The sequence below is a fragment of the Anthonomus grandis genome, chromosome 11, assembly GCF_022605725.1.
Source record: "Anthonomus grandis grandis chromosome 11, icAntGran1.3, whole genome shotgun sequence".
Lineage (NCBI taxonomy): Eukaryota > Metazoa > Arthropoda > Insecta > Coleoptera > Curculionidae > Anthonomus > Anthonomus grandis.
Genome location: NC_065556.1, coordinates 19288278 through 19389577, shown reverse-complemented (window position 1 = coordinate 19389577; position 101300 = coordinate 19288278). Strand labels below are relative to the sequence as shown.

The 101300-nt window shown below is 33.6% G+C and overlaps 4 protein-coding genes across 9 annotated transcripts; 1 reads left to right on the top strand and 3 right to left on the bottom strand.

Annotated features, from left to right (window-relative positions):
• Positions 1-3063: 3063 nt before the first annotated feature.
• LOC126741963 (uncharacterized) lies at positions 3064-4061 on the bottom strand. Of its 2 annotated transcripts, none has more exons than XM_050448446.1 (3): positions 3878-4061; positions 3566-3792; positions 3064-3510 (listed from the first exon to the last, which is right to left on the bottom strand). In XM_050448446.1, exons 1-3 carry the CDS (start codon positions 3933-3935, stop codon positions 3226-3228), a joined length of 570 nt encoding a protein of 189 aa, XP_050304403.1. In that variant the 5' UTR covers positions 3936-4061; the 3' UTR covers positions 3064-3225. The 2 variants fall into 2 exon arrangements, with proteins under 2 accessions (XP_050304403.1, XP_050304404.1); XM_050448447.1 differs by having other exon boundaries at positions 3890-4058.
• Positions 4062-24962: 20901 nt separating this feature from the next.
• On the top strand, positions 24963-36734 carry LOC126742085 (calreticulin). The gene is made up of 8 exons (XM_050448621.1): positions 24963-25131; positions 25490-25594; positions 29520-29818; positions 29887-30021; positions 34629-34818; positions 35817-35959; positions 36099-36320; positions 36380-36734. Exons 1-8 carry the CDS (start codon positions 25044-25046, stop codon positions 36398-36400), a joined length of 1203 nt encoding a protein of 400 aa, XP_050304578.1. The 5' UTR covers positions 24963-25043; the 3' UTR covers positions 36401-36734.
• Positions 36735-44530: 7796 nt separating this feature from the next.
• LOC126742249 (endoplasmin) lies at positions 44531-50606 on the bottom strand. Its single transcript, XM_050448876.1, has 3 exons — positions 50428-50606; positions 50268-50351; positions 44531-46833 (listed from the first exon to the last, which is right to left on the bottom strand). Exons 1-3 carry the CDS (start codon positions 50471-50473, stop codon positions 44627-44629), a joined length of 2337 nt encoding a protein of 778 aa, XP_050304833.1. The 5' UTR covers positions 50474-50606; the 3' UTR covers positions 44531-44626.
• Positions 50607-55230: 4624 nt separating this feature from the next.
• Positions 55231-100072, bottom strand: LOC126742108 (girdin-like). 5 transcript variants are annotated; one of them, XM_050448656.1, is made up of 18 exons: positions 99837-100072; positions 99656-99776; positions 99450-99599; positions 99246-99394; positions 99016-99193; positions 98796-98964; positions 98539-98745; positions 88299-88563; positions 88009-88115; positions 87658-87960; positions 87242-87589; positions 70354-73133; positions 66049-66184; positions 65905-65987; positions 63201-63362; positions 56874-57083; positions 55526-55639; positions 55231-55444 (listed from the first exon to the last, which is right to left on the bottom strand). In XM_050448656.1, the coding sequence occupies exons 1-17, from the start codon at positions 99865-99867 to the stop codon at positions 55540-55542; spliced, it is 5499 nt and encodes a 1832-aa protein (XP_050304613.1). In that variant the 5' UTR covers positions 99868-100072; the 3' UTR covers positions 55231-55444; positions 55526-55539. The 5 variants fall into 5 exon arrangements, with proteins under 5 accessions (XP_050304613.1, XP_050304614.1, XP_050304610.1 ...); XM_050448657.1 differs by having other exon boundaries at positions 55530-55639; XM_050448653.1 differs by having other exon boundaries at positions 55544-55639; positions 99837-100070.
• Between the last annotated feature and the right edge of the window lie 1228 nt (positions 100073-101300).

The following is a 101300-nucleotide window of genomic DNA, read 5'->3' as shown; positions in this document are numbered from 1 at the left end:
CAGGATTACAGGACTAAACAACTTATGTAGAATATATTATACAGTGTGTCCAAGATAAGGATGTCTATCATGGAGATCTCGGCAGCTATAGGAGATACGAGGTTGCCGTTTACAAAGTTTTAAAATTTTGAGTAGATCCGGAGACATTCGAGAAAAACCGAAATTTGCCGATTTCGTTTTTATTTTTTTCTGGGGTTATTTAAAGAGATATGGAAAAACAAAAGACACTTTCTCATGACCACTTTTTAAGCTCTAAAAAAAAACATTGCGAGATTTTTCGTACGACGTTTCGTTTCGAAGAAACCATCATCAACTTTATTTTTTTACGATTACAGCGATGTATGACACAATATGTTTTTACAATATTTAAATCGTAAAAAATGATTTTTTATTAAATTCCAATAGTTTTGAATTAGTAGGCTGTGAAATAATGACGTTGAGAAAATATCAAAATTAAATGTCAAAGTAGTTTTTATTATAACCATTATTTTTTATTCTTTTTATCTTAAGTGAAGTAAATAGTTTTAATTATTTGATAAATTTAGTTGACATTGTGTTTTTGAACTCTGTTTTTGCGTCTTCTTGCTAGTTTTTTACCTGAGGAAAAGTTTGATATGTTGAAATGTTATTTCCTATGCTACAGCAACGCCGTTGAAACTGGTCGTACGTATTTAAATAACTATTCAGACAGGAAACAACCCACTACAAAAATTTTCGGACGATTGGTTTTCAATCTTAAGCAGTATGGTGCGTTTAAGAAGCCTGTATTGTCAAGAAATAAGCCCTGCAGTGAAGAAAAAAAAAAAAGTGGTATTAGCTGTAACTGAAAATCCGGAAATATCTGTTAGAAAAATTGATAATACCACTGGAATACCAAAATCTACTGCCTATTTTATTTTGATAAAACATAAATACCACCCGTTTAAATTCAGAATCTGTCAAAGCCTCAGACCTGGTGACGAAGAAAGGCGCAGAACATTTTGTGAATGGTACACCAGGAAGTGTCAGGAGGATGAAACATTTAACCATAGGATTATCTGGTCCGACGAGAGCATGGTTACAAATAATGGAATTTTTAACCGGAAGAACACCCATTATTGGTCAATCCCCGAGTACACCGAATGGCTAGACATCAGCACCGTTTCGGTTTTAATATATGGGTTGGCATTTTTGGAACAGATTTAATAGGCCCCTTTTTTTTACAACAATTCACTTACCTCGGAGCGGTAGGTATCACAACTTATTGGAACGCGATTTGGAAGAATACTTGGACAACTTACCGCTTGCCAAGGTTAGAAACTGTTGGTTTCAGCAGGATGGTGCGCCCGCACACAATGCTCTAATCGTGCGAGGGTATCTATCGAACAGATTTCCGGAAAAATTGATAGGAACACATTCAACAATTCCGTCGCCTCCTTGTTCCCCAGCCATAACTCCGCTCGACTTTTTTCTCTGGGGCTATTGCAAAAATTATGTTTACAGTCGTGTTTTTGAATCTGAGGATCAGCTGAGGAGAATAGTTCTTGAAGCATTTGAGAGCATTACACCTGATATGTTAAGAAGTGTTTTAAACTCGACTGTTAAAAGATGTTATCTGTGTTTAGAGAATCATGGTAATTAATGATTTAAATTAGTATTTTTGGGTTTCTAGTAGGTAGTTTTTTAATTTAATGTGTTTAATTCTTTAAAATAATCACGTGACCTAGCTATGTGACGGTATATGAATAAAGTTTTTAAGTTGTCAATAACGCTATTTTATACAGGGTGTACTTTTTTTACGCGCAATATAAAAAAATTAAGTTGATGATGGTTTCTTCGAAACGAAAAATCTCACAATGTTATTTTTTTAGAGCTTAAAAAGTGGCCATAAGAAAGTGTCTTTTGTTTTTCCATATATCTTTAAATAACACCAGAAAAAAATAAAAGGAAATCAACAAATTTCGGTTTTTCTCGAATATCTCCGGAACTACTCAAAATTTTAAAACTTTCTAAACGGCGTATTGTTAGGCTCTAAAATGCGCAACTTTTCTCTAATTTAATCAACCTCGTATCTCCTATAGCTGCCGAGATCCCCGTGATAGACATCCTTATCTTGGACACACTGTATATTGTAACAAGCAAGAAACAACATATCTGTTTTTACCTGTCAAATATCCTAAGTAAGTTGAAACTTATAATATGTTAGAATCGCCAAAAAACCCTAAAAACCACTGATATTTATTCCATAACTTTCAAAAAAAGTTTTTTTTTATTAGATTCACCGTTTTTGAGATATCTTGGGGTAATTGATATTTCAATCTTTCAGTACACTTAGTTCTGTATTAAAGATTTGCATATAAGAGCGTGTTGCACAGATATTAAGTTAAAATAAAAAGTAAAATACTTCCTTTGGGAGCTTTTGAAACTTGTACAGATTATTAAACATGTTGTGTAGATGTCAATTCGTCATTTTTTGGAAAACTACCCTCCGCACACCACGATTTTTTGGCGACCAAGCAATTTTGCCGTCTTATGGTATAAGGAATGATGGAAGATTTTAATGATTTTGCAATAAAATGCAAACGAAAATCTTTTCTACAAGGAATATCTTGACGTTTAAACTCTACTATTGGTAGTAAGTATTATTTTGGTTCATTTTACAGAATTACATTATTGCAAACTATACTGTGAACAGTATATACTTATTTGTTTGTACAGGGTTGTTTTTATTTTTAAGCCTTATTGGTCTCGATTTTTGTTATTATTTATTACACATTTTAACTAGTCATTTTTTAAGCATTCTTTCTAGGGTATTTTATGTAGAGTTAACGCACAATTGACAAAAAAATCATGTAGTTGACAGGCAATTAATTAGTTTAATTACTTATGGGTGAATTGAATTTAAAAATGTATGTTTGCATGAGCTTATTTATTTGTTTTCAATACCTAATAAAAGCCTAATTTACATTATGTACTCAATATTTAGATGCCACACCTCATAAATGACAATTTATACCATATTTTTGTATTCATAGGCTGTCATTTGTGTGCTTGATTTTTATTGTCAGAAATAAAAGTTATAAATAGATTTTTATTGATTTATTTATAAAAAAAATAAGAAAATACGTTTTAAAGAGAGAAGGCACCCTACATGTGCTAAAATATTTATTTAATATTTATCCCAAAAAATGGAAATTTGTCAATAAATAAACAAAACTTATAATACTGAAATGAACTCAGCATAAATTACATACAAAAGTCCTCAAAATCAATGGGCGGGGGCAACTCAATATTGTTATATTCAGGGAGTTCCCTAGCATATGATATGTCATCACTATCAAAAGAACTAGTAGATTTAAATGAATCATCACAGATTGAATTATTAATTTCTAAAGGCTCCCACTGAAAATCAAATTTAGTCGGTGATGGTGGAGGAGTGGAGTCTTTGCCCAAGTAATTTTTCATAATGTGGTAGACATCATTTATTTCAATTCTCTTGGTGAAGGGCATGAAATCTTCGACTTGTTGGATCTGTAAGTTATGTAATATAAAATATTGATTTTAGTTCATTATACCAGTCAAATACCTCTTTGTAAGAGAATTTTAAGTCATAATCGATCTCCAAGTCAGAGCCTAAGGTACTGACACAAGAATCTACACATTTCTTCTGGAGTACTTGAGGTTGTTTTCCAGAGGCAGCAACTTTTCCTGATATTTTAGCATCGGGTGTGTTGCAGTTAACCGAGCGGTCCACAAGGGGCTTCCTGATTTGAAGTTTGTTGCCTCCAGGTTTAACAGCGGTTCGGTCGGCATCTAGTATTGATAAGGATATTATATAGAGAGCCAGAATATAATATAAAGTAATAAAGGTTGTTAATAAATGCTATTTAAAAAATACCTCTCCACTTACTCTCTGCATTGAAAATCCTAAATGCAGGCGAAGAAAATAGGCTCATTTTGCTTCGATTGGTCCCAAATGCCTTTTAAAAGTGTAATAAGCTACTTTTAACTTTAAGAATGAATCGGTTTCTTTGGTAGAAATATGCGACATATAATGCTAACGATCAATGTTTCTTTTTGTTAAATTTAAAATTGACAACTTTGACATTATGGCATTGCTGACCGTAAGTGCACATGTCAGCAATTTAATTTTTACAGTTTTCTCCAGTAGAACGTACGGTGGCCAATAGATGTCAATGCTAGTTAGTAACAGACTTATAGGCATTCAACTATACACTACACAGGGCTGTATTAAGTGCAATTAATTAATAAAAAACTCAAAAATGCTTTATTGTCAATATAAACATAGAAGTTGTAGACAAAGCCAATCGACTATACATTAAAGGAATAAAAACGAGAAACTAATTTAAAATAAAATAAAATTATATAAAACTTTGAAAAATACTTAAATGCTAATCATTAAAAAATTCACTTAAACTATAGTACGCTTTACTAGCAAGAAATATTTTCGTCCTTGTACCTAGGATTTTTTCAGTCTTAAGTTGTCTTATTTAGTGGAAGTTTATTAAACAGCTTTCTACCTCCATATATGATAGAGCTACGGACAAGTTCAAAATGAGGAATGGGTAGCCTCAACAAATAATTTTGTCGCGTATTATAGTGGCTTCATAAGTGGAGTTCCTGTTTATATTTTCTAAAAACTAAGCAAACTGTTTCCAAAATAAAGATACAACACAGGGTTAAAATATTATGACTTACAAAAAGCGGGCGACATGAGTCACGAGGCTTGGCCCCACATAGATATCTAATGGCCCTTTTCTGGAGTACAAACACTGAACTAAAAAGTGAATTTGAACATGAACCCCAAAAGCAAATTCCATATCGAAGGTGCGACTCGATAATCGTGAAGTATGCAGATCTGGCGATGGAGAAATTAAGACTGGTGGCAATAACCCTTAGGGCGTAGCAGCCTGATGAGACTTTTCTACATACATTCACAATATGGTCTTCAAATTTAAGGAAATTGTCTATGGAAAGACCCAAAAACTTACTGAACGGTGGCATGGTGATGGCTTCATTATTTACACATATATCATTTGTATTACATTTAAAATTAAGGATATTTGTTTAAACATTAAATGTCAAGAAATTTGCATCACACCAGTCTTTTATTTTTAACAAATCTGCACGTATATTGGCCTCCATTTGAGAAACATCAGAGTCGTGCCAGAGGATGGTGGTATCATCGGCAAACAATGTAAATTTGCCAGTTACCTGCAGTTGTGGCAGATCGTTGACATAAATGAGAAAAAGTAAAGGACCAAGTACTGATCCTTGCGGAACACCCACATTTATATTAAGTTCCTTAGAGATACCACCATTAAATTTGACAGCCTGGACACGATTTGATAAGTAGGAATGAAACCACTCAAGGGCAGTTTCTCTGAAACCATAGAGCTTCAGTTTCATCAGCAGCACTCTGTGACTCACGCAGTCAAATGCCTTGGAGAAGTTACAGAATACCGCTGCTGCAACTTCACCAACATTCAGTCGGTTGTACAGGTGCTCTAGAAAGCTAAAGATAGCATCATTTGTGCTCACAGACTCACGAAAGCCAAACTGCTGAAGACTCAATAGGCCAAACCTGTTTAAAAATGAAACCATCCTCACCTTAACGAGCCGTTCAACTATCTTGGCTAAAAAAGGCAATAACGCTATAGGTCTAAAGTTAGAAGGACAGTCGGGATCGCCATCCTTGTAAAGAGGAACAATCATTGCTCTTTTTAAGCACTCTGGGAAAACTCCAGACATAAATGAAAAGTTAATAGACTCGGCCAAGACTTGCAAAGCAACAAGAGGTATAGCAGAAAATATTTTAAGAGAAAGCCCATCCCAACCTGATCTCTTATCCTACTACTTCTAGCGAACTCTTATTCTTAATATTAACCATTAACTGTTTAAGCTCTTCTACACTTGTGGGGGCAAAAAAGAAAGATTCGGCTACTACCACATTGCTGAGATAGCTCCTGGGATCTATTTTTTGTGAGAGATTGGCTGCAAGGTTACTAGCAATATCACAGTAGAAGGAATTGAGGACATTGGAATCTAAGGTACTTGGAATAACCAAGACATTATTTTTGCCCCTTAGCTCATTTAAAATCTTCCAAGACTCTTTTGCTCTGTTGGAGGAATTATTTATCCTCCTTTGAAAGTAGGTCCACTTAGCCATTTTCATTGAGTTTCTGTAAATCTTGCGGTATCTGTTATAATTATTATCAGGGTGTTGCCAATGCATTTGCCGATTACTTCCAGAGTTCTTACACTACTGGTGAATCGCCGCAAAATAATGTTGATATAACTCAAAAGCCTTATGTACAGTCCATAATTTTGTCTGATTTCACTGAAAATGATGTTTTACTGGCCTTAAAGACTATCAAGCCAAAATCAATAGTTGGCCCTGATAAAATACCAGCTTTTCTCTTATATGATTGTGCTTGTATTTTTGCTAAACCGTTAACAGTTCTCTTTAATCTGGCTCTAAAACAAGAATGTTTTCCGAACCTCTGGAAGTCATCAAAGATAATTCCAGTACACAAAAAAAATGATAAAAATCTCATCGAGAACTATCGGCCAATTACAATAATCAACAACTTTTCTAAATGTTTTGGACGTGTTCTTCATTCGGCCTTATTTCCTTCAATGAGGGGTCTTATAGATCATCGTCAACATGGATTTATGAAAGGTAGATCTACCACCGCAAACTTAGTTTGTCTTACAGAACATATATCTGAGTCAATAAATGCCAGGTCACAGGTTGACGTTATTTATACAGACTTTTCGAAGGCTTTTGACCGTCTGGATCATGGTATTCTTCTAAATAATCTTGACCAAAACTACGGTTTTTCTTCTCACCAAAAAAACACTTTTTTAGCTCTTATCTTACGGGTCGTCTTCAGCACGTGGAATGTTATGGCCGTAGTTCGGCTCAGATAGTTGCAACGTCTGGAGTTTCACAGGGCTCCATATTGGGGCCGCTCTTCTTCAACACATTTATTAATAGTATATCGGAATAGCTCACTGTAAATAGTTTGTTATATGCGGATGATACAAAATTGTATTATGGCATCAATAGTATCTTAGATTGTATGGAATTGCAAAATAATATTAATCTCCTCAATGCATGGTGCAAAAATAACAATCTTCCTCTTAATGCTGCCAAGTGTAAAGTTGTTTCTTACTCTTTGAAGAAAAACCTGATTATGTGTGACTATACTATGGACAGTGAGACTGTCCCGAGATCAACGGAGTTCAAGGATTTGGGGGTGACATTCGACAGCACTCTTTCCTTTCAGCCACACATTCAGGACATTGTTAATCGGAGGTACAGAATGCTGGGTTTTGTCATTAGGAACGCACATAGCTTTAATAATATCTTTAGTCTTAAAATTTTGTATTTTTCTTATGTGAGATCAATACTGGAATATGCTTCTTCTGTGTGGTCACCATTTTATATGAATCATATACATGAACTAGAAAATGTTCAGCGTAAATTCTCAAAGTTCCTTTCATATAAATGTGACGGAGTGTACCCAGAAATTGGTTTTTCACATCAACGCCTACTAGAAAGGTACTCCTTTAGTAGTCTTGAGGAGAGGCGAAAATCTGTTGATCTGAATTTTTATTTAAACTTCTTAATAATAAAATTGATTCGCCAGACTTATTACGACATGTAAATCTTCATGTGCCCCGCATATCATCTAGAAATTCTGACACATTATACCTATCTAGACCTAGAACGAATATTTATAAATATTCTCCAATGCGTAGAGCATGTGGCACTTTTAATTCTGTTCAGGATCAGTGTGACATATTCAACTGCAGTTTGTCCGAAATTAAAAGAGTGCGCTTTTCCTAGATAGTAGACATAAACAAAATTATTTTTTATTCAAGTATTGTATAATATTGTAGGAAACTATTGCTATTAATAATGTATTCTTTTTTTTTTCTCTAGTTTTGGATTGTAATTTGTATAATATTGTATTTTTTCCCCCACTCAATAATTGGAATTTTTTCTGTGGAGTGGTGTAATTAAAATAAAATAAAATAGTAATTTAAAAATGTTGCATTGTTCATACCGTATTTCCTAATGTAAAAAAGAGAGCGCATATTTTTGCCAGATACTCGTAAACCCTTAGTATACCAAGGTTTTCTATTTCGTGTCTTAATATTGACAACAGGAAAAGCAGTGTTAAAATTGTTTAATACTATTTGATGAAAGCTATGCAGTGGGTTAACAGTAGTCAATACATTATTCCATCTTGACATATTGCAAAGCAAGGAGAATTTGCGGAAATTAGCTCTAGTATAAAGTCTATCGCGTGCAAACTTATTCTCATTAGCTGCACTATTAAGCTTTACTAATCCCACTATTGCCTCATGGTCAGACAAACCGGCATTGACTGTTGTACACTGATTTTCGTGTGGGTTAAAATTCGTACAGAAGTATTCGTACTGAAAACCAGGTTGGCTGATCCACGTGCATCTTAAAATTAAATGAGTTTAACGGATTAAAAAGCATTCGATTTGATCCATTAGATTTGTCTGAAAAATTTACATTAAGATCGCCAGTCAGAATCAACATCGCATTAACCGAAATTTCACTTAAGAGGATCTCCAACTTTTCTAAAAACAGATCTAAATTACCAGATGGAGATCGATACAATCCTAAAATATACAAATTTCACTTACTGCTAAATACAATAGAAAACTCGCACACCTTTTCAATCAATAGATGATCAAATCTGTCAATAGTAATAAACACAAATTTAGTTAAAAAAGATTTCTCTAACATAATAAGAGTATCACCATGTGTATATTGCTTGCGTGAAAATTTGGAAATTAGTACATAACCAGGGATATCAATAGGCTCGTCAGACCTCAATCAGTGTTCAACAAGAATTAACACACTAGGAAAGTTAACCGATTCTAAAAATAGTTTCAATTCGCTAACTTTTGAATGCACAGATTGAACATTAAGAAATGCTAGGGAAGAAAAATTGGACCTTTTTTTAAATCATTTGTGAATATGAACAATTAGACAATCACATATGAAATTTGATTATATTATTAAAAAGCCTTTTGGTTATATAAATAAAATAAAGATTCTTTTCGTTATATGAATAAAATAAGAATTATTGATAAAGCCAAATGCAGGTTTCAATAGATTTTTAAATGCCATAATATTTGTGTCGCCGCCTGATCTAGGTGTATCTATAAGCAACCAACTAGGCATTACTCAGGGTCGTACTAAATTATTATGATTATATATAAAAGTTTTAAAAGTGAACTAAGAAATGTTTAGTATATACACTACATCCCTTTATGTATATCAACTAAATTTTATATATTTCTTGTTTAGTTTTGTTTGTACTCTAGAATTCAAACAAAATCTGTGGTGAATATATAAGTATAAAGATTCAACATGTCAAAAGGGTACATCTGTGGAAATAAAAGAAACAGTTTTGGAGAATATAAAAATGGTATGGTTAAAAGCCTAAATTTAAATAAATCAGTAGTATCCAGAACCATTTCTATGTTAAGAAGTGGTTTAAAAAAAAGAAAAACTGATAGTGTAGTGGATACAAATATCAAGAGATTGGTTGTAAAAGATCCACTCATTGTGTGATGAAAATAAGTCCTATTTTTCAAAGAGCGGTTGAACTAATCAATTAGTCAGTGCACACTACTTTGTGTAATATTTGCTTAACCAATCCTCATTTTATACGTAAAAGAAATATCGTGTTTAATAATTAAAAACAATAGTTGGAACATGTTTTAATATCGGTAAGCAGAATAAAGTATTAAACGAGTTAAGTAAGCTGGTATATACGGTAGAAAGTCAGCAAAGAAACCCTTCATGTCAAAGAAAAGAGAGACCCGATTATATATGTATAGTAATAAAAATAGGTCCTATTTGTCAATCAACAGTTGAACTAAATAATTAATCAGTACAGTACATATATTATTTGGCCATCCAATCTAGGTATAAATAAAACAAATATTGTGTCCAATAATAGAAGCGTTGACTGTTGAATTATTTGAGAATATTCAATCAATGATAGGAGTATCAAAATATTAAAAATAATAATAAAAATAATAATAATAATAATTTCTTTATTGCTTTCAAGATCTAATTAAAATAGACAATAGCAACGTCACAAAACAAACAAAATTAGAATTTAATAACATCTACACAGTACATACTGCTAATAAAAATAGTAAGAACAAAAAGAACAAAAAGATAATGTTAGACATAATAATGGGTGCATTACCTTACCACTTGTATCTCAAGTATGATACATAATGAAGATAAATAAATTAGTAAACAAACCCTTAATATTAATCATAATACACATTTATAATTCTAAATCGAAACTATAGATACACTTGCCCAACAGATACCTTGCAGTGTCTTTCCTAAACTTCATGATATTTTTCTCTTGCCTTAGGGCGAGAGGTAATCTATTATATATTTTAATAGCAGCAGAGGCAGGAGATCTTTGAAAAAATGCAGAGTGATGAGTTGGGACACTCAGTTTAGCTCTCCCCCTTGTCACAATAGACATACCCTCAGCATAATGATCTTCCTTATTTTGAAAAAGATGCAGGTGTTTCTTTGCAAAAATAGCTAACATAAGAATGTACAGAGCTGGAACAGTGAGTAGACCAAGCTTAGTAAAATAAGTCCTACAAGACGTTTATGGTGTGAGTCTGAGCATGCATCTTATGATGCGTTTTTGTGCTATAAAGACTGACACGGCGTCAGTTGAAGATCCCCAAAACATTACACTATAAGTGATTAGAGATTGGACCGATGCATAGTAAAGTTGCTTCAGACAATTTAGGGAAAGCTCTTCTCGTAGACGCCTTATTAACGCGCAGACACTATTTAGTTTTTTGCCAAGAGTGTCTATGTGTGGGACCCATGTGAGACAGGAGTCAATTTGTATACCAAGGAATTTTAAGGAAGCTACCTCTCGAAGAGACTTTTTTTCAAACTTTACTAGTAGGGAATTTTGAGGTAAAGTTTTGGAGAATGTCAGTAGCCCGATTTTATCAGCATTTAGCTTCAGAGCATAATTGTCACACCACTCCTGCATCCTCTCTACCACCTGAGAAGTTCTGACAGATAGTTCTTCAATCAGATGTTCTGACAAGATTATGGAAGTGTCATCAGCATATTGGTTGATAAAACACCCTGGAAAACACTCACTGAGACCATTTACATATAATATGAATAGTACTGGGCCTAGAATTGAACCCTGAGGCACTCCCTGTATCACCAAGGATGACGCTGAGTAAACATATGTACCATTACCAGAGCCAAGGCAAACTGTTTGTTTCCTCTGATCTAAATAAGAGGCTATAAGTCTGGCACAGTTTCCCCTCAGTCCATAATTTTCAAGGATTCACAGCAGTAGACCATGGTTGATTGTGTCGAATGCTTTCGATAAATCGAAAAAGAGTCCGGCAACTTTTTCTTTTTTGTCAACATTTTCAATCACAAAGGATATAAGCTTGAAAACTGCCAACTGGGTTGAATGATTGGGCCTAAAACCAGACTGGCTATCTGAAAGAATAGTTTGCCTTTTTTAAAAAGTTCATAATATGGATATAAATGACTCGCTCAAAGATTTTTGATATTGAAGAAAGGAGAGATATTGGTCGATAGTTTTCTACATCCTGCTCATCACCCTTATTTTTAAAAATTGGAAGAACTTTCGCCTTTTTTAGTTTAGATGGAAAGATTCCCATGTGCAGACAGGCATTTATTATGTGAGCTAGAGGCACATCTATATGGTGACTAGCTTTTTGAGTATGTTTATTGGTATTTCATCAAGACCAGCAGAGTATTTATTTGGAAAGGCCGATAGAATATGCTGAACTTTCTTTGAATCTGTGGGAAAGAGGAAAATAGTGGGGATGTGACTTCCTTTAGGCAATTGACCAGAAAATGAAGGCGTAAGAGATGAAGCATTAAATTTCTTCAAAAATATGTTGGCTATCTCATCCAAATTTTCAATGATTTCATTATTGCTAGAATTTAGGGTGACAGGTTTAGATTACTTTGACTTATTTGAGCATTGATTGAAAATAGTCCAAGCAGTTATAGTTTTATTATTTGAACAGATAATCTTGTTTTCATTTAAAGAAGTTTTATAGTTAGAAATAAATTTTTTATATTCTTTTTTTTCTTTTTTTATATTGATTATAAGCTGCCTCACTATTTGTTTCCTTGTACCATACATACAGATCTTTAATATGACTAGAATAATTTTTAATTTCAGAGTTTACCCATTTTTTATCAGGATCCTTTATTCTGTGGCTACTTAGAGGAAATGTTACATTAAAATAGTAATAGAAAATATTATAAAAGCAATCATATTTTAGATCGACTTCAGTGTAGTTATATACATCTTCCCAGGATTCATGTGTAAAAAGATCATTAAACTTCTTAATGTTGTTTTCTGTGTATGTAAAACTGCTCGAGTGCAAGCTGTACCCAAAAAGGGTAAGAAGACGATGCCCTCCATTTACCGCCCGATTGCACTAGTTCCAGTAATATCGAAGATTATGGTGAAAGCAGTCAACCAATAACTGTTAAGATATCTGGAATCATCTGGACTAATCAGCGATCATCAATACGGCTTCCGAAAGCTTAGATCCACCGGCGATCTTCTGGCCTACGTCACACACTTGTGAACGGAGACCATGGAGAAGCACGGCGAGTCCCGCTCAGTCGCTCTTGACATTTCCAAGGCATTTGACAGAGTGTGGCATAAGGGACTACTAACCAAGCTCTCCTCAATCGGCATACAAAACTCACTATTGAATTGGATCAAAAGTTTTCTTGAACAACGAACAATCCAAGTAGCCGTCGATGGATACCTCTCCGACAAATTTAACATTAACGCTGGAGTCCCTCAAGGATGCATTCTATCCCCCACCCTTTTCTTGGTATCTATCAACGATTTGCTAGGAACCACTGTCAATCCAATCTACATCAGCTTTGCGGACAATAGCACACTTATTTCCACATTTAAGTCCGCCAAACCAACGACAGCCGCAAGTTCTCAGAATCTTAGGCAGCAACAAGTAGCTTCAACCAAAAACGATATTAGAGCAATCTTGGAGTGGGGCGATAACAATTTGGTCAATTTTAACGCTAAAAAAACAAAGGCTGCAGTATTTACGATGAAGACTAACCTTGGTGGCCCGGAGCTGGTTATGACAGGGAAAACATTGCCAATGAAATCATCTTTACATCTTCTAGGAGTCGAGGTCACCAACAGTGTGTTGATACCTGGCATGACCACGTTGCCGAGGTCGCCAGGGCGGCTTCCAAAAAACTCGGAGTGCTTTTCAAAACGAAAAAACTGTATACACCAGAACAGCTGGTGACTCTTTATAAGGCTCAAATACGCTCTTCCCTCGAGTATTGCTCGCATGTCTGGAGCTCTGCACCCAAGCATAGTTTAAACCTGCTGGATTCTATACAGAAGAGAGCTATTCGTCTTATCGACAAACCAGAACTGACAAAGAGTCTGGATAGTCTGGAGCACAGGAGAAAGGTGGCTGATCTCTGTTTATTCTACCGTTATTATCACGGTAAGTGCTCCTCTGAGCTGGCAGGCCTGATTCCACCCAGGGCTGTTCCGGCAAGAAGAACGCGTCTAGCAGTTGCGGCTCATCAACATCGAGTCCACCTGCCTACCCCAAGGACGTCGCTGTATCGGGACTCATTCATCTGGAGAACATCTTCTTTGTGGAACGGGCTTCCACCTCACATATTTCCCGACGTATACAACCTACAGCGATTCAAGATAAATGCCCACAAATATCTTCGCGCAAGCACCACTCCAAGAGTGACATAGGACTTTCCTCTTGTGCTTGTGTTTACCATAAAAAAAAATTAAAAAAAAATGAACGTTTCTTTATAAATACTGGCTTTTTACTGTCTTTAGGTATTTCTATATGGAGTTTCTGACCATAATGATCTGATATATCTGAGAATAATGTATTACTTGTTAGCTGACATTTAGCCAAATTGCTGAAAATATTATCAATTTGAGAGCCAAATTGTCCTACCACCCTAGTTTTACCCTTTATATGTGGTGCTAAACCATAGCTAGCTAATAATTGTTTGGTAAGAGAGGAGTTCTGATCGTTTACTAAAAAGTTAATGTTAAAATCTCCACAGACTACCTGTTGGCCATGTATATAGTGTGTAGCAACTCACCTAAAATGGACAAGAAAGTATTAACATTACGCGAGGGTGATCTGTACAGACAAATAAAATAATAAGACCTATTTAAAATAAGACACTGACAAACGCAAAATTCACACTGTCTTTCAACACAAGCTGTTTTAACAATTAAAGGATGGAAAACTGTATTTGTTTTTGCAAGGATGGCAGATCCTCCTCCTCTAAACTCAGTTCGAGATGAATAACAAATAGGTCGACAAATTAGGGCCAAAAACTGTATATCATTGCCCTGTAGCCAATGCTCAGAGATCCAAAAAATATCAGGCTCTTCTTTGGCCAAAAGCACTTCTAATTGAAGTGATTTATTATTAATGCTCCGAACATTCAAGTTCAATAAGTATATACTGTCCCCGTTTGGACCATCTGGCAATTTCTTGCTATCCTTTGAGTTTTCTAAGTTTATGGTGATTTGTTTACTTTTTGGTTTGGTTTGATACTGTAGCCAATTTCCGTAGAAACACTAAATTAATCAATAGCATGAAAAAAATTAATGAAATTAAAAGAATCTGTGTTTTGGATGCTAGCGCCATTTTTTGTTTGGTTTGGTTTGTGGTTTTAATGGCTTCTGCTACGAGGCAATCTGCCAGCACGATTTGGAGATTCGGGAAAACTGTCGGGTATGTACCCTGTTCCCCGAATCGATATTTTCACAATTTTTAATAGTGAAATGCACGGTGACGCCTCCCCTACGATGCATCCGGAATCATCCGGCCTGGCTACCGGCGTGAATAGGTTCAGCTACCACTGGCAAAGGACAAGGGCAGGAAAGGGTTCCAAAGGATCGGAAAGGAAATAACGACTGGGTGCAGGATGACGCGGAAGTGGGCTTGATACTTTCACTAAATTTACTTCTTAAAGGCTTGTTATATCCAACGGCAAGGGGTAGGAAAGGAATCCGAAGGATAGGATAGGAATAAAACAACCTCGTGTTGACTGGGTGAAGGATGACGCGGAAAGCCATTTTTTGTTGTTTAAATATACTTGTCCGGGCAAACAATATGTCAACCGACTACGCATTACACAGGGTCGTACTTATACACATAAATATAATTAACTTAAAAACTGAACTAAGTAACGTTTAGTATATATTATGTAATAGTTTTTTTAATAAATAAATATTTTATATAACATAGTCCTTTTGGTTATATAAATGAAATAGCCATATTATTGTATCATTATCTTGATAAAGCCACAGACTTATAATAGATTTTTTGATTGCCTTAATATTTAACGGATTTTAACATTTTTGTTCTGATGCAACTTAAATTAAGTCAAGCTTTAATGTAATCTAGGAAAAAATCAATTATTAGATAAAATATCTAAAAAACCGCAAAGACAAGTGATATCATTTAAAATTAAAAAAGGCTCATATAAGATATTAAATTTGAATTTATAAAGCAACCCTCTCCCTCGCCCTTCACCTTTCACGGTTTTGGCATATTTTTAAATATTACATGACAGTTAAAAGAGCATTCGAAATGACAGAATGTATTTCTATCCGCCATTTTGAATTACATAGCTATGACGGTATGATAGGAAGAGAGGAAACAGTTTATTAATTCCTGTTTCAAGTTGGCGTCCACTCAGCTGTAGTAACACCCTTAAATTGGCATATATTTTAGCGCCCCCACAACGGCTACAAATAGCCTCATATACATTCGCAACACTGATCAATATTTACGCAATTTTTCAGAATAAATGAGATTTAACGATTTCTGGTCGAGTTGGTGTTGTCTATATGACCGAAGAGTCCCAAAGAGCCCGCGAGGAAAGTAAAAAAGGCGCACTTTGAATACAAAGAAACAAACTTGACCAACCCACCGGTTAATAAAAGTAAAAGTCCTCAGGCGGGAGTCCGCGAAGAACAAATTTGAATTAGGTGCATTTGTTAGTAAAAGATCGCCTCGCTCGCTTGCTCAGCAAGGGTGGTAAGTGGCTTTTACTCATTATTTACCGTATATAAATTATTTATTAAATTTAAGTTATATATATATATATATACATATAGACGCGGATATCAAGAGCGTTTGAAATGGTTCGAAGGCAAGAAGTGGTTCACCTTGACTCCTGTGAAGCAGCTCTCTGACTTCATATAGTTGTTATACTGTTACGTCTTTGTGGTGCAGTTAAACGTTCTGATCGTTTAGTGTTAAAGTTCAAAATTATAACATAACCGTGAATGACAGCAGACGTGCTCGTTATAATATAAGTGTTTTAATTTAAATGTAACAACGTAAGTAGATAATGATTGAATTTGAATTAAAGCAGGAGAGTTCCGTTGGAAGTCGGTCTTCTTCGCTTCAGGCGGTAGTATAACTGTTAAAGTCTAATAATAAACAAAAGACACCGAGTGCCGCTCAGCCTCCTCGCGCGGTGGTCTGTCCCTCTTATTATTATAACATGACTTAAATCGTTTCTTTGTTTTTTTTTGATCATTTAAGTGCAAAAAGTGTCCTTTTGTGCGTTAAAAATAACGAAGGTAAGACGCGTCTGATGTTGTATTGTACTTTCTACAAAATTAGTAATCGCAACGGATATCTTTGCCTAATTTAAGTTCCTCTCAGGTTCTAACAAAAGAACAGAACGGCGGAATCGCGAACCGAGAAACAATATATTTTCTGTTTTTGTTCTTTTCTTTTTTGTTATCGAGATTTGACCCGAAGGACTTTCACAATCTGTGTAGACCTTTTACAATCAAAACGTGTATGGATAGCTCTACCTACATTTTAGATAACTGGTACAATAAGTGGTCTCTTGCCCTGATCTAGTTTTCTATATAGACTTTTAATATAAATAAAAGTATATGTAGATGTAAGGATATAATTTTTATATACCCTTATATAGACATTTTTCACTGCAAAACACGTCAGTATTATTTTATCAGTTTTTACTAATTTTTATAGGATAATGTGGCGACTATTGTTAACAATAATATGTAAGACAAAGAGGAGCCACACTAACTTTTCAGAAAAATTTTTATACGTAATTGATTGTGTGATGGATCCTAATGTCCCACAAAAATGTACAGAGCAGTATTTGGAAAATATTTTTGATGATGGTCTTACAGCCGAAATGTTTGTTTTTGATTTGAAAAAAATGGAAAATGATATATATCATAAAAGGAATAATTCCTGTCTCTGTAAGAATAATATCAATTTTGATATTTATCTTACAGATTATCATTGCTTTACGCGTTATCGCATCAAAGAAACTAAGAATTATTAAAATATAAACTTAACTTTAAGATTTTTGAACATAATCTTTTTTATCCTAAACATTGTTTGACATAAGCAAGCCCACCGAGAGGGAAGGGGGAATTCTCCCGGGCTCAAAGTTTTTAGAGAGGCCCGGAATTCTGAGGTGATGATTTCTTCTTTTTTTCAAATGACATGCCCAAGCAACACACGATGCTTAAATAGACGTTTATTTTTAGTTAATTTCAACTACAACTTCAACTATAAATATCGGATAAAATGTCCGCGTGATATACGTTGAGGAATTTAATATTATGTTTATGTTTTATTTACGTTTAACATAAGAAGGTTTATTACATATTAATTATAAAATTATTATTTCATAATAGTTAAACTTTTAAGTATGATATATTGTATGCTAAAGATGTTTATAAAATGCGTTTAATGAAATGAGATTTTCTTTTTAAATAACTTTTTTTATTTGTATATCTTACTTGATATAATTATTGTTTCATACACGTTAATGCATTCCATATTTTTCATTTCTTTGTGTATAATATTCCATTACTAGATATGTAAATCTCTTGTCAGTTGTTTTAAATGCCGAAATTTTATCTTTTGTGTAAACAGAATCGTATATGATATACGTATATTGTACAGTTTAATAAATATACCTTGACCATATGCGGTTGAATAGTTTTAATTTAAAAACCAAAAAAGACCTGTGATGATTTATGCTAAAAAAACTAAATTTTCACGTATTTGCGACAAAAAATGGCATAACTACTTCAATTTTCATAATGATATACCTTGCTATAGAGAAATAAAATGCAGTTTTTCACAGTTTCACGTTTTACTCGAAAACCTTAAGGTAATGTGAGAAAAGTATATATACACACTATAAATATAATTATACTATAACATAATATATAATTAAATTTATACATACTATAAATATAATTATATATTATATATATTATATATATATATTTGGGTTGGGTGGGGGGGTTAGGGTTGTGTTGATGAAAAACAATGTTTTTGTAGAAAATATATATTCAATATTTAGTTTATTAAATTTGATATAATTTATAGATAAATATTTAGTAAAAAAGCAGAGTTATGACATTGGATAATATGGACGAAAAACAGTGATTTTTCAAAAGAGTTTAATCAAATATTTCAGGTGTAACAATGGAGTTTAAAAATTAGATATGTAAACCCCGTGTTAAAATTTTTTTAAATGCCGAAATTTTCTTTCTTTGTAAACATAATAGTATATAATATACGTATATTCTAAGGTTTAATAAACATATTTAATGATAATAATATATGATGTTGTATATAATATAATAATATATGTTGCTTGAGATGTAAAGAGACATAAGGGCCCATAAATTTTTAGACTCATGCCCGGTTTTTCTCCCTGCGGCCCTGGACATAAGTCAATTTATTATTTACCACATTGTTACAAATGATAACTTTTTTATTTTTTCCATTCTTGATTCTGTCGAAATGCACAAAAAACGAAATAAAATCCTGCCTTTAATTCCTTAATGCAATGTCACTGTATAAAATTTTAAGTAGATCTAGACATTCTATTTTAACATTAACTAAGTTACACAAAAATTTTAATCCGGCACAAACTCTGCGATCTTCCAAAGGTGGCTAAATAAGTTAACCCAATCTATTCCTGTATATTTGTGATCCACTTTGATCAGAGTTTATATAAACAAACTCGCAAGAATCTATGCTGAATGCTTTCTATACAATACGAAGACCAAATCACTGACGCATATTCTAACCTAGACCTAACTAAGGACTAACAATAAATATTTTTCATTGTATACACAGAAAAATTCTTGCAGCTCCTAATTATCAGGCCTAGCATCTTTGATGACTTTACTGTAACTATATTAATATGTTCAATAATAAAATATAAGTTTTCAACGAAAAAGACCTCTAGATCTTGATCCTGGAGACGTATTTAGGAGATACCCCTTGCAATGAGTAAGAACTTTTTATTTCCCCTGGAAAAACTAATTTGACAAAATTTAGATATATTTAATTTGATTTTGTTTGTCTGACACCACTTATTTAATCTATTTTTTATTATATTAATAAAATTATAATTGTACTAATTTTAGATCATCTGCACAATCCAAAGCTTCACTATTTTTAAAACAATCACAAATATTATTCATAAATCAAATGAACAAAACAGGTGAGCAATGCCCCCCTTGAGGAACACCAGAGGTAACTTTTATGCAATCTGATTGACAAGAACAAATTTTTACTCTCTATTGATCAAACAAAATAGGTCTGAATCCATTTTAAAGTATCAGCGCCGTAACCCATACGAAGAAGCCTATTGAGAAAAGTATGGTGATTTACCTGGTCAAAAGCAGAATTTCGTTTATTATTAATAATACTCCACATGGATTTTTTGATGTACTAATTGCCCTATTATTCGAGATACTCTTTGCATCGATTGTAACCAGTTTATATTATATACATCATTCGCCCTAGCACACTTCTTGCAAACGTCTCTCACAAAAGATAATTGACAAGACTCTCTCATCATTGCCTTCAGATCATTAGAAAACCAGCTTACCTTGTCTGGATTGTTTGACCTCTGCATGAAGGTTTTTTTCTGGGAAGCTCCTACGAAAGGCATCAGCCAAAATGGACACAATTTATCCTCAGAACTATGCTCCCTTACTTGGATAATACCCATGACAAGTTTCCCACTATATTGAAAAATTCATTCAAACCTCTCTGTTTTATGGGTCTGTGCATAACCTTATGGATTTCTACGTTAGGTTTTATGGCAATTTAGCTATTTATCAATTCTTCTTTCTCTTCTAATATTTTGTTAGCCAGTGCTCTGACAGACAAAACACATCAATATTTTTGTCGACTATAGATGTCTCAGCTGATGCACTTTGTTCCTCAGCGACTGGAGATTATAATTCAATTCAAATTCAAAATATTTTATTTATTTATATAAAAAATTCTTATTACGTTGTACTTTGAGGATTTGAGACAAAAAGGATCGAATCACGATTATTAAAACCGATGCTTACTCAAAGAGATAGGCGGTGATACTACCCTATATATCGTATAAACTATGGTAAGCTTAATATTAACAAAACAAAAAAAAATATATAATAAAAAAACAGAACTAAGAAAATATAAAAATAAAATAAATAATTGATAACACAAACATTGCTTAAAGTAAAAGCGGGAACAACGCAGCGCAGAAGCAAGCAGTCTTTGGCTCAGAGGAAACCCACGAAGCAATACAACACATATAGAAACTTCGATGTTTAAGTACAATACATTTTATTGTGACTCTAACAAATAGGTTTTTATGAAATTTCCAAAGTGATATTTTGACATTGTAGCTCTTGTATTTACAATAACCTCTAGAAATAGACTTGGAGTACACGACCTCTGCAAAGTCAAAATGGAAATAATAAGAGATTCACAGATGAACACAATGAAGAACTACAATGTTGGTTTGTCTCCAGACACTATCCTCTTCAAGTTTAAAAAATTATTGATGAGGACTCCTTCGGGCCAAAAGCTTGTGTCCAAAACTACAGACACAGAACAGGACTACTTTGCTGCATATTGTCCACCAATATCTGAACCTTTTCGTCCTCTTTTGTAATATTTATATGATCTTAATTTTCTTCTTTTTTATCGCATCACCACCTTTTAGGACTTTTATTTGAGCGTCGTTCTTTGGTCTCTTTTGGTCTAACTTGATGCTCTACTTCGGAAAGAGTTACACTACTAGAGAAGGTACATACCTACTTTCTCAGTCTCATTTTCTGGATTGGTTGCTAACTTACATAACCTGTAAGGAGACTGATCCATCCCGGAACTACCGCGCAAAGCAGCATTATTCGACATAATTATATGTATATTTTAGCAGAAGTAACCTAACCAAACTTTTCTTTTTTTTCCAGCAAAACAAGTAACAAATAATGAAAAATGGCTTCGATGAGCGAAAGACGTATCCGCGACGTCCGTGACCTCTGGACCGTGAGCCCCAGTAGAGACCGTGAGGCAGACAAGGAAAACCCCAGGATGGTTCTGGAAACCCACCACCAGGTGGACAACCGGACGAAACACAAGTACAAAACCCTCGAGCGTCACTTAAGTATGAAGAAAACGATCAGGAAGAAAATGATGCGTGACTTAAGGGAAATCGGAGACGCGGGCTCGCAGGAAAATCAGCATCAACACGCGGCTTTTCTGGAACAGATTAAGAACGACCAACCGCCCCCCGAGAGTATAGAGAAGCCCAGTTTGTGGAAGAGATTAACTAAAGGGTGGGGACATTGAGGTTAGGAGGGAAAGGCTGCTATGTAGACTGTAGAGTGCTTTACAAGGGGGAATTTTCGTCTAAAAGTCCGGCAAAAATTTGTTCTATTTAAGTCACTTATATACCCGCGGTGATGTTTTATATTAAGTTTATATATAATATAATCGAATATTTTTTATTTTATGTAATATACATTATATGGTTTTGTATGTGATATATTATAATAGCTTTTCGTAGTGTGTATAGTTTTTAGTGCACTGCATTGGGGTGTTGCAGTTCCTATTTTGGACACGTTCTTATTAACATTATTGTGTCTTTAATGATTTATAATTAATATTTTACATTATTAATATATTATATAATATTTCATCTTTACATTTAAAATCTCGTTTTCTTTTAATAATCGATTCGATTCAGTAAAATAAATCATTTACATATAAAATATTTATGTAAAAAAATCAATTATGTACTTCGCTGCCTTATATACTCCCTCACGAAACGGGTTTTCATGGTTCAGTAGGTGGATTAAAATGATTCTGACCTCTATATAAAGTTGATACAAAATAAAAAATTATGTTGATTTCATTGTGTCTAGTAAAATATGGTTATATTTGGTAACATTATATGACTCCATTTTTTTGTATTTTTTATACTAAAGGCCAACGCAATTTTATTAAGTATAATCATTGATATTAGTAAGTACGGACCTGAATTTTTTAAATTTCAAAAGCCTTTGATAAAACTCACGTTAAAATTGGATTAATTTATCCATCTCGTTCTTATGCTTTATTTTACGCATAAGTCTATTTTTGTCCGACACATTGCCTCATGAAAACCTCTTCTTAGATAGCACAGAAATAATTAATTACCAAATTAAAATTTATAAAACAAAAATTAATAAATCCAATTTATTTTATTTTTTGATTTGACATGGTTTTTGTTTGACAAAATTTACCATACTCTCTTTACTCTAACATATTCTTTTGAGCATAATAGCCCCTCTTTGTTTGACACATTAGTACTATAATATAGTTACTACTATCGTCTTAAGGGTACTCAATTGAGGATTTAAAAAATTTAGAAGGTAAAGTTAAGGACTTTTTTAGTGTTGGTTGAGACATTTATTCTCTCTAATTTTCTTAGAAAATTTTCACTTTTCTCGAGTATATTATCACGAATAATTAAAATATTTTTGAGAGGCGTGTGACCAACGAAGACGAATTTATTTCCCAATAATTTCATACCAAAACGATTTTTGTACCTCAAAAACTCTTTATGTTAGAGGTTATTTTGTCCACCAAAGTCCAAGACCCACCAAACATGAAGTTTTTAAATGCAAGTTGTCACCTAAAGATTTTTATGAATTACTGGACCTTTTTGGGCATAACTTTGGAATAACTTAAGATATTTTTCACAAATTTTGTACACCAATATAACGGGATTCCTGAGGATGGATTTAAGGGTAAAAACGTCATTTTGGGTTGAGAATTTCGGTAGTTATGACAGTTTAGGTTGAGGCATTTTTTTCTCTAATTTTCTTGGAAAATTTTCACAAATAGATTAACACAAATAATACGGATCTAAATTGATTAAAATTCGAAAGCTCAAAAGACAAAATTCACTTAAAAAATAGGTTAACGTGAATTTTGTTCTTTTTCATGCGTTTATTTCGCATAACTCTGTCTTTGTCCGACACATTGCCTCAAAAAAACTTTTTTTTTTAATTTATAAAAAAACATTAATTAATCAAGTAATTAACTACAGCTCTTGGAATGCCGCTCGTAGACATCATAATTAAATAATACGGACCTGAATTTTTTTTAAATTTCAAACCCCTTTGACGTCGATTTTGTTTGACAAAATTCACGTAATTCACCCTACTCTCTATACCCATCCGATTCTAATACATTGTGTTGAGCATAAGCCTTTCTTTGTCTCATACATTACCATTACTATAGTTACTTATATAATCTTTAGGATACCCTATATTTTGTTTTAGGCTAAAATAGGATTTAATCCAGCCATTACTTTCTCGTGTATCAATTAACGTATAAGTGTGTCTTTGTCCGGCACGATCCTTCATGAAATTTCTTTCTTCGATAACCCGAAAATCATCAAATTAATAAATTAACATTTATAAAACAAAAATTAATTAAAAAATTATAATTAAATAATGCGGAGCTGAGTTTTTTATTTTCTTATTTCAAAACCCTTTGACGATGTTTTTATTTCACGAAATTCGTTTAAATTCCCTTTAATCTACGCATCTCATTCTAATACATGATCTTGAGCATAAGGCCTCTTTACCTGACACATTGCTATTAACTTATATCATTATAATTAAAAATTTTAAAATAATTAAATAGATTAACAAATTAACTGTTTTAACACAAACAAAAATCCGCTGTAGAGGTAAATTCTCTTTGTGTATAATTCATCATGAAATACCCTATAATGACTTTTACGACCCTGTTAATGACCAAAACCTCAAATAATGGACGAAAAAAACACCCTCTCTGCAGTGGAGTTTAAGACAAAGGACCATTTAAAATGTTCCCGTTTTCAATTATTTTTTTATTCATTAATTCTATTTAAATGAAAAACATTAAATGTCATTAAAACTGGTGTAAATTTAGACGCCCTTTTGAGCATTAAAAAACAACTCAAATATACATTTTACATAAGAGGCATTATTTAACGTATGGAAACCACACGTTTTGCTCATAAACACATCAATTGATTAAGGTTATCTACCATAATATTTAAAAAAAAAACTTGAAATTAAAAACAATGTCAAGTAGCCCCAAATCTTATCGTCAAATTGAAATTGCCGCCACGAAAACGGGTTCTTGAACGACCGACCAATCATGGTGTACCAGCTGGAAAAGTGCTTGAGAATCGATGGGCTTCACGTCATCGCTGGGACGTCTCCTTTCAGATAACGCGAAACCAGTGGTGACTCGACACGCCACGTATGACAGCTCCGAAACGGAATTGATAATTCGACCAATCGCGTTGCTCCAACTGGCCGGCCGTGTAATAAGAAACGACGCACGTCACATCATTACGGTTCCGCCGAATATATAAGTTAGAAAGAGACCATCCGCTGGCACGTCCGTCGTTGCTATCATCGTATTTTAGTTTTAGTATTGGTTGACGCGAAGTGTTTTTCGGCACTTTAATTGTGGTTGTCCGCCTGATAGTTTGACGTAAATCGGAGTACATTTTTAGAATTTTTTACCTTAGAAAAATGAAGTTTTTTTCGTTACTTGCGGTGATTTCGTTATGTGCTTATGCGGCCCTAGCCGACGTTTACCTGGAGGAAAAATTCGACGATGGTAAGTGCCCGAAAACCCGTAAATTTCGAATGTAAAATGCCGGCACCTCGTTGTGTTCTAGAACTTCCATGTCATTACTTTACGGTCTCCATATTTCTTTTTTCACACTCGTTTACCTGTAAACTATCATGATTTACTTTAAACTTGTGTAAAATTATAACAGTCGTACCGAAAAACTGCTCCTTTTAGTTTAGAAATAAGGGCTACCACTCCCCTCCCAAATTTGAATCCTCTTAGGGCAATGCACCCACCACTCCATCAGTTATTCAAATCAATTTTTCTCTTAAGATGAATTTTTTTCGAAAGCTGCCACTTTTAATTGAACATACAATTAAATCGGTGTTTTTTTCCCCATTAGACTCCTGGGAAAAGAACTGGGTGTACAGTAAACACCCTGGAAAAGAGTTTGGAAAGTTCGTGAGGACTGCTGGCAAGTTCTTCAACGATGAAGAGGAGGACAAAGGTAAGAATTGATAATGTGAGATACTCTAATTAACATGCAAGTGTATTAAATTGATTCAAATGGCTGATTTTCCTTGGGTGTATAGCACTCGAAGTATTCAATATGTACAACTTTATATTATTTAAATCTTATAAAAAAAAATTTGTTTCATATTAATGGGATCGTGCAAAACCTAGAAATGCAGAATTGTCTTTCTTAAAGGATTAATTATTTATGAACATACAACTTTAAACAGTCAGCTAATTCATGTTTTTACATTATTTTTCCTAGCTAAGTCAATAATTTATTTTGGCTTAAATATTTTCATTTATAGTGGATTACATTGAAAACCACAAGTAAATTTATAATAATATGCGATAACCATGAAACAATAATGAATAAATACTGTGTCAACATGCAATAAATAATTCCTTGTTTCCAGTTTGTGCTTGTAAATCTGTTGGTCATTTAACCCAATTATGGTATAATTACAATATTGTGAATCATGGTTAACCCATAATTTATGGTAGGTAGCTAATTTTTTTTATTACTTTTATAGGTTTATTTTCAAATTATCCTTTTTTCTTAAAATTTAATACTCTTAAGTGGCTCCTTATCGAAGCTTTAAAAATAATCTTTTATTTGCCCAATCTAAAGTACTTTAAAAATAAATATATAATCTAAGTATTATCTAACTTATCAGCAAATATTTTATAGTCAGTCAAGTATGCCTTAGACATGATGAAAAAGGAAAGCAGTGATTAATTATCCCATTTACAACTAATTAAAGGTACTGCATCTGAAATCATATTAATTATTATTCCATGGAAAGTAATTAAATAGTTATTAAACCTAGACATAGGCAATTATAATCTAATTATAATCCAATATTAAATGGCAGATCTGCTTATGTCAATTTGGTTTTGTATGTTAATTGTGTATACAATAGTTTGGAGGGAGTATCCTAGATTGACTCAATCTATACAGATTCCTCTAAAGCTTTTGGTTGGGTCAATCACGGGGTCCTCTTAAAGAAACTGAAAGATTTAGGTATTGCAGGTATTCTTCACGGGATATCTGAGTTTGTGTGCCATCACATATTTTATCAGATAATTGATTAAAATTTTTTAAAATTCCAGTGTTCCAATGTTTGCAGATGGTCAGGTCAAACTTTTTAGAAATATTGAAGATCTTTGAGGCTTATTCCAGGCATTAGTTATTATAATATTATTTTTCCATTTAAAAGAGGTCCTACTTACTTTTAACTGCATAGAATAAACCATAGATATTCTTCAATTGGAATTTTTTTTTTACAAGCAAATAACTGTGATTCCTAGTTTCTTCCAGGTAGTAATTTTAATTTTTTTATATTAAGAAGATATCTAATTGCTAAGTAGTAAAATCCCCTTAAACTGCCTGGAATAAAAGAAAGCCTGAAACAAAAAACAATTTAAACTTCCTTGTAGATCCATATATTAATCTACTTGGAAGATTATCTTTGACTGGTTGGAATAAACCAAAAATGACCTTCAAATGCCTGGAAGATCTTGAAAGTACCACTTTTATCCTATAAATGATTGAAGATCTTCTACAAGAGGATCTTCAGTCATTTTTTAATTGGTGTGATTTAAACAGGATGTCACTTAAAGTCCAGATTAAATTTTTTTATGATTTTGCTGTATTTAGAACTGGGTATCAAAGGAACAAATATAGCTATCAGAATAGTCTAAATTTGCCTACACTATATTCAAGAAGAATTCTACCAGATTTATGTTGTCTACATAAAGTAATAATATACACTGTCCTCATTTTTTCAATTCTTTTCTAAATTTAAAAAAAATTTCAAAATATCAGTCTGAAACTTTAGTAATACTTTATAATCCACACATTATTAATCCTGCCATACAATAAGATATTAGGTTATTGGCATTTAATCTATAAATCTGTAATATAACTTTAGATAAGATTAAAAAAACCCAATAATTCAATCCTAGATTGTAAAAAAAAAATGGCTATAAGGAAGTTCACTCTACTCCTCAATGGAAAGGTTTATTCCTCTAAAGAGGTACAAAAGTTCTTCTTTTCCATGTTGGTTTTCTTCAGAGCTTTGCAGTTTGATCATAAGAAAGAAACAAATTCACAAGAAGTTTTAAATTAGTGGTCAACAGCAGGAATATGATGAATTTGTATTTTTGAGACATCAATGTGAGTACTTAAGAGAGTTGTGCTATCAACAATATATTAATAAGGTGTAAATGAATCTCGCTAGCAATCCGAGGTACTTCTGGTCATATATTCGAAATAAAAGAACTGGTTTTAGCCTTCCCTCCAGAATGACATACAATAACAGGATTAGTATGAATATCTCGGATACTGCAGATATGTTTGCAGAATACTTTTCATCCCTCTATTCGGATGAGCAAGTCAATGACATACCATCTTTTGATTTTGATAAATCAATTTGTCTGAGCAATTTAACTCTGTCAATGCAGGATGTTTATGAGATTATTACTTCCTCTAAGAATAAGCTCTGCCCTGGACCAGATGGAATTCCGGGATTCTTCTAAAGAAATGTGTTTGTGTTCTTACGAAACCAATACTGTTCATTTTTAACAAATCTCTAGGTACTGGTTCTTATCCCACTCTCTGGAAGAGAAGTTTTCTAAAACCCATTTTTAAATCTGGTAGTAGAAATGAAATTTCCAATTATCGGGCTGTGTGTAACCAATCTGAGTTGCCAAAGCTGCTTGACTGCCTGGTCAGTCATAGGATTGCCTGGAGTTTTAAATCTTTATTTAATCCTGAGCAATTTTGATTTATAAAAGGCAGATCTACTGATGCTAATTGGGTGTTGTATGTCAACTACCTCTACCGCAGCTTGGAGAAGGGACTTCAGGTTGACTTAATATATACAGATTTTTCAAGCCTTTTGATAGGGTTAACCATGGGGTACTCTTGCAGAAGCTTAGGGCTTTAGGTATTGTGGGGCCTCTTCTTCAGTGGATCTCGGGATTCATCAGAGGTAGAACCCAGATTGTTAATCTTGGAGGTACATGTTCCTCTGAAATTTTGGTGCCATCTGGGGTGCCACAGGGCTCTCACTCAGGCCCTGTTTTGTTTTGCCTCTTTTTGATTGAAGGAAAGAAACCCTATTGCTTTTCTTTATAAAATAGGTAAATAATGTAGCAATTGGTGTCAAAACAGATATATTTATTGACTCCAGGTTGTCTTTTAAAAGTCACATCAATCAGGTGACTGGTAGGGCAATGAAAATGCTGGGTTTTATCCAATGGTCTACGACTGATTTGTCTTTGTTTACTTTTAGATTACTTTATTGCTCTCTTGTTAGGCCCATCTTGGAGTATGGCTCAATTGTGTGGTCCCCATCATATAACTGCTACATTGAGCAGATTGAAAAAACTCAAAATAAATTTTTAAGGGTGGCTGCTTTTAGATGTGGTTACAGGAGATAGGAGTATTACTAACAGTGGGTCAGGGATAACCTGAACTTACCCACATTAGAGTCACAAAGAACATTACTCGACTTATGTTTTATGCATAAGGTTTTAAATGCTACTATAGATTGTCCCGAGGTATTGTCTGTTTTTAAACTTAGGGTGCCTTCCAGATTGAATAGACAATCAGAAATATTTTCAGTCCCATTCCACCATACTAATTATGGTATTAATGAGCCAATTACATGAATGGCTAGAAGTGCTAATGGTCTATCAGGACAGATAAGCTTTTTTGACTCTAGGATTACATCTTTTAAGGGGCAGTTAAAGAATATTATTTCATAGGGGCTTTAATTAATTAACTCATCTACACCTTTTATTGATGTATAGATAGTTTTGTATCTGAATATATATGTTTGTATGGGTATGCTATGTAACACTTTTGTAAATGGATTCTGTAAATAAATAAACAATCCACAAATATTTTCCAGGTATTCAAACTTCCCAGGACGCCCGTTTCTATGCTTTAAGTAGAAAATTCAAGCCCTTCAGCACCGAGGGTAAAGATTTAGTAATCCAATTTACTGTCAAACATGAACAGAACATTGACTGCGGTGGTGGATACGTCAAAGTTTTTGACTGTTCCCTTAACGGTGAAGATATGCATGGAGAGAGCCCTTACAGGCTCATGTTTGGCCCGGACATTTGCGGTCCTGGGACCAAAAAAGTCCACGTCATCCTCAACCATAACGACAAGAACCATCTGATCAACAAGGACATCAGATGCAAGGTAAATAGAAGAGAGAGGAAGTTTGGTTTGTTTTTCCAGTTTGTGTATAATTTTTTTTTTGTTTTCAGGATGATGAATATACCCATGCCTACACCTTAATCATTCATCCAGATAACACTTATCAAGTGTTGATTGATAATGAAGAAGTTGAAAAAGGTGACTTGGAGTCTGATTGGGACATCTTGCCACCCAAGAAAATCAAGGTGAGGCTTTGTTTCTAAGTATAAATTGACTTTGAAATTTCTCTTGTGTGTGTTTACAGAAGGTTTTCTTTATTTGAATGTATGCCAAGTTTGTTATATTTAACTGTAACGCATCATTCGTGACGCGTTCATAATATTTCAAGATTTTAATTGATTTGGTTCATAAATTGCCTGTTTTACAAGTGACTTAAAAACGATGTGTTCAAAAAACTAATGTAATAATTGAGGTATTATCATGATAACCCTCAGGTCATGGGTTTTTAAGGTTTTTTTTTTTTTTAAATTATATTTGCTAGTAAAATGTGTAATTAATTTTCATGGCATAATTAATTCTACTGTCATAGCAAAAGTTTAACTGTTATCAGTAGGTCAGTGAACTTTGCATTTTTTGTTTGTTTAATTATTTTTAATTACTAGACAGTTAACTTACAGGCAGTAGATGCAATTTTATGTTTAAAACATTTTATATCACATTTTAAATGCCTGAAAGAATTTTTTTTCATATTTTTACTTGTACAGTATACACTATCGGACAAAAGTAGAGCAACAAAGTTCAATTTTATTCATGTTTGAATAAAAAAAATTATTGGGTTGTGATTTTTCGCTAAGCTTAATGTCACACTATCCTTACACTGAAAGTAATATTTCAGTACCTTTTGGTGTACTTTTAATCATTTTAATAACGGTAAATATTAATGATTATAAAAATTGATAAGAATGGAGGGCGACAAAAGTAGAGCAACAAATTGTATTTAACAGTATTTTATTTTAATTTAGTTCAGCAAAAAATATTTAACACATTTAACAACAAAAATAATTTATAGAATATCCATTATTATTAATTACTTGCTGACAACGGCGCGGCATTGAAGCATTCAACTTCTGAATGACATTTTCGGGAAGACTTGTCAGAACTTCACTAATTTAATTTATTAAGGATTGTTTATTTAGAAACATTTGGGTACGAATACGACGTTTTACTTCTTCCCAGAGATTCTCAATGGGGTTAAGATCTAGGGATTGTGCTGGCCACTGTAAAATATGAACAACCACTGTTGAACAACTTGTGAAGAATGTTTTAGATCATTGTCCTGTTGGAAAATAAAACGCAATGGCATTTCCCATTCTGCATAAGGAAGCATAACATTCTGCATGATATCCCTATAAACAAATCGGTCCATCGTATCATTAATAAAGTGCATAGGGCCTGCCCCATTCCATGAAAAACAACCCCATAAAAATACACTACCTTTACCATGCTTAATTGTATAGGTGTTACATATTTAGGATTAAACCTTGTATTGATTGGTCGCCTCACACGCCTCATTCCATCAGAATTGAATATTTTGTAGCGCGTTTCATCTCTGAATAGAACTTTTTTCCAGGCATTGACGGTCCAGTTTAAATGCCGGCGCGCAAATGCCAACCTTGCTGCTCTATTTCTTATTGAAACTAACGGCTTTTTAGCTGGACGTCTACTAAATAACTTTGCGTCTACTAACCTTCTTTGTACTGTTCGTATACCAACCGTAATTTCTGGAATTTCGGCAATAATGTTGAAGTGTTGCTCTACGTTTGTCCGATAGTGTATATATCACTATTTCTCCAAATCATTTCCCTTGATTTCTGAATGATTCCAATTTTTAGAAAGTAACAGGGTTTACCTGAACCATGCTTTTAGTAACTACAATATGGAACTCTTCAAAAAAGCATGATTGTTTAAAAAGGACCACAGTTATAAATCTCTGGATTAACAAGGGTACAGTTGTACTGCTTAAGAGGATGATTTTAAAAAAATGTAACAGAAACCTTTATTAACATAGCATATATAAATATGCAGCTTTAAGCTAGAGAACTTTTTCTTTAGGAAGTTTTACACTGTGAACAAATTGTGGAATGCATTGAAAATCTATTATAGTAAGTGATTCAAGTGTGGACCTTTCGGCAAATAATACTACAGTTGCAAGTATAAAAACTTTGAATCTCACTTTTATATCAGTAATACTATTAATGCTTAACATATTACACAAGTAACTAGTACATCTACTTCTATAATAGATCATGTCATAGCTTATCAAATTTTCTGTCTGACCATCAAAAACTTTACTTAGGATTAGGGAATATAAATTGAAAAGTCTAGGATGCCTTTCAACAGCTTATTAATTTAATATCTGTGTGTAAGAAAGAAAGCCAACAAAACCATTAAATATTTTAAAGGTAATAAATACCTGGTTTACTGTTGTCAATTAATAAAACACTATATACAAAAAATTAAGTTGCAATAAAGATACAATAATTTATTAAAATTAGTTTTCCTAAATATTGAATAATAAAGTACATTTTATTAAACAGAGGAATGAGGCTGGTAATGATTCGAAGGAACAATGGAAAATCATAAATAATTTAGATATATTTAATAGTTTAAATAAACATTTTTGTAGTATAGGTAAAAATATTATTAATGAAATAGATACAGCAAGTCAAGAGCGTAATATTGGAAATGAGCTTAAATTTGAAGATGTTCATTATCAAGAGTATTGCTACTCCAATGAAATAAGATGGGCATAATTAATGAATTAAAAGCTTCTAGATATTTTAACACATATGGTCAATTAAATTGGTTTTTTAGATGAACCGAAAATTGGCATTATATAAATCAGATTCTAAAAATTCAATTCAAAATTATGGACCAATCACAGTTATAAGCTTTTTTCCAAGATAGTTGAAAAGGTAATAAAAAAGAGAATGTTAATGTGCATTTATATACAAATATATAAAAATGGATTAATATCAATATGGATTTTGTTAAACTAGTAATACCTTAAGAAAGAAAGAAAATGTGCTATATTATGTAAGACAAAACAAAATCTTGTGTACAAGCATCCTAAAAACTAAAAAATTCCAAATTCACTTTAAATTTTAAATTTCAAACAAACATAACATCTAAAACATTTTACCATAAAATTTACACACATTACCAAAATTAATTATAACAAAACAGATTGAAAAAATTTAAAAAAAGCATCTTTTTGATAAATTTGATTAAAAAATAAGTAAAGCTGTCAATAAAACAGAATTTAGAGGAAGTAAATTAAAATATTTAATAGGAAACAAAACTAAAACACTAATATGATGTCAGAGCACAGGTCAAAAGGTATTATTAAAAAAATCGTCAAGGCTATAATATGCCCTGGATAATAAAAGTGATTTTAATTTCTTTTTGAATTTCTTAAGTACTACTACCTTGTAAACAAAATATCTAATGATCTTCATAATAAGAAAATTGTAGTTGCAGTATTTATCAATTTACAAAAGGCCTTTTACATGGTCACTTTTGATGTTACAATCAGAAAGTTAAAAAAAAATGTATTTTAGCCTTTACTTAAAATATTACCATATTTATCTAAAAGAAAACAATATGTTAAATTAAATGAATATTCCAGGTTTACAGAAAATACTCAAATTTTTAAACCAAGAAATAAAGTAATTAAATTATATAATGTACAGCTAGAAACAGGTCAATCCATTAAATAAATATGTAGGGCTAATTATAGACGAGAACTTAAATTGGAAGGAACATATTACACATATTTGTAATAAGATCATACCAATGGTATCAGCAACAAAAATCTTTTTTGGTAGTTATTTATTATTATGTAAATACAATGTAATACATAACAACCAAAAATCTAACTATCTAGTTCAATATACAGAAAATATTGGCATCATATGGAGTCGTTTTACTGCCTTAACAGTATTTATAGGGAATTTAGTGGAATTGACAAAAGACATTATAATCCCATGTATATTTTAAAAGCATATATATGTAACAAATTGCCTAAAAAATTAAATTAACAATGTGAATTTCCAAAATTTAAAAAAGTGTTACTTAGTTCGTTGGCTGGAAATAAATAAATGGAGAATATTAAAATGTTGTGTTTTTATTGGGGATATGATGTGTTATATAGATTTATAGATTTTAAGTTTGTGATATGTTAGGATTTACAGAGTATTACTGTTTAACTTTAGCCTATTCCCTTGTTACCAATGACTATCCCTGATGAACGGAATATTATTATGAAAGAAAGAAAATCTGCTGCATTACTTAAGAAATCTTGTGTGCAAGCCTCCTAAAAACTAAAAAAATTACAAATTCTTAGAAGAACCAATTTTTTACTAACATGTTATCATAAAAATAATAAAACAGCCTTAAAAATAAGTAAAATTGCTGCCAAAAATAGAAATTAAAGGAAGTAAATTAAACAATAATAGAACAAAACGTTATTATAAAATTTAAAAATTATGTTGGAGCATAGGTCAAAAAAGTATCAGTAAAAAATTCATCAAGGCTGTAATATGCCTTAGTTAACATGCTTTTGAACTTTTTAATATCAAATTTTTTTCTAAGGTATATGATCAATTCTGGTAATGTAGGGATTGATAGGAGATTGTAATATTAGAATGTCGACTTTTCAATATTACAACTCCTTAGTAGCTTGCCAAAGATAAATGATATCTAAACTATCATCTCTATTCCCCTCTACATCGAAAAAAAATATTCCCTATAGGATCGCAACTTGTTTTTCTAACAAAACTAATCTTTATAGGACCCAGAAGCTAAAAAACCAGAAGACTGGGACGACAGGGCCACCATTCCAGACCCAGATGACACCAAACCGGAAGATTGGGACAAGCCAGAGCACATCCCTGACCCAGCGGCCACCAAACCCGATGATTGGGACGACGAGATGGACGGCGAATGGGAAGCACCCATGATCGATAATCCCGAATACAAAGGTGGGTAAAATATTGCCCCAAAAGGTGTATAGATCAATTCAAAATATGCTTTATTGTTCTAAACATTTGTAGTTGTGAACAAAGCTGTATAAAAGAAAAAAATAAAAGTAGGTGACAACAAAAAATATATGAAATATACTCCAAAATAAAAAAGAGACTTACATGAATCTGTAATTTTGGCTTTATTCATGTACCTTTTTTGCACAAACAAGTACCTTTTCAACACAAATCAGAGTAAGAAGCCCAAATACATGTGCCTTACCGTAAATGGGATTCAATTAATGCGAAATATGCCTGTTTAGTTGTACTTTTATCTAACTCGTTGGAGATGTATCCTAATTGCAAAGCAGTTTGATGCAAGTTTTCTACCCAGTTGTTCAATATGTTGTTAAAATTTTAGTTTATTATCTATTTGAATGCATAAGAATTTAATATCTGATGTAGTGCTTAACATTTGGTTTTCTAAGTAAACAGGTCCCAAGTCACATTTAAATGAGATAATGTTGGTTTCTGAGACATTAAAACAAAGTTTATTTGAGTCGCGCCAATTTTTAACTAGAGGCAGGTCATTATTTACGATTTCTGCCAGGACATGCTCATCCATATCACTCCATCTGTGAACAAAGTAAATATCCTCGAAATCTTCAGGTTCATAAAATCGTTAACATAAAGCAAAAATAAACTTGGGCCAAGAACTGAACCACCATCATTCAAGGTTTGCTGGGTAGAGGAAGCACCATCAAATCACGCAGACTGAGTTCTATCACTCAAATATGAACGGAACCATTCCACTGCCTTACCCCTGAAACCATAGATATCCAACTTACGCATAAATATTCTGTGACTAACACAATCGAAAGCTTTCGTTAAGTCACAGATAAGTGCTGCTGCAACCTGTCGGTCATTTAATTTCAGATAAAGCAAATTTCTTTTCTGATCTTGTCGATGATGATAAGTTATAGTTGTTTTAAGCGAAACAATAAAATAAATGTTTTCAGGCGAATGGAAACCAAAACAAATCGATAATCCAGCGTACAAAGGTACCTGGGTCCATCCAGAGATCGACAATCCGGAATACAAACCAGAACCTGAACTGTACAAACAAGATGAAATTTGTGGCATCGGTTTCGATTTATGGCAGGTAAGATCCATTATATGATCCAACACCTTAAGTTTTATTTAAATCAAAGAGTTTCCAAAAAATGTACTAATGAATGCGGTAGCATTCAAGGCCCGAGTTTGTCAGGCGTGTATGTTATCTTAAGGATGTCTATGTTTAGGTTAAATCTGGCACCATTTTCGACAACGTTCTGATTACCGACGATGTCGAGTACGCCAAGAAGGCTTTGAGCAATCTCAAGGAGAAACAAGAGGGAGAGAAAAAATCAAAAGAAGCGAAAGACAAAGAGGAAGCCGCCGCCAAGGCCGAGGAAAGCAATAACGAGGAGGAAGACGATGAGGAGGATAATGAGGACAAAGAAGACCTTGTGCCTCAGGTAGAAGTAAGTGCTCATAGTTAACCCTAATTTTATTTATATTAACGTGTTCGTTATTATTTCAGGAAACCCACGATGAACTGTAGGTTGTGTAGTGCATAAATAAGGAAAAAAAAAGACTTTTTTATATTGTTGCGGTGTGCAGTGTTTCTTTAAGGTGTGTAAATGTTTTTTGACTGATTTTTTGTTAGTACCTTTCATTTCTTTTTTTTCTTTTGATCGTAGCCGATTTTTGCGCCAATATAAATTATATAGAAAAGTGCTCTGAAGTTAATATAAATTTTTATTTGTTAAGCCCTTCGTTGTACAAACTTTTGCAATACGCGCGTGTCCGCGTAAGGGTAATAATAAATTGTATTATAATTTTTTTTTAAATATATAGTTTTATTTATAATTAAATAAAAGTTTATATTAAACTTATTATTAGTTCTTTTTTTTCTACCTGACCTCCTAATTTTACGTGGGTTGCTATATATTAATTATTTTAATATATCTTTTTATTACTGACCACATCATTCGTGTTGCAACGGCTTAGGTTTTTTTAAAAGCAGAAAACAAGAAGACTGGATTTGATTCCTATTGAATAAACGTAAGACTTTACGTGTAGGCATAATTCTTGATAATAAGTTATTAAAAGGCAAATATTTTTTATTCAATACAATACTGACCTAATCATCTTCATTTGTTTTTAAGATAACCTGAAAAATTAAGGTGTGACTTATGATATGTTAAAACCGGCAATAAGGTTAAAGATAGAATAAATCGTGAAACAGTTTGAGATAGTTCTATACTACGCATATCTAAACTAATATTAGGAATTTCGCACAAACCGGCGAAATGCAAGTTATTTACGGCGCTGGCAATAAAGCGGACCCTTGTAGGAACCCAAATAAATAAACCGAAGTAAGTGAAATTCTAAATGTGCTCGAATAAAGAAGCGAGCGTTCGTGTTGTGTCGCAGACTATTTCTATACGTTTTGTAATTTATATCTTATTTTTGAATACAGTTTAATATTGATAAAAGTAGTTTTAATATATCAGAAGTGAGATTCTTACCAAAAAGAAAAACACTGTGTGCGTGTAATTACTAGTTGAGTGCCCTTGTATAAAATACTTGTTTGTGATTTGTGCTGTGCTTGTGATGTCCGGCCATCACAACACCACCTTGATTTTCACCATCTTCACGCATATTGCCGACTAAAAAAAGAGTTAAGTCAGAATCCCGTTTTGGCGCTTTATAATCCAGACTTGGAGACACAGATGCTAGTGAAAATGGTTTGGGAGCTATTTTGCTACAAAAACAAAAGGATGGAAATATGAAACCAGTATATGAGCCAGCAGACATCTAAAACTGAAATGTCATATCACAGTTATAAGCTGGAAACTATGACTGTTGTGGTCGCAGTTAGAAAATTTCGAAACTTCCTATACGGGCGCAAGTTTACCGTTATAACTGACTGCAATGGGTTAAGGTTGACTTGGTTAAAGAAAGATTTGACACCAAGGATTGGAAGATGGTGGCTGGAATTGCAGGAGTATGACTTTGAAGTAGTTTATAGACCTAGAACTCAGATGCGTCATGTGGATGCTTTGAGTAGGAAGCCAGTGGTAGTCAACTTAGTACAAGATGCAGACTGGAGATATATTGTGCTCAACTTGAAGATGAACAGTGTGATTTATTGAGGCGGCAAATTGCTGAAGGCACGGCCGACAATTCCTATAAACTAATTGACAACAAAGTTTGCAAAGAGGTCAATAAAGTTCTTCAGATTGTTGTTCCAAAGGATGCTCGTTGGAGGTTAATAAAGCAATATCACGATGAATATGGACATCCTGGTCTTCCTCGAACCACCGATGCCATTACCCAAAAATATTGGTTTTTACATTTAAAGCAGTTCGTGACCAAATATGTTAACTCATGTATAATAGAGTGTCAACACGTGAAGACTCCGAAAGGAAAACGAAGAGGTTATTTATATCCGATAACGAAAATTGATAAACCTTTCCATACCTTAGATACATCTGGACCACTTAGGGCCATTTTGTAAAAGTCCAAATAATAACAACTATATATTAGTTGTGGTTGACGCATTTACCAAATTTACTTGGTTGGAAGCCGTGAGGGATACCAGCACAAGACCTGCCATCGACTGTTTAAAGCTTCTAATCAAATTTTGTGGACACCCCACGCGCATAATTACAGATCGAGGCAGAGGCTTCACAAGTAAGGAAATAAACGAGTTCTGCAAACTTGAAAATATTAAGCATGTGCTCAACGCTATCGCAAGTCCCAGAAGCAATGGTCAAGTGGAAAGATTTTACCAAACAATTCTAAATGCCCTTATGACAATGGTCGGTGATAATCACAGTTCTTGGAAAACAAAAATTGTCGAGGTACAGCGAGGCATTAATATGTGTTTGAATTCAAGTACCGGAAAATCTCAAGCCGAACTTTTGTACGGGTTTCGACCGCGGCTCAAATACGACATTGAATTAACAGATATCACAGTAAGCACGAATAGACTAGAAACTTTCCATAATAATCGGGTTAAGGCTTTGGGTAATATCGTTAAAACCGCGAATGCTATGAAGAGACGCTATGACAAGAATCGATTGGGTGCACGCAGGTTTAAAGAGGGCGACATGGTTGTAATGAGAAGAACACCGATAATCAAGGGACTGAGTAGAGGCAAATTGGTTCAACGATACATTGGTCCTGTACAAGTGACAGCAGTTCTGCCCAATGATCGCTGTTAAAAGTTAATTTTAACAATTTATTTTATTTTATGATTTTATGGAATCGAAGTTTATGGTTGTCAAACGAATAATACCTTTTTTCTCAAGTAAATAATTTTTGCCTGAACTTTCTCCCAAATCCCAACATGTGTTTTTACCTACTTTTTAAGAAATGCCTTTGTTACCAGTTTAGCTTAAGTGCACTTAAAAATCCATTTTTCTCCTCAAGTTCACTTAAGTGTTGGCCCCATGACACACGTGCATCCCACATTTTTACCCAACATTTCACCCCGAGTCCCACGAGAAAAAATCAGTATTCACTCCGTCGCCGCAAAAAGAAGTACCTACTCTCGCGCCCCCGAAACACAAGGTTTCTTTCACCAGTGAAGGAATTCACAAAGCTTAAAGTACCGAGAAAATAAGGTAGTCAAGAGCAAGTTGGCGCAAGCAATTCCTCTCTCTCTCACTCTCTTCCGTTTAAGTATTTGTCTAAAGTTCATATATGTATACCTAATTGTTACGATAAAGTAGTTTAAGTTATGTAAAAAGGTCTATAGTGAATAAGTGTGCGTAAAGGTGGAAAACTGAACTGAAAGTGAGTGCAACGTTGTGAGTGCAACAGTGGTTGTCAATAGCTGCACAAACCAAGGTGACGTTAGTGCTAATGCCGTTCCTGGTTCCTGCTAAGTTCCTGCTATTGGTCTTGTGATTCTGGAAGGCTGGTAACGTCAACCAATATTGTAAACCCTGGTAAATAACTTCAACATTGTAAATCGTTCATTAGTCTATACCTGTTAATTATTACTAACCAAAAGGTACAATAAACCTTTATGTAATCGTAAATCACAACTGTGTAATTTATTGAACTGGACCTATGTCATCGAAGGGCTCGTCAATGCAGTAGCCGTTGCTCGAGCAGGTATAGGTAGGTTTTTAAGAAACCCTAATCTATATTCAATCGCTATCACGTGCAATCAACGTCCAAGGATCGTAGGCGATTCCGAGGTGTGGTAGCGAGCGACAGAATGAAACTTTACAAAGTCTGAAGATGATAAATCGTGAGTTAAACAATTTGACTTCTTATTAATGTTTAATGGAGGAATTATATTAATCTGTTATTGAAATATTTTCTCAATTTTATTGAGCTAATGCTTTTTGTTGTCCTTTGGGTTATTTCCGGGACTATTGCAAATCTCCCATGTTTCTGAATAGCTTAGTATAACAGTATGGCATTAAGGGGGTGAGAATTAAGACTGAGTTTCACCACTCCTGGCTGGCACCTGTCGAGCCCGAGACACTGATATTGATTTAGATATCAGGACTTGTGACTCCTGGTTGACCGCAGTAGAGTGTGAGACCTGTTTTCATATGTGACGTACATCAAATAAAATTAAATGATATTAAAATTTCTGGTGTACTGTTTCTGTATTAATAGGTGTCTCTGCAAGCGGTCCTGAGGCAGGCCCGTGTCAGGATGGCCGAATTATTAGGAATTTCGCACAAACCGGCGAAATCCAAGTTATTTACGGCGCTGGCAAAAAAGCGTAAAAAAGCGTACCCTTGTAGGAACCCAAATAAATAAACCGAAGTCAGTAAAATTCTAGATGTGCTCGAATAAAGAAGCGAGGGTTCGTGTTGTGTCGCAGACTATTTCTATACGTTTTGTAATTTATATCTTATTTTTGAATACAGTTTAATATTGATAAAAGTAGTTTTAATAGTAAATATAAATAAAAGTTGTGGTCAAAATTATTTTTAAAAAATAGTGTATTATGATTAATTTTTCTTTTTTAGATAATAGGCTGATAGGAGCCTTTATATTTCGATTTACTGATGAGGGAGATACCCTATTTATATAATATAATTTATTATATTTGACTTCCAATCAAAAAATCTATACTAATAATATGAATAATAAAATTTATTTTTTTCAAAGAAATATAATCTTAATCCTAATTTTTGCATTAATAATTATCCTTAATTTAATCTCAAAGAAAACTTTTAATGATCGAGAAAAAATAGACCATTTCAATGTGGATTTGACCCCAAAAATCTAGCACGCTTATTTTTGACGTAGAATTGACTCTTCTCCTTTCTATAATTTTAGCAATAAAAATCTCTAATTGAGTCAGATTCTCTCTAACCTTAAACCTATTTATTATTATTCTATTACTCGGATTATTCCATGAACAAAACCAAGGATCTCTAAATTGAGTAAAATAGGATAATAGTTAAAATTATAACGTTTATATTTAATTTCTAGAAACTTCTATTTTTTCTAAGTATTTTTTATTTTATTCCAGGCTTTTGGTTTAATTTTTTCAGCTCTTCCATGAATTTGAAATAATCCTTCCTGTTATCCAGGATTTTAGCGTAATTTTTTGTATTTCATTAATTAGAGACATTATCATTAATTAGCATTTGTCTAGAAACAAATGCTAAAGTTCTGGTTGAAATAAAAAAATGGGTATCGGGTGTATTTTAAGATTATGCATACATTTCTTAGCTTTTTTTCTGCTTCTAGTTACTTTAATGTCTTCCAAGTATTTTTTTAAATTTGTTGTTTTATTCTAGACATTTGGTCTCATTTTTGCAGCTCTTTCAGGAATTTAAAATAATTTTCTTTTGTTGTCCAGTGTTTTTGAGTGATTTTTTACAGTGGCGAAGCGTGAACTTTTTTTTCGGGTAGACAAACAATAAAAATCGTAATGAAATAGAGAATGAAAGCGCATGAAATATTAACTCAAAGAGAAAAATTATGTAGTGATATAAAAAATAAAAAAATAATTACTACTAGCAAAAAAAGATAGATAAAAAAACACAACATAGGTATAACCATAACTTATAAATCCATAATTTTAAAATTAATTAAAGACAAATAAAAACACAACTAAAATACAATTGCCAATATCGAACAGTCGTTCGTAAACAACCACTAAAATATCCACTAAAAAAACCTTTTCTATACACCCAAAAATAAAAGTACTTATTATTAAATTACTATAGCACGCGTCCGCATCAAATGCCAAATGCAGATTGATCAAAAAACAAAACTGAAGATATTGCGGCCCACCAGATCAAGCGCGTCCATAAGCAATAACCCTCAACCGCATAATAAAATAGCTGGTCGACTTCGATAGACAAAAGCTCAAATGTCTTTCCCGCGAGTAAATTTTGCATACGTAATAGGCTGAATACTGATACGGCCGGACCTCTGTCACCTGCTTGATGCATATGGTTCGATTAGATGCTCCAAATTTCGGAAGACAAATATCAATGTGTCTTCCCGGGGCTCGTATACATTAATTGGGTGTCAGCCCTGCATTTTTATTTTAATTGGTGCGTCAGGCGGGGCGCGCCTTAGATATTATAGATAGATAGATAATATAGCCGTTTAGATACTATATAATAATAGTAAGGACTTAAGGAGAGCTACTACGTTCTGTGTTAATTTTTTTTTAATTTTAATTCAACAATTACATGAAATAATTACGTAATAAATTAATGACAAATAACTGGATAGTTTTGGGTAGACAGTGTCTACCTTGTCTACTCGTACGCTTCGCCACTGATTTTTGTAGATTCCACGAGTTTCATTCCGGAGAAAAATAGTAAAAGTTCTGGTCAAAATTAAAAATTATTTAAAAAAATGGGGATCATGTACATAAAGATTAGACATAAAATTACTGTTTTTTTTTAATTTCCAGTTACTTTTTGTTTTTTTTTTATATTTTTTAGTTTTTAATTTGTTTCAAGCATTAGAACCAATTTTTTTGGCTCTTCCGGAAATTTAAAATCGTTTTTGCTGTTGTCCAGACTTTAAAATAATGACAAACATAAATTTAATTCTTGAGCAAAATAGTGAAAATCCATTTGAAATTAAAAATTATTTAAAAAATGGGGATCCTGTGCTTTAAGGTTCTGGGTGAATTTCTTGTTATTTTTTTTATTTCCACCTATTTTTTATTTTGTTCCAAACATTTAGTCTAATTGTTCCAGCTCTTCCAGAAATGTAATAGTTTTTACCTGTTGTCCAGAATTCATGAGTATTTATTTCATGTGTAGTATGAATTTCACTGGAGGAAAATAGTGAAAATTCCGGTAGAAAATTATTAAAAAAATAGGTATCGTGTACACTATTTTTTTTTTTAAGTTTATTTGCATTTTCTGGCTCTTCTAAGAATTTGAAATATTTCTTCGTGTTATGGCTATTATTATTAGGCTCCAGATTTTTGGAAGGAGAGCTTTATGATAGAGCCTTTGCTTACTCAAGGCGTTTGCAATTCCCAAGATTTTTGCAACAATTTATATCGAGACTTTGTAGATCTACAGGGTTAAACCTCCTTGGAGAAGGGTTTTCAGGTGGCTACAATATACGACTTGCCCAAGGTATTTGATAGTGTCATATATTGCTTCATAAGCTTAAGCTGTTTGGGATTGATGGAACTTTATTGTCTTAGTTCAGGTGCCACTTATCCAATAGAATTGGCGGTTTTTTGTCTAGGATAATTTGAGTCCCATCTGGTGTTCCTAAAGCACCTTGGACCATTCCTTTTCAATATCTTCATAAATTATATTTTAATGAATATTTTACTTGCTGCAACTACCTGCTTTTATCAGATGATCTTAAAGCTGTGATCCAATCATTCTAGGATTGTGAAAAATTACAATATTTTCTGGATAAGCAATTTGATTGGAATTGTAGAGATGGTACGTCGCCACTGAATCCCTCTAAATGTAGATCTGTGAACTTTTTTCCCGACTAGACCTTATGTAGAATTCAATTACAAGATATTAATCAATACAGTCTGAAAGAATCTCTGATATTAAAGACCATCCAGTTTAATGATCATTTGGATAATACTATTGCTAGGATTTTTGCCTTTTAGATGCTTGGATTTTTAAGAAGCATCTTCATTTAGTAGAGTACCGATCTTGAATCTGTATCTATGCCATAAAATTCATATTAACATACTCAAATTGGTTGATCACAGCTTGTTAAAAATTTGTTGCATTAAAGATATATATTTTAGATGATTATGAAGATTCCCAAATGCTTGAATTGCTGAATACATGAACCCTATTTATATAGCACGTCATCAAAGAAAAGATCTATTTTTTTATAAATTTGATTATGGAACAGAAAGAATGATTGAAGAAGATTCTGGAAAAGAGCATGTTTCGTGATGACCTACAAGTACAAGCGACAATTTTCACTATCCCATTCACCGTTCTAATTATGGCTTGAATAAATTCAGCTCTAGAACTGCCAGATTGGGTAACCAACATTCTGAAATTGACTTCTTTGGTTCGTTATATACTTTCCTAATCTAGGTACAAGACAGCACTGTTATTGTCATTGCGTTGTTAAGATGTATTCTTCATTGTCAACTTGATGTATTAAAACAAATTTCATGGGGAAATTTGGATGCCATGCCATTTTACCCATAAAGAACTTCCACTCCATCAATAAAACCACATTTTACCCACTATTCTTTATTACAAAAAAAAATAATAATAACAGTCTTTAGAGTTGTTCCAGACAACAGAATAAATTACACTCACACTTGACTATCCTATAGCTCATCATGCTCTTCATCTTTATCAGTTGATTCCTCTGGAATATTATCTTCTGGGACGTCCACGTCATCTTCTTCCTCGACCTGTTCGTCCAGAGGGACCCCCAAAGTCTTCCGCATCATCACTTCTATCGATTTTGCGAAATCTGCCGTTTCCCTAAGCATATAACCCGATCGTAACGTGGCGGTTCTGAACAACATCAGAGCCATATCTTTGGCGTTAGGGTCTGAAGGGTCGTCGCTGACTCGTTTTAATAATTCCTTGATGAGCGGGTGTCTGGGGTTAATTTCCAAAGTTTTCTTTTGGCTTAGATAGTAGGAACGTTGCGGGTCGTCCGCTTTTTGATGCGCGTTAGATACCGCTAGTCTTTCCATATTTCCGGTCCAGCCGAACATGCTGGCGACCAAAGCGCATGGGGAGTCGCTCAGTCTTTCGGAAACGGTGGCTTTGGCAATATGCTCTTTTAAACCTTCTTCCGCGAGCCATTTGGTTAAAGGTTCGTAAGATTTTTGTAGTTGTTCCAATCGTTCCTTTCCACCCTCAGCTTCTGTGAGGCTAAAACCTTCTTTGGCAACGTTTTGGAACTTTTTGCCTTCGAATTCCGGAATGGCTGAGATGGCGTATTCGTCCACGGCTTCGGTGAGGTATAATACTTCATAACCTTTGCGCAAGAGTCGCTCAACAAATGGAGACTTTTGAACTTCTTCCTTCGAAGATCCGGCAATATAAAAGATTTTGTCTTGTTTTGGCTTCATGCGACTAACGTAGTCCGCTAGGCTGGTTTGTTTGTCACTGTTGGAAGACAAGAACATGAGCAGTTTGGCCAATCTGGTCCTGTTGGCGGGGTCTTCGATGATTCCCAGCTTAATGTTGGTGGAGAACTCTTTCCAGAATTGCTCGTATTCTTCAGCAGGGAGTTTCTTGAGCATGTCCAAGACTTTTCTGACCAACTTCTTTTTGATGACCTTAATCAGTTTGTGCTGCTGTAGAGTTTCCCGAGAAACGTTCAGCGGTAGATCATCGGAGTCTACGACACCCCTGATGAAGCTTAAAAATGACGGCATCATATCGTTAAATTCGTCTGTAATGAAAACTCTTCTCACGTAAAGTTTGATGTTATCGGTCTTGGTGCCGTATCTGTTGAAACTTTCGGAAGGTTGTACTTTTGGTACAAACAATAAGGCTTTAAAGGTCACTTCTCCTTCGGCAACAAAGTGAATTTTGGTCAATGGATCTTTGTCGTCTTTCGTAAGTGCTTTATAGAATTCCGTGTACTCTTTGTCTTCAACTTCTGAAGGTTTCCTGGTCCAGATTGGTTTGCTGTCATTCAAAAGTTCCCAGTCCCAAACAGTTTTGGTTACTTTCTTAGTTTTTGGTTTCTCCTCTTTTTCTTCTTCAATCGCGGCATCTTCCTCGTCTTCTACTGGGGCCGGAGTGGATTCTTCAGCAGGTTCCTCCTCTACTGGCTCCTCAACAGTTTCAGTATGGCTGGTCCATAAGTGAATAGGGAAGTTGATGAACTGAGAGTATTTCCTCACTAAGTTCTTAATGGTTTCATGTTCCAAGAAGTCTTTGGCTTCAGGTTTTAGCAATAGACTGACGGTGGTTCCTCTCTTCAGGTTGTCTCCTCTAGGGTCTTCAACAATGCTGTAGCTGCCAGAATCGGACTCCCAAATGTACTGTTTATCGTCATTATGCTTTGTTGTTACAACAACTTTATCGGCAACCAAGAAAGCTGAATAGAAACCGACACCAAACTGTCCGATCATGTCGTTCAGCTCCTGAGTGGATTCTGCACTTTGCATTTTACCCAAAAATTCGGCTGTACCGGACTTTGCTATGGTTCCCAAATTGTTCATCAGATCCTGTTTAGTCATGCCAATGCCGGTATCGGTTATGTGAAGCATTCCAGTGTCTTTATCTGCTTTTATCTTGATATTTAGCTCAGATGTTGAATCTAATACTGATTTATCTGTTAGAGAGAGCAAGCGAATTTTGTCAAGGGCATCAGAGGCGTTTGATATTAATTCCCTTAAGAAAATCTCTTTGTTTCTGTACAAGGAGTTGATGATGAGTTTCATCATACGGTTGACTTCCGTTTGGAAGGCGAATTTTTCCGCTTTGTCTCGCAGCTCTTTTAGTTGGGCCACATTTAAACCGTCTAGTTTGATCGCTTCCTCTTCACGTTGGACAACTTCATCGTCTGAAAAAGAAATAATTTATTTTTGGCATTGCTATTTTATAATAACTAGACCAATTATGGGATAGATATACAGTGGTGGACAAAAAAGTACGAGTATTAGAATAATTGCTAAAATATAGTTCCATTTTTTGAACAATATATATATAATGGTATTAACACTATTTTCTATTATGATATTCTTGTTATCAGTTGTCTTTAAATCTAGTAAACAGTATACAATTTCAATAATGAGTCGCGCAAAACATTGTACTCCCGAAGAAAGGCGCTTAATAATTCAGTTACGAAGTGAAAATAAAAGTTACGCATTTATTTGCAATGCTTTTAAAAGGTCACCTTGTTTAATTTCGAAAGTTTTAAAAATGTAATATGTAATAAATAAACCGCCAGAAACTCCAGGCCGTCCAAGGAAAACAACGGAATATCTTGATAAAATCATGGCACATGAAGTACACAAAGAGCCATTTTTGACATGAAATTTAAAATTAGGCAATGAATCTTCATAGGAGAGTTGCACAAAAAGTACCCTTTCTCATTAAAAAGATGTTCAACAATTGCGAATTGCATTTGCTGGACTGCATGGCTACCTGGAAAAACATTTTTTTTTCAGATAGAAGACTATTTGTAAGACAATAAAAATCAAGAATGTGATCCTAGACATACCATAGGCACTGTGAAGCATGGTGGGGAAAATTTCAAACTTTGGAGCTGTTTTTCTTAATATTGGTGTGGGTCCAATTTTTCATGTGAAGGAAACTATGACCAAAGAAATCTACTTAAACATTTTAGAGACAGTCATGCTACCTTATGCAGAAGATGGGTTTACCAGTAAGACAATGATCCAAAACACACTGTAAAAATTGTAAACAAGTGGTTTAGCAGTAAAAATGTTAAACTTTTAAATTGACCATCTCAATAGCCTGATTTAGGCCCAATTGAGAACCTTTGGAGAGAGCTAAAAAATAGAGTTGCGGACAAGAAAACTTCAAACATAAAGGTTGTTTGGGAAGAAATTAAGAAGCTTGGTATTCTATCACCATAGAAGAATGTCGAAAGTTAATTGCTTCTATGCCTAGAAGATCTGCTGCCGTTTTGAGAACAAAGGTTATGCTACTAAAATACTAAGGATTATCTATATATAAAATGTTTAGTTGTTTTTTGTAGAAAAAATATTTTAATTTTGTTACACTAATAAAAATATTCTAAAGTTTATTGTTTTATTTTTGTTTAATGACCTTCGCGCCTTAAAACAAAATAACTGTTATTTAAATAAAATACAAAAATAATGAGTTTTTTTTAAAGTATGCACAAACAACTATTTTACTCTTATTTTTTCTCACCATAACTGTATGTAAAAACTACCCTCTTTACTGACCTCTTAAAACTAGCCTCTAGTCTATTGAAAAAACCTATGGTATGTTGCATTTTTTAACTTTCTTGAAATAGGATTAATTTTACCATAGTTTGTGCAATGAGAAGAAATATGAAAAACATTTGTATGTCAGCTTCTTCTATCAGGAAAGTTTAAATACACATAATTTAAAAGATAAGGGCAGTCAATTATTCAATTTGTTATTTTATGTAAAACAGTCATTTTAAGGTTTACTTTCCTTATTTCCAAATTGTAGACATTAAGTGATGATGTTAATTCACCATAACAATATGCATATATATTATAACCAACAAATCTTGAAACTTCTTTTGGACATATTCTATTGTACGACTCAACAATATGAGTATTATAACTGAGGCTCCAGACATTGGAACAGTACTCAAGAATACTCAGAACAAGTGCAGAATAGAGTTTTTTTATTAAAGTCTTTTGCAGACCTATTATGAAATCGGGCATCCTAAGACAGTGAAAAATAATATATATATATATATATATATATATATATATACATCTATAGATTACGTTATAATCTATAGACGGTGGTAAAACCAATGTCTGTAATTTCACAAATAATTTTCAAATCAATTTAAGCAATGGAATAATGGAGAAAACTTTGATCTTTGCATTTGGGAAAGGGAAATTACACAAATAGTGTATTTCCCTATGGTAACAGCTGAAAAATATTGATCAAGCAATTCCAGTTGCTAAATAATGGAGCATTACAAACTATTAAAAAATGAAGAAGAAACTGAGAAAATTGAAAAACCTAAGCCATTTAAATTGTGTTTTTTGAGCAAGAATGTTTTGGGGCAGTCCAATATTAAAATTGGGAAATCTTTAACATTGGGTAACATTTAACACTCTTGTTTATTATACATGATAATATTTTAAATTCTAGCCCAGCCAGTGTCATTGAAATTCTATGACAAGGAAAATGAGAAAATCACACAAGAAACTATTGAAAAATATGTAGATTTACTGAAGAAAGAGCAGACTTTAGATAAAAGCTCTTTACCAAAAACTGAAAACCAGAGGCAAGTGTAAGAAAACTGGTTTTTGTGTCAAATAATTATAGATCAATTAAAAATATCTAAAACCATATAATCCTCTTACATAACACTGACAGCACAATTAGATTGAGGGTTATAAATAACAATTATATCTCTCAAACTTTCAATTAATTTAATACTAAAAGTATTTTTTACTAGATATGGCTGGTATCAAGTAAGATTAACTGACGCAGATCCAAATGATAGAAGATTATATGCACATAAAAGGACCAATATTATTGTTAAGGAACATCTAATGAATTATGCTAAAATAAGGCAATAAGTAATGTAAGTTCAGTCGTAAATTTAAAGAAATGCTCATCTTTTACATTCATTCAGGTTCTTTTAATTTTAGCCACCCTGTAAGTTTGATTGAAACCATCTGAACATCATTATGGAGGTGCCGCTGCTAGCCAGACAAGTATTAGTTAAAAGAAGTTTCCCACAAACAGTTCTGAGTAGAAAATGTAGAGTTTGGGACTTAAATATAGCTAAAATTGAAAAATATACTCACAATAGAATAACGAGAAAGAATGTAAACTATTTTTTCCAGGAATGTATGACTATATATACATTTCATCTAAGAGAGCATAACCAAAGTTTACAGAATAAACAATAATAATAGTATTTTCTATAAACTTTGGCATAAGGATGAAAAATGGGTGTATGCATATTGTACATTTTTAAAGACTGAGAAATCAGTTAAGGGAGATTTCCACAAATAGTTCCAAGCAGAAAATGTTTATTTTAACAGAGTTTGGAACTTGAACATACTAAAAATTGAAAACTGTACTCACAACATTAGAATAGTGGAAAATATTGTAAAATATTCTTCGAGGAATATATGACTGAGTATAGATTTAATCTAAGAGAGCATAATCCTCAAAAGTAGGTGTAAGCATATTGTTAATTCTTAAAGACTTTGAGGTATAACTGAAACGTATATAATTATACCAGATAAAGAATTATACCTACAACAAAGCAAGAGTACATACCTGTCCTAGAAGCCTCTCGGCTTGCTCCCAAATCAATTTCTACTGCAGGTGTGTCTTCAGCATCCAAATCTGCTTTGGCTGCACCTAAAAACCCCAAATTATTAATTAAAATTAAGCCTCAACTGGGACACACAATTGTTTAATTAAAACTGTGACTTACCAATGAGAGCAAACGCCAATACAAAAACGAACAATAACTGCTTCATTTTGGCAGCTTTTAAATTAACTTTTAAAACATACAAATACCGATTTTTTCTGTAATAGCTTTCCGGGAGATTCTTGGGAGGTAAATGCCGACGTCGTCGTGGTTGAATCGCTTTTTTTTTTAACTAATAAAAAGTAAACGTCACATTTGACAGTACGTAAACTTCAACTTGACCAATCGGGGAACACCACGCGAACCGACGTGATGAAAAATTATGGGCTATGTGTAGAGAGAGATTGACCAAATGGTCGATTCTCATTGGTCGTTTAAGATTTGGCGGTCATTTTTAAATCGTGACATATTAAAAAAGTGAGACAATGGTAATGATCGAAATAAAATTAGGTAATAAGGTCGTTAAAAGTTTGTGATAATTATTTGTTTTAAATGGCGAGTATTGATGTTTGCCATTAAATGAATATTTATTACAGTTTACGACGCAAATATAAATAATAATTTTATTAAGTTTATTTAATCGTATCCAAAGAAAAACGATGGAAAAGTTGCGGAGTAAAAGCCAAATTTATGCAGATTCCTAGTTTATATTCATTCATAAGAATTGGCAACGTTACATATGTTGTTTGAAAGTTAATTTTATCATGACATTAACTATCTGTCAAAGTTTGATAGTTGTTAATGGCGGCGTTTCGACAAGTTGCAACAAGAAATCCGCGTTTTTGAGTTTTGAGGCTATGGCCAAACCTGCGACTTGGTCGCTGCGACAGAAACGTTGCGATCGAGACGCTGTATTGAAAAATCTTTGTATCTGGCCGCGCTTATAAACCCGCGACAGCATTTTTTTACCTTATTTCGAGTTCAAAGATGGAAGATGATTTACTGTTAGCAAATATTGTGTCGAGGTATTTGAAGAAAAAGCGAAGGAAAAGAAAATACAGTATTCATCTATCTAACACACAGAGGTGTGAATTTGTAACACACGTTCTTTGGTTTTCTCAGCATTATTGAGTTCATCCCAGTTTTGTACTACCGTACTACTTATTTCGATCCACAATTTTCCCCTGATGTCCCTATTAGACTAATCATTTAACTTTGTATTCTCAAGGGTGTCTGTGTTTAAATTTCATTTAAAAATAATTCAGTATCAAAAATTTTTTTATTTCACCTTCCACACGCATTCTCGCAAATTCCACATCTATCAACAGGAGAACAACAACACATTGACATGGACATTAACGTATCCTGTTCTTTCATAGCGTGCTCTATTTACAAAAAAAGGGCAGGCTATGGTTCTTCTAATATTGAATGTCGCTTTCGGAATGCTAATATGACCATCTATATTGAAAAAAAGGAAAGCGTTTTTGTCGCGGCGTCTCAAAAACGCTCATAAAAGCGTTTTCAACATCAGTCGTTGTCCCTGGTCGCAAGCCTGGCCACTACATTACTCATAGTAATGTTGCGGCAGCCAGTGTTGCAAAGTACTACCTTAAATAAGTATTTTTATTGTAATACGTCTTTTTCTATTATATGGAAACCCGTATTTTTTTTTAAACCTACCGGATTTAAAGAGTATATCCCAAGGTTATACATGAAGATAATATTCAAAGATACATAAATCATAAATATGGTTGAAACAGTAATTAAATCTGGTTTATTTCAATATGAAGCCCATAAGAAAAAAAAATGATATGGTCGCAAAGAAAAAAGGAAAGTCATTTTAAATTATCATTATTCTTGGAGTTTACTTGTTCCAACATACCGCAGCGCTTTACTACCTACTCTGAGTAAAGACCCTCTTGATTTTTATGAGAGATTTGACTGCGGGGATTCACCACTTATATGTCACTAATTGTCCTAAGTAGTAACACGTTTTAAGGTATATATTTACTAGTTGTGCGGAGTCGCAACAATTATCATGATAATTTTAAATGAACATGAACAAAAACCAATTACTCCAAATTCAGGAAAGGATCAGAGGTTTTATACCTAGAACAAGCACTGGACTATTACAACCCATATCACCACAAGATGAAAATGAAAGACACTTAATACGAAATGTTCCAATAGTCAACCTGAACCTCGTAAGCTTCGAAGCATGAAACAAGCTCTACCATACGATTTAAATATAACATAAATCATTTAAATCTAGATAGACATATCCAACTAAAATATAATATAATGTACAGATGAATAATTAAGAGAAGGGCAGAGAACAGGTTATGGTCTGCATGGCTCTGAAATAAAACACAATTATGCCTAAAAGCTACCTAATAAAGTGGATATCTGCCCTGCAGAAGTAATAGCAATCACAGAACCCTGGGGAATTCCATAATCTATAGGAGGGCTTACAGCACATAAGTTATCCATTGATTTCTTCACTTCTACCAGATAAGAATGAATCGAACTATTACAGAGCAACACCTTTTTAGGGATAGCCAAAAAGCTTCCCGAGTAATACTCTCTTATTCACGCAATCAAATGCTTTGGAGAAATCACCGGAGACCGATTCGACTGCGTCGCCAATATTCAAGCTTAAATAAAGGTCTTCCATAAAGACGAACGTCTGCATCATACGTGTTCGATATTTTTTAGTTTTCATTGAATTCATTAATAATACTTTTTCCTTGGGTTTATTGTGTGGCATCTCCTATTTAAGCCTGTAGTAACATTTCTTGGGCACACGTTATAATAATGGTGAAAACATTGGTTAATTGTAAATTTTCTCAAAGTATATACAGGGTGTTTCAGGACTATGGGATCAAACTTCTAGGGGTTGTTCAGTGCAACAGTAGAATCCATTTGAGTATAGGAACCCATGTCCGGAAATGTGTCACTACGCCACTACGGCCCTAAGACGCGTTTAAATTTAGAAAAATTATTAAATACCTAAATAGGATCTGATGCATTTACTTTTACCTTTTGTATATGATACCATCACAACAATTGTTCAAAATGTCTTCCTCCAACTTCAATACACCGATTTAAACGCCGCACATGATTTCGGCGGACTACACTAAAAATTTGATCCTCGTTTTAAATGATTTCAAATGCTGCTGTTATTCGTCCAATTAAGTCTAGCTCTGATTCTACTGGAGTTTCGTGAACTAAAGACTTTACATGTCCCCACAAGAAAAAATCGAGCGACGTTAAATCGGGTGACCTAGGAGGCCAAGAAAGTGCTCCACCTCTGGCAATCCAACAGTGCCCAAACCGCTGAGCCAAATACTCGTGTACAGCAAAGTGAGCGGGCGCTCCATCATGCTGAAACCACATTTGCTGTCTAACGTTTAGTGGAAAATTTCCAAGGAGCTCTGGGAGAACTTCCTCCAAGAAACGCAGATAAATAGGTCGTGTTAACCGTTCCGATAGAAGGTAGGGCCCAATTAAATAATCATCAACAATGCCTGCCCATACGTTGACAGACCAACGATTCTGATGTTTTCTTGGAAAAATTGCATAAGGATTTTCTTCGTCTCAAACATGGCTATTCCTACTATTAAAAATACCGTCTCTTATGAAAGAGGCTTCATCGGTCCACAAAACATATCGTAAAAAATTTGGTTGTGCAATGATGTGATCCAGAAGCCATCGACAAAATTGAACTCTAGGATGATAATCGGCTGCAGTCATTCCTTGAACTTTCTGGAAGTGGTTAAGGATGGAGTTGTTGCTCGTGTAGTACTCGCCAGACAGAAGCTTTACTCGTATTCATATTCTTAGCGACACGTGTGCTATTTGATGGTTCATCGCAACTCGCTGAAGCACCTCTTCTTCAAATTCGACCGTTCTTACGGTTCGAGCAACACCAGTATCATGCATCTTGGTCTTAAACATGCCTGTCTCAGCGAGCCGCCGATGAACCGCAATAAACTTTTTGTATCCAGGATGCTGTCGTTCGTGATAACGTTCATGATACAACCGCGATGCTGCTCGTGCATTGCAGCTTGTTGCTCCGTATACCAAATGCATATCCGCCAATTCTTTATTGGTAAAGTTTTCCATTAGCAATAAATGTTTAAAAATTGTAAGCTATAACATTTTTAAACATGACATTGAGAATTGACATTGATAAGCGTTGATTTTAAACAATTGTTGTTATTGTATCATGTACAAAAGGAAAAAATAAATGCAGCAGATCCTATTTAGGTAATTAATGTTTTTTATAAATTTTAACGCCTCTTAGGGCCGTAGTGACGCATTTCCGGACATGGGTTCCTATACTCAAATGGATTCTTCTGTTGCACTGAACAACCCCCAGAAGTTTGATCCCATAGTTCTGGAACACCCTGTATAGACATCTTAGATTTATTGACAATGTTTTTTGAACGAGAATTCTGAAGTCGGAAACTATTATTAAAAATGTTTAATAAAAGATCGAGAGGAACAAGTGAACTGTATATAATTATTCAGTTTTTATTATTGGCCAAACAAAAAATATGTTTTCATAAGTAAACATTTATTTTCTTTAAACTTATACTAATTTATATAAACACACAGAGTAACTTTAACTGGCATCTTTTTAATACAAAATATTTTTCAAGATATTTTTGAACTTCATATGTAAGAAACAAATAAAAAAATAAAGGCACGTATCAGTAGAAGCTAAACAAATCTGGAACTCTTAACCTAACTTAAACACTCCTTTTAAACATACATAATTATTAAACGTAAACGTATTTACAGAAATCACAATATTTCACAGCACATTATTAATTAATATTTCGAGGCATCCAGCTGATAACATCCATAAACAAACCGTTCAATATTTCAGTCTCTCATGGTGATAAATAAATTTAAACAAAACATAATAAAACGTTTAATATTCAAAAACTACTTAAATCGCTACATCGGCGGAAATCCGTTACTTATTCTTTGCGCCAGACTGTCCAAGGGACAATGTTGATGTGGCGATGCGGACAGTCTGCAGTTCAAGTTTAACAGTAGACCCGCCGCTACGGCCACAAACCCCACCAAAAGCGCCATAATACAGAATTTCGAGCAACGACCCAATCGACTCCTGAAATGCAACAGTTGTTAGAGAAACGGCTGTTTAATAAGCGATTAATGTAAAGTTAAATAATAGGAACCCAAACCGTACCAACATTATTAGTTTTACCTTCTTTGTACCAACTTCTCTTCTGTATCATGGTTCTGGTCTTGGGTAAATTTGCTTCTTTTTCGGACTTTACCAGTTTGCGTTGTCGTGGTTTCCCTAAAAAATGGACCATATCCATACATGATTTCTTATTACTTGATTACATTTTGTCAATTTGTTCACAACGCTTTGAATAATAAAAAACAGGTTGATGTCATATATACCGACATGGAGAAAGCATTTAATAACTCTTTATGAAAATAATGTAACTACAGATTTAATTCAGTTAATTTCTTCCTATTTAGAAAATAGACAACAGTATGTAGAGGTTAAGGGCGCCAGGTCTGATGTTTACACTAGTACCTCAGGAGTTCCCCAAGGTTCCAATTTGGGACCTCTGTTATTTTTGGTTGCCATAAATAAGATTACTTCTGTTTCTAATAATTCACAAAAACTAGTTTTTGCAAATGATTTTAAGATTTACATGGAAATTACCCCTCTAGGTGATTGCATCTCTCTGCAGAATGATTTAGATAGGGTTGTTAATTTTTGTAATGCAAACTCATTTCATTTCAATAATAAAAAATGTTCAGCAATGACATTTAACAAAAATATAATTTGACAGCTTGAACATTTCAGCAATGAAAATGATTTAGGTGTAATTGTTGATTGTAATTTAGGTTTTACCGATCACATTATTAACACAGTTATTGAGGCACCCAAAATAATGGGTTTCGTTATTAGAACTACCAAAAACTTTAATGTTGAGCGTTGTTTAAAACTGTTTGATAGTCTGGTTTTACCGAAGTTAGAATATGGAAGCATAATTTGGTCTCCACAATATGACTATGTCCGGATTAAAACTATATAAGCGTGTAGACCGCAACTTTTTAAAATATTTGTTTTTTAAGAGATTTGGATATTATCCCTAGAAAATCCGCGCATTAAAACATCCCTAGTGTACATTTATAAAATTTTAACAAATAAGATTGATGCTCCTCAAATTATGGCAATGCTGCCGTTCTTCATTAATGTTGGTAATACCAGACAAAGAAAAATTTTTCATCTTGATTGTCCTTGAACAAATATATACAACAACTCACCAATATATAGAATGTGTGATTATTTTAATATTTAAGCCTCTGACCTTAGTATTGCTATTACAGATTTAAGACATTTTACAGAAATTATTGACATCAGACTTTTTGCTTCTTAGTCTCTTTGTAATCTAATAATAAGAGATTGACATGTTTCATTTATTTCTGCCCACTAATACTTCTTTTTTTCAATTGCCGTAGTGCGGATAATAAAGAAAAATTTTAGGCGATACTAAACACCCCTTTGAACAAACCTGGAAATGTTCGCCAAAGCCTCACTTTCCTGCCTCAGTAAAGCCGAATAATTAATGAACAAATTCCAGCAGGGTCGCATTCTGTTTTCGCATATCAACGCGCCAACTTGTCCCGCGTCCTGGATCATGTTGCTCATGCTCTGTTTCACTTCCTCCAATAGTACGAACACTGGGGCGATCGGTTCAGCTGTACCAATACACACGTGGTCCCTAAACGAGTAAATTATCTTAATTGGGAAAATGAAACTCTAATCAAGCACCTTAAAATTGGAAAAACCAGTTAGATTAAGGAGCTTAAACTTTTTTTATAAGTGGCGTACTCAGTTAATCAGTTAGAGAGTGAAGAATGATCTGGAAAAGAAACTCAAAAGAAACAGAACAAACATTTCCGGCACCAGACTAAGACCGAACTACAGAAGCGACAGAAAATACCATTTGGTAAGCTGATAACTGATCTTTATAACGGAGTTTCAGACGAACAGTTCAGGTCTTATACAGGGTGGTCCAGTTTAAATGTCATTCATTTTAATACGTGTTAGAGTATTTAAAAAGAAATAGACTTTCATTATAACATTTTTCTCACAAATGTTTAATAACAAAGATACAGGGTGTTAAAGTTAAGAATAATTATTTGTTTATATATATTTATCATAACATTTAAACTACCAGCTCAATTTTAATGAAATTTCACATGCAGGTTATTGTAGTGAATTGAACTGATGAAGCCAATTTTTACAAAAATTGCCAGTGGCGTAACATACGGAGGGACTTAATGCTTTTTTTCCTCAAATCCGCGAGGTGATAAAATATTTTTTTATAAGAAGTCAACTGTTAGATTCTCCATTTAATTTGGAAAAAAGTTACTCTTGCAAAATTATGATTTAAGGTACTGTTTTTAAAATATCTTAATCTAATTGTACAGAAACGCCAGTTAAAATGCTGCATGAAAGTCTATTTCTTTGATCAATTCTCTATCACGTATTAAAATTAATGACGTTTAAACCACCCTGTATAATAGTGAATAGTCTTATAAATTTAAAAAAAAATCAAACTTAATCTGTATTCGACTACTAAGTCTCAAATTAATAATAACTAACTAAGCAATGTTGGAATAAACTTTCGGCTAAATTGGTGTATTACTGCATTATAGATTAGTATGCTAATCATTCATACATTTTACTCTTTTTATACAAAACTATTTTTTCCACGAATTATACTAGTCATATTATTTAAATTCGGTTACCCAGTAGCACATTTATCGCAATTTTAAATTGTAAATCTAATGTATGCATGATAAGCTTTTATTTTCTTACTGTTTATTTCATAAATTAATTTTATAAAAAAATCTACTGTAGGTATTTTAATAATATTTTAAATACTTCATTTTACCTTTTTACTAATTTGTAAGTTTTAATTTTAGCATGTATTTATTTTTGGAACAATATATTCGTGATCATCAAAATAACCCCATTAGAACAAAAGGATTAATGCTCATATATTTTTCAACAAGATGTAAGTAAATAAAATTTTAAAATAATCCATCCAAACATCCACAGTTTTGCACCAACGCTTCGATAAGTTAGTATTGGTTGTAAATGTACTATATACAAAATGTTGATTTTGTTTTGAATTGATGGATATAAGGCCATCTATAATAAAGAGCAAATCAATAAGTGCTATGGATGAGTATTAAAAGGTTACTTTTAATAAATACTATACATTGTTGGTTATAACAACAATATTTCTCTCCATGACCATCAAAAGCGTCGCTTTACGAGGATTATTTCCAGATTTATTAACGGCCTTCCTAAAAATTGTGAGGTTTCTTCATGCGTTTCTTTAATTTCTTTATTGTTTCTGTACTTTATTTAGTTTCTTTTCCTTTACGTTTGTTGTTTTTATCCATGATATTCATTAAATAGCAAACAAATAGTTACGAGACTGGAACAAATTTCTTTTACAGTGAAATAGCATACTATCTCTATATAAGCTTTTAGGCAAGTAAGGATTTAATTAGGGTGAAGTGGGGTAAATGTAATCATGGGGCAAATGTAATCAAGCCCTATGATTTTTTGTTTATAACGTTTTGGAACATATTTTCTTCGAAATTCGAAAATATGACCCTTTTTATACCCATATTACTTTTTATTAACCTCTTAGTTCCAGTTTCAAAGATTTCCCTTTTTCTTTTTTGTACTTTGACATTTATAATAATTTTGTGAGTGCCTTTTAGGAATTTTAATTCCCTATTACTACTGCTAATATTAGTATTTAGTTGTAATATTTTGCTCCCTTAGGTAATTTTCGACAAGGATGTTGATTCTGCTATCAGATTTGATTTTCGATACTTAACAAATATGTATGCCAGCGATTACATTTACCCCACCGAAATACGCATATGGGGTAAGTGTAATCACTGAGACTGGGGTAAATGTAATCACTGACTGAGAAAAATTAGTGAATGCCATAAAAATCATGGAGAAGTGGGGTTGGGGGCTCAGCAGAAAGGAAATCTTAGAATTGGTGGGAAAGTATGTCACGAAAAATAATATAAAAACGCCATTTAAAGATGAAATACCTAGCGAGGATTGGTTCTTATCCTTTAAAAAAAGGCACAGGCTATCTTTAAAAAAACCACAAGGACTGGAGTATGCCAGAAAAAAAGCCAATGATCCATTTGTGATTGAACAATATTTTGGCATGTTAAAAGCAACCTTAGAAAATAACAACCTGCAAAATAAGCCTACTCAGATTTATAACATCGACGAAACTAGTAATTTTACGCTCGATCCAAGTAAAACTAAAATTGTGGGTCAGAAAAATGCCCCTGCTTCAAGAATAGCCACCGGGCCTGGAAGAGAGAGTACGACAGTTCTCATGGGTGGCAACGCCAATGGGGATAAACTGCCTCCATTAATTGTTTTTAAGGGAAACAATCTATGGAGTACTTGGCTGGCTCCCAAAGAATCTACCTTTCCAGGTACTTTTTATGCTGCGTCACCAAGTGGTTGGATGGAAACCGAAATCTTTGTAAACTATTTTACAAAAACTTTTATTCGCTACGTTGTACCTGAAAGACCAATCCTGCTTTTGTATAATGGGCATTCAACGCACTTAAACCCAAAACTTATCGAGGCGGCTGTCGAAAATGATATAATTGTACTTAAATTACCTCCACACTCCAGCCACCTATTGCAACCCATGGACCTAGCGGTCTTCAAGAGCCTTAAGTCACGGTGGGATTCCAAATTAGCGGAGTACCAAAGAAAACATGTGGGTGTTTAAATACCAAAGAAAGATTTTTCGGTACTTGTGAGCACAATTTGGAAAGAGACAGATCCAGCTTTACTGACATCGGGCTTTCGTAGAGGAGGAATATGCCCATTTAATAGATCTGTCATCGACCGCTCTAAATATGATCCAGAAGCTCTACGAAGATATGAAGAACGTTTGAGAAATCCCCAACCTGCCACAGAACAACCTCTTAATGAACCCAGCACAAGCAGCCATGAAGAGGCATCGAGAGAGAAACCAACCACGCAGCAGCTAGCATCAGAACCGCGACCAGAATCAATAGCAGGGCCAAGTAGACCAATACCAATAGCAGCACCAAGTAGCGGTTCTGTATCATTTGAAGAATTGTTGCTGGAAACAGTGAGGCAATCGCCCCACCCTAACGAAAAAGAAAGAAGAAAAAGTAGCCTCCGGGAGCTGAAATTATAACAGCAAAAGAAAACATAGAAAAAAAGAAAAAGGCTGAGCAAGAAAAAGAAGATGAAAGAATAGCGAAAGATAAAGCAAAGAAAGCGAAAGAATTAGCAAAGAAAACAAAGAAGGAATCAAAAAAAAATAACAGCAAAACATATTAATGAGAGCTCTTCAGATGAAGACGAACCGCAAATTTTAAGTGACAGTGAATCCGACGACGTCACCTTTGAGACTTATGCAAAAAGAATAGAGGAAGATGAAGAAGCATTAAAACAAGACGAATTGTTTCTCAAAGGGGTAGAAAACCTTAACATTGGAAACTGGGTTTTGGTCTCATTTAAAGGAAAGAAAAGTATACTTTTCTATGCTCTTCAAATAACAACGCTTGATGAAGAATCGCAACCTACCATTAAGTTTTTAAAAAAATCAAACCGAAACGCGCATAGTTCAGTGTTTCACTGGCCTGAATAAGAGGACCATCACTTAGTGGCTGTATCAGAATATAGAGCGAGTTTTACCAGAACCCACTTTAGGGCGAAGAGGAGAACTAACTTTTCCAGTATCCTTTACCTCATATAACGTTAAATAAATAAAAAAAACATGTCACAGCCTGTTTTGCTTAACTTACCTACGTAATATACTTTTCAGAAAATCTTTGAGTTTTATTTCCTATCATTGCTCCACGAAAAAAGTTCATAACTTCCTTATAAATTAAGATAGGTATCAAGCTATTTTTTTAACCCAGAATTTTTCATACTATAGTACACTTGCCCCAGATCCATCGGCAGAGTAAGCATATGGCAGTTAGGACCCGTGAGTACACTTGCCCCATTCTCTGGGGCAAGTGTAATCAGCCGACATGTTTTTTTTTTATTTTGGTTTATAAAAAAAACAAAAGCAGACAAAAAATAAATAAATATGACATTGATTTAACAAAGAAATAAGCTCTGTGCCTACTAAAAATGAACCCGCTTTCTCTTTCGGTTTTTTGTTATGAAATTTTAAAGTGCCACTATCATTTTTTTGAGTACCCCACTTCATCCTATAAGAATCTATATTCCAATTGTTTTGATGGTTATGTAGAGTTGATGACCAAAGTTCCTTTCTAGCGAGTTATTTATAGGGTTTTCAATAGTAACACACATCTTAACCCAGTGGGTTGGATTCAAAATGTAAATGTAGAAGGAAAAACTAAACGAAGCTAAGAAACATTAAAAAATTTAAAAATATCTCGTAAACATTTTACGTTCAAAACTAGTATCTCCATTTTCGTAGTCACCTTGACAAGGTCAAATAGCAAAATATTCTAATGAGTTGTCTGCATCGACCACCAAGTACTGACATTAACATAAGCTTTCTTTCCAACATATATAAAAACAAAGAATATCATAACGGTTTGTCATTTTTTGAATTTACATCTTACATTAATGAAATTACGAGATCATTATCAAAAACTTGTATTGATCATTTTTCGTCATTAAACAACGTAAAAATCTTACATACGACATTAGAGACCACTTTCTCATCGCAATTTCGAATATAAAAATTAATCAGTTGTAAATACAGAAAAGACAGCTAACACATACCCATAGATCTTGAATAGGAAAATTGGTACTTAGCGAATACTTATAACAACGTAAACGTCGTCGCAACTGCATTTATGGATAACCTTGAATTTGATATAGACAGAAATACACATACTCGTATATTAAAACAGACAAGGAAAATTGGATAGATGGAAAATTATTGAGGACTATAAATCGTAAAAACTACTTATTTTTTTGAAAAATTTAAACTTTATGTTTATTATGGAACCAAATAATGAGCAGTTAAAAGCGGGTACAAGAGAAGTAACGTGGTAAAACGTCAAACCAAAACAAGCCACAAGCAAAAGCGGACACTATGGGCATCGTGTCATAAAACTGATGAGATTTTTATAATTAACCAACTAACCAATGTTTTTTTGTAAAATTAGTTCACACCTTGCATCAATATTTAATCTGAATGATAGTCCCGAAGAACAATTTTTCCTTTTAACTACTCCCGAAGAAGTTAAAGAAGCCATAAAAAACTTAAAAAGGAACAAAGCGCCAGGTCAAAATAACTTTTACCCTGAGATACTCAACTGTATCTATAATGTCGTTAAAATGGGTACTATTATATCGACCCATAAGTCGGCATCTTTGGAGGATTTTAACAATTTTAGACCAGTATATGTCATTTCCAGTAGATCAAAAAATTATTGGAAAAATAATTTAAAACAACGTATTATCAAATTTTTTAATAAAGGCAAACTCTTGTCCTCGAACCAGTTTAGGTTTCAAGGACAAAAATCAACCGAAGATGCAATTAATATCCTATTTGTATGAGTCCCTAGACCAAGATCAGCGTGGACTTAACAAAAGCCTTTGACACGACAAATCACAAAATTCATTTAAAAAATATAAAATTCGTAGTGTGGAAAACATCTTATCAAATATCATATCAACCTAAAATAGACTTTTCTAAATAGCGCTACTAGTAGCTAAATAGAGCAACTTCTGTGTAAATGTAGAAAGTGTTTGTTTTAAATTCAATTTTGTTAATTTGGAAAATAAAGTTATAATTATTTTTCGTTACCTTAATCGATATGAAATGTCCGAAATGAGCAATACCGCCTTTTCGAATTGACTTCTGTACTTTTCGGTGTGGCTCTCTATCCTTTTGCTTAAAGTATCTGAATTTGTTACGAGTCTTAGGGTTAATGCTGTCACTTTTTCTTCGAGGTCCTTTAAGGATTGACTGAAATTAAAGAATATTATTATTATATAAGACTTTAAGGGTAAAACGTGATGTCGGGTCTACAGTAACATCTGCACTACTGAAAATGGGTATGATTTAGTAGCATTAACTAAAAAATTATTATCAACTAGTGTAATAAATGATAATAAATTGTTCCCTTATAATTCTCTTCCAACTTATTTTTAAAGTAGAAATAGGGATAAAGATGTTGTAAATTGATTGATTTTTTAGCATTAAAAGTGTGGTGCGATAAAATTCATTATATTATCTATATTGCGCCTACTTGTACAGTCTTGAAGAGGGAATACAGTATTTGTATTTATTGAATCATTAGATTACTTATTTTGTAGATAATTTTAATATAAGTCAATTAAGTAACTATAATAGCAACCATCAACGAAATGCTGATTAATTTCTTGAGTTTTTCTAATTTTAGTCAGCAAAATCATATTTTGAAACATCACATTTTGGATCTGGTGATTACTGGACTAAACTTCAGAATAATTATGGCTTTGTCTCTATTGACGCTTTTCGTCCACCAGTGAAAATAGATATTTTGTTAAAACGCAAAAATATTAAGCCAATATCCATAAAGCAAATATAATTTTAGAACAGCCAATTTTCAAAACACAGCAGGGGATGATTTGGGATTATGTAGGGATCACAATTTGGCAGTTAATCCTTTTTATAATAAGTTAAATACTATTTTTGACATATGTGTTCCAAAAGTAACTATGCATAAAGCTTATCCTGTATGGTTCAATAAAACTATAATTAACGATATTAAAAAGAAAAATAAGTCGAGGCATAAGATTAGAATATCTAGTGGTCCTAATATATGTATATTACAACTACCGAATAGATTCTACCTACACCAGGGATCTAATCTTGGTCCTGTGCTGTTTTTTTTCGTTAATGAATGATTTAGTTAGTGTGAGTTAGTCGATATGAAGATTTATGCCAAAAATCAATACTTTTGAACATGAATAAGTGCTATGTGGATTCAAAATTGAATTTTACATCTTAGATGTGTCATAATAGTGCATCTAAAATTTATGGTTTTGTTGTAAGGACCTTGGATTTTCAGGATCCAAACTGTATTAGAATACTTTATGAGCCTTACATTAGAACTGTTTTAGAGTATTCTTCAGTCATTTAATAACAAGTTTAGTTAAATGCCTGGAAGTAATTTATAAAGCTCAATTGCCTTCTTCTAGGCAATTGAGTTGTGGATTTTTACTCTCTGTTATCTTTGTCGGATGGTTAAATGCACCCAGCTGTCTAGAAATTTACTTACAGATTCTTATTGTCTCTTGGTGGTATGGTTAATTGCACTTAATTGCCTGAATAAAAATTAAAACTTTCTTCCAGGCAGTTGAGTTGAAGGCTTTTACTCTTTTCTCCTTCTGTAAAATGGTTAAATGCACTCAACTACCTGAAAAAAATAATAATATTCTTCTAGGCAGTTTAGTAAGAGATTCTTACTCTCTTTTCCCTCTGTGACATGGTCAATTGCACTCAACTGCTTGGATACAAATTAAAATATTCTTCCAGGCAGTTAAGTTGAAGACTTTTACTCTCTTTTCCTTCTGTCAGATGGTTAAATCCACCCAACTGCCTGTAAGTAATTTATAAGATTTTCTAGGCAATGGAGTTGTGGATTTTATTCCCTTTTATCTTTTTCAGATCGTTAAATGAACTCATTAAATTATGACTCACATAAAAAGAGTATTTAAAGCGTGTAAAACAAGATTTTGCGATACATACGCTACAAGAAACCGGTATACATACAATGCATTATCCGAAAATGGCTTAGTATAATTGAAGAACACTGGAAAACAGAAGGCAATTTTAACTTTTTTACGTAAATTAGTAAATTAATTAACAATAGGATTGATGATTCCAATCTACTGGCTAGGTTAAGTTTTAATGTACCAGCCTATCGGAAAAGAAAGCCTTACCTATTTATATGGATTATTTTGGAATGGAATATGGAACCAATTTTATTATCTAAACTCTCCAATTATCTCTATGTGTAAAATATAAAATCACTTAAGAAACCACTGTGATATTTTTAGTATGTGTTTTAATAGTTTAAGAAATCTACGCTAAAATAGAAATGGTACGCATATGTGTTATTAGAATTAATCTTTCCTCCACTGTAATTGGATGTTTCTGTAGAGTTTGTATCAATTAAATAAATTATTTAATATTAGGACAGCTAAGGTGGTTTTTGGTTGGGGTGCTGAGTTTTTGAGCAAACTTTCACTATTCTTGAGAATATTTTTACAAAATAATGAGAATATTCTTAAAAGGGTGTAAGACCATTTTTCACCCAGTAATTTCATATATGAACGTTTTTTGAAGTTCAAAAACTTTGTGAGTTAGGTGCATCTTTGTCAAAGTTTGCATTTTGAGCATATCTTCAGACCCACTTAAAAATGTTTCATATTACTTTAGGGGGATTCCTGAGTATGTTTTAAAGGATAAAAACATAATAATCATTGAAAAAAAAACATCTCTTGTGCCAAATTAATCTTACCTGGAAGAAAGCTCCGCCAAATCCAACTCTTCAATAATATCAGCAAACCCTTTTACGTCTATCGAAGGCACTTCCACGCAAGACTAAAAGCATTAAAAGGATTGTAATTACATAAGACACTTAATTAATTGCAAGTAGATTTACCTCAGTATGGGTACTATGGGCTGAAATTGGAGCGCATGGGAACCTTAGGTGTGCCAGTGAGTCTGCACCGAAACACGGCAGGTCCAAATCTTCCGACTGATTTGATAGTGTGAATTTATTGATTGGCTTCGATTCACTGTAATTCATTTAGATTATATTTAATATATTCATGTTGAGAGCAAAAACAATCTTTGTTACTAAACCAGAGCAAAGGATTAAATACGGTGCTTACAAAAGAGTGTGCAATCTCTCGCCACTACAATCCATCTTTCTTATCCAAAAATTTGAGAGCAATGACAAAAGTCACAGTAAAAACAGAGTAAGATATCCTAAGATTATACAATAAATCAACAGTTTCATTTTGGTAGAGGTGACATCACTGATAAAAAATGTAAAATTAAAAAATATTGACGTACAATTGACAAGTTTAGCTTGAACAGGTAGTGTAGGGCTGGTGGAAGACCATGGTCACCATTAAGAAATGTAGTATTCACCTTATACAAGGTTTTCCCTAAACACTTAATAATATTAATAATAAATGGGCTTTATTTATAAACTGAAAATTAACATACAAACAAGAGGATCGAAGTTTAGTCTTACACTTAACTCATTAAACACTGCTAAATTTACAAACGTAAATTACCTGGTCGAAAAACGCTCGGACACGTCAATTGTCTTTTAATTTTTTCCATGTTTTCAGATTTTTGAAAAATATACAAGGTGCGTCAAGAAGACTGCATAGCTGCCAACTTTATTATTTTAAATAGAACATGCCATTTGTTCAAGTATTTTTGGACTCTATGATAAATTGAAAACACATTTCATGTATATCAAATGAAATATTGCTTTACTGTTTTAACATTAATTTATTAAACAGCTAATTTACTAATTAAAATAAGCCTAAAACACGAAAACGTAAACTACGTAAATAGATTAAAATATGTTAAAATTAGACATATCGCAATAAAGTTCTAAAAGATGAATAGTTACAAACCACAAATTTAAAAAGTTGCACAATCCCAAATCACAGGGAATCCCCAAAAAAATTGTCCGAGAAAATAGTAGGCCTTTGCAATCAACAACCTTCTCAACTGACTTTTGAACATTATTAGGGATAGAGAGTATAATTATATTAATACTATCATAAAATCTCGATGTTTTGAGATTTTATGAAGGTTGAGGTACGCTGGGGAAGGCGGAGAAATTGTTTCCTGCTTGGATACTGGGGATTGTGAATAATTGTAAACTTTGATTGGTACTTACCGATCAAGCAAGCAGTCTCAAGAATGAATAGGCATGGAAGAGTTAATATTTCTTCTTAGACGAAAAGCAGACGACAGGAAACCCTGGAATTTACCCCACAAATGTACTGAATGGCCCTGTTTTGGGTAATAAACAACGTTTGAAGAACCTAACTGCTATCCCCAGAAGGCAATACCGTACCGGAGATGCGATTCAAATAATGAATAATAAACTATCTTGCCAAATTCATAACACTGATCCTGACAACAAAGCACCCCGATGTTAATTTTTTGGCAAGCATATTCATGTGTGTGTAAAATTTAAGTTCCTTATCGATAAAAATTCCAAGAAATTTACTGTCCGGCTTAATCTCAATTGAATTGTTATCTAGAATAACAATTGAAAGACTACACTTTGAAAAGTACCAATTTTGTCTTTGTTAGATTTAGAGATAGCAGATTAGAATTGCACCAAGATTTCACTAACTGGAGATCCTCCGAAATGATCGCATGGAGGTAAACTGGCTCCAAAGCCTGTCACAGTATTGTGGTGTCATCTGCGAATATCGTGATAACTTGTCACGGATCGAAAGTTTAGCAATATCATTAATGTACAGCAAGAAAAAGACTGGACCCAGAACCGAGCCCTGTGGAACGCCCCGTTTGATGGATTCATACTTTGAACAATTTGAGCCCATAAATACACGTTGACGTCGCCCAAGCAGGACAGATTCAAACCACGATAGAGCATTTCCCCTAAATCCGTAGTGGTTTAGCTTCCGCAGCAGAATGTCATGACCAACACAATTAAATGCCTTAGCGAAATCACAAAAAACTGCTGCAGAAACTTCACCACCATTAATAAACGTGTACAAGTCCTGTAATAGATGATACAAGTCCTGTAATAGATGATATACAGCATCATTTGTACCAGTGCCTTCCCGAAAGCCAAACTGACACTTGCTGAGGATGCAATTTTTCTCGATAAATGAAAGCATACGCTTCTTGACAAGTTTTTCTATGATTTTAGACATTGTGGATAAAAGGGAAATAGGCCGAAAGTTGGAAAGATCGTCTAGTAAACCATCCTTGTAAATAGAAATAATTTTAGCTTTTTTAAGTTCAGAGGAAAATATCAAAACTGTTTTCGAAATATCCACAAAAACTTTACCAGGCTTTAAAACCTAATTTATTCAAGTCCCTGTAATTTTTTGTGCCACAGGTGGCAGGTGGCTTTGACTTTGATTAATAGATTTGACGTCTTCCCTAAGTTCAATATTGTCGTAAATGGCTCAATTAAATGAAAGAAACAATAATTAGGTTAAGGGGTTATGGAGATCGTATTAGACCATATTATTTATATTTAAATTTATGATATACTATACTTGAAATATATTTATTTCCAAATCGAAATCCGATTTCTTTCTCAACTGCTCAGAAAATAGTAAAGCGGTTCAACGAAACTGGCAGCATTAATGAAAGGACTAGATCTGATCGGCCAAAATCCTCAACAAATGATGAAAGAAGTTTTGAAATTTTACAATGTTTCGTTGTAAATCCCCACAGTTCGTTGCGAAAAACCGCTCAATAAATTGGCATGTGTAACCATCGGTTGAAGTAATTTTAAAACAAAATAAATTCGGTCCTCATAAAATTCACTTGAAAATTCAGATGATTTTGACAAGAGGGTCGAATTTTGTGAAACAATCATGGCAAAACTAGACCAAGATCAGAACTTATTAAAGTACATTGTGTTTTCTAGCTACGTTTAAGCCTTATGGCATTTTAAACCGCCAAAATTGCCGGTACTGAACCGATGAAAATCCACATTGGATGCAGGAAGTACGTTTCCAGTATCCCCAAAAAGTTAACGTGGGGGCTGCGATATTTGGAATCCACATAATTGGCCCGTACTTTATTGAGGAAAACCTGACTTCCGTAAAGTATTTAAAAATGCTTTAAAGCCACATTGTTCCTGACAAGTATGGTTTCAATAAGATGGAGCTACTCCGCACTACAGTCTAGAGGTGCTTGATTATTTAAATTTTACTTTTCCAAATAGATAGGATAGATGGCCAGCTAGGTCCCTAGACCTCTCCCCTTTAGTTTGAAAAAAAGAGTATTTATCACCAAACCTGGAAATATAGAGGACGTAAAACAATCCATAACAAAAAAGGTGGCCAAATTACATAAGAAATTATTCGAAACGTTATTGACAAATTTTATTTCAACCTTGCGTATTGAAGTGCAAGGAAAGCATTTTGAACATTTAATTAAATAGTTTTGCTTTGTACCAAAGTTTCTATTACAATACCTTTATTTAAAAAACGGAGTTATTTGCGTGACATTTTGAAATTTGTTTGTTTCCTAAATTTAAGCTCAGCCTGGTAAACTTTTTAAAAATTTTGATTTTCAATTGTTGCTAATTTGAAAACAGTTCATACATGAAATGCATTAATAAATCGGGTGTCCTATTTAAAATAATAAAGTTGACAGCTGTCCAGTGTTCTTGACGCACCCTATATATTTGTCAGAAATCTGAAAACATAAAAAACAGAGAATTAACTTTAACAGAGTGTTTTTCAACCAAGTAATTCGTTTACCTGTAGAAGGTATTTTTCCAAACTTTTTGGACACACTGCGTATATATATTAAGACAGAAAATGCGTATGATACATAAGAAAGAGAAAGAGAGACGAAATCAACGATTGGGCAAAAATAAGGCAAGAAAAGAAAGAAAGAGCAGCAGAGATCTCATTAAATGGGCTAAAACTGCAGGCTGTTGACTCGAGGCAACAATTATTGCGATTATATTCACAATAATTACTGTGAATCTATTTGACAGGCTAAAATAAGAAATTGGATCTTTCAGTCATATTCCTTTGTTTAGTAAAAGTGATACACTACAGAATCATTTTAGAACTTTTCAATAAAACCCACAAATTATTAAAATTTATCAAAAATTGACTCAAAACCATGACACTGTTGGTTTTGAGCTTTAGAATCTTATAGTCAGTTTCTTTGAAATTTAATTTAATTTTAATAAAAATAAAGATATTCTTACCGCGTTTGCTTCATAGTCTGAGTACCAACTTCCACACAACTCCCTCTCTTCTCTTGTAACCTCCTATTAGCATTTTGCACTTCAGCTTCCAAAATACTGAGTCGATCCTCGAGGGCCTCCACGTGACTTTTAGAACTTGTCACTTGTAACTCCAACATTTCGCATTCCATCCGTTTTTCCAAAATGTGCTCGTTCAAAGTGGACAATTCCTCATGGGCTGTCAGTTTGGCCGTTAACTCTTCACTCGAGAGGGTTTTCTGCCGCAACTTTAGCTCCAGCTCTTCGATTTGCACTTTTAGTCTTTCGATCATGACTTGCTGCTTGGAGTAAGTCTTCGTTTTCCCAGTAACTTTTTCTAAATCGTTTGATAACTTATTGCGTTCCGCTGTAACGGTTTTGACTTGCTTAACACACAGATCGTAATTCGCTTCTAAATCGTCGAGTTTTTCTTTTTGGCAGTTTAGTTTCGCCTCCATTTCCACACATTTCACTTTATATTCGGCGAGCTCTTGTTGCTTTTTGTGCGATATTATTTGGCTGTTTTGCAAGAGGGCCTCGCACTCTTTCAGTTCGAAACGTAAATTATCATTTTCACGTTTTAACGTTAAATATTGTTCGAACTGGTGTTTGGTTTTTGTTTCTTCTTCTTGCAGGCGCACTATTATAGATGAATTAGTTTCCCTTAAAGTGATCAACTCTTGGTTCACGTCCTCTTTGGCTTGCTTTACAGTTGACAGTTCCCTCAATAAGTTTTCTTTGTCTTCTTGAAGCTCCTTGGTGAGTTCTTTTTGGTTGGTCAATTCATGAGATGATAAAGAGACTTGTTCAATGAGATCGTTATTTTCTACTTGCATTTTTACTAGTTGTTGGCCCACAGACAAGTTTTTGCTTTGAAGGTCCTCTATTTCCACCTTTTTGTCGTTTAATTCCACTGTCAGATTTACGATAACTGCGTTTAAGTCATCTTTAGATTCTTTTGTAGCCAAAAGTTCTTTTTGAAGGTTTTTATGGGCATAAGCTGATAAGGAAGCTTGGGCAACAAGATTCCTATTTTCTTCCTGGACTTTTTCTAGTTCTTCTCTAACAGTTGAGTTTCTGGTTTGAACCTCTTCTATTTCCTTCTTTTTGCCGTTTAATTCTTCAATAAGATTTGCCATAACTTGATCCAAGTCATCTTTTATAGCCAGCAATTCTTTTTTATCCTTTTGAAGCTGTTTAACTGCTTCTGCTTGAACTCGAAGATTCTGATTATCTTCCTGTATTTTTAGCAGTTCTTCTCTGACAGTTGTATTTTCGCTTTGAAGTTCTTCCACTTCCGTTTTTTTCTTATTCAATTCCGACGTAAGATCTTTAAGACGTTTGTTAAATTCATCAGTCAAAGTAGTCTCGATATTTTGCAGGTTTTGGCTTAGCCGAACATTTTCAGCGGTTAGCTTCTTATTGCTCCCTTCTAAGTCCAAAATCTCTGAATGCAGTCGTCCCAATTCTTTTTCAATTTTGGCCATTTCCTCATCTTTCCTTCTCAATTTATTTTGCTGATTCTGTATCAAAAGGTCTTGTTTAGCCAACATTTCCTTAGTCTCAAGTAACTCGATATTTACTAAATTTAGCTCTTTATTCTTATTTTTAGCATACTCTTTCGTTTCACGTAGTTGGTGATTAAGCAAATTATGGTTTTCCTGAAGCCTCTGAGACATGTCCAGTTCATTATCTTCAAGTTTTTGACGCATTCTCTCAAGTTCCTGAACGTTTTCTGAATAGTTACTTTGCAACTGTAGTAAATCTTCGGTTAACTGTTTGTTTTTATCCATTTCGTTATTGAGTTTCGCTTTCAATTCGTTTAGTAACTGGTCCAAGTCCGGGATATCATCGAGGATCGTTTGTGCATCCACATCAGCTCTTTCTGCGTCGGTATATTCCTTAAGACGGGCCTGTAGTGCTTGAATTTCTTCGCATTTTTCCTCAAGCTTCTTTTGCTGAGACTCTTTGTAGTCTGAATAAGTTTTCTTGATTTGGCTTACGGCCGTTTCATACTCGATCACGAGGGTCTGTAAAGCTGCCGATTGTTCACTTAAACGTTGTGCTTTCGCCTCAGATTCGCTTAAAATCTCGTTTACTTGTAACAATTCGTTCTGGCACTTTTTCAAATTATTCTCAAGTGACGCGTTTTTGTTCAGTTCCAGGTCGTGGATAATAAGTAAGTTACTGTATTCGACCTTTTGGAATTCACTGTTTATTTCTAGCCGGTTTATTTCGCTTATTTTAACGTTTATGACATTTTCCAACGATTTCATTTTGGTCCAAAGTTCGTTTTTCACCTCATCCCCTTTGGCCAGATCGCGTTGCATTTCCCATAGAGTTTCGATTTTCCGTTTTAAGTCCGCGTGGGCCTCGTTTAATTTACGTTCCAAAGTCGTATTGAGGTTTTTTAACTCCTCAATCACGCGGTTTTTGTCTTTTACGAAACTGGTTATGTCCGTACATAAGCCGCCCATGTTACTTATCTTGATTCGTTCCTCTTGGTTTTGGGTTTGTAGTTCGATTAGTTTTATTTCTAAAATGTCCTTTAGCTCGCGACACTCGTCGATTTCCTGCTGGATCAGTTTGTTCTGGTTCGATAAGTCTTCAATGCGGGTTTCGGCGTCTTTTAGTTTCAAGGTTTTTTCGTGTAGACTTTGCGTAAGCTTGTGAATTTTCTTTTCGGAATCCAGAGAGTGTTTTGTTCTGTTTTCGAAGTCGGCCACCATTTTTTTTTCTATGGTTTCTTTATATTCTATCAGCTGAAAACAAAAAACAGAATTAATCCCTGTAGATTAAAAAACGGGAAAATTTGGGAACAGTTATTACTGTTCGTGGGGTTAGAAACGAAACAAGGTTATTGGGGGACACGTTGTATTACTATTTGTAAAATATTACTAAAACCCGTCCCCTTTTATAGAAAAACAAAACGAAAATTGATTACCTAAACCTCCTATTTGTCGAGATGCCGGCGACTGCTCATTGCTTCAATAATTTTATAATTCAAAGTCAGTTACGTGCCAATTCTATGAATCTTTGTTGAATTCTTTGTTGCTTAAAACGATCTCCGATTGTCAAAATATACTTTTGTACTGTGATAACTTTGTAAATAAGTTCAGGAAAAGTTGGATTGAGTGAAACGTATTCATGTTTTAAAATGGCAAATTGCCGAAAACAATATTCCTTCGTCTGAAATTTTAAGAAAACTGGATAATGAAGAAAGGTATAGGTAATAAAAACGATGAGAAGCATGGACTAAGTGGTTAAAAGCCACTAAGAACGCCGTTTGTCAGAAAATGAAACCATCGGATTTAGCTGTTGAAATTAGAAGAGTAAAGCCTGTTGGCCTTAAAAAAAGGTACAAATAGAAACGGTAACAAATTATTAAAAACAATTTTTATAAAATTATAATGACCTTAAAATCGTGATTTAAAGAGTTGCAACAAATTAAATACAATATACCGGTTGTCCGAAAATGCTTTTAACAGCATAGAACTTTGCCACGAAACCATCCTTAACTTTTTTTTTCAAATGGCACCTTCATTTTTTTTAATAGCATTTTTAATTCTGTTTTAAAAAGTTTTCTTTATTTATTAAAAAAGAAAACTATTATTTATTGATTTATAAATAAATATCACAAAAATATGCTGGGTTTTCAAATTTAAGACGAAAACAATATTGGTGTGAGAAATGATATTAATAATTGAATCGTATTCAATGTATTCGTTCAATCGTATTAACTAAAAAAAAAAAAAATTTCCATTGTATTAAGAATTAAAAATGCTATTAAAAAAATTTGAAAAAAAGAGTTAGGGGTGGTTTCTCGGGGATGAATTAGTTAGGGGTACTTTTGAAAAGAGCATTGTCTCGAGCATATCGAAAAATCTGATATATTAAAAGCAGGAGATGTTACAAAATGGTGTTACAGTGCTACAAAATTGAATAATAATAAATGACATGAAAACTAGACAAATTTCCAGTAACATTTTAGAGTTTGATTATACATCTTACTAGAAGAAAGTTTACTATTTGTAAGATATTATAAAAGGAAAATATAATAAATTTCCATCAATTCTATGTTCATTTACCACAAAAAATTTAACGTACTTGCACAAGTTTATAAACTAGGATTATTAGGAAAATTTGTATTAACTTTGTAATCATTTTTGCTACATTTTACATATAAAAAGCTTACTGAGGAACTGATAGCCGCGAATTGAATTTAAATCTCGACAAATGTAAATATTATAAATAATGATTTTACATGCAAACAACTTTAAATAAGTGTCTGAAAATATATTTTGTAAAAAAATATGAATGGATTAATGCAGCAGTTCAAGAGGTTCACGACAAATGAACCGATTCTTACTGGAAAAGCTATCAAAAACTCAAGAAACAAACTAACTTCCGTAATGCGTACCGCAAAGACTAAATATTACGTTAATAAAAATTAATCAACGTAAGGGTTTACTGGGGAATAACAATCTACTTATTACACGGATGTTGTTTTTGGTACATATACAGCCCGTATAGAGAAAAACTAAAGTCAATCTTATTCAGATACGTTATCAGGTATTTCTGCATTCAAACAATAGAATGGACTTCTAATATAACTAATTCTCCGAATATACAAATTTTAGACATATCACTCTGTCACAAGTAAACAAGACGGTTTTTGGATTAAAATATAAAGAAACTAGTGATAGTGTCCTTAGTGCGAAATTAATAAAAGATTTATTTCGTGTTATTGGATACCCTTTATTACATTAAATTAATTCGTGATTATCAACTGATTCCAATACCAAAGTTAAGCAGTCCAAAGATTCCTGCCAATTGTCGACCAATAAATTTATTGCCTGTCATTCATAGACTTTGTCTAGCTAAGGAAAAGTACAGCACGTGTTTTTCGGCTCGGTTGCGCAGTAAATTTGTTTACGCCGCTGCCAAAGCAACGGTATCGATCGCCCCGACTTGCATATAAACAGTGCCGTTGCGTTAATTCTTATATTTGTGTTCTGTGCCTTTTAGTGTTTATGTCTTTTTAGAGTGAATAATTTTTATATTATTTTTTTCAGTTATTTTTGTTTGTGATTATGACTCCAAAAAGGATTGGTGTGAAAGGAAAGGTTTTACATAGCCAAGCAAGAGAAATTATTTATAATATTTCCAAATTTATGGAAAGAGAAGCAATGGAGGGCATTCAGATCCCATTAAAAAATTACCGGTATGTATTAATTTATCTAATATTTTTGCAGGCTTAATGTATTAAATACATTAATAATTAAAATTAGTGTTTTGTTTAATTACGTAATAATATCACTTTGAGTTACCTGGAAGGCGATATGTTAGATAAAAGAGTATTATGGTTCAAATAATATTCAATTAAAAAAATAGCTACCTATATCCTTCAGTCAGGTCATTTTTTGAAAACAGGTAGACGAATTATCTTTTATAACTTTTAAGAATTATTTATAATATTTTTTTCACAGGTGCTCTGGCCGACTCAATTTATTATTATTTACCATCATGTGCGATGCATAATTTAGGACTTATCCGAATTATGTAGTTATGTGTATTTAAATAATAATATCGTATAAAATTATATTTTTGAGAAGTCTTTTCTTATGGTCTTATTTTCGAAGTCTATTTTTGGGTTTCTATATCCTAATCTTGATAATAAGGTAATAAGATTCCAGACTAAGCAGCGCACCTAACGAATGTAAACAAAACACAATACACTATTATTTAAAATAATATAAATTAACTCTTCTAAAATTAAAATTAAAAAAAAAAAAACGCGCTACTGTCGCTAATCGCGCGTTATTAGGGGACAAAACTTGGCGCAGCTTTGAAACAGATGGTGTACCTTTCCTTAGCTAGACAAACTCTAAAATTTATGCCAATTTATGAAAGATAATCGAATGTCAACAGTTGTGAAAATTGAACAAAACAAACTTATATATATTGGATAACCAGGCTTTAGGACTAATCACTCTTGTGAATCTGTTCTTCAGCAAATACTTGAAGAACTTGACGAAAATACATGAACGCAGATAAATTAGTTGGGGATCTTCAACGTGGTTTTGAGACTGTAATATTGTTACATATTAAAAAACTGTTATGTTATGATTTACGTAATATAGCCTTGAACTGGATTAAAAATGTCCTAAATAGGAGATATAATAGAGCATATAGTGTTAAAAGTTAATTTTAACAATTTATTTTATTTTATGATTTTATGGAATCGAAGTTTATGGTTGTCAAACGAATAATACCTTTTTTCTCAAGTAAATAATTTTTGCCTGAACTTTCTCCCAAATCCCAACATGTGTTTTTACCTACTTTTTAAGAAATGCCTTTGTTACCAGTTTAGCTTAAGTGCACTTAAAAATCCATTTTTCTCCTCAAGTTCACTTAAGTGTTGGCCCCATGACACACGTGCATCCCACATTTTTACCCAACATTTCACCCCGAGTCCCACGAGAAAAAATCAGTATTCACTCCGTCGCCGCAAAAAGAAGTACCTACTCTCGCGCCCCCGAAACACAAGGTTTCTTTCACCAGTGAAGGAATTCACAAAGCTTAAAGTACCGAGAAAATAAGGTAGTCAAGAGCAAGTTGGCGCAAGCAATTCCTCTCTCTCTCACTCTCTTCCGTTTAAGTATTTGTCTAAAGTTCATATATGTATACCTAATTGTTACGATAAAGTAGTTTAAGTTATGTAAAAAGGTCTATAGTGAATAAGTGTGCGTAAAGGTGGAAAACTGAACTGAAAGTGAGTGCAACGTTGTGAGTGCAACAGTGGTTGTCAATAGCTGCACAAACCAAGGTGACGTTAGTGCTAATGCCGTTCCTGGTTCCTGCTAAGTTCCTGCTATTGGTCTTGTGATTCTGGAAGGCTGGTAACGTCAACCAATATTGTAAACCCTGGTAAATAACTTCAACATTGTAAATCGTTCATTAGTCTATACCTGTTAATTATTACTAACCAAAAGGTACAATAAACCTTTATGTAATCGTAAATCACAACTGTGTAATTTATTGAACTGGACCTATGTCATCGAAGGGCTCGTCAATGCAGTAGCCGTTGCTCGAGCAGGTATAGGTAGGTTTTTAAGAAACCCTAATCTATATTCATGGTCCTTCGAGCCGGATTTTCCCAAGTTGTGATTTTACGATTCATCTAAGCAAAAACAAAACATACTTCTTGTGTAAAAAGTATATAATTGGTTCCGACATATGTGTCGGTGGTCCTTCGAGTAAACAGTATTTTAGTTAATTACTTACTAACAAACCTTTTAGTTATTTGTCCCTTGTTATTTTGTTATTTTTACTTGTTATAATTGTTATTTGGAAATAAGTAGCAACTCACTTTTTACTTTTTCTTTTAAATTGTTTCTTGGTAATTAGTTTATTTTCTCTTAACAATTATTGTTTAAATTTAAAGAAAATCTATTCCCAAAAAATAAGCATCTGGTTGTCTCGTCATTTTTTGTGTTTATTCTGTAAGCCTAAAACAAAAAAATTAAATGGCTGAAGGAATAGAAATATCAGTAGAAGCGTTGGTTAAAAATCGCGGATATTTAAAGGCTAAAGTAACACGAATTGTTAATTGGTTTTTAGAAAATAATGATAGTATACATGACTTTTTAGAAATTCAGGTACGTGAAAGTATGTTAACCCACGCTTTTAAAGATTTTGAAGAGGTAGAAAAACAAATTGTAGTTTAGATATAAGTAAAGTAGACAAGGATGATGTAGAAGACAAATACTTAACGTGTGTTGCTAAAATGCAACGTAAAATTTTAGAACTTTCCCCGCAAGCGCCAATTCAAGTAAGACATATAGTTCCCCAACACTCTCATTCCCCAAATGTTAGTTTGCCCCAAATTAGCATACCTCCATTTAACGGAGACATCACTAAATGGAATGCCTTTTTTCAACTTTTCTCTACCCTTATTCTAGATAATCAATCTCTCTCTGATATTCAAAGATTAATTTATTTAAAATCTTATTTAAGAGATGAACCCCTAAATTTGGTCGATAATTTACAATTGACCACTGACAACCTCCAAATTGCCCTAAATACCCTTAGACAAAGATATGATAATCAATTATCAATTATTTTTGCCCATATTAAAAATTTAGTTGACATTCCTATCCTAAATAAGGTATCCTCACACACACTTAGGGAATTTATAGTTTGCATAAAACAGAACTTTGATTCACTGAAAAATCAAAACATTCCAGTAGACCACTGGGATTTAATTTTAATTTATATTTTTTCTCAAAAATTAGACTTTGGCACAAGAAAGGCATATATATCCGAGAGAGGTTCTCAAATGCGCTCTTCCTCACATGTGGTCCCTAAGCTTGAAGAATTTCTAAGCTTTTTAGAAAAGCGTTGTTCGGTGTTAGAAGATCTCTCTGAAAGCCCTTCAACTAGAAATTATTCCCATGGACGTTCTTCTCAACACAACACTCCCTTTGTTAAAAAAATTTCACACTATGCTCATGGTGGGCAACGCCAAGGCAACCAAGTCATACCTCAAAAGTCTCCTCAAAACTCTCGCTCACATTTTGTTGCAGGACAAAAGTGTCCCTTTTGTGAGCACCCTGATCACAAAATTTATACTTGTTTTAAATTTAAAGATCTTAGTTTAAAACAGAAACAGGATTTTGTTAATCATAAGAATCTATGTTTTAATTGTCTCGGTTCAAGGCATCAAGTAAAAAACTGTACATCTCAGAGGTGCCAGATTTGTCATATGAAACACCATTCTCTTTTGCATCCAATGGATGATGCAGCACAGCCCTTGCAAAGCAGAAATTCACATTGGAGGCCAAATCCTCAAACCCAAAATGAACGATCTCAAAATTTTAACAGAAATTCGCTTCTCATAAATAGCTCCCATTCTCGGAATCAAGGTTCAAGCCAAAGCTCCTCTCAGACTCAAGAACCACAAATCCCAAGCACAAGCAATGAAATGAACTCGAATCGCCCTCACGCTAATAAACCTGTGACTTTGTCAGTTTTCGCCACTGAAGATAATGAAGTTTTATTAGGTACTTCATTGATTCAAATACCCGACAAGAATGGTCATTTTATTATTGCAAAGGCAATATTAGATCCCGGGAGTACTATATCAATAGTAACCCAATCGCTGGTTCAAAGACTTGATCTCTCTCCTAAGACGCAGCCAATACAAATCTCTGGTATTGGCGGCAAAATTAAGCACTCTAATCACGCAATTTCCCTGAGAATTCATTCCTGTCACAATCACGATTACTTCCTGAATGTTAACTGCTGTGTATTAGACAAAATCACAGAAAAATCCCCTCACTTTAAAGTCAACAAATTTATGTTGAACCTTCCCAATAATACACCGCTTGCAGACCCCTACTTTGATACGCCTTCTACAATAGATTTATTGTTGGGAGCAGATGTATACTACCACATTCTTTCAGGCGAATACACCAAGGTTAACAACGACTCCTTAACGTTGGTAGGTACCTACTTTGGCCACATTCTTTCAGGATTAATCCCCTCCCAAGCTCTCGTTCACAAAACCCCTTTGGCAAATTCTAAGAATTGCTTTTTAGTGCAATCATTAAATTCAGATTGCTCACTGGACTCATTAATTGAGAAATTTTGGTTACTAGAAGATGTCTCGCCCACTCACGAAAAACCCCTATCCCCTGAAGATTCTATGGTTGAACAGAATTTTCAAAATACCACGGTATTTAAAGATGGTCATTTTCAAGTCGACTTACCCCTTAAAAGGCCCCAAGAGTCACATCCGCTAGGAGAGTCATATTCATTAGCCAAGAAAAGGTTTCACCACTTAGAAAAGCGTTTTCAAAAATCTCCTGACCTTTTTCTTGAATACAAAAAATTTATCGGTGAATATATCTCACTCAATCATGCACGAATTATTCCCCTTTCCCTTAAAACTGAAAATCACAACAATCGATACTTTCTGCCTCACCACTGTGTAATTCGTGAGGACAGTACAAGCACTAAACTTCGTGTAGTGTTTGACGGATCTATGAAAACGTCTTCTGGGCTATCACTCAATGACGTAATGCATAAAGGATATACAGTTCAACCTGAACTGTTTGATATTTTACTTAGGTTTCGAAGTTTTAAATTCGCTCTCACTTCTGATATCGAAAAAATGTATAGACAGGTGCGCGTTAACCCAAATCAAACTTACCTGCAAAATATTTTATGGCGCGACCATCCCTCTCAGCCAATGCAATGCATTGAATTACTCACCGTCACTTATGGCACGAACTGTGCCCCCTATCTGGCTACACGCACCCTGAATGAACTTGCCATTATTCATAAAGACGATTATCCTCTTGCGTCTCAAGCTATTTTATCTCAATGTTACGTGGACGATGTTCTCTGTGGGCAAGATACCTATGAAAATTTGGTAGAATTACATAGGCAGCTGTTGGAACTTTGCAATATTGGAAATTTTCACTTACATAAATGGTGTTCAAATAGCAATTTATTTTTGTCCAAAACTTGTGATAATGGGTCCCAAGAAAGTTTCACCATAGAAACCGAGGGAATTTCAAATAAAGTCCTTGGTGTAGGCTGGAATCCCGACTCAGATGAGTTTTTTATCTCTTTACCTGATACTAGGTCCGAAAGCATAATTACTAAACGTATAGTTTTATCTAAAATTGCGCAAATGTACGACCCCTTAGGATTCATAGCTCCCATTGTTGTAAATGCTAAATTAATTATGCAAAACATTTGGAAAGAAAAAATTAATTGGGATGAACCCCTGAAAGAACCCATTTTAACCCAATGGACCACCTTTATTAAAGAGCTTCCCCAACTAATGTGTTTAAAAATTCCACGTTTTTTCCTAGCTAATAATAATCCCAGTTCACTTCAAATCCATGGATTTTCAGATGCCAGCAGGAAGGCATATGGTGCGTGTGTGTATATAAGAGCCCTTTATCCTAACAAAAATGTCTCTTGTCAACTTATTACTGCCAAAAGTAGAGTAGCCCCGATAAGAGAAATTACAATTCCCCGCATGGAACTCTGTGGAGCACTTTTACTTTCCAATTTAGTCACTCGTGTGTGTTCCATATTAAAAGAAAGATTTTCAGTTGACAACATTAATCTTTGGACTGACTCTGAGATTGTACTTGCTTGATTAAATGCCCACCCTTCTCGTTTCAATGTGTTTGTAGCAAACCGCATTTCTCAAATTCAGGTTTTATCTCAAGACTGCAAATGGCGTCATATTCCAACTGCGGATAATCCAGCTGATCATCTTTCTCGCGGATTTACCGCAGACCAGATTCTCACCTCTACGCTTTGGTGGAACGGCCCAAAGTTCTTACTGGACCCGAATTTAAATTTAAAAATGTATGAAAAGGGACCTTGCTCCACTGAAGAAGAAGCAAGAAAAGCAAAAACGGTCTTGCTTGTTAACTCCGAAGATTTCTGGATAACACTTTTTAATCGGTTTTCTAACTTCTCGCGATTGCAACGAACTATTGCATTTATACATAGATTTGTAAATAATTGTAAAGGTAATGGTAAAAAATTTTATGGTGCTTTAGCTGTAACTGAATTAAAGGCTGCAGAAATTTTTATAGTAAAGCAAGTTCAACACCAAACGTTTTCAAAGGAAATCAGTGAACTAAAGTCAGAAGAAAGAAAAATTTCAAATAAGCAAGTCCTTAGGTTAAACCCCTTTATCGATACCTCCAATCTCATAAGGGTTGGAGGCAGATTATCCCAAGCACCCATATCATTTGATCAAAAATTTCCAATTTTATTGCCCTCAAAAAACCATGTTGTTGGACTCTTGCTAAAAAAAAGAACACATTAGGTTAGGACATGCTGGTCCTCAAACGATATTGTCAAATATTCGTCTTAAATACTGGCCGCTAAATGGATTAAGAGAAATAAAAAAGATCTCTATAAACTGTTTACAATGCTATAAATTTAAGCTTAAAACAGGAGAACAAATTATGGCAGATCTCCCTAAATCCAGAGTTGTCCCTTCTAGACCGTTTTTAACAACAGGTGTCGATTTTGGAGGACCATTTATTATTAAATCGTCATCTCTTCGACGCGCCAAAATTGAAAAGGCGTATATCGCTTTATTTGTATGCATGGTCACTAAAGCTGTTCATTTGGAGCTAGTATCAAGTCTCTCTTCACAAGCATTTTTAGCATGCTTTAAACGTTTTATTTCAAGACGTGGATGCCCGGCAACAATTTTTAGTGACAATGGTACAAATTTCTCTGGTGCCAGCAATCAAATTAAAGAAGTTTATGACACGCTTAAGTCACAACAGACACAAGAGCAATTGACTGCATTTTTCTCATGCCATGAAATACAGTGGCAATTTATACCTCCTTTCTCTCCTCACTGGGGTGGTCTTTGGGAGGCAGCTATAAAAAGTACTAAACATCACTTACGAAGATTAATTGGAAACCAGAATTTAACCTTTGAAGATTTTTCCACTATTTTAGCACAAATTGAGGCTATTTTAAACTCCAGGCCACTTCTTCCCCTATCAGCTGATCCACTGGACTTAACTTGTCTTACCCCTGGACATTTTTTAGTTGGAAGTCCTCTCGTTTCGTACCCTGAGCCCAATGTCTCGTCAATTCCTGAAAACCGCTTAGATCGTTGGCAAAGGTTAAGTCAGATTCAACAATTCTTTTGGACTAGATGGACCAAAGAGTATCTCAACAATCTTCAGAATAGGCCTAAATGGATGTCCCCAGTCCCCAATATTGAAACAAATGACCTTGTTCTTCTTAAAGATGAGAACACCAAACCTCTTGATTGGCCGTTGGCCAGAGTAGTAGACACTTTACCTAATAAAGATGGTAAAATACGCTTGGTAAAAATTAGGACTAAAAATGGAATATTTACTAGAAATATAACCAAATTATGCCCGTTGCCCAAATCTGATAGTAACTTAGTTTAACCATAGTATTTCTTGATAAGTTTTGTCTATAAGTTATAATGTATAATGTTTGTTGAAGGCAAAGCCTTCAAAAGGGGGGAGTATGTTAAAAGTTAATTTTAACAATTTATTTTATTTTATGATTTTATGGAATCGAAGTTTATGGTTGTCAAACGAATAATACCTTTTTTCTCAAGTAAATAATTTTTGCCTGAACTTTCTCCCAAATCCCAACATGTGTTTTTACCTACTTTTTAAGAAATGCCTTTGTTACCAGTTTAGCTTAAGTGCACTTAAAAATCCATTTTTCTCCTCAAGTTCACTTAAGTGTTGGCCCCATGACACACGTGCATCCCACATTTTTACCCAACATTTCACCCCGAGTCCCACGAGAAAAAATCAGTATTCACTCCGTCGCCGCAAAAAGAAGTACCTACTCTCGCGCCCCCGAAACACAAGGTTTCTTTCACCAGTGAAGGAATTCACAAAGCTTAAAGTACCGAGAAAATAAGGTAGTCAAGAGCAAGTTGGCGCAAGCAATTCCTCTCTCTCTCACTCTCTTCCGTTTAAGTATTTGTCTAAAGTTCATATATGTATACCTAATTGTTACGATAAAGTAGTTTAAGTTATGTAAAAAGGTCTATAGTGAATAAGTGTGCGTAAAGGTGGAAAACTGAACTGAAAGTGAGTGCAACGTTGTGAGTGCAACAGTGGTTGTCAATAGCTGCACAAACCAAGGTGACGTTAGTGCTAATGCCGTTCCTGGTTCCTGCTAAGTTCCTGCTATTGGTCTTGTGATTCTGGAAGGCTGGTAACGTCAACCAATATTGTAAACCCTGGTAAATAACTTCAACATTGTAAATCGTTCATTAGTCTATACCTGTTAATTATTACTAACCAAAAGGTACAATAAACCTTTATGTAATCGTAAATCACAACTGTGTAATTTATTGAACTGGACCTATGTCATCGAAGGGCTCGTCAATGCAGTAGCCGTTGCTCGAGCAGGTATAGGTAGGTTTTTAAGAAACCCTAATCTATATTCATATAGAGAACAAAGGTTTTCAAATAAAATAGTGTTCAAGACAAGGTAGTGTACTTAGACCATTGTCGTTCGTATTATATAAACGATATGGTACAAATCTATTTTGTAAATTTTTTGCAGACGATACAGTGATTTGTGTGTCAGGTAAAAATTACAAGAAAGCCACAAGTACTTCAAATTCGGAATTGAATATTTCGTATCAATGGCAAATATTAACTCAAAATAAATGAATCAAAGATAAAATGATCAAGGTTGAAGCATTGAAATTAATGAATCAAAACTTCAGTTTGTAACTGAAATAAAATATTTAATGGGACTCTTAGATCAACAATTGAATTTCCATGGTTTAATTTAAAATAAGGAAAATAAAACTGTTTGTATCAATGGACTAAATTGTTAGGTTACAATACCATTATTTGCTATTTTCTATTGCTTATATCATGCTCTCAGGAACATATACAGGGTGTCCCGTTATTAATTGGACATAGGTTAATGTAGGATACCTGACAAGAAAATAAACCGTTTGAGCTCAATATCGCTTAGCAAAATGTTATTGGTTTTCGTTCTACAGGGTGTTAAAACTAATTTTTTACCAAACATTTATTGAAATATTTTGGAATCCACTGGACAGATTAACCTAAAATTTGGCGTACTCTTATTATTTGGGATGACGAATATAATATCCATACTAATATAATATCATCTCCAAAAAGTAGACCGTTTTCGAAATGAACGCATTTTTTTATTAGGTTGCGTATGAACACTTAATCTAAAATTTAATTAACAACGATAAAATTAGAACAGGCTGTTGATTATAATAATTGTTCAAAATGTTCACCATCCACTAGGACACATTGTCTAATTCTTTTATTTAAATTTTTCCTGAGTCCAAACAATGATTCTTCTTGGGCCCTGATGGTATTGACTCCTTCCACAATCTTTTGCCACAATTCCTGACAGTTATTTATTTTATTTTTATACACAAGTGATTTCAAGTAGCCCCAGAAATAAAAATCTAAGGGATTAAGATCGGGACTACGCGCAGGCCACGGATATTCACTACCTCTACCAATCCATTTATGAGGATAAATTTCGTCCAAGTAATTTCTGACTTGCAGTGAATAATGTGCCGGTGCACCATCGTGCATATACCAACTGTCACGTCTTAAATTTAGGGGCACATCTTCTAGAAGAATGGGTAGATCATTCCTCAAGAAATTTAGATAACGTTCTCCATTAAGCTTAGCTGGCAATTCAAACGGTCCCACAATACAATCCCCAAAGATACCACACCAAATATTTATTGAAAACTCATGTTGAAAATAGTGTTCTTGGAAAGCATGAGGATTTTCCATCGAATAGATATGATTGTTACGCCAATTAAAAACACCTCTCCTTGTAAACGTGGCTTCATCCGTAAATAAAATTGTATTACAAAAAAATGGATCATTCAATTGGCGCTCTCTTAAAAATTGACTGAATTGGAGTCTTGCAGGAAAGTCTTGAGGAAGAAGATTTTGAACTGGAGTAAAATGATACGGATACAGTTTTTCTTGGCGTATAATTTTGGACACCGAAGATTTCCTTACACCAGTGACTGCGTCAATACGTCTTGTGCTGGTTTCAGAATTTACGAACCAAAATTTCATCTTCCATATCTGCTCCAATTATCCTTGGTCTTCCCGCATTTACGTTTTTTGAACGAAATGAGCCCGTTTCGCCTAATCTATCGTACAACGCTTTAAATGTTTGATGATTTGGCTGCCTTCTATCCGGATACAGATCTAAATAACGGTGCGCTGCTCTTCGACTACGAAAATTTTCTTGAGCATATACACATACTATATCCCGCATCTGAGCATTAGAAAAATCATTGTAACGCGGCATTTTTAAGCGAAAATAACACAACAAGAACACGAGCTTTAGCCAAATTAAAGACTTACTTATTAATACTTCACCTTGACAGGTCGTAGTTATGATGTGTTCATCCTAGGCAAAGCCTACTTTGTAAAACTCCGATAATAATTTGTTCATACGCAACCTAATACAAAAATGCGTTTATTTCGAAAACGGTCTACTTTTTGGAGATCAAAGAAGTATACCTTTTTTGACTAGGATTAAATGCTGTTTTATTATTTTCACTCGGAAATGTGCGTACAGAGAGGTCAAAAATGTTATGACCATTTTAATCGCTCAATGTTGTTGTATATGGCGCCATCTAGTGGCAATGGCAAAATAGATATCATATTCGTATTCCTCATCCCAAATAATAAGAGTACGCCAAATTTTAGGTTAATCTGTCCAATGGATTCCAAAATATTTCAATAAATGTTTGGTAAAAAATTAGTTTTAACACCCTGTAGAACGAAAACCAATAACATTTTGCTAAGCGATATTGAGCTCAAACGATTTATTTTCTTGTCAGGTATCCTACATTAACCTATGTCCAATTAATTACGGGACACCGTGTATATGAAATAAAACTTCAACAAAATAAAGTAACGCGAATACTTCTTAACCGCTATAAATACATACCTATTAATCAGATGCTTTAAATATTAAAATGGCTTCCTGTGAAGCAGAATATTCTTAAGGCAAATTTAATTTAATTTTATTTTATAAAAGTAGAGCACCGATTTATGCCATCGTATCCGCATTTTTTTTTAAAGAAAAGATCCAACTTTCAACAACATAATATAAAGTCAAGAAGTGATTATATATGATATTATATTATTATTATTAATTAATTCCAAGCAAATGTCAAAACTATCAAAATATTTTAGTTGTGTGTCCCTCAAAAAAATCCTGATAATGGTGTGCATTGAACTTTTTACTTAATTCGAAAACATACAAGTAGCATTATTATTACCTCCTTCTCATATTTCTCTCTCGCTTCCATACTTTTATTCCTTTCCTTTTCCACCTCTGCTACCCATGAATTTTCATCCTGTAAAACCGCGATTTTCTGCATCAAATTCTGGCATTTTGCCGTCATAATTTCCGCCTTTTTCTTGGCCGTAAAGTTCTCTTCGTGCAACTCTCGGTTCTGATGTAACAGTTTGTCTATGATCCCTTTAAGTTCTTGGACTTCCTGAAAGTTTTCGGATATACCAAGGTGGTTTATTAAGCTGTGTAGCTTCTCATCTGCAGAGGTTTTTTCGGCTTGGAGAAATGTTGTTACTGCAGCAAGATGTTTTTTATTGTCGGTTATCGTGGGCTAGAATAAAGTATATAATGGGCAATATTTAAATAAAAGTTCAATAAAAAATTATTTATGATACTTACTTCCAAATCTGCCTCTACACCAATCTTTGTTAGCTTTCTTGCATCTTCCAGCTCATTCCTCAAGCATTCCAGTTCAGCGTTTTTCTCTTGTATGGCTACTTTCAGATCATCAATCTCCCCGCATAAAGCTTCATTATTTCCGGTTAAATCTGCAGCGAGTTTCTCCCATTCGCCGTTCTTACTTTTTAACTCGTCAAGTTCTTTTTCCAGAGTTTCAACTTTATATTCCAACTCTGTTATTTGTTCGTTTTTTTCGAACAATTCCGTGTCATTTAAAATGGCGCTGTACCTCCTAGGGTCAACCTAAAAGTATACATTAATTTCTCATAAACATTAGTTAAGTGGACTTACTTTACTCATTTCAGCCCACAGAGACTGTTGGCCATTCTTCTCAGAGTTGGAAGTGTTTCCAGAATTGTGAAATTTTGACATTAGATCTTCCTCGCTGCTGCCTGGATCTGTTTTAAATAATTTAAAAAACTTAAGTAACTTGAATAATTTGTTTGAGGACAGATTAATAATTCTAAAAGTACTCTGTTTTGTTATAACACATGCACTATTACTACTAAACTCTAGCCAAAACCGACAACTTAGAAAATTACTTTCTGCAGTACCATAACTGAAAATCACCCCAGACTTACCCAAAGGGCTACACACAGGGGTTTTCAAATATGACGGTAGGCTAGTATTCAATATAGAATGTTCGCCCTGGGGAGTACTTGAAAAACGATTAAGCGCCCTCTTAAGTAAATGTAGGGACTCACATTTTGGTCTTGCACTCATTTTTTGTGGACTGGAGTGTTGACTTGTACTTGGTGATGGTGGATCGAAATATTTGCCCAAGTTCGAGTGGGCACAGCTTGTTGATTTGTCAGATTTACATTTTGCTAGTTCGCTGATTAAAGCCTAAAAATAAGTTATTTATTTATTTATTAAGTATCAACAGCCCGAGGGCTAATTACATACAACAATATATTTGAAGGAAAATATGTGCTTTTAAATGCAACAAGAAACAAAAATAATTAAATCTAACACTACAGGACATAAAATGTATAGGCCTGAGTCTGAGAAGCATAAAGTTTATCGTCCATAATGTTGGTAAATTTATTTAAATCAAAAAGGTCTAAATCCAAATCACACGCATAAATATTAAAATGATTGCACATTTTATAAATGGACGAGCTTGTAGAAGTATTAGTTTTAGGGTGGCTTAAATGAAACATCTTTCTTTGTCTGGTATTTCTAACATTTACAAAGAACGGCACATTGAAAGAATTACAGGAATATCTATTTTGATGGTTAAAATTTTAAGATATATGTAAGATCAATGAAATGATCAATTACAGGAGTGTGTGCGTACAGTCTGCTATTCCAAAACTTCTAGAAAGTCTTATTTATGACCAAATTAATTTTTATTGCAAAGAACTTCTGTTAAGTGAACAGCATGGCTTCAGTCGTGGCAAGTCTGCTATTACAAACTTGTTGCTGTATCATGGTGCTCTGTTAAATGCTTTGGAGAGGGGTGAACAAGTGGATGTAATATATACAGACTTTTCCAAGGCATTTGACAGTGGCAACCATAGCTTATTACTAGAAAAATTGAGACTTTTTGGTTTTTCAGATTGTTTGGTGGCCTGGTTTGCGAGTTTTCTTTCTGACAGATTTCAGCAGGTACAAATTGGGGATGCTAGGTCGCATCTTATCAGTGTGACCTTTGGGGTTCCACAGGGTGGTCATTGTTCTCCCCTGTTGTTCAATATTTTCATTAATGATATTTTGGTTTGCTTTAAAAATAGTAATTTTTTTGTTATTTGCCGATGATTTAAAGTTTTATAGGGTGATCAGTTCAGAACAAGACATGGTTCTCTTGCAAGATGATCTGAATAGATTGTGTGAGTGGTGTGTTGGTAATAGTTTGGCTTTGAATGTGGGTAAATGCGGGTAATTTCCTCCTATACTATTGATAATGTTAATCTTAGCTACACTGAACTAGTAAAGGACCTTGGTATCTTTTTTTGATGAACAATTGAATATTAATACCCATGTGAATACTATTATAACTAAAGCATCCTTGGTTTAGTTTAGTTAAGGTCCTTGGTTTTGTTCTGCGCAATTGTAAGCTTTAAGCTTTAATAAGCTTTATTTATTTATTTCCAACAGGTTACATATACCCAGTTGCAGAAGAATCAAAATATATAAATGTACAAGTACGAACCGTATTAGGTTTATGCAACAAAACTATAAAAGAATTGCTATATAATAAAAAAAAAGTAGTGAGTTTGAGAAAATAAATAATAAAAAATCAACACTAAATTAGGATAAGAAGAATTAATTTAAATGAAAAGAGCAGAAAAAGAGCCTGGATCTAACAAATGCATAGTAGAGAGTTTTGGCAGTGGCAGTGTTCAAAAAAAGTTTGCAATTTCTAATAATAAATCCCAGCATGCAAGTAGCTCTAGAAACAGTATCTTCGATGTGAGGGATAAAAGAACATTTTTGGTCAAAGGTGACTCCAAGATCCTTAAAACAGGTAGACCTTGCCAGAGACTCTCCATTAACTGAGTAATTAAAGACAACTGGACTTTTGATTCGAAAGTAGCTGGCCACATTACACTTGGAAACATTAAGGTTAAGCCGGTTCAAAGTGCACCAATGGTGTACAGTATTGATGTTCTCTTGCAGTTGACCACAATCTGCTATAGAGTCAATCCTATGGAAAAGCTTTAGGTCATCAGCATATGCTAACCGAGAGCAATTGAGGGTGGAGATCAAGTCATTAGCGAAAACGTTAAAGAGAAGGAGGCCCAAGTTAGAGCCTTGAGGAATTCCAGAGGTGGGTGAAAAACAAGCAGATCTAAAGCCTTCGACCACTACAAACTGAGAGCGGTCAACTAAATAGGAGTTATTCAAATTTAAATATGCTTTATTGTTTGAACAAAATATTGTTATAAACAAAGCTTCACCTAATCCTAAAGAGACAGAGTTACAAGGTTAAAATTATATTTAAAAATACAAGTTACAATGACGAATCAAAGTTAAACAGTTAAAATTTACATTTCCTTTTACCTTTTTTCTTTTTCTCCTCTTTTTCCTTCCTTTTTTTGTTCTTCCCTCTTTCTCCCTTCTTGAATCAATAAAATCAACTATATCTAACTTTTCTTAACTAAGTACAGTTCAACATTTAGGGATAAAAAAAAAAGAAAAACATTTAAAACAAACAGGTTAGGAAAAGAGCTAGGTCTCCCTTAATTAATTAAAATCTGATTGTCATTGAAATATTCAGCCACAGAGTAATAAGCTCGACCACTCAGAAATCTCCTCAAAAGAAACTTAAATTTGATGAGAATGTTAAGGAGCTTTATCAAGCGATCGGAGAATCCAAACTGGCGTTCAAGCTTATTTAATAGGATGAAGTGGTCAATCTGGTCAAAAGCCTTTTGAAAGTCTGTGTAGATAACATCGATTTGACTTCTATCATTAAGTGCTTCGCACACAAACTGAGAGAAGAATGCTAGGTTTGTAGTACATGATCGACCAGAAACGAAGCCATGTTGATCGTTGGCCAGCATGGACTTAACCTTGGGAAAAATTAATTTATAAAGAGTTAATTCGAATAACTTTTGAGAAATTGCACAGAATGTTTAACTAACTTTTTAAAGATAGGGCAAACTTTGGCTTGCTTCAAGATATTGGGAAAAATACCTGTGTTAAGGATCAGTAAAAAATGTGGAGCAGAGGGTCTGTAAGTGCAACAGAGCAATCCTTAGCTAAAAAACTAGGAATTAGATCTGGGCCAGAGGTCATTTTACTTTTGAGACACTTGCTCGCCATTATAAGGTCGGTAGCCGCGAACGCGACGACGTCTATGCAAGTTAAGGGAGGTTCAGAGACGACAGGATGATCGCTGGGAAGTGAGTTCGTGTATACACTCCTGAAATAATCTCCAAAAGCGGACACAATGCTGTCAGGCGTATTGTATGATTGGTTAGAAAGCTTCATTGAGCCGGGGATTTGAGACTGATTACGTTTGCTTCGAATAAAAGACCAAAATTCACTCGGATCGGAGGTTATTTTCTTCTCAATACTATGGATGTACATTTTGTAGGCTTGTGCAATTAGAGCTTTAATTGTCTTGCGCAGAGATCTAAATATCTCTAGATGATGATTAGACTTGGAAATCTTAAAATCACGAAATGCTCTTTCCTTTTTATATATATTACGAATTATGTCCCCCGAAAACCAGGGAGGAAAAAGTCTTGTACCTTGAAGGGTACCGCTCTAGCGAAAGTGTCAAAATTATAAAGATCTGTCGGTTGAAACTTGCAAAAGTTTGTACTTATCACTTGTTGTCTCTTTGTTGGAGTATGGATGAATAATTTGGTCTCCTCTGTACATGAATAATTGTATGGCACTGGAGAGGGTTCAAAATAAATTTCTGCGATTCTGCCTTTATAAACTTGGCATTCCAGTTCCTAATGACCATTATTATGATGAAGCAATGAACCTGCTGAATATGCGGAGTTTACTTAAGAGACGCACTGAGAATGATTTGGTGTTTATTTATAAACTTTTGAATGGCCTTGTGATTTGTCCCGAACTACTTAATAAGATTTCATTTAATATTCCACACCGTAATCTGAGGGTAAATCGATTGTTTTCTTTGCTTTATCATCGTACCAACTATGCTATGCACTCGCCTGTCGAAAGAACCTTGAAGCTGGTAAACTCTACTGGAATTGAAGTTTTGGGAATTTCCTTATTGCATTTTAGGAGTCTTGTTAAGAGTTTGTAGGATTTTGTTTTTTGAATTAATTTTGCTCCATGATTAATAATTTGAAGTACATTTGATCATTGTCATTGATAATAATATATTTTGTTTTTTCTTGGCTAATTTTGCATTATTAATTGTTCAGATTTTGACAGAATATTATTACTACTTGTAAAACAGTTTAGTTATCCTTGGTATTAAGATTAAGTCTAATAATTATTGTTAATTAGTAATTAGTGGTTAGGTAGTATGGCTTTTATTTCTTTTTCAGAAATATATATATTTTTGTAATGGGGTTGATCCCGTGTATTGATTATTGATTGTTTAAATAAATAAATAAATAAAGATCAGTTCTGATGCGCCGATTTTCCAAAGTTAATTCAGTCATAGTCATAGCCCTGCTTTGGGTAACACCCAAACTTTGTAAAAAACATATACTTTAGAAATTTTCTCTGTACGCGCTCAATGGTTCTAATCCAAACCAAATTATACTAGCATATTTCAACTTTAGTAATACCAGACTGTCGAATAACTTTAGACAACACTCCACATTAAAATTCTTAGTAGATCGGACAATGAAGCCCATTGTTTTGTGTGCCTCATTTACCATATTGACAATTTGGTCCGTAAAAGTCAGTCAACCAAAACACCCAAATCCCTCCCTCATTTGTACATTTCTGAATCAGGCTTGTAGACATAGTAAAACATTTTTTGTTATTGAAGAGGAGAGCATTTTTACTACACATGAAAGTTTGTCTGCAGACATGAGCAGTCCTACACAGACCCAATCCCCATGTATAGCTTAAAATCATCAACAAAGAGCCCAACTAGCATTTTTGGCAACAGCTACGTAATCGCGACTATAAAGAATACTTTAAAGTTGTGGTTACTAGTTGCGGGAACCGTTTAGACACCGTTCTGTTACCACTTTTTTACCAAAATTGGGAATGATTTTGCTATAGCAAATATGTAATTCTATCGTCCCGGGAACTTCTTTTTAACGTCCCATAGTGGTTTTCGGGATGTCATAAAGTAGTAATTGTGCAGTGCTAGTTACTAAGAAGTTACTGAGACAATATTATGCAAACATTTTGATTCTCTTTCTTTGTCAACACAAATAATTTTATATGTCCGTCTTTATTCTAAGTGATGGCGTTGTATCAGGGTTAATCTACTTCATATTGTATTTAATATAGCTGATATTATCGCTTACCGGAGTGGAAAAATGTAAACGAAGCAAATTTTACTGTTAAACATAGGCAATATAGGACGAAAATAAAGAACGCCTCATTCTCAATTCTCAAATTCATCAAAATAATGACTTTCAACAAAAAAATATACCAAGTTTTAATATTTAAATTTAATTTTTTAACGAAGGTAGATAATTTTTTTCACTCCTCTTTACTCCTATGAATATAAGAAGTCTATAATTTAATAAAAATTGCATAAAATGTAAAAGTATTCCGATTTTAGCAAATTCATAAAATCGTGCAATTTCACAAAATGGAGTCAAATAATTTAAAAAAATATGGCAAATATTTGTTGTTAGAGTTACCAAGAAGTTTCTTTTGTTACTTCAAAGTAAAAATGACTTAGGAATAAGTAAATTATTTCAAAAAAATGCTACTATAAAGTATATTTTAATGCATAGTAGAAATAATTACTTAAAGGTAATTTGCTTTAATAGCCAAGATGGTAAATATTACTTTAAAGAAGAAATAACGGTAACTATTTCCGTCTTGTCACTGATAATATTACTTCAAAGTGTATTACTGCTTGGTAATATTTTAATGTTCCTATGTAGTCGCAAGAACTTTAAATTTAACTTTGAAATCGCGCTTACTTAAAAGTTCCCATTTAATCATCCCACCGACCAATATTTTCTACTTTAGAGTAACGACGTTGTAAAGGTCAGGTTTTCAATTAGGTCAGGTCGCTAAGCGGTATCAGCTACCATCAGAGTTACCGCAAAGTAATAATTACTATATAGTTAATATTACGTATTTCTTACTACTATTTTTTACTTGGCAGTTATTTAAACTTATGAGATATTTTTTTGGTACCAGTTACCAATTTATTACTTGAATAAAGTAATATAGTCAAACAATGTTGTAGCCGTAACTAAAATTGCTAGTTGGGAGCAAAACTTCAGAGTAACCCCTCGCAGTGCCCAGGTTATTAATAGCAATCCAAAATAATAAATGTTACAACCTTATCCGAAAAAATAGCCCTATATTATATGATTATAAATTATATAATATCGTAATTAATAGAAAGACTGAATGCCGGGATTTGGGAGTTTATTTGCAATCAAACCTAAAATTTAATAAGCACTAGGATATTATTATTATTAAAATAGCATATAAGGCACTGGGTTTTGTTATTAGAAACTCAAGGTGGTTTAGAATCGAGTCTGTAATTAGACTGTTCATCGGACTGGTCACCTCAAGAAAAGGTTCACTGTAGCAAAATTGAAAAAAATCGAAGATTCAGAAGCGATTTTTAAGGTATCTTTATGTGAAACAATATAATATGTATCCATATATGGTGTCTTACAGAAGTATGTTGACTAATTTCAACATAGTATCTTTAGGTCAAAGGAGAGATGCTTAGTCTGTTATTTTTATAGATAACATTGTGAACAACAACAAAAAATATTAATCTGAATTTAATTAATAGAATAGATTTCAATGTCCCCAAAATAACCCTGAGACCTACAAACACTAAGTTATTTAATGTGAATTTGGCTAGTCTATCACCCCTTAAAATCATGCTAACTAAGTGCAATAAAGTAATTCAACTCTGTGATATAGATACTTTTAATATAAATGCTCTTAAAGAAAAACTACTTAGTGTGGAATTAAATTAAATTTATAATCCGCTGTTCTAGTCCTTATTATTATACTCAATGTTATTTTGGTATATATCTTAGTACTGCCTTTATTGAACTGTAACTTTCCCTATAGTTTAATTTTATTGTTTCTTTTTTATTAGGTAAGTTTGGTTTTGTTTAGTCAGTTGGTAGGCACTCCCTCATTGTAATTACTTTATTAATGTGTTCTGATTGGAGTTTAAATAAATAAATAAAAATTGAAGATTGTAGACTAAGCTGATTATTCAATGTAGCTGTTTCTTTGGCAGGCATTATTATTTGTGCAAATCTTAGGCAGTACTTTTCTCAGAGGGGGCAAACCACTGAAGTATTTCATTGCATAACCTGTAGGTATTTGCTGGTAATTTATAAGCATTTTTGGGTATTTATGGAGGAATTTTTTGTAAAATTGGAGCCTAACATTATTTTATTATATGGGTCTTGGTTAGAGGTTTTCTCACACTTAAGGGGAAAACTTAATATACCTTAGTGCAAAATCATCTAAACACGACTGATATTAACATAGCTGTCTCTCAATTCTATCACATTTTAAACATGGCAATAGCCCTTTTTGTTCCTCTCAAAAGATATAAGACATCTGATTTTCCCAAGTGGTTCTCGGGTGAACTTAAATATCTAGTTACACAGAAGAAGATTGCTCACAAGAATTACATCAGTACTCGTGATCAATCTGATTATATCACTTTTTCTAATCTCAGGGCGAGGTGCAAAACTTTAACGAATATTTGCTACCGTGATTATATTTCAAATTTAGTCCAATTACTGTGTACCGACCCTAAAAGCTTTTAGTATCACCTCAACAGTAGGAAGGCAGTAAATAAAATTCCAAATTCAATGTATTATGGTGATAATGAATTTTCTGGTTGCGAACAGATAGCGGAGGGTTTTGCCCAGTTTTTTTCAACTGTCTACAATACTAATATAAATAAAAATAACTTATAATTAACTAATTATTATATGGGTCAACAGGTGGGAGAGAATATGTCTGTTGGTTTGATTTTTGATAAAATTTTAAAATTAAAGGCCAAAGTTAGTTCAGTTCCTGATGGGATACCAAACTATTTTTTACAAAAATGTGTCTGTACTGTTTCTCGCCCTCTATTCTTCCTTTTTCAGAAATCCCTTGGCTCAGCACTCTTTCTGTCATTATGGAAGCATAGTTTTGTGGTACCAATATTTAAATCAGATGATAATGACCAAATAGGCAACTATAGGGGCGTTTGCACCCAGTCGGCCATTCCAAAACTGTTGGACAGTCTTATCTACGACCAAATTTATTTCTATTGCAAGGAGCTGTTGCTCAATCAGCAGCATGGGTTTAGTTCGGGCAGATCTACGATCACTAACTTGTTGATCTATCAGCAGGATCTGTTGGATGCCTTAGAGAGGGGATGTCAGATGGATGTGATTTATACAGACTTCTCCAAGGCTTTTGATAGAGTCGATCACAGAATCTTGCAGGAGAAACTTAGAGTGTTTGGTTTCTCCAATCATATAGTTGCCTCGTTCACAAGCTTGTTGTCAAGCCGGACTCAGCAGGTTAGATTGGGTAGTGCTAGATCCAGCAATATCAATGTATGTTCTGGTGTACCTCAGGGTGGACACTGCTCACCATTGCTCTTTAACATTTTCATTAATGATATAGCTACATGTTTTGAAAATAGTGCCTTTTTATTGTTTGCAGATGACCTGAAATTTTATAGAGTAATCCAGACTCCTAAAGACCAAATTTTGTTACAGAATGACCTGAATAGGCTAAATGATTGATGTGTCAACAATATCTTATTCTTAAACATAAAGAAATGTAATTATATTAGTTTTCACAAAAGAAGTAAAAAAGTTGTAACATCATACAATATAGAGGGAAGCCCTGTTCAGTATCATACAATTAAGGATCTTGGCATTTATTTTGACGATCATTAAAATTTTAATAAACACATAAAGAATATAGTGGTTAGGTCCTCCAGGGTTCTGGGTTTTGTTCTGCGTAACTGTAGAGAGCTATCAGTCGAGACCTGTAAGAGAGTGTACATGTCTTTGGTGGTTTCTTTATTGGAGTATGGCTCAATGATATGGTCCCCCTATTACAGCTGTCTGGTCCTTGAAAGCATTCAGAATAAGTTTTTGAGATTTTGTCTATTTAAATTAAATTTGGAAATACCGAACGATCATGTTTATGATGATGCATGGGAAGTGCTGGCTATGACAACATTGAGAGAAAGACGTATGCGTGGTGATTTAACCTTTGTATTTAAGCTTCTTAATGTCTGATTGTATGCCCCGACCTTCTCGGTAGAATTAGCTTCAATGTCCCCTCAAGACTCTTGAGACTAAACCAACTATTTGCTTTGCCTTTTCACAGTACCAACTATGCCACTCACTCCCCTATTGAAAGAACCTTAAATATTATCAACCATGAGGATATTGAAGTTGTGGGCATTGGCTTGTCTAGTTTTAGGAATCAAATTAGAGAGATTGTGTAAACTCTTCAGTTGATTTTATGTTGGTTTGCCTGTAAAAACATATTTGTATTTTAAAAAGGAATTAAAATCACTTTTATTATCCAGGGCATATTATAGCCTTGACGATTTTTTTAATGATACCTTTTAACCTGTGCTCTGACATCATTTTAGTGTTTTAGTTTTGTTTCCTGTTAAATAATGTAATTTACTTCTTCTAAATTCTGTTTTATTGACAGTTTTACTTATTTTTTAATGAAATTTATCAAAAAGATGCTTTTTTTTCTCAATCTGTTTTGTTATGATTAATTTTGGTAATGTGTGTAAATTTTATGGTAAAGTGTTTTAGAAGTTATGTTTGTTTGAAATTTAAAGTGAATTTGGAATTTTTTAGTTTTTAGGATGCTTGTACACAAGATTTTGTTGTCTTACGTAATATAGCACATTTTCTTTCTTTCTTTGTATTTTAGCTATTGAACTTTGTAATATTTATTTTTTTTTTGTAATGGGGTTGATCCCGTCTATTAAATAAATAAATAAAATCTGTGTAGTATTTCTGATTTATGAGATATTTTATATTAAGTTTTTGGATATTTCTGGAGACCTTAGGCAAATATATTATAAATACTTCCATCTGCATCATATGTCTCTAGCAAGGATATTCTTTTTTTGGAATCTAAAGATGTTTTATTAAACAAGTTTTACACTTTATCATTATACCACTCATAAGTGTTTTAACGAGTTTTTAACAAAATCCTTACCAAATTTTTTTCCTCAAGCATCTCCACCAAATCTTGAAGTTCCTTAAAACACCTTTCAAATCTCTCCAATTTGCTCTCTTTCTCTTGCAATTTTTCATCTATCATTTTTCTCATATTGTCCATGGCCAGGGTGACATCCGACAGTGCTGTTAAGCAAGCCTCATGTTCAGTAGACAATGAATTTAACTTTTTCTCTACTTTCAGTTTCTGCAATAAATTCCATTGCTTTACCAGAAAAAATGTTTTCTCTTATTTACCTCTTTTTCAACATCTTCCACCAGTTTTCTAAACTCAGCATTATCCTGTTCAAGGTCTGTTACTTTCTTTTTAAGTTCTGCAATATAATTCTTGTACCTGTTTATTTCATCTTTAAGGTCTTCATCATTATTTGTGTTCTTTTGTAAGTGTTCTATGACTTGTTGCTCCCTACAAATTAAATATTTAAATCAATTACAAAATAACAAACTACAAACTCACTCCAGAAGTCTTCTGTTGACCCTGTTAAGGTCATCTTGCAACTTGTCTGATTGTTCTTCTGCTAATTTCAACATATGTTTAGTCACCAGCAATTCCTTTGAAATTTTTGCTAATTGGTGTTCCAATTCCTTTTTCTCTTCTTCTAGCTGAGTTGTCTCAGGTTCCAGCAGCTTAAAATCTAGAATCAATAATTACTGATGTTTAATTGGCTTTTTTCGTTACAGTTTTACCTCCAGGTCCACAGTGGCTGGTGGATAAACTATAACCAGAAACATTAGACATATTGAGTAAATCTTTACATTTGAGAAGCTTATCGCCTAAGCTTGTCCTTGGGGTTGAGTGTAAGTAGGATAAATCCTTTGGTTCCGTTGAGAGATTCCTAAAGATTACAGAAATTGTTATTTTAATATCTATTACCACATGAAAGTAGCTACCTGGATTGATTAAAGTCATCATCTTTTTGGGGCGAGGTTGAGCTAAGCTTTTGACTCCACTGGCCAATAATTTCATAAAATGTGCTGGCATTTACTAAAATATCTGTTCCGTCAGGGTCTAATGTAGACCTTAAATCTTCCAAAGGGTTTCTATAACAAAATATCTAAATTTTTTTTACTTGTAAGTAAATATGGATGAAACTTACAGGTCTTCAGAGAGAAACGGTTTAATAAACTCTATTAGTCTGGAAACGCGAACTAAATTGGTGTTCTCTGGATCACAGGCAGAGAAGATTGTGCGAAAAACATCTTCAACTTCAATTTGCTCTGCAAGTGTTAAATTGGTGGGTAATATTTTTGGAATATATAAAAATTAAGAAACATTACCTGGTTCTACATCATCAAACATGTTATCCATTTTTTTTGTTTTAAATTCCAAGGATACTTTTAAGCATAAAAAAACTTCTAATGAGGTATTGTTACCTTACTGTAAAGATATTACGCCCTAAACTAATATAACTTATGCTACGATAGTATTAACAGAAAGAATTATAACATTTATATTTCAATTTAATAAACTAAACGGAATCACAAAAATAACCGGCATTTTTGAATCAATTCGAATGAAGGAAAAATAATAAATCGTGACAATGACATTGACGTTGACAAATTCGTACGGATGAATGTAACCAACGTTGATGTGTGTGAAGCTAGCGTCCGATCGATATTCAGCGACCAAAATCGAGAACGCAGTATATGTCGGTTGCCAGCAACCTATTTATAGTCCGGGCTGCATATTAACATTCCACTATAGGATTCGGCACCCGTCTTTATTCTGATTGGTTGATTTGAATAAATCTTGATGCCGCCAAGCAATAACCCAAGTACGGTGCCGTCATAATAATGCCGTAATCATATAGCGGAATGTTTTGGCGGTGCTGAAACACAGAGTGGAATGTCGCTTTTATATGGTGCTGAAACACAGAGTGGAATGTCAAAGCGGTGCCAAAATTCAGAGTGGAATGTTGAGATTGTTGATAAACGTCTTGTAAAGGTTGTTAAAATACAGCCGATTAGTATAATTTCAAATTTAAGCTATGTTTTATTAGTTTTTTTCTCAGGACTATTTTCTTTTTTCTTCCTATTATGTAAGAAAAATATGTAGGTACTATTATGATAATTATCCAGTAGAAATTGGTCAAAAAAGTATTTATTATTATCTATTTATGTATGGTATTTAAAAAAAACTTGACGAAATATAGAGAAAGTGGCCGCAGAAAAGCTTGCATCATGGTAGATAGTAGATACAAATAGCTACAATAAGGTTTAAAATGATATATTAATATTTAATTATAAAACAAACAAACAAAACGGACGAATCCAAGTTATATTAATAGTCTAATAAATACATAATTTATTATTTGGCATACAGTTTTTATTAAAATCTAAGGTGCCATTAGTGCTAGAGAGATTGGGAGATTCGGTTAATCACATGATCGGCATGTGCCAATACGGAGATTCTGCGTTTAACCAAATCTTTCAGTCTCTCGTAGCATAAATGCGTCATGGAAGTTAGCAACAGAATCAGAAACGAAAATCAAATTTTTACAGTCGCCCAGATAAGTTCTGCACGCAATCTATTTTCTTGCATATTTAAGAATTAAATCTGATTTTAAACATTTAAAATAAAGTTAAGAGAAAGACTATTACATATAGACAAAAAAAGTGTAGATTTGATTTTTTTTCGGTATAAAAGATAAATGTTTGTTAAATAATAAATAACTTAAAAAAATCACAGTAATTGTTAAAAATTTTGTTACACCTTCAAACTTGGTGTATAAATAAAAGATA

Bases quoted from the DNA above. Each gene is read 5' to 3' on its own strand.
- LOC126742085 (XM_050448621.1), top strand. From the start codon at position 25,044: ATGAAGTTTTTTTCGTTACTTGCGGTGATTTCGTTATGTGCTTATGCG. The intron at 25,595-29,519 runs GTAAGAATTGAT...AATATTTTCCAG, and splicing joins CGATGAAGAGGAGGACAAAG to GTATTCAAACTTCCCAGGAC. The intron at 35,960-36,098 runs GTAAGATCCATT...GTCTATGTTTAG, and splicing joins TCGGTTTCGATTTATGGCAG to GTTAAATCTGGCACCATTTT.
- LOC126742108 (XM_050448653.1), bottom strand. From the start codon at position 99,867: ATGGATAACATGTTTGATGATGTAGAACCAG. The intron at 87,961-88,008 runs GTAAGTCCACTT...GTATACTTTTAG, and splicing joins TGTGGGCTGAAATGAGTAAA to GTTGACCCTAGGAGGTACAG. The intron at 66,185-70,353 runs GTAAGAATATCT...AATGAATTACAG, and splicing joins CAGACTATGAAGCAAACGCG to TGAATCGAAGCCAATCAATA.
- LOC126741963 (XM_050448446.1), bottom strand. From the start codon at position 3,935: ATGAGCCTATTTTCTTCGCCTGCATTTAGGATTTTCAATGCAGAGAGT. The intron at 3,793-3,877 runs GTATTTTTTAAA...TATCAATACTAG, and splicing joins TGCAGAGAGTAAGTGGAGAG to ATGCCGACCGAACCGCTGTT. The intron at 3,511-3,565 runs GTATTTGACTGG...CATAACTTACAG, and splicing joins TAAAATTCTCTTACAAAGAG to ATCCAACAAGTCGAAGATTT.
- LOC126742249 (XM_050448876.1), bottom strand. From the start codon at position 50,473: ATGAAGCAGTTATTGTTCGTTTTTGTATTGGCGTTTGCTCTCATTG. The intron at 50,352-50,427 runs GTAAGTCACAGT...TGGGGTTTTTAG, and splicing joins ATTGGCGTTTGCTCTCATTG to GTGCAGCCAAAGCAGATTTG. The intron at 46,834-50,267 runs GTATGTACTCTT...TTTCTTTTTCAG, and splicing joins CCGAGAGGCTTCTAGGACAG to ACGATGAAGTTGTCCAACGT.